The sequence below is a fragment of the Diadema antillarum genome, unplaced genomic scaffold (assembly GCF_040938485.1).
Source record: "Diadema antillarum isolate AM-2024a unplaced genomic scaffold, OU_Dant_1.0 scf00000035, whole genome shotgun sequence".
Classification (NCBI taxonomy): Eukaryota; Metazoa; Echinodermata; class Echinoidea; order Diadematoida; family Diadematidae; genus Diadema; species Diadema antillarum.
Window position 1 is genome coordinate 3,474,200 of NW_027270924.1, and position 144,179 is coordinate 3,618,378.

The 144,179-nt window shown below is 38.0% G+C and overlaps 2 protein-coding genes across 2 annotated transcripts; both read right to left on the reverse strand.

The window, feature by feature from the left end:
• Positions 1-4,979: 4,979 nt before the first annotated feature.
• Positions 4,980-79,593, reverse strand: LOC139744714 (complement factor H-like). The gene is made up of 29 exons (XM_071655140.1): positions 79,422-79,593; positions 76,596-76,814; positions 75,640-75,786; positions 74,945-75,142; positions 72,752-72,934; positions 71,428-71,607; positions 69,664-69,843; positions 68,291-68,485; positions 67,227-67,430; positions 64,018-64,239; positions 62,567-62,758; positions 58,183-58,299; positions 56,245-56,331; positions 54,824-55,069; positions 53,698-53,973; positions 52,634-52,813; positions 51,423-51,608; positions 48,390-48,584; positions 47,518-47,736; positions 44,273-44,494; positions 42,488-42,685; positions 26,056-26,253; positions 19,688-19,861; positions 18,654-18,905; positions 15,805-15,996; positions 10,980-11,081; positions 9,390-9,593; positions 7,076-7,153; positions 4,980-5,946 (listed from the first exon to the last, which is right to left on the reverse strand). Exons 1-29 carry the CDS (start codon positions 79,489-79,491, stop codon positions 5,930-5,932), a joined length of 5,133 nt encoding a protein of 1,710 aa, XP_071511241.1. The 5' UTR covers positions 79,492-79,593; the 3' UTR covers positions 4,980-5,929.
• Positions 79,594-96,563: 16,970 nt separating this feature from the next.
• On the reverse strand, positions 96,564-139,906 carry LOC139744276 (complement factor B-like). The gene is made up of 13 exons (XM_071654725.1): positions 139,806-139,906; positions 134,538-134,732; positions 133,697-133,951; positions 132,928-133,128; positions 130,085-130,264; positions 128,648-128,884; positions 127,416-127,528; positions 117,767-117,932; positions 109,962-110,114; positions 109,124-109,386; positions 101,848-102,061; positions 100,520-100,703; positions 96,564-99,343 (listed from the first exon to the last, which is right to left on the reverse strand). Exons 1-13 carry the CDS (start codon positions 139,882-139,884, stop codon positions 99,091-99,093), a joined length of 2,493 nt encoding a protein of 830 aa, XP_071510826.1. The 5' UTR covers positions 139,885-139,906; the 3' UTR covers positions 96,564-99,090.
• Positions 139,907-144,179: the final 4,273 nt, after the last annotated feature.

The following is a 144,179-nucleotide window of genomic DNA, read 5'->3' on the forward strand; positions in this document are numbered from 1 at the left end:
CTTGGACTGTCAATATGAATCTACATAGTGATAATTTGTCCCCTCACAACTTGCCATGTATAGTTTGTACAAGAACTTTGAAAATTTCCAGTTTTTCATTCAAACGCAATGGCTTCCTATGTCAAGTCCTGATAACTGATCATTATTCTGAAGTTATTCAACCAGGAATAACATGTTTTACACTTTGATAACAGAAACATGGAATTTTTGTGATTTTCTTTTTGTACACAGATGGAAAAGTGTGAGTTGATGATATTATTAGCTACCTCGTATATTCAAACTTGTATCAACTGTTCGAGAACTGTTCTCCAGAAATTCACTTTTGCTAATATGAATTTATATTCCACTTGAGTACATACATTATACAGTACATGTATTCCATTTGAATATATTAACATATGAAACAATATTTTACTTAAATGTGTATAACATAACTCATATTCCACCCTAAAGTATAAATTTATGTTGAAAAGTACATTATACAGCATGTACAACTCCACACTAAAATATTTGTTTTGTAAGAGCCTATCGACCCCCTAACCAAAGCAAATGATGGTTTATCTTAATTATCCTAAATAACTAGTCAAATCCCACTCCCACAAACCTTATTGATTTACACATTGAAGTGAAATATCGTGTCATATATATAATGTAAACACATTCATATATATACATGTATATATATATATATATATATATATATATATATACATGCATTGGGGTATTTTTTTTTTGTATGTATGTATATATATGTGTATATTTCTTAATGAAAAATACAATGCCTAGTCGACAAAAGAAAAGTTCCTCTAAAAATGTGATATGAAAAAGTACAAAGTTCAAGAAGATGAAAGATTCAGGAAACGGTGTCTAGGATGATAACTATGTTCTCTCTTTGGCTTGATGAAATTATTGCCTCTCAACACTTAATGTTGTACGGACAGATATAAAAATGAGGTCTATTTTGCTGATAATTAAGCAACTCCAACCCCTCCCCTTTAAAACTCGATGCCAATGAATGCCACCCTGTAGTCTCAATTTGATGGGTAAAATGCTGTGCATTTCACTAAATAGAAGATAGAACAAATATTGAAAATATGGTATGTTAATAGCAGTTGAAGACCCATTCGTCAATGACGTCACCCGAGCTAATTTGCACATGTGATTGTGACCACTCACTGACAGTAATGGAAACATTGAAATTATACATATCTGCATGTCCAATTCTGTATACAGTAAAATATATTTTCATTGATATACCAGGCAAAAGTTATGAATGAAGTAGTCTTCAACGAAGCATTGTTTTTGGGGGTTTTCTTTGCATTAAAATCTTTCCACAGCTGAAATGAATAATCCACGTATATATTACGTAAAAATCCCAAATCGTACCAATATGTATGTATATTATATATGTATATAGAGCATATATATATATATATATATATATACCGTATATATATATATATATATATATATACTGTACATATATATATATATATATATATATATAAACATGCATAATGGACATACATGTATAGAGGACAACTCTATGTGAAGAGGCCCAAAAATTTCATGACATTTTGAAAAGGAGAGCCCAATACACTACATAATTATTAACGGTTTAGAACGTACATTTAGCTGGTGATTTTTTATAACATTAAAATTTATTCAAGTCGAGGGATATCTTGATTACTTGCCCTCTGAGATCTTGAATAGAATGTCATGTACACGACAGTGCGAATTGCGTAAAAAACATACGAAGAGTTTGTTCGCAAAAACCGATACGTCCGTTTTTGAAGATTTTGAAGTACGGTCTCTGTCATAAAGTACAAAATAATAACTTTTAAATGATATATTGGTCACTACATATAAAGGTACATTTTTGAAGTTATGGTCAAGAGAAGCAAAAATTTTCTTATTATTCTCTTTATTTTTATTTATTTATTTTTTTTTTCCCTTCCACAGGGTGTTTTATTCATACACATATTCAGAAAGTCACATTTACAAATAATTTTTTAAATACAAAACATCGACAAAGAGTGGCCTACTGCACTTGTACATATAACATATAACTTATATCATTTTTTTTATTTTATTGGCAGAAATAACCCTGAAAACACTATGAATATCATGCAATTTTAATATTCAAAAGCACTTAATAAATAAAGCCCATTTCTTCACAAAAGTTTTTTCTCTACTATTCATTTGACTTATACATTTTTCCATCTCAAAATAACATTTTATCTCAGATATTATATGTTCGAATGACGGAACGGTCTTTTTTAATTTCGCTGAAAAAATTTCTCTTCTTATAACAATCATCATACAGTTTAATGCACTGTTGTTGAGACCATATAATCCGAATAACTTGTGTTGGTTTGTAAATACAATTTGTTTATCTATCTTCAAAAGTAACCATCGCTCAAACTTATTCCATATATTATTTGAATAAGGACATGAACAGAATATATGCATTATGGTTTCCTCACTGTCATTACAAAACGTACACTTTTTATCTGTTACAAAACCAAATTTTAAAAGAGCATCTTTCATATATAATATTCTATTGAGAATCTTAAATTGAAACCACCTCATATTAATATCAATAGTTGATTCAAAAGGAATTAAACAGTACAAAGACCATGTTTCATCATCAAGATCCAACATGCTACTCCACTTAACAAAACTGTTACAATGTTTTGACGTGTGTCTTAACAACGTTTGATAAATATCAGAACAACCTTTCTTATGTTTCAGTATTACATTTAAACCATGAGGAATAAAAGGGTCTGCTATTTTCGACATGCGGTTTTTTGCAAATGATTGGATAGAATTACACAGTCCACCGTGCTGAAGAAAGTTAGTTTGTATATCAAACTTCCTCTGAAATGCAAAATATGAAAGAAATTTTCCATCATTATCTAACAAGTCATTTATAAAACGTACACCTTTTTCACACCAAGACTTAAAATATACAGTGTTATTATTCATTTTAATCAAAGGATTATTCCAAAGAGGCTGGCTTGCCCAATTATCATTTGTATTGATTTGTAGAAATTCTGAAAAAGCCAGAAGTACCTCTTTCCAAAAATCATTAGACATTACATTGGCAAGTTTTTTGTAGTACAGTGACCCCATAAATAAATGAAACGATACTGGTTGGGGCAAGAAAGAACGGAACATGTGGAACGTATAATTTTCAGTCTGCGGATCACAAATAAACCTTCTGATCCAGGATATTTTAAGAGATTTAGCATGCATAAAAATATCAATCATTTTAGTACCACCATGACAATATAGCTGGCACATTTGATTTCTATTTATTTTATCAGGTTTATTTTCCCATATAAACGAATAAAAACAACGATTTATATCTGTCAATGTTTTATTCTCTTTATTTTTCTTGATCTTAATCGCAAATATTTGCATTTGGCAAATATGGACTTATCGGTTTTTGCAAACAAACTCTTTATATGTTCTCTCAAGGTTATACTTGTATTTCATTGACACATAATTATACAGCATAGTATATTAGAAGTAGGGTCTACGTTAGGAGGAGTTTCAAGAGCTGGCGTTCTAACTGGCTATTAATATGCCATTAATCAAACAGCTATCGGTTTTCTATGGATGCTCGAAAGAATTCCACAGATGCATTTATTTTTTGTGTGCCTTTGATGATCGAGGTTTCGAGTGGCCGCCGTCGCTCTAAACAATCAAAAGATTCACTCTGAATTCTAGCATAATATCGGGTATATTTTACTTGTTTATTTAAATCACATTTTACGTAATGATAATATATTTGTATATGAAGCAAAAGTCAATTCCGTTGTATGTTGTGAAAGTGTGAAAATGTACCCTCCTAAAAAGCCGATTTTATGACTCATTTTTTTCGCCCAATTCCGACGAATGAATTTACTTTGGTATGATCTTCAAATAGTGTGTGTGTTTGTTTTTTTAATCATGTCAGCTAGGATGTCCGGACGAATGTCCACTCCAGTAATTTTGATTTTCATTTAATTAATCGTTGCGCAGTTTCTATAAGCGCATCCTCATCTCATTATGTGACCTTTACTTATTTCGTGTATCGCGCATTTTTATAAGTACGGATGGCGAAAAGCAATTACAGTACATCACTCCAGCACAAAATATATTTTCCTTAGAAAGTGACTGGTCATTATGTAATACTGTACTTGTAAGATGTTATTACATCCATTGTTTGCCTTTCTGTGATATAGATCAAGTTTGGCACGTTCTGCAAATATTTTAGTGGTGGCTGCGAACATAGGGTTCAATTGAATAAGACAGTAACGCTTGTGACTCTTATCTCTTGAACCCCCGTGGTCTACTAATTTTTCTATTTCAGTCTTGTAACTCACATTATGGCTATCATACTGTGCAGACATAACAAGTGTAAAACATTAAATAGATATTCCCACACTGAAGGCAAGTTGGAAGAGGAAAATTTGATATACTTACAAACCAAATACTAAACGATTATAATTTAAAGCTAGGAAAAATCATTTAGTGTCTGCAAAGATACATTATTGTGGTCTTAATAATTATACAAACATGATGCTATTGAATTGAAAGATTGATGCAAATACCGCCCTCTTGCGTTGAAATGGGAACGAGACGCCCTCTCAATCCTCGGGTTGGGATTTTCCCGCTCTCACAGAGGTGGGAGTGGCCAGTACTGTAAAACATGATATATTCGCGGCATGAATTTTTCGCGAATTGGAGCCGACGGCCTTTTTTGCGGCATGAAATTTTCGTGAACTGCCACTGGCATTCAATGCATATAGTGTAGACAAGAACTTTCGCGAGCATTTTAATTTCGTGAATCTTGGCGCTCGCGAAATTCGCGAAATTAAAATGCACGCGAAAATTCCTCGTTTTACAGTATTCAAAAAGGAAATCCACCCAAAAAATAAATGAACTCCAAAATATTTTTTTTTTCCGGAAAACATAATGTTGACCAGTCCTTCTGAATATTCATATGTGCGAGTTGATCATGTCATGCCCTCACAATTTTTCATGTACATTGCATGTTACACAAAATTCGGAAAAATTGTTGTTTTTAGCTAATGCACGTAAAAACGTATATTCCCATCCAAAAAATATCCGAGGTAGCATTTGTTCTTTATTATTTGTTATTATTATTTTCTCTCTTTTTTTTTGGGGGGGGGGGGTAAAGGGATGGTATAGTATTGGCAGGGATCGGGTGTGAGCTTTTATCTTTTTGTAAGATACTGAGAAACCACTTATGAAATTGTTCAGAGCATACCCTTCTAAGAGCAATTTGTAGTTTATTTGATGAAAATCGGTTTGGAAACGACTGAGATATCCAAAACAAAAGTACACGTTAAACAAAGAGATCCTAATAAAAGATGGGTCCCACCTTTCAGTAGGATCGCTTGTTATGGATTTCGCAGCCATTTCAAAACCAATTTTCGTCATTTTAAACATTGAAGTCCTTTTAGAATTACATGCTCTTTCATAATTATGATAGGAGGTTTCTCATTATCTCACAAAAAAGTTGAAAACCTGAAGCCACGTCTCGACAAAAACTACATACACCATCCCTTTAAAACATGTTTTATGTTCATACAGCCGAAATATGAGATTTTTGTTATTTCTGCATATGAAATGAATAAATTGTGAGAGCATGACATCATCAACTTCCTGATTTGAATATTCATAACGACTGGTCAAGAAGTGTTTTCCGAGAGACAAAAATTGAATTTTAGGATGTCGTGACCTCCTTATTTCTCATTCTATTCTTATCATATTTGCACTGTTCTGCAGGGATATTTTTATTTTTCTTATGAAATTGATAACACTTTGGAGCGGATGTCTTCTTTTAGGAACTCGCTGACTCATCCTGTTCCGTGGGGCTTTTTTCTCCGAGGTGGTAATTTCTCCACAAGTCTCCCTAGTCTGCTGGAGTAGCTGCAGAAAATCATCAGATATGTCTTGATTTAAGTCAAATCAGCTCATTTTTATCTAAATCAGAGCATCAAATCAAAGAGATAATGAGGTAGGGTCTAAAATGAGACTCACTTTAGCACACGATGAAATAAGAAATACGCGAGTAGATACGATGTTACAGAAAGCATAGCAGTTGATGCAAAGGAAAGGCATTACATAATTTGATTTTACAAATACAGTAAATATGCTGGATCCCATACTTTGATGTAATGCATCAAGGCTAGATAATTTCCTTTCTGATGAACAAGGCATTCCTAATCATCCTATTCCTTAGAAGTATATTATGTGAGATGATTATTAAGATACTGTACAGCCACAGAATAAAACGATGCTTTTAAATGCTACTTTAAGGAACAGCTAACGCCAAACAAAATTGTACTGAATTACTCTTTATATTATTATTTTTTGAATTCTTGTAAATTCTATGAAACTAATTATGCTATTTGATAATTTATCGAATCTTTGAATCGTCTACAATTGTCTTCCCATTAAGTCTTCATTCAGATACGGACAATTTTATTATGATAGATTCTTTGATTAAATGAACGCAGGGATCTCGGCTTGGATCATGTTAGGAGATTCGTTAGTGAGTTACTATTGATTTTTTATTCCCCGACCTAGATGAGTACGGTATGTGCACTTCCATTTTGGGTGCTCGGTTTTATTGACTGACACAGGATTTAAAGGGGATGGCTAATAACTTATCAGTGGGAATGCTGGGGGATGATTGTTCCAATCCTTGTGGGATTCATTTAACAGTAGGCCCTACGTTTGTTGTGTGAAAATTATTTGCTTCAGAATGGTCTCATATTCAAGTAATGTGCAGTTCAATGTTTCCAGGTTAGCATGCCTGTACAGTGTGACGGGGCGATCGTTAACGGCACATTACTTGAATATGAGACTATTCTGAAGTAAATAATTTTCACGCAACAATACACAGTAATATACATATATGATATAATGTACTATTAAATGAATCCCACAAGGATTGGAACAATCATCCCCCAGCATTCCCACTGATTCCCACTGATCAGTTACTAGCCATCCCCTTTAATCTTTCTAGGCCGGGAACGGCGGCAAGGGAACCTACCCGTGTTCTCTGTATCTCGGGATTGTTCCTCCGTCACTACGGAACTGAACCATGGGACAAGTTCACCTGCGTCGGGAGCTGAGAACGTTGGAATAGTAGGGCGTGTGTTAATTGAAACAAACAAACAAACAAACAAACAAACAAACAAACAAACAAACAAACAAACAAACAAACACACAGACAAAATAAAAAACCCAATGTTTAAATCAAGCGAACTGAAACTCGATATATTATTGTTTAAAGTAATTGTCTTTTTCATCGAGGGTATTCAAAGCCTCTTCATTATTATTACCTCTCTTTCAGAGGGTGCTGCCACTATTATTATCCCAGCATGTACCCATTTCTATACACCTGGGTAGAGAGGGTCATCGTGGACAAAAACATACTAACCAAGGTTGTACAGTGCACTCCCGTTAAACAAACACTGGTAAACGAAATTTCGGATACCACCATGTGAAATTTAGGTCCCAAAATGATTGTGTATAATATATGACTTTTTATATACTCTTTGTTCGGCTACAACGCAAGCTCGATATAACGAAAGGAAACTGCCGGTCCCGAGGACTTCGTTAAAACAACAATTGTCTGCAGATACACTCAATGGGGGCAGATATATGTCGTAAAAATTGGTCGAGATGCTCACATTCGGCGGAGAGTATGAAATTTTGCGTTTAGGGGTATTTTGGGGCACTGATTTCGAAAGTTGCCGGATCCAAGAGATCCGACCACTGGGTCGGCCGCCATTTTGTGAGCATCTTTTTCACATATCTGCCCCACTAACTTGACAGGAGTCGAATATATATGCTTTTTTCTATTTTTTTTTTATACGTACAGTTCAAAGAGCAAAGCAGTAGAATATGGATTGAAATCAGACATTCAGTAGAGCAATGTCACATCTTTTCGTAAATCTTATTTTGGAGATAAAAAAGAGAATAACATTTACATCATATTGCTAGATAATGGTGTAATAAATTTGTCATGATGACGTTTTACATCGCTTTCATGGCTTCATTATTCTTTGTGATTATCCGTTTCACTCAACCAAAACTTGTTATCAGTGATAACTGCCACATTTCTATGATAATTTCGCCCTCAGCCAATCACATGCAAAAATTTCAGTAACTAATAACTATCGCAAGTTTTATGAAACAGAGGACTCGGATCATGTAGTGGACTTTCCCAGCAATATTTTGTCACTTAGCGAACATAATGGTCTACCGGACCGAATTAACGACTTTAATCTGTCTAAGATCCCGGACAGGACGATCTATAAGCCTATAATATACGGTGTGCAAGCATGAAGGTTATGTAATGCTTTCAACATTGGTCCTGCATGTTTTTACTAATACTGATTTTCCGATATGTCGCTTTTAGGCTTTGTCTATAAATGCAGACACAATTTCCCTTTGGAATGTTGGAGTAAGATCTTTTTTGAAGGTGTGTAAGTAGTGGCAAGGCCACTCAACTTCGGTTGATAGAAGATGATGAGTTTCATCTGGCCTAAAGTTCGTGCCTAGATCAAGTTTAGATGAGTCTGTAATGTTGCATTCATATTAATGAAGTCATCCGGACTTATTAATGCGCATGCCATTGCGACCTCCTTGTCCAGATGCATAGCATCCTTGTGAAATACATATACCACAGACTTGACAGAGCTTGACTTTAGGTCGAGACATTTTATTTAAAGGAGAAATCCCGTCCAAATATAAGTTAGTCTGATAAAAAAGAGTAAAATCTTCCGAGTTTAACGGTAAAAATTTGACTGAAATTGGATTAAAAAAAAGGAAGTTATGACATTTTGAAGTTTTGCTAACTTCTGCAAGACAGTTTTTGTACAGTGGATAAGAATATGCAAATAAGTGAGCCAACCCATGTCATACCCTCACAATTTTCCATTGATAGTGAAAAAAAAAAATTGCGAAAATTAAATGTTTCTGTCCTTGAAGTCTGAAATATGATGTTACTCCTGGTTGAATAACTTCAGAATAGTGATCAGCTGGATACATGTATACCAGGATTTGAGCCTCGAGCATAATTGCGTTTGAATAAAAAACTGGAAATTTCAGAATTTTATGTACCAACTACATGACAAGTTGCGAGTGAATGACATGCTCACTTTTCCATTTGCATATTCATATTGACTGTCCAAGAACTGTTTCCTGAAAAATTAGCAAAAATGTGAAATGTCATAACTTCCTTATTTTTCACCCGATTTCGATCTAGATTTTACCGTTGAACTCGTCATATTTTACTCTTTCTTATCAGATAAACTTATATTTGGACTGGATTTCCCCTTTAAGACGGTAAAACCTACTGCTCGACGCGAAGCACGTCGCCATTATTTCTTCTTTCAGGTCATCGGAGTACGGCCGAACGAAGTCGGAGGAGTGAAGCTCAGCTCGGCCATCCTCGCGTAAAGGTCGCCTGAATATCATGATGTCGTAGGCCCCGATGTAAAAGACGGCACAGATGCAATTTTGCTCTTCGTCAATAGGGTCCACCAAAATTATCTCCCGCACTGTGTGTTTGACAGGATTTAAGAACGAATATCGGCTTGGTTGAACAACAAACACGATACCAAAACCACGACGCACGCAAAATATGAATGTCTTGGGGTTGAGGCGAAAAGTGGACGTTCTGTGTGAGTTATGGTTGTGAGGATGATGTAGATTTCAGGATGTGTGATATGAAATGCTGTTGTATAAGAAATAGGTATATAAAAATCCGTCAAAATACGCATGACACGATATGACATCATTTCGAAATTGTGTTGTTATGGTCAATTCGACGTAGGTCTAATCGTGTACATGTGCATGACACACGTAATCCATATTATCGTGTATGTACACCGTATATTATAATATATATATATATTATATAAACACACATACATACATATGAATATATTTACAAACAATCAATATCAGACGAAGTTATTAAGCGAGCTATAGCTATTACACACAATCAGGATACTAGTAGTACTCGAATGTGCATTGCACAGAATCACGAAGAAAGTATTATGACTACTGTTACGACTGTGCAACACGAACTGTGTGTATAAAATAGCAATTAACATCACCTCGATTGTAACCATCTACTTCTTCCGCGTATTCTCCCCCTATACGTGATGCTAAAGTAGATTGAATTGAAACAAATTCTATCTAATATTTCCAGCAAGATCATTTTTATTATTTTGTAGATGAGATGAGGGGTTTTTTGTACAGTGTATATCATACGGACTTGCTGAAAAACAGCCTAACGGCTGAGTGCAAGTATTTTTTACCCGTGTTTAAATAAATCAAACAAATCAAACAAATCAAACAAACCAATCAAAATGAATTGTAGTTCTTTGAAGGGACCGTGAATGCAAATATACTAGGTCATGCTCGGTATAACGTTTCCCTGCAATGTTTTATATTGATTATATCAGTATACTAAACATGGAAACATGCAAGTTATGTTCAGTCTCAGAAAAGGTGCATCCCAATGCCTTTTGTTAATCATATCAGTACTTAACAGTGTTTGACCAATCATTTTCAATGACAAAACCTTGTATTTGTGTGTGTGTGTGTGTGTGTGTGTGTGTATGTGTATGTGTGTGTGTGATTGTGTGTGTGCGTATCCAAGTAATCTGAAGAAAGATGAAATACAAGCAAGTTGGCACGTATTTACATATTCATTAGACCACGATGTTGACAGCATATTCTGAATTAGCACAAGTCAACATGCATTTGCACTGCGAAGTTCCTTTAAGACATTACCTAGTTGAACTCATATAACGAGGTATAACAAACAAGGCAGAAAAAATATCATTTTGGTACCAGATCGCTTTCGGCTTATCCGAAATTTCCAATACACAGGCCCAATATACGTATAATTCATATTCAAGTATCAATTTACAAACCATCATTCCAACCGGGGTTGCCGTCGGTAGTCAGAACATTATTCACCGTGATTGGAGTCCGGCCAGTCATGATATCAAACCCATCTGCCCTGGCAATTAGGACTAGGTTGGGGAAAAACAAAAATAAAGCGTTAAAAGTGATCGCAATGAACGATTATCTGTAAGCCGGAATAAACTCTTGCGAGTATCGCTATTAGGGGGATTGTACAGTATTGGTTGAGGTGCATTAAAATTCAGCTTTTAACTTTTTGCAAGATTCTTAGCAACTGTTCAGCTTTCAACTTTTTGCAAGATTCTTAGCAACCACTGTATGGAATGTTAAAAAGCATACAACAAGAGGAAATCACAGTTTATTTGATGAAAATCGGTTTAAAATGGTTGTGATATCCAAAACAAAACAAAGCGATCCTAATAAAAGGTGGGTCCCACTTATCACTAGGATCGTTTTGTTTGGGATATATATCAGCCAGTTCACAAGCAATTTTCATCAAAATTTAACACACTTTAAATAAAATTACTCTTAGAATTATAAATTATCTTGTTCATATTTCATAGGATGTTTCTCATTTTCTCCAAAATCAATATACTAAAAAAAAGTATCGTTTCAACCAAACTGTACTATCCCTTTAACGCTACGTGATATAGTCCAGCAGATATCTGGATATAGAACACATAAGGGTGAATCATGCACATTATGGTAAAAGCACCATACTTGGTACACATGTACATGATGCCAATACAAGTCATTTCTGATATGGAAGCCACTCTGATTCTGCCTGTGGCAGCCGTGGCGGCCATTTTTCAAAATGGCCGCCATGTGATATAGCAATGCTGTGTATTTTGGAAACTATAAGCATGATTGTCGTGATTCTTGTACCAAAGTATAAGTTTTGAGGGTCAAAGATTCCAACAAAATAATTTTTGAGAGGATAAAACCATGGCAACCTACTTATTAGCGGCCATTTTGAAAAAAAAAGCCCCATGGCTGCCGCTTTACATTCTATTCATATATCTTTAAAACCAATGGATGCATCTTCATGATTCTGGTACAAAAATATGTTTTTGAGGTTCAATAAAAAATGAATACATCTTTTCGTGTATATAATCATCACATCCTATGTTTTGGCTGCCATTTTAAAACATGGCCACCGCAATATATAGGCCTACTATACCGTACGTCTTTGAAACTAATTGGGGTCAATGATTTTAAACAAGCATTTGTTTTAAATAATAATAATAAGGTCTTATTTACCCAGGGTAGCCTCTTCAGTGTTGCTACTGCTCTGCCAGAGGGCCCTGTCATTATTATTATCCCAGTGATGACGAATAGAACTAACACATTTCATTTTCATGTCCATTTTGATAGATATGACTGCCGCACTTCATAGAGTATGCACACACACATACACACACACACACACACATTATATACAGTGTGGACTAGAATTAACGGAAACGCGAGTTTTCGCAGATATTTGCACATTTGCATTACTTTGATGCCAAAATGAATGACATATAGAGTTATAGAGAATTTATCTAGAAGAAGAATGACACCAAAATCATCCAATTTGGTAGAGTAGTTTTCATTCTACAGATATTTTTGTAAAAACGGGTCGAGCGTAAATTTCTTAACTCAATTCAACAAATTTCAGCATCGAACAAAAGCCACTGCCTTGGGAGACTAACAAAGAATTGAGGCCGCACATCACAATGTGGAATGCTTGAACAGGATTATTGTCGAAAATTGACCTTCAAGTTGGGTAGTCTCCGTTGCTGAGCTTTGATAAAATAAAGTAAGAAATTAATGATCAACAAAAACATGTCTACCTATTGTTCATTGATTGTTGTTGATTGACCATACCTCTATCACATTCACTGTTCAAGTAGGTATTGAACATCACATAAGTACAATTGTTGCATACCTGGAATACTAAAGATAATTATGTTGAATATCAAAGGTAGAATAAATGGTGAGGATGGAATAGAAGACTCACTCCCCCCCCCCCCCCCATTTTGGATGCATAGACAGGAGAGTACAATTAGTGTACTGTCATAGTTTCCAGCCACAAAGACATGATTATTGCAGTCTTATAAGACCTACTGATTTCTAAAGTTTGTTTTCAGTTCTTGTTCATTATTTCATGGCATGACCTTGTCAAAACTTACACAAAATTATAAGGAATCATATGAAGGAATCGAATGAGCTCTGACAATCCAAAACAATTAGTGTTCCTGATCATCCATTGATGAGCGGTGATGAACGTGAATGCATATATAGATGCAGGTGCGCTTAATAGAACGTCTTCAGTATTTCTACTGGTGCCGGTAAGATCGATTTACTGAATATTTTATTCTGCAGTTTTATCTTCCAATAATTATGAACGTAAAAATTTGTATTTCTTTGAGGTTTTCCTTAAACAATAAATTAGCATAATTTTCTTGTAGTTTATATTTTGCTAGTAGACTCATGTGGAGCTACAAATGACAATTAGATGTTAACCTATAAAGATGTATTGTATAATACCTATTATATTTACTTTATCGTTTGATGTAAAAGATTCAGTGTAGATGTAAGTATCAGAACAGCCTGGTCAATCATGGATTTTTTTAGACGTACATAATAGTGTGTTTACATTTGATGTAAGTGACCCAAAAAGTTTTAGAAGTTTTCTCACACTTAGTGTAATGTTTCCAAGGAAAACAGATGTACTATATTGGTTGGAAACTATGATTTTCATTCCATGGTCCAGGGACCGGAGAAAGCGAGAGTCTATATTTCTAGAAAATGTATAATCTTGATTAATATGTACTTCAGACATGAAATTGTGAAGATCATGTTTTTCACATACACTGTACACACAAAAATCCTATAAAGGAAGTTGAGCATATTTTCCAAAATGCTTACAAAGTCAACTATGCCCAGATGTTCCACATTAGAATACTAAAAATGAGTGAACAAGTAATTGTTGACCCCTAAAACAAACGTTTACACCAGAATCAGTCCACAATGGGCATCCCGCTTTCATAACACTCGTACGCTATATAACTGGAGGGAGGCCATACTCATTAAATGGCCGCCAAAGCAAAGGATGTGACGAACCTATTCACTTTGCTAAAACATCATTATATTGAAAACCTTCACCCAAAACTACATTTTTACACTTGAATCTTGATTATATATCTTTTGAGTTCGAAGTTATACAATATTGATTATTCATTATCTGTTGTATGGCAGCCATATTCATCAAAATGGCGGCCAAAACGTAAGATGAAACGATTCATATTCACTTACAGTTGATTTTATCGGAATCCTGGACCCCCAAAACATGTAAGTTGGTACCACAGTCATGACCCTTTGTCCATACGTTTTAAGGATATGTTATATCTAGCATGGTGGCCGTATTTTTTCAAAATGGCCGCCAATAAGTAGGTTGCCATGGTTTTATACCCTCAAAAATTGTTTTATTGGAATCCTTGACCCTCAAAACCTATACTTTGGTAAAAGAATCACGACTATCGGACTTGTAGTTTCCAAAATACGCAGCATTACTATATCACATGGCCGTCATTTTGAAAAATGGCCGCCACGGTCGCCAAAGGGAGAATCAGAGTGGCTTCCATATCAGAAATGACTTGTATTGGCATCATGTACATGTTTACCAAGCATGGTGCTTTTACCAATAAGTGCATGATTTTTTTTTTTCCATATCCGCTGGACTAATACGTGTACCTTCTGCTTCAAGACAATGGCTCCCATACCCCCCCCCCAAAAAAAAAAAACAAAAAAAAAAAACAAAAAAAAAACACCACAAACACACACACACACACACACACACACACACAACAACAACAACAACAACAACAACAACAACAACCTTGTGCACCTGTGCATTGCTACGGTCGGTTAGCCTATCGCTGTCACTATGATTATGATTATGGGTAACACGTCACGGCTATCGCATTTGACATTGAAAACTCTCGTAGAAACGAGCTGTGTAATTTGCAAACTGAAGTGTCTGCTTTTGTCCTCGTTTTTGCCTTCTTTTACAAGCCGGTAAATCATCATAACTTGCTCCTCTGTATGACATGGCTCATCTTGCACTTGACTCTACATAATGAAGACTTGAAAAAAAAAAACCTCTAAGCATAGTACTCGTTATCAGACGCAGTCATTACATATTTCGTAGACTTAAATACTACATTAATTTGTACAGTTAACAGGAAATCGAAAGCCCAATACAAAGGAGCATCGATTGAAAGGAGCATTAATAGTAATGTGTGTAGAACAAATCAGTGAAAGTTTGTGGAAAAGCGGACAATCGAGTCAAAAGTTACATATTTTCAAAGTGTCGGTATACCATCATCGCTGGATAAGGAGATTACTACACTTCATGACGTAACTTTAGGCAACAATATAAAGAAAATACGCGGAAAATTACACACACACACACACACACACACACACACACACAAAATCATGACAAGTGCACATTTCATCGACTTGATTTTTACTGATATAAGATTATGTCGAGTGTAATATTATTCAGTCTTATCAAGTCAAGTGCTCGTTTATTATTCTATAGATAAGTGAAAATGTGACTTTTCTTCGCCGAACTACGCTTTCTGGCATAATTTGGAATTTTTTCACTTTCTCTTAGTAGTTACTGACAACTTTAAGTAAGATTAATCAAATAACATTGCAGGCCTACGTAATAACTGATTTAATGTCGGCCATCTTTTTTGTAAATTATACTTTTAGTGTTCGTCTTGCATGAAACAATGATACATAAACTTTAATATGAGAATGTCTGCCGTATATATATACCTGCAGTGATGCTCTCGCACGAATCTTGCACCGTTACGGACTGACAGCCGCCTATGTTACAGAATTCAAGAGGTACCTCGCTGCTTTCAGTGTTGATAACCTCAGTCGGACCATAAGCCGTGTTTGACGAAAAGTATGAGCCAGCACTCCCCAAGTCACTCGCGGAAACATCCAGGGGCGCCTCCGTTATTCCTGTCGACCGACAAGCGTTTTCTTCTGATCAGAACATAGCACGGATGTGTACGTATGCGGAATGTTGTATTAGGGAGCTTTAGATTTTCGCGACGGGGACGTTCAGAGAGAGAGAGAGAGAGAGAGAGAGAGAGGTAGAGAGAAAGAGAAAAAAATATTCTGAGCATGCGCAGAATCGCGTGTCAAAGTCAATCTATTTATAGCTTGCGTCGCCTGATTTTTCAATAGGCGTTCTGTACTATTTTTACGTCCGCTCAATTCACGTCGCAGAGAGCTACTAGTACTTGATGCACCGATCGTATTATGGGGCGCCATTTTATCTTTTATAGGTTGCGTCTCAGCGCAATCTAATACTACTTTTCAGCACGACGCAGGGGAGAGGAGAACGTCCAGCTCTAGCGTCGTCTCAACGTCCGTTTCGCAAATCTAAAGCTCCCTATTGTATCACCTCGCGGCGAATGGGTGTCACGATCGAACTGCATGTGATATAGGTCTACCATACCACGGAGGTTGAAGAGATGGAGTAACAACAGTGTTATTCCCTTTGATCCCATGTTTGATGCCGCCACTAAGAAATATTTGAAGTATGTGCTAATAACTGGAGCTACCCACAGATGGGAAGACAATTGATTCATGTGGCATTGCATCATGACTTGTCCCTCTCAAAGGAAATTATGTCTTTATGATTGTAATTCTTTTCGCCGTCCCTTCTTATGAAACATGAGCGGTACATAAAGGTACAGATACAGGGATGTACGAATAAAAAACCACTAAAAAACTGATGAAATAACAATCAAAATTACTCGACTTTACATGTTTTTACACTAATCTAACATATATATAGATAAAGAACTACATTTGAAGATTATATCATATCAGTTTCATTTGTCGGAAGTGATCGGAAAGATGATTAAATCGAATTTCCAGTAAAGGTGCAGTTCAAATATTTTCACAACGTACGGCTCAGATTTACACTTTCTGTTATATTCCTGGACAGGAGTTACTTTCTTTTTCATATACCTTAGCATTAGCTGAAATTCAATTTCCTTTGATAAAAAAACAAACAAAATATAGCCGACATTATGTTCGCGTTTCAAATGAATCATCACATTGCTCGGAAAGACGGCGGCATCGAACCCCGATCATCAAAGGCACAAATGCACCTGTGGTATTCTTTTGTACGTCAAAAGAAAACTGACAGCTGTTTGAATGTTTACAGCCAGTTGGAACTCCATTTCTCAAACCTCCTTGACCATACTCATATTGGCAACACAGTGTAAGCAAGTGAAAGGAGCTTCAAGCCCCCTGTTCCACATTTTTCCCCTCCATAATATTCCAATAACTCGAGAATGGATGGTCGGATTTTCACTTCACTTGCAGGAAGTGTTTATATGAAGTAAGAAGGAAAAATAGATTTGGGGTCATGAAGGCCATAGGACTATAAAGGACTTAATAAGATATTCTGATCAATTTCATTTTTATGATCCTAAAACCGGTGATGGCTCTGAAATTCATCAGGCACACCGGACCCGATATTTGGAACTCTGTTCCTTCTGAAATTCGAGGTTTAAAGTCCATGAACTCTTTTAAGAAATCTGTAAAAATATTGTTGCTCTCTGGATATCAGTGACTGATTTCATTGTCATATTTTATATGTAAGTGTACCATACATGAAATTCTTTCGTGGAAATGTCGCAGCAATTAGTCTATTACGTAGTCATGTAACCGACAATAATGGCCTGTTGTTTTTTTTTTTTTTGTTTTTGAATTATACCTGTACCTCGGTGATAAAATATTTTGTCATGCTTTGCTGATCCGTGATCCCGGTGATCTAACTTTGTGTAATTGTTTAGTAAAAGCAGACATACCTCTCCTTGCCTTGTCCCTTCTTCTATCCTACCTCTACGCAAGTCATCCCTCCCTCCTATTTTCCCTATATGTATTATGAACGAGAGCTGCATGCAAATCAAGCTACGTGTATTAAGCTGTAGGCCTTCCGTACTATTTATTGTATTGCTGCTACGCTTTGCTGCATATTGTAAAGGCAATTTAGAAAAAAAAATCAAACAGCTTATGTTTACGAATATGTATGCCAACAACTATGTATGTATAGATGTATAATATGTATGTGCATGTACACTAATAATAATACAGGAACCAATAAATCAAGTCAAATCAAATCAAATCAAATCAAATCAATAAGCAACAATGGATGATCAGATGTTCACCAAATGTATTGTGTACAGATGTCCCGATACTGCTGTGTGTTGAATATAGGCCTACTGCGTACGAAATGGCAGCGATATTTTAATCACGGCTGCTTGGCCGAGGTCTGCTCTCTCGGAATGCTTTTGTTATTAAATGTAATTAATAAAGTGTAGAATTAGGATGTGAGCGAAACCCTACAACTGCACTCTGGGGGAGGGGTAGGTTAGGAGGGCATTTCTGTGTGTGTACTTGTATATTTTTTTTGTGTGTATCAACTTAAGATGTCTTTTTTGATCTTCGAGCCATCCCACTGAGTATTTCTTCGGTGTCATTAATCATTGTTGATTGTATTGCATTCTTCAAGGCGAGTGTTTTGTTATGTAAAATTATAGAAAGCAAATAAAGATTACTGGAAAAAAAGAGGGATAAAGAGGGTGAGAAGAACTTGCCCGAGTGACAAACATCCGGGCTAGAGGCCACATCTACCCCAGTCCGTGAGAGGCACGCTTGAGCCTTCAGTCGACATAGACTTGGATAGAACTCCGCGTTTGTGCCGCAGACCCGAGGCTCTCCACTTGCGGGTTCCGGACAATCGAAGGGGCTGATGCATCCGCAGCTCGCACCTCCCGCGCTGTTCACAACGCACTTCTGCCACACCTCACACTCTATGTCGTCGCAAGGACTGGGGGGAGGCGGGATCTCTACGTTTCCAAAGCAGCCAAGAGCAAAGAGTGTGTTGTTAATCAACGAGGAACCATTGTAAATGACAATATCATGTATTCACCATTCAGTACTACGTCAACAAACATTAATAATGGAACATACCTAGGTTGTCGCCTGGAATATAAGCAGAAGACAAAAGAAGGCATCCAGAATCGTGCCACAGTGTCATAAAAGAGATAGTACAAATATCTCAATGTACGTGTTTATATATATAAACCAAAGACAGATACATATCACTACAAAAGATAAAAATAGCGCACATATACAATATACTTATCACTCCCTTCTCTATCTCTCCCTCTCTTTTCTCTCTTTCTCCCTCCCCTAACCCTAATCATAATCCTGAACCTATTCCTAACCCTAATCTTTAATCTAACCTTATCACTAACCAGTATTTAGCGGGGGGGGGGGGGGGGTAATTGCCCTGATATCCCCACAGGAATTCACACCACTTTATCGGCGAGGTGATGACCGTGAGTGATAAACACTCTTCAATAAGAAGCCCCGCTTAATGATACCATGTGCACACCACAGACATTAGTCTTAACATGAGCATACGGAAATTGTACGAAATGCCCACAATTATGACATTTGGCGTTCAAATTACATGATGCATCAAAACAAGGACACGTGCATGCCCCAATGAACCATAGCAGAACGTCGTATCTAAATCAGTATGAAAACTGTCCAGTCTAACAGGAGGTGAAACGAATGGTCAAACTAATGTAAAGTTGTAATGTCATTTTCTATCACGCTTTACCATGGCATGTGGGCGGCTCATGTGACCACTGTCCGTCCGATCCACAGGTGAGCAGATCAGGTCCTCTTCTCTCGTAACCATAGTCGCAGCCGAATAGCGCCAGGTCACCTACGTCCACGCCTTCAGAGTGCATGTTGCCATTCGTCGGCGTCGACAGCTCTCTGCACTTTACCCCTGACAACGAGGAAGCAAAATAAAAAGAAAAGAACAAAAATATATGTAGATCAAAATGGAAAGTCGCAAAATGTGGAAATGTACTAACGGGTCCAATATGAGGGATCAACAGTTTGAAAGAAGGACCGGCCAAAAAGTGTAATAATATATATATATATATATATATATATATATATATATATATATATATACATGAATGATTATGTAACGAAAAAACAATCCACACTCTGTAATTGTAACAACAACAACAACAACAACAACAACAAAAACAACAACAAAAACAACAAAAACCACCGGTTAATGTGGAGGTGGAAAAGAGTGCTTTACTGAAAAGTGGAGCTAGTACGACGTGGATCACTCAAAAACAACAACACACAAACAAAATAAAGCATACACACAAAAAAAACCCAACAACAACAAACAAACAAACAAACAAAAAAACCACCACGGACAGATACGATGCATAATACAACGTAGATATCTATACATTGTGTATGCAATCTTAAAATACTTCGACGCCACGTAACGAGAAACTGAATGACTCAAGCAATGAGATGATACAAGACCGTTCAAAGTAGAAACTCAATAATTGAACAGTCATTTAAAAAATAATAATTGAACGTAGAATGGAAACAAAAATACCGTGGGTATAAGACGAAATGGGTTTAGCTTATCTGAAAGTAGGCGAACTGGTAATCAGGCCAAGTGACGATTGAACTAATGGTCATAAAACAAACTGGTTGTAGACGAAACGGCTATTAGACGAAGTTGAAATAGACCCAGTGAAAGATCGCACGCTTTTGAGGACCGTGGTTTTTCTGCGGAAGTGGTTGAAAGTTCACCTTTATGAGCTCCTTTTGCTCCTAAAACATGATTTTGAGGTCAATCTGTCCACACGACTGTTTTGTTCCCTGATATTATTCTGGCGAATCACGATTCGAAAACATCTCTGAACCGTCATTTTAATCACAATTGGAAGTACGATTCAAATCACCCTCCGCAAATTTCTATTGCATTCACACTGCAAAAAATGTGTAAATTGAAACATGTTCCTTGTGATGCTTCATTACAATCGCGTTTCAAATTACGCACTCTTGGTACGTCTGAAAATGGTCAAAGTCACGTCCATGGTTTAACTCCATAGTCATGCATTGTCATGGGCGTAAATCCCGGGGGGATGGGGGGATATATCCCCCCCCCCCCTGAAATGGAGGAGGGGGGTATGGCCTGTACAATCATCCCCCCCCCCCTGAAATTTGAGGAAAAACATGGAGGAAGCAGAAATGTTATTGTATCAATTTTGGCATATTGCATGACGTTCGTACGCCCGCCTTCAGACAGGTAACAGAGCTGAACAGTATTCTATCTTGTAGGATAATGTACACATAATTTTCTCAAGCGCTCGCTCGCTTCTCTTGCTCGCGAAAAAAGTAATATCGACATAAGGTCGTTTGTTGAGAATGATAAGGGCTTTAAGTTGTCTTGAACACTATGGGTTTAGTGGCAACTTAACGCCCTTATCATTTTCAACCGACGATTATGGTCCAGACGTTGACAACGTCAAATAGCATAGGCTTACATGTAAACATGCTATGACGCGAGCAACTAGGGACCATCTGTAAATTATGTACGAAACCAAACAAACAATAACAAAAACTATACCGCCATAATTGACCCCCCCCCCTCCATTTCCTGAATCATTCCTGAAACGATGATGACTTTTGATACATCTATGGGCATACCCAGGATGATCAGGGGGCGTCGAATCTATCTCGGGGAACCTACGGTACCTACCTTACCTACGGAAATGTTGGGGGCAGACAAATCATTTGTCCCCAAGCAATTCCCGAGACGAGGACAAATCTCAAACTTTCTTTATGGAAAATTGTCCAACTACCGCCAGAACTATGCACCGGATCGTTGAATTGCAATCAGAAATATGCAAAAGCTCCGCTACTGGGTCTCTTTCGATAGACTTTGTACACTTTTGAGATTGACGTATTTCCTATATATTTTATCAAAGAGTGTGCAGCAGATCTTTCACTTAATTACAGAAGCTCCCTCATATGCAGAGGCGTCGATGGAGGGGGAGGGGGATGGTTTACCCATTAAAAGTATTGGGACAAACATATCATTTTGCTCTCCTCGTAACTCCCGAGATGTGGAAATGTTTTTTTCTTTTTAGATAGAAAACTGTCTAAATATTTCACCCAAAGATGGCTGAATTTCAATTCTGAAAATACAAAATCTCCCTCGGGAAAGAGGGGGATAGGCCTAACCCATTCCACACCCTCCCCTTTCAGTCCTTTCTACTTAATACACTTTAGATTGACAGATTTTAAAATGTTTCTTATAAAGTGTGTGCACCAGGTCTATTACTTCAGTTTAAAAAATGCAAATGTTCCGTGGGTGGGAGGAGATATCTAGATACTTTCAATTACCGGAGGGTTACCCCCCCCCCCCCCCCAACAAAAAAGTATACACTTCTGGGATTGAAATTTTCCAAGTTTACATCATAAATGTGTTTACAAGATATTTTCATCTGAATTCCAAAAATGCAAAAGCACCCTCGTATGCAGGGGCGTCGATCCTGGAGGACGGGGAGCGCGGACGGGGGAATAGGGGAGGGGCAAACATATCATTATGATCCCCAATGATTTACTATTTTGACTAAAATGAGGAGAAAGCAAGAGCATATCGAAATGTTTTTCTTGAAATTGTTCAGAGGAAGCTTTTTAAGATTTTCCGGAATTCTGGAGTTCCAAATATTAGATCCATGGAACCTTATTGACTGTTTTTGGGCACGAGTTGTTCGGAAACAGTATGGATAAATAATGAATTGATGCCGTGTGTTTTTTGAGTGAATTTCATTACAACGTTTGAAATAATCTATAAAAACAGATGGAAGTATATTGTGAATAAACTTATACATAAAAATTCCAGTCTTGTACAAAACCAAATCAGACAGAGATAAGACGCCGAGGCGTCGAAATAGATCATGTGTATGCGCACGATAATGTGAGCCAGCGCAAAGACGAATAACCTTTTTTCTGTAACACCACTAGTCTCTATAAAAGGTAGGCAGATGCACGACCCCATATGAGGTTACAGTAGTTATAGTACGTAAAATAATATAGTGGTGTTGTACAGTGCATGCAGGGCATTTAATGGTAACATAGTACGTAGCGCATTCAGAACACCAACATTCATGCTTATCAGTGGAAGAATTAATACAAGAATTTTATTAAATGATACCATTTAAGGCGAATTGTTCAATAATAATCGACATCAAAATATTCTGCTACCATAAACAAGTGGGACTGTTTCAAAATGCAAAAAGTTCTCATCATGGGAGGGGGAACATCCCCTCCCACACCCTCCCCCTCCCCCTCCACCCCCACCCTCCCTTGCTCGCTCCGCTCGCTCGGGTTCGGTCGCGTTCATGATATTAAGTGTAAGAATAGATACAAGAAGTTATTTTCAAATGATACCATTTTATAGCCAAATTGTTTTAAAATAATGGACATTAAAATATATTGCTACCTGAAGCAAGTGGGACTGTTTCAAGTCGACAAAACGCGCGAAAACATGCATCAAATTGCACCATGTACAACATGAAAATGCAAAACTTTCTCACCGTGGGAGGGGGAACACACCCTCCCCCTCACCTCTCCCCCCCCCCCCCCACTCGCTCGGGTTCTGTTGCGTTCGTGATATTCAGTGTAAGAATTAATACGAGAAGTTATCTAAATAATACCATTTTATAGCCAAATTGTTTAATAACAATCGACATCGAAATATGTTGCTACCTGAAACAAGTGGGACTGTTCCAAGTCGACAAAACGCGCAAAATCATGCATCAAATTGCACCATGTATACAACATCAAAATGCAAAAAGTTCTCTCTGTGGGGAGTGGGGACGCCCCCCTCCCACCCCTCCCCCTCGCTCACTCCGCTTGCACGGGCTCGGTCGCGTTCATGACATTCAGTGGAAGAATTAATACAAGAAGTTTATAGGATAAAGGCAAATTGTTCAATGATGATCTACATCGAAAATATTCTGCTATATACCTTAAAAAAGTGGGACTGTTTCAAGTCGATAAAACACGCAAAAACATACATCAAATTGCACCAGTTACAACATCAAAATGCAAAAAGTTCTCACCATGGGAGGGGGAACATCCCCCTCCCACACCCTCCCTCCCTTGCTCGCTCCGCTCGCTCGGGTTCGGTCGCGTTCATGATATTAAGTGTAAGAATTAATACAAGAAGTTAATTCAAATGATACCATTTTATAGCCAAATTGTTTTAGAATAATCGACATTAAAATATATTGCTACCTTAAGCAAGTGGGACGGTTTCAAGTCGACAAAACGCGCAAAAAACATGTATCAAATTGCACCATGTGCAACAGTCTCACCATGGGGGGGGGGGGGGGGGAACACCACCTCCCACACCCTCCCCTCTCTACCCCCCCCCCCCACACACACACACCTCCCTCGCTCGCTCCGCTCGCTCGGGCTCGGTCGCATTTATGATATTCAGTGTTAGAATTAATACAAGAAGTTTATTTAAATGATACCATTTTATAACCGCTCCCCCTATATAAGATCAAATCCTGGCTACGCCGGTGATAGACCCCACGATTTAATAGGCCTTCACAGTGATGTCGCACAGGCGGAGCAAGAGCTGAAATACCACGATGTATAGTCATTCAATTATCTATGGATATATCTTTTTCTTACTTGTTTTTTGAAAGGAAAAAAATCCCAAATTTCACCAAAAGTGTGCACCAGATCGCTGAATTTCAGGTCTGAAAATGCAAAATCTTCCTCGTGTGGGAGGGGCCCCCCGCTAGGTCGCTCCGCTCCCTCGCACAGATATTCCAACTCCAAGTCCCTCCCCCACCCACCATCATTGAAACGGAACGATGCCCCTGGGATGATTACTTTATTGACTAAAATCAAGAAAATTGAAGAATAGAATTAATAGCTACAGGAAAATATCTACTACGTTATTATTACATACAAAGAAATGGATATCCATATTACCATTTTATTGAATTCATTTGGGCACTATTCAGGGCTGCGCTACGTTTTTGAAGGGGGGGGGGGGGGTGTCAAAATCGCCTGTCAGTCAAGGAGAAAGAACATCAAAAGACAAGAAAAAAAAAACCAACAAAAACGTCTTCATACTTCTTTCCGCCGAAAGACAAGCCAAAAAACAACAAACAAACAAACAAACAAACAAACAAACAAAAACAAGAATAAGTCTCCATATTTTTGCTGCCACTTCCCTCCCACTTTGCACGCAAAAGAGTGGGACATTCGATCCCTGTAAAGTGTGTGTGTGTGGGGGTGGGGGAGGGGGGAAACCAAGCTTCTCTCCCTCCCCTCCCCCACCCCCCCCCCTCCCCCCCCCCCCCCCCCCCCCCCAAGGGCTGCGCCGGTCCGCTTATGGGCTTGTAATCGTGGTGATGGTGACTATCGCCGATCATCCCCCCACTCCCCAGTACGGATTTACGCCGTTGTCTATTAGTACATGTATTAAAGAAGCACAAAGAGGCATACTTTTTACATGCCCGTGTTAGCTTTCGTTCATTATTAGATGTCTGCGTTGGCGAGTGATCGGCGTACTCAAATGTAGGTCATGCTTACTACTCAGTCGGCCTTTGCATAATCTATGAAATTTAGTCCTTGGATTGGATTAAGTTGATTTTGCTGACAAGCGCGTATAAAAGGTACGCCTATTGTGCGATGATTTTAATCAATGGACTATAAATCAAGCTAACAAATCATGCATGCTTTTGATTTAAACATTCCTTACGAATTTGTTATAAATTCGGTCACTTTTAAAGTCTAAGCGCAATACAGTTATACGTAGTTGAGCGGCGACTACAGTTAAAGAGTGCCATAAAAGCACACAAAAAACAATAACAAAAAAGACCATTCATTCCTAGGCTTTCCTTTTTGGTTTATTGCATATATTGCATCTCAAAGCAAAAGAAATTTCTAACTTTGGTTTACATTCGACGGCATCAAGGAAAGTTCAAAATGAACTAGAGCTTTCTAAATTAAGGAATTATCTGAAACACGATACGGCACCCTAACGGGGTGTTTAGGCAGTATACTTGACTGATTAATGCTATCAAAAGAAAAACAGAAACAAAAAATGTAGCATGGAAACATCCTCACGTTCACATCGCGGCGTAGGATGAGACCATTCGCCGAGAACACACGTCGTGTTATTGGCACCGTTCAGTTGGTATCCGTCTCGACATTCAAAAAGCATCGTTTTCGTCATCGGATAACCGTCCGAATCCCAACCCGTTCCCCCTTCAGGGTCTATAACTCTTCCATAGGCTGGCCAAGAAGGAGTTGAGCATCGGTACTCTGAAAGATAGGAGGGTATAAAAAAACAACAGGAGCGAATAGATGATAAATTAGACATCACAGAACCACTGAACTAGGACATTGCACTATAGCTGATAGGATGCTAATACAAGGGCTCTTCTGAAGCTGTAAGCAGCCAGGGGCAGGACCATGCAAGAGTCTGTTTCATAAAATTCACAGTCGCTCATTATTATGTAGCTATGTAGAGAAGTAAAATCCATTTCATGAAGTTTCCCTGAAGTGTGTCTTACGAACGAAAAGTATCTCATTGTTATGGACCCCTGCATGCGGTTGCTGCAAAACGTGTGACCCGTCTGTCTCCACAGAGCACTCGAATGCTCCAAATTTGGCATGTTATATGGTATGGTTTGGTTCGCTATCGGGGCCTTAAACGGAATTGTAAGCGGCCATGGCCCTTTTCTTGACGTCACCACTAGTAAGTCTTAACATAAATCTCAGAATGGCCAAAGAATGGCTCATACGTAGCTATGAGACACTTTCAAATCCGCATAAGTCTCTCACAGGTGTGTCTTATGCGCCAAAAGCCTCTCGTAAGAATTTTATGACACGAACCCTTGTTTCAGCTTACTATGACCTAAATAATGTGGACGAAACCGGGAAGGAAGAGATACTATAATGTATTGACCGATTCTGTGACGCGCTATGTGTATTTTTGGCATGGGCGCAGCCATAGTGGGTGTATCAGCCGACCCCCCCCCCCCCCTCCGCACTCCCCTGTATACCCCTCTCCCTACATTAGCACGCGTGCAGAATGAAAAACTGCTTTAGCCAATAGGCGTCTCGTACTGAGTGCGCGAATGCTTGCTTAGTGCGCGAACCTTTGTTACAAGTGCGTGATAAACATGTTGCCCCGGGGTGGGGGAGAGCAGGGGGGGGGGGGGGGGGGGGGGTCGGCTGATACACCCACTATGGCTGCGCCCTGTGCCGTAAAATGTCTGCTGCCCTCAACGAACCCGAATCGGTCAATAGTCGACAAGAGTAAACTTGATTCGTAAGTCACAATGAAACCCTGATAACATTTGAAACCATAAAGCTGAGAAATTGTCGAATATGAGGATTTCGGCAGGAAATATGACAATATTGAGGTTTGCTGAAAAGACAGAAAATATGCTTTTGCGTTTACCTCCTCTCCATATTTCATATTTTAGAAATTTGTTGAAACATGAAACAAAGCAAGTTCCCTCGTACGGTACTGTAATCTGCTTTGTTTCAATTTGCGAATGAATTAGACTTTGGTTTTTATCTATGTATGAGACAAGACTTAGACTATGTTCTGACCCAGTGGGAATTTGTGATGTTCAAGGAATATTAACCTTAAACAAAATAATGTAAATTCAGTGAGTGCATTAGCCACAACATGAAGTTTGGGGGAAATCGTTCAAGTGATTCAAAAGTAATTATTACATTTTGTTTGTTTCCAATCAAATTTATGTGCCGTAATTGCTGGACGGGAAGGCTATATTTTTATGATATCATAAAGAGTACCAAGAAAACGTGAATAGAATTCCAGACATAGTGAGCTTTAGATTTTGACGCGCGGACGTTCAGGGGCATGCGCAGAAGCGCGTGTCCAGTCGATCTATTTTTCGCTTGCGTCGCCTGATTTTTTCACTACGCGTACTGGGCTATTTTTACGTCCGCATAGTTTGCAACGTACAGAACTACGGTCTTCATGCACCGAATATATGAGCGTGCGATTTTTATTTTTTATACGTTGCGTCCCAGCGTAATCTAAAGCTACTTTTCAACGCGACGCAAGGGAGAGGAGAACGTCCAGCGCACTCGTCGTCTCAGTCAAAATCTATAGCTCTCTTTTTTCAGTTTTCTGACATATAATGAAGGATATCTTGACTTGACTTTTCTTGACTATCACGACGTACTATTGAAAAAAAAATCTACCATTTGCGAGAGGCAAAGCGGGTGCAATTCCCAATAAGGTCGTCAGTCCAGTCATGCCATTCCTATGCTGACGATCTCTCTGAAGATCAAAATGTAGGTCTACTGCCTTTAATGATTTATGCAACCATAAATACTTTACAATTATACTGCAATGTGCATGAGAAAAGAAAATAACACAGAATGGATCAAGAATAATATCATAGGCAAACATTAGACCATGGGAAAGATAGATGATAGTTAACAAATATAGATACATATTATATGTACCGGCAAAAAAAGGTTATCTTTAAAGAAAAAATAAATATAAAGAAGTGAGAGGTCCACTAAAAGCATGCTTGTTCATTGTGAACCACTCAAAAGATTCCATGGGAATATCTAATCAAAAATACTTAGCACATGAAAACAGGACGGAACAGGAGAAACACAATGTACGCGTTTTGTCGAGAGAAGCAGAATAAATGCAAACAAACAAACAAACAAACTTGTCTTCTTCTGAAGGCACTGAAAATTATGGTACCCGTAACCATGAACAGTAACAAGTTAACTCTGGAACTCTCTGTGCATTGTACCGTGGTTATATTGTAAAGTCATGTATTGTTGACTCCTTCCTATCCAGCGATACGAAGTTTTGAAATTCATCTATTTTGATCAACGGCTATAGTGCAAATTTACCTTAACTTTACTGATGTCCTCCATTAATATTTCTACATGACTGGGAACCCAGATATTTCGCTTTTAATTCAGTTCGTATAATATGATAAGGGGAATTTGTCATTCTGTACCAAGCGAACGTTCCGATTTTTTCGGAAAAAGGGTTGCAGTTTAGGGTCTCAATTCCATTGGAAAAATCCATAGAAATTGTTGAAAAAAATAATTAGGGTGGTTCTCACATCTTTCCCCAACAATTCTGAAGTATGGTCCCGAACAGGGTTAGTTTTTAAAAACCCGGAAATTTTAGAATACGGGTAGTACGACTTCTTGGTGTCTGCCCCAATTCTCCCGAATGTGTTTACTGTGCATGTTTAGGTGAAAAGCACACCGGACTGGCCATTTTTTGTTTTTTCGCATGGAAGTACATCTTCTTTGATATATTCAGCATGGAAAAGTATCTGGGACATTCCATTTCGTGCAAGGGCTGAAATTGTGGACGCTCTTCACCTCGGAACTTTTTTTATTTTATTTTTTTTTTTAGTACGTATTAGTACTATTACTACTATTAGTATTAGGGGTAAGTATATATTCCCTTCCAAACACCTGTAAAAGGGCGTAATTTTGATGGCGTCTCTTCCAAATGGGGTATCACAATATTCTGAACCCATTCTTATCCCTAAAGGGTGTATCTACAATGTAACAATTTGGAACAAGCATAATGTATAGTTGACCAGCTGAGTGGGGGGGGGGGGGACATCTTTTTTTTTGGTTACGACTTGTTCTTACTTCGATTGCAGTGATGGTATCAAATTGAAAGTGAAAATAATTTGCAATGCGTCTGTAAAGCTTAAGTGGACCAATTGACCATTATTGAACTATAATAGGATAACACTTTGTAGTAAAGGAATAGTAACAAAGGGAAGGGGCATTATTAAATTTATGTAATATCATTTGATAATATTATGATATTCAAACATCATGGTCTACATGCGTCTTACCTCCAAAATTCCCACATGGATGGTGTGAAAATGAGGTATTCGAAGATTTGTAGATCTACACGTGAAGGTTTCCAGAGTCTTGGGGTGTCGGGGGTGAAAATTGTTAGCCTTATAAAGGAGAGCGGCTTCCAGGATAAGTAGTGAGGGAAAAACCTGGACAGAGTTTTCGGTAGGGAAAATGTATATTTTCTATAATATAGAAATAATGATGTCACATATAATAATATTACATTATATCATTTAATGTTATGTATGCATGCACAAAAATACTAGGTGTTTACAAAAAAAAAATCCCACTTTTTGATCCTAAATAGTTTCGAAACTATAATATGTCGAGTAACAATGAAAATTGATATAAACAAAAAACCTATATATATATATATATACATATATGTATATATATATATATATGTACATATATATATATATACATATATATATATAATATATATATACATATATATATTATATATATATATATATATATATATATATATATATATAGTGTACAATTTTTGATGGAGGTGATTTTTAATATGAGAGCATGAATCAGTTTTTGTTAAAATCCATGATTAATTTTAAAGTAAAGGTCTAGATTATGTCAAATTTGAACCCTCTGTACAAAAATTGAAACTTTACACAAGAAACTAATGATGTGTATGTGAGTGTGTTTCTTACAAAATTCTCTGAAACAATAGACATGAATATCACGGATACCACCTTTTTCAGAGCTCTGCTGACTATAGGATTCTGGGACTTTTGCTCCGAGGCACATGAATGCTTTATTGATTATTAATGACGGATTTGCCCCTGGGCACTGCTAGTCTGAATTCATGGTGACGGGTAAAAATGCATGCACATGGAAATAAATAAGCACATGTTCTCATGAGGTGCTGTTCGTTATTCCGAAGGTTTGTTATTCCGAAGGTTCGTTAATCCGAAAACACACAAAATTCCCTATACCTAGTGGTTTCGTTAATCCGAAAAATGAAAAAAGGGTTTCGTTTAATCCGAAACATTTTGTGGCGTTTCTTCCGAAGGTTTCGTTATTCTGAAGATTTTGTTGATCCGAAAATGAAAATTCGGAATAAACGAAACCCTTGGAATAACGATCTTCGGACTGAAGAGCCTTCGGAATAACGAAACCTTCGGAATAACGAGCTGTAACCGTTTTTCATGTGCTTGCATACACTACATTTCAAGATGAATAAAAGACTAGCTGAGATAGTACAATTTTCTCATGAATATGTAATAGAGCATTACAATCCTGGCCATTGTTTCGGGACCAATAATGTCAGGGTGTTAACCACACACTCCCATACACACCAATTTTACCCCTGTGCAAAATCAAGGTTTTTGTACAGAGGGTTGCAAAACAGAGCAAAAATCTGAAAACTTCAGTTAAAAAATAAATCTTAAATTTAGTGAAACTGGTTTATGCTATCATTTTTTAAATTACCTCCAACAAAATTGTACACTATTCAGCTATTGCTCATATCAATGTCATGTTATCTGATATATATTGTCTTTTGAACTATTAATCGAAAGTGTTTTTTTTTTTTTGTTACACCTAGTATATATATATATATATATATATATATATATATATATATATATATGCAAATGCAAAATATGAAATTAAAAACAAGGAAAAAATCAGATTTTGAAAACTGGTAAAAACACTCAATATCATATGCGGGGCAGTATAATTTTTGGAGAGAAAATTCCTCAGGATCTAAAAAAAAATGAAACACCCTGAAAGCTTTTTCGGAAAAATATTACGAAAAATATGTCTTATCAAATGATGTGTAAAATGATATCCTATGAAAAACCTGTAAAATATGCATGTATAAACATTGGTTTCTGTAAATATTTGCAAAATACATTATCATATGATTATATTGCTATATTATTGAAACGGGACTGGCCTCGAATAGCCTGCACGCTATTGCCGGTTTTTGCTTTTTTTATAACCTAAAAGTGTAATTCAAACTATTGACTGTTTTTGACTATGATGTTCACGATGTTTTTCTTGTTTGGTAAATAAACATTTCATTTCATTTTTATTTTCACATTCATATAGCTTGATGATTCACTTTCCATTGCTTCTATCGCCAAGCTTTTCGACTGATTTGGTCGGTCTCTGCAGGGTTTTTGAAATTCAGCCTAGCGAAAAACCAAACTGATTGCAGCTAAACTTTTAACAAGATCACAATATTAAAAAGAAAAAAACAGCATTATGAATTGAAAATAACTTGCACTCCCACTACATGGCTGTATTAGCAATAAATCAAGAGGTGGTTTGCTTTTTCGCAAAGTTGAATTTCCAAAGCTTTTGAAAAGATCTATCAAAACTTGACAGTAGCTTGACAATATAATCAAAGGCACTGGAAGTTAACTACCTCGCTAGTTCTCCTGCTGTCCCCACTCCTGCTTCAAGTATATATACAAGTATATATAAACTCTCAAATACGCCATCTGTAGATCCAAACAAGGTTTTTCATTCACAAAAATTTTATATATATATATATATGAACTCGGCAAAAGAAAAAGTGTAAACACTTTATGCAGTTAATATTTTTCATAGTAGATTTTGATAAAAATCGATGTGTCATACACCAAATCAAAGATTATTCAATTAGCTATCAACCTGGTAGGTTTATACAAAGGGAAATTTTACGCACGAGTGAACACAACCGTTTTTGTCCTCCAAGGTAGAAAAGAAAATATTGCAGAATTGGACATATTGCAATTCATTTGCAAATACCCTCCAAGATAGCAAATGATAACAAAAGATCACTTTAAAGCAATTAGAGACATGAATGAAACAGCAGAAATAAGTTTCCATTCCCTTGTTTCCCTTTCCAATCCCTTGTTTCTCTTTATATTTAAAACAAAAACATAGTGGGGGAACTGAGGTGGAACATAAGCATTTTCCATGAATTCGAACTTTAAATGACATAGGGAGTAAGCCGTAAAGGTGATAAAATCGACAGAATTTCTTCATTTTACCTTTTAATTGAGGAATTTAACAATGCACGAGTCAAATTCAATAACCAAACATTATTTCAAATTTTCTTAATTTGGAATAATGTTTCAAATTTAACTTTCTTCGATACCATGATTTTTCTCTATGTCTTTTTGACTGCGGATTCAACAGAAGATTCTTAATTTTCCTCCATTATTTTTTGCCTTTCTTTATCTTTGAAGTGTTACAGAGACATTTTTGAGATTGTATGTTGATTTTTTGCATATTAATTTGCATTTCTATTGTGTTGAATTTGTCTTTTGTTCTCATTATACGGAAGAGCAAATACTCTTGAATAACAAATTGTCCATTTTGCAATTTTAACTTTTGTGCTTTGGAAGAGAAAAAACGAATATGTTCACTCATGCGTGAAGTTAACATTTTCATTGATCTACTAGGTTGATAGCTAATTAAATTACCTTAAACATGATATATAAAACACAATTTTTAGCCAGATAGTCTATGAGAGAGATAAACTTGAAAAAGCGTTTACTTTTTTTTTGCTGCGTATATATAAAAATTTATACTTATTTACATATATATATATATATATATATACATATATAAATATGATGTATAAATGTATATATACATATACATATATACATATATATACGTACATACATATATAAACATATATTTACAAGGTGTTTCAAAAAAACAATTCCCACTTTTGATCCTAAATAGTTCGGAAACTATAATATTTCATTTATCTACTAGGTAGATAGCTAATTGAATTACCTTAAACATGGTATATAAAACACAATTTTTAACCAGATAGTCTATGAGAGAGATAAACTTGAAAAAGTGTTTTTTTTTTTGCGGCGTATCATTTAAACATTATGCATAAATATATATATAAATATATATATATATATATATATATATATATACATATATGTGACGGGGAATGACTTGCAGTATAGACGTTGCAGTGATGTTCACTATGGCCTTTATTTCCCAAGCTTTCGACTGTGTAACCAGCCTTTTTCAAGGGCTTTTAATGCGTTGGGATTTGCTTGTGTGTGGTGTGGTGTCAGAGGGATGAGTTCTCGTTATACTACTTACTCTTCTGGCATTTGGCCCGCATCTCGGAATTTCAACCAAGATCCGTGTTGGGATGGACGGCAGAATGTTCACCAACCAGACACAAGCTAATCCCAACGCCTTAAAAGCCCTTGAAAAGGCTGGTTACACAGTCGAAAGCTTGGGAAATAAAGGCCATAGTGAACGTCACTGCAACGTCTATACTGCAAGTCATTCCCCGTCACACATATACCCAATAATGCAGCACCCACCACGTACGAGGCCAAGCCCGCTTCTCGTATATATATATATATATATATATATATATATATATATATATATATACAAGGTGTTTCAAGAAACAATTCCCACTTTTGATCTAACTATAATATTTCAGATTACAATGCCATTGTTATACACAAAACCTAATAGTGTACAATTTTGTTGGAGGTAATTTGAATATGAGAGCATGAATCAATTTTGTTAAATCCATGATAAATTTTAAAGTTAAGGTCTAAATTATGGTTAAGTTTGAACCCTCTGTACAAAATTGGACTTTACACAATAACCGATGATGTGCATGTGAGTGTGTGCTTACAATGACCCAGAACAATAGACATAAATACCACGAATACCATCTTTTCAGAGCTCTGTTGACTAGGCCTCTGGACTTTTGCTCCAAGGCACGTGAATGCTTTATCAATAATTCATGATGGATTGCCCTGGGCACTGCTAGTGTGAATTCATGATCTTGATGATAAAGGTAAAGTACATGCATATGAAAAAAACCCCACAAGTTTTATTAATAATTCATGATGGATTGCCCTAAGCACTGCTAGTCTGAATTCATGATAAAGGTAAAATGCATGCATACGAAAAAAAAGGCACATGTTTTATGTTCTTGCATACATTACATTATTCAGGATGAATAAAGGCTAGCTGTGATAGTGGAATTTTTTTATGAATACGTAATGGAGCATTCAAGCCCTGATCATTGTACAGGACGATTGATTGGGTGTTAACCTCATTTCAATACACACCTGTCCAATTGACCCCTGTGCAAAATCAAAGTTTTGTACAGAGGGTTGAAAATAGAGCAAAATTTCAAACCTAAAGGCCGCGTCACACCTCTCCGGGCAAGCCATGCGTGCGACTTGCGAAGAACAATTCTTACTACCCGGAAGTCCCCGCAGATAAACCTCACAAGACAGTACCTAGCACGTATCTCACCCGTAGTCGCCCGGAGGTACGCACGCAATTTTTTAATATTTTTTTTAGGCCCTTTCACACCTTCCCGGGCAAGGTACGCGGCTTGTTGCGTGTAGGGATTTTCCAGCATACCAGACGATATTTCTGAGGGCGGACAAGGATTTGGGCGAGTCAGTGTATGTGTCTTACTTGCTGGGCACGTTGTACTTAAATTCTACTTGCGGGTATACTGTGTGACCTGTGTGCCAGGCGCGTGGGGGCTGACATCTCAGTGAAGGAATTCCCCTGAAGGAATGGCAGAAGTCCCACAGAATGTCATTATCTTGGCTACATACGAGGACTGCGAAGTACCTGCGTGATAGTTGCCTGCGAGGTGCTGCCTCTGAGGGCCTCCTACTGGCGTTCTGCGTGGACCTCTCCGGGCATCCCCGCGACTTACCCGGAAAATGTTTTGATCATGCTCAAAACTTGACTGCGGTTAGATCGGACTTGCGTGCACACCTCCGGGCAATTACATGCGAGATACGCGCTAGGTACTATCAGGTGCGGACCAACTGCGGAGAGAGTCGGGTAGCAATTTTGTTTCCCCGCAAGTCAAGCCGCAAAACTTCCCCAGATACGAACGGCATTATTTATTCAGATATATCCTACCACCTACCATTTTTTATGATTAATGATAAATCTGTAACAACCCCAATACGCCACTAACCCAAACAATATTTGAAAATGCATAGAAATGTAACGCCACATAATATTGATTCATTGAATCAAGATTTATTTGAAGAACAATGGAATGACGTCTTTGAACTCCAAGATGTTAATTCTTCTTATGAAATTTTCTTACAAAAATTATTAGATTATTGTGATAAACACATTCCTTTAACTCCCAAAAGAAATGGAAGGAAAAAAGCTCGGCAACCCTGGATTACTCAAGGTCTTATATGTTCTATTCTCACTCGAAACCGTCTTTATAAAATATCTCTGAGAAAACCTACTCCTGAAAACGTGAAAAGGTACAAAATATATAGAAATAAACTAACTACCTTGATTCGAGTTTCACGTAAATAATATATTTCGAATAAACTCGAATCTAATAAGGATGATAAAAGTGCTCTTTGGCGGACCGTTAATGAAATACTGAAAAAGAAACCTACGGAATGTCCTGACAGCATTACTCATAACGATAATGTTATTACCAATCCTGACCAAATTGCAAATATTTTTAACAATTTTTTTTGTCAATGTTGGTCCTTGTTTGGCAGCATCTATTCCCATAAAAGATATAAAGAATTATAAAGATTATTTATCTGAAAGTAATCAAAATTCTTTGTTTTTTACTCCAATTAATGAATCGGAAATTATTGATACTGTTCGATTTTTGAAATGTAGTAAATCCTGTGGGCCTGATAACTTAAGTGTGAATTTGTTGAAAAAAATAATTTACCCCCTAGCAGCCCCTCTCACCCATATATTCAATCTATCCCTACTCAACGGAAAGTATCCAGACTCCTTCAAAACGGACAAAGTTATCCCCATTTATCCCCATTTACCTGCAATATCGAAAATTTTAGAAAAAGTAGTTTACAAGCGTCTCCACTCGTTCATGATTGAAAATGAAATATTAAATGCGAATCAGTTTGGTTTTTAGGAAAGGATTTTCTACCGATTATGCTATAATTAAATCTGTTGATAATAGTATTGATGCGCTTACTAAAAAGGAGCACATAATTGGAGTTTTTATGGATCTTAGTAAAGCGTTTGACACTATTGATCATGACATTTTACTTGAAAAATTACATAATTATGGTGTGAGAGGGATTACTCTGTCGTGGTTCAGAAGTTATCTAAGTCATCGAAAACAATATGTTGCATTTAAATCCACTCACTCAACATATTCTAACGTGTCATGCGGTGTCCCTCAGGGATCTATCCTCGGGCCCCTACTCTTTTTGATTTGTATTAATGATATTATCAACTCCTCTCCTCGTTTAAATTTCATCTTATTTGCAGACGACACCAATGTTTTTTATTCCCACAAGGACATTGTAACACTGGTTGATATATTAAATACGGAATTAAGCAACATCTCGAAATGGTTTAGAAGTAATAAGCTTTCATTGAATATTGATAAGACATGTTTTATACACTTTCATACGTTGCAATCCCAACCCACCCTTCCTCAAAGTATTTTTATTGATGATATAAACATTGCTGAGAAACATTCAACCAAGTTCCTAGGAGTGACCCAAGATAGCAATCTAACTTGGAATAATCATGTTCAGAATATTACAACAGCAATATCTAAAGCAACTGGTGTTTTAAGAAGAATAAAATATTTAATTAATGATCAAACTTTAATTATGTTATATAACACTTTATTTTTACCATATGTAATGTACTGTAATATTGTATGGGGCAACAGTAGCAAAACAAAACTGAACACAATTTTTCTTCTCCAGAAAAAGGTTCTTCGTATATGCACACATTCAATCTTTTTTGGCTCACACTGATCCCATACATCTATACCTAACTGCTATATTTATGTACAAACACACTCGAAATTTATTACCATTTTTTCATAATACCCTAGTAACCAATGACCATATTCACTTATACCCTACCCGTCGTTCCCATGATTTTCATTTAAGTAATCCAAAGCTTTTACTTGCTCAAAAGTCGATTAGACATCAAGGTCCGGATACATGGAACACTCTTCCTGAGGAGTTGAAACAGTGTGCCTCCTTGTTTTCATTTAAAGCAAACTTAAAGAAGTACACTTTATTACAGTATACTTCAAATACGAACTAAAAACAAACAAATTATACAACTAATGTTGGTCTCCCGATAGCAACAACGCATATCGTCCCCTCTTTCAGTAAACCAATTTTATTATTCTAAATTCCAGCCTATCTGCCATTGTGCACCTTCAAGCACCTGCACACACATTCACCACCACCACCATCACACACTAGAGTTTATTTTCCCCTGCTACCTTCGCAGCAGAATTCATATTGCTACGAATCTAGTACGTCCTTATCTTTTCCTCGGGCCGGCCATCTTTTCAAGCAATGCTTATAATGGCGACCCTCTGCATAATCGTTTCTTAACTATAAATGTTATTCTTATCACTGCTGCATAGACATGCATATTGTATATTATATTTCTTTCATATCGTTGTTTATGCAAGTCAAAAGACTGTGTTAAATTTATTTTATATATTTCCTACATGTTCATGATTATGTACTCATATGTATCGTGGTTTATGCAAGTCAAACGACTCTGCGTTGAATTTACTTTGTATATTTCCTGCATCTTCATGATTATGTAACTTATGTATATTGATTTGCAGAAAATAAAGTATCTATCAAAAAAAAAAAAGAAAGATACGGCATGACAAGGCCTTAAGCATGCTCAAAACTTGTTCCGAGTGAGTCGTGAGGGTTCGCTCGCAGAGGTACACACAGAACACCAGTAGGAGACCCTTATCGACAGCACCTCGCAGGCAACTCCAACGTAGGTACTTCTCAGTATCCGTAAGTCGCTCGTAACTGAAAACGGATCGGTTTCAAAGCTCCCACGCAGGTCACGCTTAATACACGTATGTAGAAGGTAAATAGCACGCGTCTACCAGGTAAGAAACAAGGGTAAAACTCGCAAACAATCTTGTCCGCCCGCGGAAAATTCGCCTGTGTGCTGGAAAATTCCTCCTCGCAACAAGCCGGTGTAGCTTGCCCGGAAAGGTGTGACACGGCCTTGACTTAAAAGTAAATCTTGAATTTAATGAAACTGATTCACGCTTTCATTTCTAAATTACCTCCAACAAAATAGTACTCTATTCAGCTATTGCTCATACCAATGTAAGTATTATTTGCTGTACATTTTTTAAAAAACTATTAAGGATCGAAGTCGGGAAATATTTTTTTGTAATACCTTGTAACCAGAATAAAAGGCTTGAAATGTTTTTCAATGGAAGCACTGTGGTCTATTCATATATAGGGTACGAAAACATAAATTACCTATGCATGCCAATTCATTTTGACTAGTATCCCGATCATTAGGCCAACTTATGCGACAAAAAAATCTAAATACATTGTGTTCCATGTATTTCATGATTATTAATTGTATTTCTCTCAAGAAACTTGGATCCGCTCACACACACACACACACACAAAATCCCTAACAAGATTCTGTCAATCACTGCATTACCGATTAAAAAAAAAGACATCAAATGCAGCTTTCCCTTTAGAGCATAACATTGTTACCATGCAGCATTTTGGAACATGCTTTCCTAGGAACGACATTGGCATTGTGTACAAAATCCAAACTGGTTTCCCTGAGCATGCTTTATCAATGATACATTCTACTGTGATTCAAACCTATCTGAATTATGGAGCACTTGAGTCTGTAATGTTTTGTATGTCCTTTGTTTCTACTGTCTTTTAAAGGTTTCGTCTTTTACCTCTTCCTTCTGCACTTTCATAAATGCGGCACTTTCAGAGCGTGCTATTTTTCCTCACTGTTTTTCCTTTTTATTGATATCAAGGGATGCTAACGATTGTTCTTTTTTCCCCTGCAGGGACTGCAATATACAAAAAAAAAAAAACGCTTTTTAGCAGTCCCCTCTATTTTCAATAGCTGGTTAAATTACCTATTGTTTATATCAACCTCAAATAATTCGACACGATTTTGTTAAAAGTTTGTTATTATACCGTATTAAATAACAAGTTACAAGCTGATGTAAATATTCAAAATGCCACCCCCAGTACGAAATGCCCAGAGTAAGAACGCTTTTTGTTCACAGTATTTGAAATGGTGTTCTGGGTAATAACAGCTATAATTTTTTTTTTTTTTGTCGTTGGATGTTGATTTATTTTATAGCGAATGGTAGTAGAAGAAGCAGATTGTATGTTGTTCAATATAGGAAGATGATTGACGTTGATTACTATTGATTTTTGTTGTTAGAAATGAATGTTGAATTTTGAAGTATATAATATAATAATGTATAAGTGAAATAAGGGATTAGTATAGATAATAGTTATTGATTTGGTATATTGATAGAAACAAAATTCAGTGGCTGTGTCTTTTTTTAGGCACGCATATTTTGATACATATGATATACTAGTATATTCATACTTATTATAGAAGGTTCATTTTTTTTTACAAACCCAGTCAGTAAGTTGGATTTTTTTTTTCATCCTTGTTGTAAATTGATATATTTAGTCTCATTCCTTATTCTCTAATTTTCAATAACAGTTCTGTTTTGTATGATGTACGACCTATTGTGTTATGTTAATGTTATTTGGTGTGATTGTTACCTTGTATGTATGTGTTTACAGGGCCCCCTGGAAAACAGCACTTGATTACTGACGGGGCCACCCTGTATAAATAAAACGAAATAATAATATAGGTTTTCCCGGCCAATTTCGCACTTTTGTCAGTCCATTTGATAAAAGGTTCATTCAATTTAGCGAAAATCCTCGTCACTGCACATTCTGTCATTCAAAATTGCAAGTTGGTCGTTCAATTTAGCATTTCGATCAGTGAAATTTGCACATGTGCCTTTCGAATTCGTAAAACGGGCATTCAAATTGGCACGTGCTCTTCAGTCATTCAAATTCGCCAACACTGGCCGAATGGGGTACTTCAGTCATTCAATTTCGCGTATGGGCAGTCAAATTCCAAACATGTTCATTCAAATTAACGTCACGTGATTGTTTTTTTCGAAAAGGTGATAACATTTAAACGCGTATTTCTATGTGTCTTTTTGTTTCATCCACGCGTTGTTAAGCAGTAAAAGTATCATATTTTTGACCCTACATGACTCGAGTTTGTTGTTCTGTAACGCCCCTTTTCTTTCACACAATGACATGTCATTTTAGGCCTACATGTACCAATACTACAGATTAACTTCATCTTCTTACAGTCATGACAGCACAAGTTAGATACAGACGTATTTCTCAAGAAGTTAGAAAAAGAATTATAGGAACATTATGTTGATGATCATATCCTCCACTTCCTAGAAATGGCCGACACACTCGGAATAAAGCGCTCAACGGCCAAATAAGTTGTGGCCACATGATGCACTATTTTCGGACTGGAAGACTCACTAAGCACTTTGAAGAAAAAAAAACTGTTGCCAAAATCTCTAAAATGAGTACGAAAATATGAAATGTAATGACGTTTGCAAAACAATAACTATGTTGAAAAAGAATAAGAAAGAACCAAAGCATAAAAATGCGTGCTAAATTGACTGCAAAATATGTTAAATTGGATGCCCAAAAATGAATTCGAATGAACGAGTGCAGCATGTCGGTGATCACGTGACCATATCATTCTAAATTGAATGAACGAATAACGAAATGGTGCTTGTTTCACGAATTTCGATTGAAAAAGTGTTAATTAGAATGAGGCTAAAGGTAATTTGAATGCTCCAAAATGAATTTGAATGAAGAGATCATAAAATTGAACTACCGAACATGTCATCTACGCTAAATTTTGCTGAATTGAATGCAGCAATTAGGAATTGGACTGACAAATGTGCGAAATTGGCCGGGAAAACCTATAATAATAATAATTTGTGTTAAGACAATGACGTTGTGCTTCTGATTGTGCATTTTTTGTTGGAAGTAGAAATAATAGATGAAATGAAATGAAATGAAGAAAAAAGAAATATTTAAACCTAATTTACTAAGATATTGAAATAGAATACTGCGTTTATATATATTAATTTTAATGTTAGTTTTCTGTCGTCTACGTTCTGGACAGATTGGTCGACGACTGTGAGGTTTGAAGTAAAACTTGATAAAGGGTAGATTTAAATTGCAAGGGGGGGGGGGAGGCTCAAAGAAAACTTCTACTTGTATTGGGTTATGGTACCTTTGTATCAGCACTTTTCAATAGGATCACACATACGAGGTTTTCTCGAGTAAATTGCATGGCCTCAGTCCAACCGAAAGCAACGTCCATTTTTAACTAACCTTATTTTCCATGTCTGTTTCTGTCCCCTCCCCTACATACTCCCCTTCCTCTGCCAAGAAAATGGACTGACCCAGCAGATAGCCCGAGACTATTGGTGGGTTTAACACCGCTATAGGCAGATGGGCCAGGTAAAGAGCTAAATATGCCAGTGACAAGAGGAGACAAAATCCTGGCGATTTTCATTTCCTCTTTCACTGAAAGTGGTGGTGAGCGCATGACCCCTAGAAAATATGATATTCTAATGTTGCTTCATGATAGTACATTTCAAAGAACATGGAGTATAAGAATGTAAAGTGAGAACAGTATCAATTTACTTCAGTTCCATTTTCACGAAAAGTACATGGTCAAGGACACATATTATGAGAAATGGATGGGTAAGTTTTCAGGGAAAGAAAATTGAGGGGCAAATCTCATTATCAAAGGGGAACCGTAGAGTGGTAGTATACCTGTCGTGCCTGTAGATGAGGTGCGTAAATATCAGCCGTGACCTCGACGTCATCATGGTTAAGGGCTGATGTGTCACAATCTATGTGGACAGGCCGGTTGGGGACGATGACGAATGTTCCGTCACTCCTCGTCTGAATCTGGGTATGACTGAAGCTGAATTGCATGTTGCTTTCTCCTGCAAACAAAAAAAGCAACAACAACAACAACAAAAAAATTACGAATTTTCAATTCACGGCCTTGAATAGACCCTACCTATGACATATACATACGCGTATAGGTACAGGTAACCATGAAGGAACCCCAATGAAGTCGTTGCTGTACATTGGTCACGCATCATACCCCTTTGCATACATAAAATCTTCGACTTAAAATGCACTATAACGCATACCAAAGTGGATGTTGGTATAGTTGGGACTACTGCAAAACCGCATTGATCTACTTGTTAGAAAAATTGAAATTAAAAATTCACTTCTGAGATTTGGAAAGGAAGTAGTTGAAAACATTCAACACTTAATTTTACCGAGTATCATGCAGTAATTGTGAGGTCTTGAAATCTTCAAGTGTTGACGAGGAAGACAAGCATTTTGTTTTCCTTATAAAGAATTATTCAAATATGAACCCCCTCCTTTCAAAAACAGTCTAATTCATGGCAAATGTGAATCGATTTGTTATATAAAACATACTTTAAAAAATCATTTGAAAAAAAAAAACAGAAAAAGGGGTTACAGCTCGTTATTCCGAAGGTTTGTTATTCTGAAGGCTCTGTTAGAGTTCGTTCGTTTTTCCGAATTTCATTTTCGGATTAACGAATCTCCGGAATAACGAACCTTCGGGATAACACCACAAATGTTCGAATTAACTAACCCTTTTTCATTTTCGGATTAACGAACGTCTAGGTATAGGGAATCGGTGTGTTTCGGATTAACGACCCTTCGGAATAACGAACCTTCGGAATAACGAACAGCACCCGAAAAAAAGGAACTAATGTGGGGAAATGGAAGCGTTGTAAGACGATGACATCCCACCTTGCTTTGCAAAGATGATGGTTACTGTAAACACGTGAAATTTCCGTAACTCTTAGGTAATTATTTGCACATTCTTTTTCAAATTTGGTAATAGAATATGTATATGTATATATATATATATATATATATATAGGCCTATATATTAATGAAATTGATGTACACATTTATTTTCTTATTTCGAGTCACGTACACTTTAATCTGTATTTTGATATTTTCTGAGATATTACTGACAAGAAATTTGAAAAATGAAATCAGTCAATCAGTCAAACAAACAAACAAACAAACAAACAATTGATTCACACTGTATCTTAATGAGACGTCGACCACAAACGTTTTGTTTAAATTCAATAGTTTCAAATCACAGTTAACTGCGATATAGAGTCAACACCTGGAAAAGCATCCATTTCATTATTTTGCATGGATATCTATTGACATTGCAAATACAACTTTGCTGTCAGGTGGTTGTGTTTGTAAGGTATAGGCCTACCATTAATATTTTTATATAGGGATTACTTCAATGATCATAGATCTAATATGCTTATCTCAGTGATTTTAAAAACCAACATACCCTGTCAGTACGAATGACATTTTTCTGCTCATGCATAAAGCGGCTTATTGGAATAAGTCAGCTGAACACCTTCATGACTGTGCCTTCTAACAAAGTGTTTGACATAGTACAACCAGTAGTTGTGACTCACTACAGAAACCAAAGTTGTAGGTGGTTGCGATCTACTCACTACAACTGGGTGCACTTCCAGTCCAGCGACTCCTCAAACACGTCCTTCTCGTGTCACCCAAGAGGACGTAGCGCTCTGGGTGGGTGCAGCGAGAAACCAGTACCGTACCATTGGGAAGACTGCTGTCGTGATAACTACCGAGCTCTTGAGTCTCTCTTCCGTTGACAAATTGCAGAACGTCATCAATCTGATCAGGGACTTGACAGTGACCGGACCGTGCGACTGTGTCCAACAGGCAGAACCAGTTTGACATGGATGAACAATGACAAGAGATTTATATTTTTTATTTAATAAAAGTCCTCATACTTCTTGAAGGGAAATCTTCAGTGAATCTTAATTCTATGTACATATTGGTATTTTTCACAAACAGTTATATCGGCACAATCATACATATCTAGAAAGTAGAAAAGACATTAACTTCATAACTTCACAACTCTCCAACTTGGTGTGTTTTTAATATAGCCTTATCAGAGGAACAGCCTGTCACTTCACTTCAGGCTGATATAAGGAAAACAATAGAAGAAGTCAACAAAATGTCAATTTGTAATGAAATGAAAAAGAAAGATTTCCTTGGCTTGTTACTGACACTTTCGTGGTGATATACATGTATTTCCTCCTGCTTTTTGAATGCGGGAGATCATTAAGGCAATTGTTCTTTCATTTTGTTGTCAAGTACAAAAATATGTTTGTTTTTTCTCCATATTGCAGTGAAGTCATAATTTTTGGAATCTTCACATCCAGCGAGGGCGGCATTGAAACTGCAAAAATACATAACTCTTGAACAGATTATCCGATATTTCTCAAACTTGTTCTACTAAATATTGCTGCCTTCACTGAATTCACAAATATATTTGGGTTAACTTGTTCTTTAACTTTAGTTCCAAGTCAGTAGAAAATTGTGAAACGATGACGTAATCACCTCGATCGTCCACTTCCCGTACCTGACTCCGAGCAATTATGTTATACAACTATGTTTCAAATTCCATGAAATAATTACTTTGTATCATAAACATTTTAGATTTAATCATTCTGTCTACCAAAGTGACCTTGAACATAAGGATAGTTATTTACGTTAAGAAGTTACCTGTCGATAGATTAGATATCTCTTCTGTAGGAATGTAATGATGTAATATTTCAAGTGGGGTTGCATGAAAACACAAACAATTCAGCTTTATCTCGCTTGCAAGTACCCTACCTAACACACTGCAATCCTACATGCAGGACGTTGCGGTAAATCAAAATTGAAATACAATGTATGTAAATCCAAATTGAAATACAATGTATGTAAATCCAAATTGAAATTTTACTGAAGAATGCTGTGAGAAATTGTACCAATTAAATTTGTATTACACATACGCAGGGGGCTTCGATCGATTGGTGGGGTGGGGGGGGGGGGGGCAAGCTTGGAAGATACGTGCGAGGGAGCGGAGCCATTAAAGAGGTTCTATATATCAGTAAGAGCTACTTGGAGTGTAATATCCCCTCTCCCACATGTGACATAAGGGAGGTTCTGCACTTTCAGAACTGAACTTCAACGATCTGGGCCTCGTTTCATAAAACTTGTTATCATGGTTCTCCCAATAGGTGTACATAGTACGTCTTGACAATGTTGTGACGACATGCAGTTTCACTTCAATGGCTAATTTACGAATAATAATGATAAAAATAATTATAAAATGGGTTCAAGAATGTAGCCAATTGGAAGCGCTGAAATGAGTCACGTGTGCGTGCATGAATTTCTCACTAACATTCACGGCCTGACGTCACAATGTTTACACTAGCAGTGCGCACTCAATCAGTTGTTACAAGTGCGTCGCGCGCTACTTTACGCGCTGTCAATTCTGTAAACAACGTCTAGTTCGGGCTGCCGGCCGGCCTTTCTTGTGCATAACATGTGTGGCGTACGTATACTCTTATACGTACAGTACTTATACGTGCGGGATTTCCGAGTGCGACGTGCGTAAATGTTTGGGGCGAACATCTTCGGACATCTTGATTCTTGAGCGAATGCTACATGTAGCTGACTGGTATTGGCCCACAAAGGTACGTGAAAAATGCTGTTAGTTTTCGACCCATTTTATAAAACAAATGATGCACAGGATTATTTCGTGGCGTTAGTGGAAATGCAGCTCACTCTCAGGTATTTGCAATGTAGTGCATGTTTCACAATTGTAAATACCCTCGAGTGCGCTACATCTCCACTAAACGCACTCTATCCTGTGCATCATTTGTATATTATCATTAAGAAAGGGGAAATTTGTGACATGTTTGTCACAAATATCTGTAGTGTTTACTTTACTTGTACTAGTTTCAAGTGGACGGATAGCTGAATTGTTTAAGAGAGCAGGTATTCGGGGTTTCAAATGAAAATATCTCGTGAACACATTTTGAATTTTAATGGAATTTGGGTAATTGTAAGTCCTAAAAGTGAACAATGTGAACTATGGAGGGAAACCAAGAAGGGAAAGGGTAATTTGAAAGGAAGATATCCCCTCCCACATGAAGAAAGTTTTGAAGTTTTGGAACTGAAGTGACAGATTTGATGGAATTTTTGTGATGATACATTCGGAAGTTTGTCAATGTAAACGTGTACCATGACTTTGGAAAAGGACCGAGTGGGGGAGGGTATATCCCCCTCCACCGGAAGAGAAAATTTTGCATTTTCGGTACCTTATACAGAGAAGTGCTCTAATGTTCCAAATCTGGGACAGTTCGACACAGTTCGCTTTTGAGCACCCTAGGAAAGGGCCGTCACTTCATCAGCATCATTGAGTTTATCTATTGTGTATTCCTGTGGAACATACATTTGAAAAGAAAATAAAACTCTCTATTGTTTATTTTGTGCCTAAAAGATTCATTGAATTGTTTGTAATGTATAATTTTCTTGGGAAGATCCTAATACTTTACCAAAATGTTGCGCTAGTGTTGTATGTTCGTTTGTGCACTGTATTCTCGAAAAAGAAGTTGCAGAAATACATCTTAATTGAAATTGAAGTACGCCTTTGAGACGGCTTGGCTGAAACGTGTGAAATGTTACGAGTAATGTCCAAATCATACGAAACGATGCACCACAACAAAAGAAATGCTTCCATAGACTTTAGGCATTTTTTTTTCTCATATTATTTCCAAATGTTCCTCAAAAATTGTGCACCAGATCGTTAATATTAGGTTTTTCCACACCCTCCACGTCGATCGGTCGCTTTGCTCCCTCGATCCTCACCCTTAGTACCCTTACTACATCTTACCACACTGAGGTACTAGTGGCGTAAATGTGCCGTTAATACAAGTCGTAGAGACCCATCTATGTTCTGGCACGTAGCCGCTCCTTGAACAAGAGATTGAGACTTGGACTGTCCACTGATTTCGCACTCCTCGGCCAAAGACGTCATCTCCAGGATGTACCCCCGTAAGGGAGTACATTTCGCCGTTCGTTGCCGTCGGCAGACGACAGTGTTGGGGAAATACTTCAGCCAAAGGGAAAGTAACACAGTGTATATTACAGTGTATACATGAAAATTACATGAACAGTTTGTCATACTAAGTGTTAAGCAGCCTTACTAAGCATGCTGTAAGGCAATACTAGTATACTAGTCATCACATGATATTGCCTTATGAATAAACTAAATTCTAAAAATGAGTTCATCATACATCTATAATTCATGGCTATTGTTACCACACCCACTTGTGGCAAAGTTTATGCCTAGGACTCCGTCCGTTGTAACCTACGATGAATAGGTCATCCATTTTACCCTTTCTCAGTCGGCAGATTCAAAGGACCCGGTTTTCGATTCCCGTGTCTATAACTGAGCAATATTGTGTGTAACCGTACCGTCCCCTCTGGTGAGAAACACTCTGTCCCTCGGACATGACATAAAATGGAGGTCCCATGTGAGAGAGTCACAACTCATGTACATGTACTTAAAAGATTCTGGTTCATTCATTTAGCGTAAAGAGCAGGGTACACTTCCAACTGGACCCCATGGAAGACCAGCTAGTGCAGCTGAATATGGGCTACCCAGTCATCATCTCATATTCAAATGAAACAAATAAAAAAAAAAAATGGAGAGTATGATTACATTAACAACTCAACTACCAAAAATCGCTACAGGCTGCCTACCTTGGAACACACATTCGGGTACGCTGCCACTCCACTGGCCGTACCAACAGTCGCGGACTGCGTTGCCGCCGGTCATGATGTAACCGTCTGGGCAAACGTAGCGGATCCTAGCCCCATGTACATAGCCTTCGACGCCCTCCTGAGGTATGTCTTCAATAGTGATGCCATTTGATCGTCCAGGCTCCTCACATGACACTGGTTTCGAGTAGTAACGATAATAACGATAATGATCCTATAACACAGCTGTACTACTACTGCCACTGATGGTCATTGTTTGTAAAAACAAAGTGATATGGATGATAACAGTTGGTCCTGATAACACAAAGAATACATTATATAATGCTAATACTATAGCTGATCTTGATTTCTTACTCGATAATTACCTCTATTTTTTGTTTATTTGCTCTGTCAGAGAGACTACCTTGCATCTATACACCTGACAAATAGAGACATCGTGGATGGTAAAACACCTTGCCCTATAGGTGAACGTAATAATCACCAGACAAGATTTGAACCCCTGAGCTTCCTGTTTGAGGATCAAGAGACTTATCGACTAAATCATATTGTTCCATCAAACTCAAGGAACTGATGATGGGGGGGGGGGGGGGTGATGGAGGGTGTTGAGAATAATAGTTTGGAAGGAAGGAGTGGAATTACGTACAGGAGAATAACGACCGAGTCGGATGGAGAAGATTAAATCTGAGCTGTGTTGTCCTGAAAGGTTATACCAAAGTCTCTGATTCTCTGGAGATATGGAACGTCATGGTACTTAGTTGTTGAATAAGCACTAAAAATGAACATCTGAGAACTAACGGACTTTCCATTTACCTACTCACTGTTTTCCCCAGTGTTAGAATAAACCACTCAAACAATTGCTTATTCATAGATCTCTTGATAGTGACATCATAATGCTCGAAACATATTGTATCCGGGAGTGCACTTTTTTGTGTCGCATGCATTAGAAAAGTCATCAGTCTTTTGAGTCAGCACTGTTCGACAATGTCTGAAATCGAGCGGCCATGATGTGAAATGATTTCTCTGATTTCATAGTTGTTACTCCTGGATGGAGCGGGCTTAGATCATGGGTGTTCATCTTGCAATCTAACGCACATCGACCCTTTAAGCTCGATCTTGAAACGATCATGTCCAGAAACATTCCGCATCATGATATGATTTATTTCATGTGGTTCTCTTTGATAACGCGCCTGTCAAATTGTTTCTCCGGACCCTGAGTACCTGGGCACTTGCGGGGTACTCGACGTGTATTGTCGGGGATTCGTGCAGACAAACGTCACTGCCGGAGGGAAACATGTTCGGGGTTGTGGCGGTGGCTCAAGTGTAGACACCCCTGCCGGACGGGGACTATGTACAGGGTTGTGGCGGTGGCTCGATGGTGTTCATTTGGGCCGGGAATTTGAGCCGGGATCTCGTCGGAGATGCATTTGGGAGCTTGTCACTCAGCTAATTCAGCTGGGAATTACAGCCGGATTTGCGTGCAGCACATGCACGTATTGCACGTTTTTGTCTTTGTTTTTGTTTTGTATAGGCCTACATATTCATCGGCAGCGTTTATACGTCTCCGGTTGAATACGGTTGAATAATGCATGATTTGAGTCTTAAAACGATGATGTATATAAAACAAATATTAACTGCTCTGTATTCGGATGGTGGTGGAAATTACCCTCCCTCGGTGCTTTTCATACCGATCCTTCTATCAACCCGAGGCGTTAGCCGAGGGGTGATAGAAGGGTCGGTATGACAATCACCTTGGGAATGATAATTTCCACCACCATCCTCATGAGCAGTCAATATTTGTATACGGACACACACACACACACACACACACATATTCCAACGAATGACTGTTGTTTTATTGGCCTTTTTTCCCTGACGTAATTACGGAGAACACGCGATCTCGAACTCAACGTCACTTAAGAAACGTAAGGGTTTCATTGAAATCGAAAGTATGAATGTTATGAAATGTTGAATATCTAGGTTACTTCACAAAAAAAAGTAGATGAGTTGATAATCTACTTACCTCACAAATCTCTCATTGTTGTGACACATATAGTTAACAAATTCAAATCGCGTCATTCAATCATTCATGAAACTATAATTGCATTAAAATATTGAAAATTGTAATAACCTGGAGTATACCAATCCAGAATGTAGGTCTAATTCCAATTTGAAAGTAACCTCAGAAAAATAACCCCGAAACGAAACAAAACAAAACAAAACAAAACAAAACACACACACGCACACACAACACTTGAAATCAAAGAATGACTGAGGCATCATTCGGACCGGACCTGAAACGTAGATACAAGAAATGGAATTTCAACGTTTCACACGTCATGTTTCCACAAAACGATCATACCAACAGGAACTATACGTATACTACCTTATTGCAAATTATCTCAACATACGTGGATCTACATAAACTATCACTTGATTGGGGAGAGAGTGCAGTTCCAACATTATCTATAGCAAGCATCCATATTAAGAGGCAAGTATTCAAATACGTTGATTGGAGGGTTTAGAAACCATGGCGCCTTTATTTACCCCCATCTCATTTGCATGAGTATTTTTGAACGGTGACATGACGTTTGCTCCTGCGACAATTCATTATTGCTCCGGTCCTATCATCTCCAAAAACCGATCAAACGACTTAGCCACGTAATATAGTGTTACGATTTGGGTTGAGAAAGGATTTTACGTTTAGTATGATATAAGGATTAGGATTGGGGTTACGTTGTGTTTGCTGGTAGGTTTTATGTTTGGCTTAGCGTGCAGATATTTCATGGGAGCAATTGTCGCAGGAGCAAATGTCATAGAATTATTTTGAACAGTATCATCTTTTCATGAAAAGATGTATGAAGATCAATTAAAAACTCAACTGGTTTCTCGTCGGAAGTGCGCTTTGAATGAAATTGTTACCTGTCTGGTAGAATGGTTTAATTGATATGTAATACGAAAGGTAACGTCAGCATTATATACTGAATGATATTTTACATTCAAATTAGGTCAGCTCACCCCTTCGACAAGCCGGAAGGTGGGTTCGGGTCCACTCCCCGTACATACAAAGAGGTTGCTGTAGACTTGGTACCTGCTCCGACAATTCATATCCAGATCTGCATCGGAGCTCCATGCGCTCGCCGTGGTCATATCGTACTTCGACGACCATATTTGAAGTGTTCAAACCTTCCACCCCGCAGGATGCTGCTTCCACGTAGGGGCGGGGCACCACCGGCACGATCCAGAAAGTGCCGTGTGCAAGAAGAGCGGGTGAAACAGAATAAGGGAGAATTTCGATGGAGATGGAAATGTTTAATAAAAGTAATAATGATGATAATAATGATAATAATAATACAATACAATACATTTATATGCAGCTTAATACGGATGTTTCTAAGCACACATATCCATTTTCACTTGTAAAAGGACACAAAGTTCAACACAATTAAGTTTGGTTCATTAATGGTTATGATTCACACATACTATCATATTTTGAAGAAGATAAATACAAGTAGAGATTACTAGTTTTGAAGTAAGTATACCCCACTTATTATACTTATAGATAACGTAGATTGAATACACAATGTCATGGTAATTTGGGAAAACGAAACATAGATAAAGTGTCTTGGGTAAATACAATTCAAAAGGATGGTTACAAGTAGAGATTACTAGTTTTGAAGTAAGTGAATACAATTAAAGATAAATAAAATATTTATAGATTGAACATACGACATAATAACTTGGGGGAATGAAACATAGATAAAGTGTCTGGATTAAATACAATTAATTAAGTCTTCCTGACTTTAGTGGGAGAAACTTACTGAAAAGCTAATAATTGTGTATAAAATTGTTCCTTCAGGAGAGAGAAAAAAAATTTAATTGAAAATTAGATATAAGAATCTAGAGAAACTAAGTTGTTAAAAGAGAGATACGCTCTACCGTCAGTTATAACTTTGTGAAAATGGGACATTCTTTATGTTTAGAAAATGGAATTTATTATTTTTTTTACCACAATACATAGCAAATTATTACATCGTCCTACGTATGGCCCATAAGAAATACACACTATACATTAGTGATGAAGAAGAAGAAAAAAAAAGTAAAACTCTCAAATAATTGCAATGCTATGCATCTGCTATTCGCTCACTCTTCATCAAACAAATCAGATCGAAGTAATTAAAAGGCCATCTACTTTGCCTGCTTTCGATGAAATGGAGATTCGGTCTCACCTGGCGAGCAAGTGGGGACTGCCGGAAACAGGTTGCCATGCCTACACTCCACGCTGTCTGACGTAGGCCCCTCGTAACCGTCATTGCAAGCATACCGCACAACGCTGTCATGTGGAATGATGTCATCAATTTCGTATAGCAACAGTCGTCCATTTTCAATAGGCTGGGCCGTGCAGTTCTCTGAATATGGGGGAAATATACATATGATACATAATAAACCTTTAATTCCTGATTATTAATGCTTAGGTTTATTTATCGAAATACAAAGATTATGTTACTATGATTGTATTATGTATTATTGAAGCTTGGGTGAATGGAAATTGTTTTAAAAATTCTTTACTCATGTAAGCGGTATGCATATTACTCTTTATTGCTTTATATGGAAATAAAATTATTTGAATTTGAAGTAGAATTTGAATTTGTCTCCTATTGTCTGCTTGAACTGTGTCATGTTGTTCATGAGGCACATATTGTCAAACGTTAAAGTTGTGACAAGTGGGAAAACATGGGATGAAAAACAAAGACAGAAATAACCTTATTCTATCAGAAACATATACGTTTGAAATAATTCATGAGTATATTTCCATATTTTCCTTGTCCTGTCCTCCCTGAGACTGCCATCAAAATCACTCTCCAAATAACAGTGGTCTTTCATATCTGCACTTTACCCCCTCCCCGCATGTATTCACATAAAAAAAAAAGTATACGATATGATTTGTCTTTGCTAATCGTGATTATCTGAATAAGGAAGGACATATTTAGGTTAGATTGACATTTTCCGTATCATCGAAATCATGATTTATATGTTTTAATATGTCACTGCATTCTTTTAAAAAAATGTAAAGATAGAACTAAATCAAATCCATGTCAAATTACGGTTCCTTGACTGAGAAACGTCTTTGGAGTTTCATGAAGGAAACATCGCTGATAAGAAACTGTAATGACCGTATTATTCTTCCTCAATTTAACTAAAAACGTCAGTTGATTTGGCCTTCAGTTTTTACATGTTTCTACTCTAAGATATTTTCTCCACATACATGTAGCCAAAATGCACTCAAACTTACCTGGAACACATATTGGTGGGTCCGAATCCCAGCCCGTTACGTTAAGACATGTCATTTTGTGGCTTTTCACAGTCGACCCGGCAATGGCGTGACCATCGTCGCATCGATACTTGACGACTCCCCGCAGATCGTTTCCTCTTTCTTCTTCAGTTCCGCCTGTTGGTTTTGCCAGGATAACTTGACCGGGCGCGTGATCAGTCGACAACCTGGCGTTGGTTACCTGCGGAATGGTGCACCCCTCGAGTTCACTGGGACTCTGGCTCTGTTCTCCGTGGACTGCACAACAACAAAATAAATTGACCAGTGGTATAATTATAATTGAAGACTTTGAACACCAAATCCAAGAAATGCCTTTTTTCATTCTGTAAAGTAAGTTCAGTATCAAATAAAGATTTTTTTTTTTCAGTGGTGCTTCATTCGTTAACAAGAACTATATTTTTGAAGATGCAATTTTAATTATCACACATATTTTCATTATTTAAATTCATGAAATTCTTCCGTCGAGATGTTTTCATTGCAACTGATTGACAAATTGCCCTACATCGACGTAAATAAGCACTGAATTGATCAGTGTTTTAGTAGTAGCCATGAAATAAAAAAATCATGGGCGTACATACTCGAGCAGGATTCGAACCCACGACCTCCTGATCACCGGATAGGCGTCATCTCCACTAGACCACCGAGCTTTCGCCCGATAGCAAGTGTTGGTTCTTATCCATATAGCATGCAGCGGGTACTGCTTTTATTATTCAAATTCATTAAATTCTTCCGTCGAGATGTTTTCATTGCAACTGATTGACAAATTGCCCTACATCGACCTAAATGGTCTAGTGGAGATGACGCCTGTTCGGTGATCAGGAGGTCGTGGGTTCGAATCCTGCTCGAGTATGTATGCCCATGATTTTTTTTTATCATGGCTACTACTAAAACACTGATCAATTCAGTGCTTATTTTCATTTTTTCCTTGTTTTTCAGCAGATTTTATCTCATACATTTCAATATGATGAAAATAGCTGTATCGGTTATTGCATCTAAACTCTTGCTATGATTGGTCAGAATTTTCTTCCTCCTCACATTATGACCCAATGAGTGGAGAAAAGACAAAAAAATGGCACACATCACTCACCCGTTATAGGCCCTATTCCAAAGACTTCCACTTCACATAGAAGAAAGCTCTTCTTTTTGCTGCTAGGAGGTAAGTCGATACTGACGTACCTCCCAGTCGTTTGGTCCTCACATGTGATATTTATACCATGGTTGTCTGGAGTGCTTTGTAAAATCTGTTGCTGAGTAATGTTGCCCCCACACTGAGGATTTTCCCGTAAATTCTTCAGCGAGCCGACCCTTACAGCTGCACCTGTAAGTTGGTCATCTAAAAAAAAAAGCAGTAGCAAAACAAAACAAAACATTGGCAAAAAGACGAAAACGTCATAATCATTATCATCATCATCATCATCAATATATTAAAACGACTGAAATGCAATCGCAAATCGCTTATCTGTATGGGGCCTGTGTCGTAAGCAGGCTTAAGTCATTTTATAAAATAATTTGCAACAGCTGTATACGGCAGCAGGAAGAAAGCAACCAATCAGCTTTGGTCATCAAGTTGTTGCTGTGGTAAAATAAAATTACTGCAGCTTGCAGGAATCGCAAACATTTATTTTTGACACTACACTGTGACACTACCCTTGCAACAACACCATGTAATAATCATATATATATATATATATATATATATATATATATATATATACACACACTGGACAGCAGAAGAAAGCACCCACTTCTGTCAAAGGCCGCACACAAAAAATCACCAGCTAGAAATATATTTTTTTTTGTACACAGGTATGCTGCAAGATCCATTAGTAATCACATACCCAATAGGAAGTGATTATCTTTATTACAAAGAAAAAAAAATGACATGCACAGTCACTGTATTTTGGTCACTGAATCAGAAGTCACAAAAGGTAACAGAGTGAGCCTTACAAGTTTTACGCAAAAATCAGTGTCACAGGACGAAAAAAGCAGTCACAAACATCAATTTCAAATGATGTGTATGTCCTCCTCGCCTGGACACATTCCAGGCATCTCTGACGCATGCTCTGGACAAGCTGTCTGGCGTAGGTCCTGGGGAAGTTCTGTCTATTGCTCCTGCAGAGCTTGGATCAATGTTGGTTGTGTAAAGATGTTGTCCGTTAGGGGCCGTTTTTGCGTGGTGGAAAGTGCTTTTGTGTGGGACTATTGGTTCAGTGACCAAGATACTGTGCATGCCAAGTTCTTCTTTGTTATGAAGACATTCACTTGCTTATGTGCATGTGATAAGTAAGAGGCACTGTTAATTTCTACATTGTTCTAGGGGGTGAATTTTTGTGTGCTGCCTTTGACAGAAGTGGGTACTTTCTTCTTCTGTCCAGTGTATATATGTATATATATGTATACTATAAACACTGACTCTATAGAAGCCTAAAAAAACAAACAAAACAAAACACGACATATACTATATGGGTTACAATAGCTATAGATTTCATAAGATTTGTGCTTTCTTACCAGTGTCAAACGCATTGAAAATCCGTATTGAGTTTACCAGATATGTTGTTTTCAAGTCTGTTTTCCACCAAGCATTTTTTGACGGACCTGTAAAGTATACACAGCATGAAATACGGCGTGATGAAACTAAAAAAAAATGAAAGCGAAAAACAGAGACTGATAGAAGGCGGGCATCATCAAATTCTGTGCAATAACCATGACAACGATATCACATAAACCTCAACTTTTGACCATGATCTGACCCCTTCGTCACGCCCCAACAAGAATTAAAGAGAATCAATCAAAAAAGCACTTTAAAAAAGTTCAATCAGCCACATTATATTAGCATACATATTGATTTGAACTTTCATAATTATGATCGTTGACCTCGTAACCCGAATCATATTTCGCAAATCGTTGGACTTGTCTGTGCCGAATACATTTCGATGCCTCGAAACGATCTTAAACTTTCATTAGGAAATCATAAATGAATACGGCTAAGAAACCGTCTAACAAACCTACATGATTAACAGGACAAGAAGATTTATTGAATGATCTGGTTACTTTCGAAATATCATTGTGAACAGACAAGTGGTAAAATGTACGTATTGATGGACTGTGTGTGTGACGATATCAGTATGTCATAGGGAGAAACGACAAGCTAAGATTATACGAACCGTCTACACCTTCTGCAGAATACCATGTGATTTGATATAATTTGATTTGATTTCTGCATTTCACGTAGAATAGCATCATTTGATTGTTCTTACAAGGTTACAGTGTGAGCATGATTAAAAAAAATAGGTACAAAGTGTTGCCCATTAGAAAATTGGAGGAGATGTTATGACGTCATTTTTCTCGATTGAAGGAACAGATAAAACTTTAACCTAAAAGATGGAAGAGGCGCCATGTTCAGTGCTTGCTCAATATCAAAGGCGGCCTATGCAAGCATCTTATACATGGCTGTATTCACAGAAAGCAAATGAGCAATTATCAATTTATGAAAAAATAATCACATTGGAGAAGAAATAGATAGATATCACAAAATAATATAACATTGAAGCAACAAAGAGTGCGACTGTTAAATTTGTAGGTTTGAAATATAGGTTTAATTTGCTGAATTCAGCCAGGTAGACTTGACCTAACATTCTAAAAGGACACTTTTTTTTTTCTTTGTGAACTAAACTTTAGTAAATGAAAGAAAGATTATTATTCAGAGGGATGAAGGCTCAGGTTTGAGTTTCTTCGTTTGTCTCCCTCTACAAATGAAAATTTGTTAAGATCGCAACTGCTGATCTGTAAATTAACAAACATGTCGGAAAAAAGGAACCAGTGGGACTCGAACCTGTCATCTACTGCTACCTAAACTTTCGTAATTTAGGATATTGGTTGAATGATTATTCAATTTCTGCTATAATGAAAATTTGTCATTTCTGTTTCAAAACGACGTCATCAGATACACATAATGGATGAAAAAGCCCCAATATTCCGAGGTGAAAGCAAAAAAGCCCTCCAACCTCGTATCAACAAGGGGAAAATGATATGATATTACTGATTTATGAAAAAAAAAAACAACTGCTTACAATAAAAACTTCAGAGAGAGCTGTATAAAGAAAAAAAATGATTAATCCTGAAAATTGCACCCAAAAAAAAAGAGATGACAAAAATCACACTCCCTCAACTACGGCGAGTGGACAAGTTCAAAGATGAGACAAATTAAACACAGGAATGTATATTCTTGTATGTCTTACCCTTTTGATAAAATTCACAAAATTTTGCTTATCGTGTTTGGTGGAAGCAATGGGAGGGGGGTGGGGGTGGAAGTGATGGCAAGGGCCTACTTTCCCCTTGAACATTTTGAAAGCCATCGGAAAGCTGTTTACATAATTATTCTGTCCATGGCGAGTGTATTGATTTGGTTGGTCCGAGAGGATAAAACGCCTTCCGGTGGGCGATTACCTATTCTAGTACAGGAGTGACCACTGTAGTATCCATTGGTATCACCGTCAATTGCCAGTTGAGCAGTTGGACGCGGTTTCGACTGAGAAGGCGTTGATCCGATCGCAAGATTTGTATCTGTCCCAAACAAACAAACCAACAAACAAACAGACAAACAAGAAACAAATTAACATTAAGTCGCATCATCTTGCGTGAGATCACCAAAATGACATGATTTTCCCATATCTCACTTTGCTCATAATCATGTATTCATTTCATAATATGATGTCAGCATGTCTAGGCATTTGTCACCAACGTAACAATATTGTAATGCAAAAGTAACTTATCGTAGTTTGCAGCAGACATCATTTTGCAGCAGACATCATCATTTCCCTATTATATGATTCAGTTAGAAAAATACAAACATGATATAAAGAATACATGGAAGGTATCGAAGCAGGCTATTAATATATCAAAGAAATTAAATATTACAAAGTTAAAACATGATAATAAAATTGTTGAAGATCCTAATGATATAGTTAATATTTTTAACTCTTATTTTTCTATGATTGGGGAAAATCTGGCAGAAAAAGTATCACAGTCAAATACGCCTTTTTCTACATTCTTAGGTCAACCTAATTCTAGTTCTATTTTTTTTTTGTTCCAACTACCAAATATGAAATAATAGATATTGTTACTGCAATGAATAATAAGCGAAGTGCTGGTTATGATGATATAAGTAATTTTATTTTGAAGGGAATTATATCATTAATTGCTGACCCACTTTCACATATTTTCAATAAACCTGTACTAAGTGGTGTTTTTCCTGAATTTATGAAAATAGCTAAGGTTTTTCCTTTATTTAAAAAAGGAGATGAATTTGATGTAAGTAATTATAGACCTATTTCTTTGCTTTCATCCTTATCTAAAATTTTGGAAAAATTGGTGTTTGTAAGAACTATTAATTTTCATAATGTTTTTACAAATTCTCAATGTGGGTTTCGTCAGAAACACAGTACTATTCATGCCCTTTTGGAGTTTACTGACCACGCCGCGCATACTATTGATAATCATTCTCATCTTATTGGTATCTTCCTGGACTTCTCCAAGGCCTTCGATACGATAAATCATGAAATTTTATTACATAAATTGTCTCATTATGGAATACGGGGGAAGGCCTTGGAGTGGTTCAGGAGTTACCTACAAAATCGAAAACAATATGTATCTCTGAACGAGAATGACTCAAATCTAGAATTCATTAAATGTGGCGTCCCACAGGGTAGCTTATTAGGACCTTTACTTTTTGTTATTTATATCAATGACTTTTGTAGATCATCTGATATACTCTCATTTATACCTTTTGCCGATGATTCCAATGTTTTCTTTTCTCACCGAAATCCAGATACTTTCGTACGCATTGTTAAATCCGAATTGAAAAAAAAAATACTCAGTGGATAAGAGCTAATAAATTATCACTTAATCTCCAGAAAACTAAGTATATGCTTTTTAGCAATTCTGTAGAAGCTTTGCGCACAAATATCATTTTTGATGACACTCTGCTAGAACGTGTATCTCATACAAAATTCCTTGGTATCACAGTGGACGACAAACTTTCATGGAGACCGCACATTATTAACATTAGTACAATAATTTCACGTAATATTGGTATCATAAATAGACTCAAGTCTCATATTCCAATGTCCTCTTTGTTGACCTTGTATTTTTCTCTAATTTTACCGTATCTTAATTACGGACTCCGAGCATAAATTACTGTTACTGCAAAAAAAGGCACTTCGTATTATTTGCGGCGTCCCGCCACGTTCCCATTCACAGCCACTTTTTACTAAATATAAGATTTTGAAAATTAAAGATTTGTATTTTTTTTTTCAGCCTGGTCAGTTTATGTTTAATTACAATGCAAATGCACTTCCCAGTATTTTCTATTCAATGTTTCCACGGAACCAGTTTTTTCATAATTATCCCACTAGGCAATCTAATGAGTTTCATTTGCCCCTCCTGAGAACTTTATTAGCTCAGAGTACATTTATATACACCAGTCCTAGATTTTGGAATTCATTAAGCTGTGAAGTAAAAAATTCCCCTTCTTTGCATTCTTTTAAGCGCAAGTTATCATTTCTGTTAAATCCTCTCTGATATATTTTTTAATTAATTAGATCTGATCAACCCCAGGGTTCATCATCCATCCACTAATCTTTCGATCACTGACTTCATTATTACGTAATAGATTACGTGGATTATCATGTAATAGCCATCAAATCCTTGCACAGCTGCGTGCAGTACCAGCCCTCTGAAGCACATTCTCAATCACCCCCTGTTCCATTTCCTTAGTTCAGCGTGTAGGCATTCTCTTTTTTTTCTTTTCCTTTCTCTCTCTCCATTCTTTACGTCTTTTTTTGTCAAGTCGTGTCATGTCTTTTGTATTTCTCCTGTCTTGTTCCGTTCTGTCGTAAATTATATCTGTGATAAGTATTTGTAAATAAGTCATTCATAAGTTTGTTCATTTTTTGAGTGGTTCACAACATACAAGCTTGCTTTTTAGCGGACCTCTCAGTTCTTTTTTCTCAACTGAAGCATAACTTTGTACTTTTTTGCCAGTATGCATGCTTTTGTTTATCTGTATCATTTATCTTTTGCAAAGTCGAATGTTTATGTTTATGATGTAATTCAAAATTTATTATGCGTTATGTTTTGTTGGAAAAACAAGAATGAAAAAATAAAGGAATTGAATTGAATTCCCTAGCATGACGAGGAAATATCAATAAAAATGTCATCTTTTGAGAAATATTTCCGCTGGAGACAAATTACGTAATAATGGCATGAAAATGTTGCCCAGGTTTCAAATGATAACTTAAGATGGTCAGCAGACAATTTGTTATCACGTACTTCCGTCGTCAAACTGGCAGGTCTTCTCGTGGGGGGGCGCTTTAAAAAGAATTGAAGTCGATCTTAAATTCTGCAAATGTTGAGATCAACTTAAGTTTATTTTGTGCTGTTCGTTTCGCTTTTAAGCTTTATATATTATCATGTTTCAACAATCAGAATTTGCTGAAAAAATTACAGAGAAATTCCCTTTATCCTTATTTTATTTTGTATATCAATGCCATCATGAAAAAAAAGAAGTAATTTTTATTTGGAAGTTACTAAGACACACATCGCACACCGTAATTTTAAGTTTTCAGTAGGTCCCCACATTTCATGTTTGTTAAATTGTCTTCTCTTGTATTCTTTATAATTACAACGCTATGTTCAATCTTATGTTCAATCGATCGTATCATGTTTGATGTTTTGATATGTGGAACAATAAAATCAAATCAAAATAAAATCAAGTTGATGTTCAAATCTAAGATCAACTTAAATTCCTTATGAACCCCCTCCCCAGCCTACCCCCGGTTGGGTAGTCTATAGGGTCCTACTGTAGCTGGTCGCCTTCTTGCTCGTGAAATTTGATGACTTTGTGTTTGTTTTTGTTTTCATTTTTTTTACCCTCAACAAGATTAGTTTTTTCCTGAACAATATTACACATCATGTAATATACCAAATATCTAAATACGATTTCTTAAACCAATGGGGAACTATTTTGGCCAATCTTAGATATCACATTAAAAAAAAACAAATTAGCCGCCAAAAACTTACTGATACCAAGAAAATAATAGATAGACCGGTCGAAGGCGGTGCATTGACCAACTTTAAATCAATTTTTTATTGATTTATGTAATAAAATGATAATTGCTTTTAGACTTTTATACCATCGAAAACAGTTTATGCAGTAAGAGCACTTTTCCCAAATGACTTTCGCAAATTTGAGTTTTGATATATATATCATTTGCCATGTCAGTACAGTGAAAACTTTGCAGTTGACAAAACGCATATAACATGGCATGTACCATGGAAATTAAAATGTCTGCACTGCGCAAAAGAATTCTTTTTGCAGAACCTATCGGGCTCTAAAAAGTTATCTTAAGAAGCCACCAGGACGGTTGATACTAGATTTTATTTTAATTTCCAATACGTTCAGACGACAACAATACAGAAGCACTTCATTTGACCCCATGCGCAGAGTTCAAATGAACACCTGCGTGTCCACTATATTGTCCTTAGCGCTGCAAAGTTTGTAAGAGAGGTCCACGAGAAATTGTTCTTTACTTTTTGAGTACACCAAGTACCTCAATCTCTTTTTTTCAAAAATTTCATAATGTATATTGAAATGGCATGTAAATGGCAGTCATGATGTTTCAGGTAAATGAAATGAGAATGAAAACGATGACAAAATTGTAAAGAGCTATTTTTATAACTGTTTGTGATAGGCCATGATGTGTTGGTAAGGTATCATGTTCGTAGCAGTAGAAGTAGCAGTGGTAGACAATGTTATCATCATTGCTCTTACGCAACAAGCACTTGGGCGTGGCGGGGATCCACCGTGATGCCCGACAGACGAAGGTTTCGCTGGTAATCGCCATGTGATAACCATCGTCGCATTGTGCTGTGGCCGTGGTTCCGTTCTCGTACAGTCCGTCCTGGCGGGGATCTCGTCCGTAACTGACCGCCATGTTCTCGTTTGGAATGGCGGCACATGGTTCTGTAGGAGAATGGGAACAATGAATCAAATTGAAAAGTAGAAAATAACCAAATAAGTAGACCTACAATTGTGTAGACAATAACAACGAACTGCTCACTAGAACGTATTGCCCAAGCAAAAAGCATAATTATTGACCTATATTAGAGACGAATGCAAAAAACGGTCTTGCGGAAGGTAATACGTTCGATGGCGTAACCCGAAAGATGACTACCCAACATCATTGTTTTGAACATTAATGCCAAAAACAAAACAAAACAAAACAAAACAAAACACACACACAAGTTATTTTGCTCTTAATTTTACCAACTTTACCCCCCCCCCTTCCGCCCTAATCAACGATGCAATCCAAGACTGCAATAATTTGATGTGGAGGATACAACGTATCCTTACTACAGTCGAGTCGAAGAGGAAATCTAGTGAAGATCTATATCGGGTCTACGGGAGTCTTGGGAAGTGACGGCAGCGTCACCTCCACCACCTTTTGAAAGAGAAGTTTGTGATTATTATCCATTTTTTCTTTGTCATGGGAAATTTTCAGATTTTTACAGCGTTCTTATGCAATGAACCTCTACCATGCTGCTCATCGGTTCATTTGTGCAGAATTGCACTTTCAGTTCTGACAATGATTTCGAGTTTCCAAGTTAAAAAAGAATGGAATGCTGCAAACAGAAAAGAATGAGAAATTTCTGGAAACCTGTGAATGGTAAACCTGCGAAATGCTGAATTTAATTTGAGTTGATTGAATGGTTTCCTTAACTTTATCATAATGGTTGCAATACAGACTTTTCGTGTGATCGCGAGGAATACAACATTAATTTGGTTGGCTGTGTGTGTGCGTGTGTGTGTATACAATAACAATTCATTATGTATACCGGCGCAGTGCTTCATGAAACATACAGAAGAACAAACTTCAGCTTAACTCATTCTTTGTATGCGACAATCGAAAAATCCCATGCACTTTGTATATTCACGGTTATTGTGTTTAATAATGATAATAATAATAATAATAATAATAATAATAATAATAATAATAATAATAATAATAATAATGATAATAATAATAACAATAATAATAACAGTAATAATAATAATAATAATAAGGTTTTATTTAATACCCAGGGTAGCCTCTTCAGTGTTACCACTGCTCTATCAGAGGCCCCTGCTATTATTGTTACCCTAGACTTTGCCAGGTACCTATATATACACCTGGGTCTAGAGGGACATAGTGGGTAAAAACATCTCGTCCAAGGACACCCTACCAGGATCGCATCTTGGTGCCGAGGAAACAGCGCCAGTTTGCTCGTGTATCCAAATCCCGTCGTCGCATCGGCTTTGGTCGGGACCAGTGGTAGTGTAGCCTTCTTCACACTGGATAAGTCTGAAAGACCCCTGTGTGAGGGTGACCCTAGACCGGAATCTTCTATTCGAACTACTTCTGTACAGGATTCTCCCATTCTCGAGTGTGTCTTGAACACATGTCTCTGTAATAAAAACGGTGTATTCACGAAGACGATACTGTAATGCGAGACATTTCAAGACAGCATAACAGGCAGAAAATTTATCGAGGCAGGGTTCTACGACAAACCTCTTCCTTTGATTTGTAAAAAAGTACACAATAGTACCCAACACTGCGCTACTTTACTCCAGTCCGACGAAAATTCCTCCGAGGCTCGATTCAAGGATTTACCCAAACACCTCCTTTTCTCATTCTTGCGGTCACTTACTTCCGTCAAGACGACTTTCTTGAATACGCGGCCGATTCGGCGTAGTAGGTGCTTAACACTTCTCAACTTTACGCAACTTTCCTCTACTTTGTCCTTTGTGAATATCATGCCTCGTATCGTCCCCCACCCCACTCCAACCTCCACCCCTTTCCAAGGCAGCAGGGGACTTTCCGCTGTCCTTTCGCCACCCGACTAATTTATTTAGTCATTTTGACCAAGGCCTCATCTCGCTGGGTCTCGGCTCTTTTTCTCTCTTGTGACTTTGACTAGTCTCGCGTAACGACCCTTTGCTCGCAATATTGCAATCATAACAGCGGGAAGACTTTTGCCAAAGGATACTGATATCTTTGAGTTATATTTGAACAAACCTACCTACTAGTACAAGAAAAAAAAATCAGACAAATTTGTATAGCGCAGCTACTATGTAAATATACTCTACTGCGCTGTGATGTAACAGAGCTCCTGACATTGTTACTGATTAGACACACATAAAATAGGTAACAAATTAATCAAAGGCTTCTGAAAAAAGGTAAGTCTTCAACAAAGATTTGAAGACAGCAAGTGATGGGGCCTTTCTCATTTTCTCAGGTAATTCATTCCAAAGTTTTGGAGCAGCACAACTGAAGGCACAATCCCCCAAAGTTACTTTCGTTTTTAAGCGAGGTTGCTTTAGAAGCAACTTATCCTGTGTACTTCGTAAATTATGAGAATATGAATGTGATTTCATTGATATCAATTCTGATAAATAACTAGGTGCTTGACCATGCAGTACTTTATAAACAAGTAACAAAATTTTAAATACAATTCTCTGCCTTACTGGCAACCAATACAACTTCATCAAAACAGGTGTAATATGTGAAAATTTTGACGACCTAGACAGAAGTCTCGCACATGCATTCTGAACACGCTGAAGCTTGGTTATCTGTGAATCTGGTAAGCCAAACAATAGCCCATTACAATAATCAAGCCTACTGCTAATGAATGCGTAAACAAGAGTTTCAGCGTCTTCTTGGCTCAAATATCTACGAATATGACGCAAGTTATGCAACATATAAAAAGCAGACTTGCATATGGTCGATATATGCTTCTCCATGTTTAAACGAGAATCAAGCCATACACCCAGGTTTTTCACAGAGCTCGATGGTTTTACTTCCAAATTTCCAAGTGATATCTTATTAATATCTAGCTTTGCTACTTGTGTCGGTGTCCCAACAACAAGAAACTCAGTCTTCCCATCATTAAGCATTAACTTATGTTTGGACATCCAAGAACGGACATAACATATACAAGATTTGAAGTTCGAAATACTATCAATGTGTTGTTCACCCTCAGGACTTAAGGAAATGTACCACTGTGTATCGTCAGCATAACAATGACAGGAAACATTCGTGAAACAACGTTGAATACCCTTGATCAGATTACTTGTATAAAGTGTAAAAAGAAGGGGCCCAAGGCGTGACCCCTAAGGCACCCCGTATGGAACATTAACATTCTTTGACATTACATCCTCTATCATAATCTGTTGCTGTCTGTTAGAAAGATAAGACTCAAGCCATAAGAGGACAGACTCACTCATGCCTAAAGATGAATGTAATATATTCAACAATATCCCATGATCGATAGTGTCAAATGCAGCACTTAGATTGAGCAATACCAAAAATGTTACTTTTTTATTATCCATTGCCAATAAAATATCATTCTTGATCTTAACTAAGGCCGTTTTTGTGCTTTGAAACTGCCTGTATGCGGACTGCGTACATGGCAGCAATTCATTACCCTGTAGGTGTTCTAAAATCTGCTGAGTAGCAGCTCCTTCAACCAGTTTTGATACATATTGTAAATTGCTAACTGGTCTTAACTTGTCATAAGTCAATTCCATACCACATTTTTTTGAGAAGTGGCCTAACTAGTGCCACTTTCCACTCAGATGGAAAGAGACCACTGGAGAGAGACACATTGATGATTTTAGTAAAGACCGGGAGGAGTGACTACGTGCAATGCAAAACAAGGTTTGTTGGCATGGGATCCAAAGAGCAGCACTTTTTGCTCAGATTAGAAACTAATTTCTCAACATCTCCTAAAGATAACATTTTGAAATGATTGAAATTTGCATTGTGTGAAGTATGAAAATCTATATCATCAAAAGGACAAATCCCATCATCAACAAAGGACTCACTCTGAGAATGGATTTTTACTATCTTATCACAGAAGAATTTTCCCAGATCATCAACAAATGTCCTCTTATCAATATGGTGAGGTATTACAACATGAAGTTTAGTCATATTCAGCAGTAGTTTAGTAACATTGAAGAGACACCTTTGATCTGAACTATTTTCTTTGATCATTTAAGAGTAATATGTACGACGAGCACTATTCGTAACAAATAGAGTTCTATTACGGGCAGCTTTGAAATTCTCATAATCGAGAGGAAATTTCGTTCTCAACCATTTCTTCTCAGCCTTCCTTCTTTTTCTTTTTTGTGTTCTTACATCATCTGTGAACCAGGGTACCTGTGGATGAGATGGCACAGTCTTGAACTGTGAGAAAAAGAACAAGGACAGATAAAGCGGGAGAGAGATATACTACATAGACAAAGATAGAGAGAGACAAAGAAAGAGTGAAATAAACAGAGAGAGAGAGAGAGAGAGAGAGAGGGGGGGGGGGGTCAGAGAGAGTTAGGACGGGGAAGAAGAAGTGGGGATGAATAATCAGAGATACAATTATTGACAGGTGTACCCACGTACTTGCTGTACATGTCACGGAACCCAGCGGAGGGTTGTACCGTCCATTGTCGCATTCTGTCTCGGACACCCCATTAAGCTCGTATCCCCGTTGGCACGTAAGCATCACACGAGTACCGTGGGAGATTTCTGTCCAGCTGAAATGTGGCGGGTCGAACCTGGCCGGATTGAGGTGAATGTCATTGAGAAGTGGCCGTGGGCAATCATCTAGGTATAGGAAAGATATCAAACGTTACCGTTATCATATGGATGTTAATGAACTATAGATGGCGAACTTCATGAAATCGCCATCGCATATTAATGACTCCGAGCACGTATCATTGGCAACGGTTGGTTAAGAGAGGTAAGAGAGGGCGCAGAACCGGCGGAGGGGGGGGGGGGGGATGAACATCGAAACCCACGACTGGTTTGAATCAAACATTTACCATTGAGTTCGAGAGCTTTCCATTTCCATTTATTTTCATTTACTTTTAACGATGAGTTTAAGATGATGATACCATGTTTCCCACTTACATTAACACACACATAGGCCTACTGAACATGCTTCTACAGATCACCGTGATCACATCACAACGCACACTTCAAAGCACTGCACACCCTCTGCCCTGCTGTTTATCCTGTGAATGGTGATGTTTATGATGTACGTTAACTTTATTTTACGCTTATTCTGTGTCGTTGGTTTACCTGGGGCCATCTTCCAAGTCAAACTCTGCTTATGAAGATGGCCCCTTGCATTTTATTTTATTTAAACATATTATTTTCTCTCTCTCAACTTAATTCAAACTGATCCTTCTCGTATAGTGCGCCTTCAATTTGACATTGTTTTGATTTTTTCCTCTTTGTACGTTTTCCTTAATGCGAATGTACTCCATAATGTGTATTGATGGGTATCTAGGGACAATCCATACATTTTATGACATTTTGTTAAATTCTGTTTTAATAGTATTGAAAATGGTACAAATGAAATAAATCTGAACCACATGGAACTACAGTCTTCAAAATCAGGCTTGAGTGGGCTGTGGACACGCTGTTTTAAAGCAATGGGGGCAATCCATGGCCTTACTTACTGTATATGCTGATGCAGCGGGGTAGCGGGTGGGCCCAGCGTCCGTTATCTGTGCATCGGTTTGATTGACTGCCCCTGATGGTAAAACGCGCGTTGCACAGATAATAAACCACATCTCCGTCTCTGTACACTTCTCTTCTGTTTCCCTCGTTTATCATACCGTTCGCAGGTGGACCTAGATCTTCGCATATAATCTCTTTTTATTTTCATTTTTAAAGAAAAACAATTGTGGAGAAATTGCAAAGTGTTAGAAGAGGAAGAAATAATGCTGACTTACTTCCAGCAGTGTTCAGGACGATAAAGGGGGGGGGGGGGGCGGTTACAGCAACGCAAAAGAAAAAATGACAGGAGGAAAGTAAAAAAGATTGTCGAAGGTAACTACCAAGCTCCATCAGCAGCAATTGGCACTGGCAGGCAACAACTAGGCCTAAATGTAAGCCTTAATTTCTGTATCGAAGATGATAACAATATATTGAGTTGTTAAAGAGGAAAAATAAAAGGTCATTTTGAGGGTGATAGTGAAAGTTGAACAAACATAACACTTCACAAATCGAAGGTTTCACATGACTTAATGAAAAGATGCTTACAGTCGAAGTCACGTAAAAAAACTTGGCGGGGACACCATGCAGTGCCTCAAAGTCTCCCACCAAGTACTTTATGTATAAGTTGTCATAAAGATCACATCTTTTCTTTTTTTGTGACTAACTTCCTCTCTTCAAAAGTCATCATCAAATTATTATTGCCTATTCATTAAAATCATTGATGCTTAGGATATCACTTTTTTTGTTTTTGTTTCAAAGAATGGAATATATAACAAATGTTTATGTCAGTTAAGAAAGGATTAATTTGTTATTATTATTATTATTATTATTATTATTATTATTATCGTTATTATTATTATTATTAATATCATTATTATTATCATCCCTATTATCATCATTATTATTATTATCATCATTATTATCATTATAACTATTACTATTACTATTACTGCAACTGCTCCTACTACTACTACTAAGTACTACTACTATATACTACTACTACGTAGTAGTACTGTTGGTGGTACTAATAGCAGTTGTAGTAGGCCTAAGTGAAGTATAATTATGTAGTAGTGGTGGTAGTGATATTCTTCATATCATTGTCAATATCACTATTAGCTCACTGTACTATTATTACATTTTCATGATTATATTTACTTCTGTTATCGTTACCATATTTTTCTCACGATTATGATCTCTGTTATCAAAATGATGAAAACTAGCGAAATTTGTCTTTCCCAAAATCTTAATGCACATTTTTTTTTTTTTGGTACGTACTCTTGTTCTTCACAAGTCAATCTTAGTAGGTAGTGTCACACAGCGGAGCCCATCTTACCCACACAGACTGCCTCCTCGCCACTCCACGCTCCATTCGCTTCGCACTCTCGGTTGGCGCTCCCCTGCAGTCCGTAGCCAGCGTCGCACGAGAATCGTAACCTGCTCTCGTACTCGTAGTTGTCGTCGTAGTTGACTACCGTCCCGTGAGCGAGACTGTCGATCGGCGGACACGAGATGCCTTTTGGTATACGTATGGACAGTTTCATTAAGGGCAGTTCCATTCCATGTGCAAATATACAGCAGCGTAAATAGTGAATTTTCATGCCCCTTTAACGAAAAATGTGTTGATGATATACTTTAACATTGGACATTATACACAAGACTATTATTGAACTATCCCCCTTTTTTTATTAGTCAAAAGCTGCGAAAAATGCAGTTCCCTACCCCATGGAAATCATTGCCGCTGTGTGGTTACAATCCTACAATATGATTGTGTAGAGAAATCGGAGATTCAATTTTCGTCAAAAATGAAACACTCACAAACAATTCAATAAGAATTTGTAAGTTCGTCAAGGCGAGACATCATATCGTTTCCTCTGACGATATTGTCAAAACTTCTAGGTATTTTTTTTTTGGTCCAAGATATCTGTTCTCAAAGTAAAATAACATGCTGAGCCAAAAAACAAACAAACAAACAAACAAACAAGAGTAACAACACAATTTATATCATTTTGTCCAATGACTTTACTCTTTTAACTGTGACACTTCTCTCTTGAATAATACTTGATGGTAATAGCGACAACAGGGGTAGAAATAGTAAGGAGTCAGTAGGTACTACCTTCCTCAGGGCGAGATTCGCTAGTAAATTACTGTCGAAAGGTGGAAACTTAATGACGTCATCATCTGTCATCACTATCAATTTTATCATATGTATTGACAATGATGTCATCAAATGTCTATATAAAAGACTATTATAACGACAGTACTGGTATCACTAATGTTTGACTATTGGGAATTTTTAACTACTTTGGCTGTTTATCTTGTTTTTATTATTTTGCTGCAAATAGAATGTGGAAAAATCTCCCGGCAAATTTACGGGGGAATTCAAAGGGGAATGAAATCCCAAAATACATGTTGATTGCGTGAATGCAGCAATATATTAGCAGAATACATCAGTGACAGAGGAAAATCGGACAATCCGTTCAAAAGTTATAAAATTTAAAGTTTTGGTGACGAGACCGCTGGTTCAGAAGACTACTACAGATCAAGGCATCACATTATCATGCACTCTGATATACAGAGAAATAAAAAAACGATCGACATATTTTCAGTCTTCTGGCATAATCAAAGAGCAATAGATCTTTCAGAAAGCAGGGGGAATAATACTTCCTTGATTTATGTCAGTAACAAGTCCAGGACTTGATTGTGTACTTTTCATATGAAATGACATTTTGTGGAATATGCGATGTCATGATGCAGCGGTCTCGTCACCAAAATGTCAAAAATTCAAAACTTTGGAACGCATTATCAGATTTTTCTAAACCTTTCACTTTTGTGTTCATAATATTGCTACATTCCCTCAGTCACCAAGTATGTTTGGATGTCACTCCCCTTTAAACTTAGATTTTTTTTTCGCATACACGTTGTAAATCGATTCAAATAGCATGATAAAGCCTATGCCTTTCATGTCAGACAGGCTATACGAAAAAAAATCATCAGAACTATAACACTTTTTTTTTTTTATAGAGAGCTTTTTAAATTGATAATGCGAATTCTCGAGGTAATGGTGACAAATGGCAATATGATTAAAATATTTACTTACGTCTACATGTAGGTGTGTTGGAGGTCCACTCGCCATTCGCCTGACAGGTCCTATATGGGATGGTGTCGGGTGGATTCTCGTAACCAGGGTTACAAGCATACGTCACTGTATAGCCGTACAAGAACACACTGTCGACCATGCGCATGTTGGCAATACGCCCCGGGTAGCCACAGGATCTGGCTGCGCGTGAGATTCACAGGAGGAATAAAAACGTGGGGAGGGGGGGGGGGAGGGAAAAGAAATAAATGAACTTACATCGCTGTTAAGTAGTTTTATGTTAGATTTAGCATCTTGTAATGAAATAATTAAAATCACCTTATGACGTATAAATTGGATTTTCTGAAAAAAGACGATGGACATTAATTTTCCTCTGTTGCTTTTGTTAATACCATCAAGTTCGACATGTTTTCAAAAGAAAAGAAACTGATGGAAGTTGACGACAACAGTCATGATTATCAAATTTCATCCGCATATTCCGTAGCCGATCCCTTAATTTTGATTTTTTTTCACTTCCATTATATCATTTTTACATCTGCTGAAGACGACGCGTCGCTATCACCGAAACGGAAACACATGCATTGTGACATAATTGGACTTGAGTTTGCTAAGAGTTAAAGTCCCACATCGGCTTCTCTTTACTCTTCAAGAGGTGACTTTCAGGAGCAGGGGCTATATTCTTCTGTAGTTGATTGGGGTCGTTTGTTTCGTACATTTTGGGGAGAGTGTGCAATTACGAATAGGCTTTTTATTGTCTTGCTGTCCTATAGTAGTACGAGCAAGGAGGTAGTAAGCGAGCTACCTCCTTAATACGAGCAAGGGCGGTAAGGTGGCTTTTGCAAGATTTGGGGTGGAGTTCCACTAATGCCGTCTCCTCTAGCAACAGGCAGAACACTGTCCCTCCGTGTAGGAGAGATGAACAACCTATCAGAACCCATTTCACTTCCGTAAGGTCACCAGAAATAGCCAGCAAACTGTATTTTCTAGGCACATTGTGCCATAGGAAGAAGAAGAAGTAGAAAATAGTCCGAGCAGAAATGAGGAAATCACGAACTGATCAAAAATCCCAATCTGGTTTCTCAGTTAGGCTCTATACCAAAGATCCTACATTACGTACATTGTAGGCCTACTAGGAGCTTTTGTTATATTACTATAACAAAGATTGAACATACAAGGTTGATACAATGTGAAATGCAACAACAGAGAAAGAGAGGGAGAGAGAGAGAGAGAGAGAGAGAGAGAGAGTGAGAGAGCAAGAGAAAGGGGGGGGGGGGGAGGGGGAGGGAAAAAACAGTATGTACATGATGACTATAAATTTATGACTCACGTGAGCACGTGAATTCCGGTTCTGTCCACGTGTAGTCTGCATTGCACTGCACCGAGTTCACACTTCCCCTGATCAGGTAGCCATCCCCGCATGTGTATGTGCGCCTGTCATTTGGCAGAAAGTAAAGCTGCTTCGTTGGTGCAGGCATTCCATGCGGAACCTCCGGTAAGTCACCGCAGACATCTGCACACAAACAAACACACAAACAGACACACACACACAAGGAAAGTTACATTTGAAGTTCATGTGAAGTTCACTTTTTCAAACACACAGACCTGCATGATTGTATGTCACTGTACGTTCCCACCAATAGTGCATTACACACTGTAAAGCCGTCATCTGTCAATAATCATTGATTCAATTCTATTCGCATGATTATATTTCCATATAATGATATACAAAACAATTAACATAACGCTTGCATGAGTACATAATATTTGGATGAACTTTGAATCACATAAGTTTCAACACAGCATGGATACAATACTATGATAATATCAACTTTGGTTTTTAGATATATATCTAGTATGCTATATGATCCTATTTTGTAACTCTATGTGGAAAAGAGGAATTCACAAGAAAAGCATAGCTTTAAAAAATTTGTGAATTACTCTACGAGATGATGGCATCTCAAGATCCGTCAAGGACTCCATGTAGCAAAGTCTTGATATCATGACGTCAGGCGAAACAAACAGAAAAAAGGGACTATGACAAGGACAATAACGAAAGCAGGGCCGGAACTTTGTTTTCATGGTTTCCGTATACTAGTACTCTTTCTTTCTTATTACTGTGGCATGTGAGTGTTACCTGATACTTTCCTTTTGCTAGTTTTTATGAATCCATGAATTGAGAATCTACATTATTCCTGAAAGTATAAATGTAGATGCACGCATGTGTTTCACGCATATTATATTGATTTTGTCGCTGATACGATGCCTGTAATATTGTTACTTTTTCCATCACTACATAATGACTTCTGAGAAGGAGAAGAATGAACAAACGATAAAGAAACAAATCAAACAATATTGTAATGTATGAATCTACTTGATATGAGTTTTACACAGACACACACGTACACACACATACACACATACACACCCTAACACCCACACACACACTTTTAAGTACTCTTTATTCATTAGCGCGCGCGCGCGTGCACACACACACACACACACACACACACACACACAAGGACTGAACCTTAAAACTACAAAAAGTAAGACTTGAATAAAACAAACAGTAGGTTGATTGAAACAGGTTAGGCGATTTTGGTAAGAAATTTAAGGCAGATGAATGCATACCTTTAAAGTTTAAATTGTTTTCAAAAAACACAACAGCTTGTAAGCAACTTTCCCGACATAACAGCAGTTAATGCCTTGATCCGTGTAGATCGATGTTAGAACTTGCTTTTAGCTATATTCTGAGGAAAAAAAAAATCTTAATGTAGAACAAACTATCCTCTTCGCCTGCCATTGAGCTGCTAAACAATTCATTTTCTTTTTTAAACTACGATTTGATCCGTATTGTAGGACACTGCATTCAGTTGTCACTGCTGGCGGCATTTGAAAATCTTTTTCTCTCAATTAAGTTACAGAAATTTCTGTGATAGCAAAACATAATCATGACGGTGATAGTAAGGAAAGAAAGAAAAAAAAATCCGCGATTAAAAAAAGGCCTGCTGCTGTAAGGGTTATCCGTTAACACTAGCCTAGAGAAATAGACAAATAAATGAATAGACAAATAGATATTAAAGAAAATAACATCGACGATACAAAATGATACAGCGGTCATTATGATGATAGTGAAAACACTGAAAGCAATGAAAATGATGCGAATGATAAAAATGATATGAATAATAACAATGATATCATACAATAACAATCACCATCAAAGTAGTAACGATTATGTTGAAGAAAAAACAAACAGAAATGAGATAGAAAAGAAAGAAGAACACTATTATCTGATTATAATGAATGATAAAAAAACCCCCACAAGATTAATGGTGGTAATGGTTAGAAGAGAATAGGAGAAGGATGAGAGACAAAAAGAAAGCAGAACAAGAAAGTATGAATGATAACAATGGTGACAAGCAATAATTGATGCAAAAGTACATTAACGGTTATGATGAGAAATAAAAAGGATAAGGATGAGAATGAAGAAGAATGCTAAATTGATGATAAAGGGGAAACCTACTCTGAGGTGCGCAGACGGTCTCTCTACCCGACCAAGTCTGGCTACTCATACAACGGCGGGTGAGACTGCCACCCAGATACCGGTACTCTTCTGCGCACGAGACCGTTGCTACGGCATCGTATGGTCTTCCGGGTGGGTTGTAGGTTACCACGATGTTCAGAGTGGCCTCATCAAGCTCGGGGCAAAAGTTGTCGGCATCTGGATGTGGGGAAAATCGGATTATACCTCTCTGTTTCACGATATGGGCAAAGCCACCATGACATTGTGTTTGGCTATGTGCCCGTAATGCTTTTCAGGAAGATGTTCTTCGTCATATAAATGTGAATTGAGTCCATTGTTATATACATGTAAATTGAGTCCATTGTCATATAAATGTTGAGTGAATGCAGCAATATAGCTAGAACACAGCAGTGATAGTTTGAGGATAATCGAACAATCCGTTCAAAAGTTAGGAACTTTTAAAGTATCTGGGCAGTCACTGCTTGATGAGAAGACACTACAGGAATGCGGAGGCGTAGAACGACATAATATAAGGAAAATAAGAGAATTTCAGAAAATTTTATATTTTGGAAGAAAAAAAAAACCAAAGGAGCGCATTTCCTTGACATCTCATACACATAAATGATAAGGGTAATATTGTTCCCTGAGTATTTTTCTATTACACACTACGGGTTTACACCCATCTTTTTTCTTACCAATGTCTACGCAGCTCCATCCACAAACACCATCGCATATGCAACTTTTACCCCGCGGACACGCCCCTCGAGGTCTATTCACACACGCCGTAGTGCAGGTCTGTCCCAAGTATTCAACGAAAAAATCGTCTCTTCGACACCTTCTGCCTAAGGGAGAGGTAAAAAAAAGATAAGGGATAGGAATGAAGAAAACAGGGACTTTATATGTGATCTTACTGAATATTAGATCTTAAATCATCAGAATAGCTCCAAGCGAATAGTTTAGTTTAAAGGTGTACTTATTCAAATTCAAAGCAAAGACCAAAATGAGAACGACGGTCGCAAACGACGGCTGGGGTTATATTGCAGGGGTCACCCCAAAAGGTGCCAGTGTCTGATATTACTCCTTATAGTGAAAACATAATGTATGAAAGTTAAGATTGCATAACTCTCATATTCCTCGTCCGATTCTGCTGTTCTCTTTGCTTTACTTTGGTAGTAACAGTCGACTAAAACGTAGCGGACAGGATCCCAATCAATAACTGGTTGTTTGTTATTCGATGGTTTTTAGTTTTTACTTTGGCAGCTATGTCATGGCTCTATAGTGCAGAATTCAGTCCAGTGTTCTTAACTGTTTGAATTGTGGAAAAAAACACAAAAATCATACAAAGTCGCTGGTGTAACGTTTGCGTTATCAGTAATGTATGACAGGTCTGATTGGAAATGTTTTATGGTCTATCGACAGGGGTCGATAGCTTAAAAAGAAGACGGCTTGTACTAAGAACACGTGCATGGAAACAGAGTGGAGTGTTCCAATATAGGGCGCACACACGCTACAATAGAGACATATAATTGGTCTTGAATTATACAGCACGGATACAACTGAATATTTGATTTCAATTCCCCGATGATACATAATTCGCAAACAGAGAAATATAAAAAAAACAAACTACATAGCTTTGTATTGTTTGCTATACCTATGTGTCGGCAAGAGCCCAATCGACCGCTCCATGATCCATCCACGCACGTTCTCTCGGCCGAGGCGGGCGGGAAGACGGCGTACTTGTCGTCGCACTGTGTCGTCGCTACAGTTCCCTCCTGATAAGTGTCCGGTTGCCCAGCTACAGCCGGTGGGTCGTATGTGATGTCTGCGAAAGTTATCGCCTCAAGAGAGGTACAGTTTTCGGCGAGCACTCCTAAAGAAAGAGATGAACCGATACTCAGGGGGAATGTTGATTGTTATGTTTTTGCGTCACGTTTCAATGCGTCTTTGAACCAAATTAGTGAATTGTTAGGAAATGACTTTCCAACCACTAAGAGGGGAAATATTGTGCCCAGAAAAAGTCATTAAGCAATTGTCATTATGAAATTATGTTTCACTTATAAAACATCAAAATGGTGACCAACAATGTCATGGGAAACTATCGAGTGATGCATGGCAAGTTGTGACTATTAAAGGAAAGTGTGTCAAAATAAAAGTTGCCTGCTTTTGACGAAAAGGTGAAATATTTAGAAAAGATGATGTTGATTACAGTGAAAGTTAAGTCGATAACATACTATTAAATGGAAGAAAAGAATTCATTTCCATCGCATATTATGATTATTATACCACTAATGCCATAAAAATAATCTGTTGTCATTTATTATTATCTGTTATTCTTACTGTCTGAAATGATATAATTTCTTATCAGAACAATTATTATCGCCCATTCTTCTTCTTCTTCTTCTTCTTCTTCATCATCTTCTTATTATAATTATCATTATTATTGTTATCATCAATATTATCATTATAATCATTATCATCAATATTGTAATCATTATCATGCATCATCATCATCATCATTTACAATCAGGAAGATAATGATTGTGATGACATTACTGATTCCCCAAAGGGTGATCCTATTATGATTACCCCATGCATGCACGCTCGTCAGACGTATATCAATAAACCAGAGTCAAGCCTAGAAGGATAAAGTGGGAAAAGCCATGGACCTACTTCCATGGTATAACTGTCTGGAGAGTGTACGGCAAGATTTGAAAAGAAAAAGGACAAATTTGCTGTTTGCCAGACCAGAGCTTCACACACTACACATGGTTAAAACTGTTTGACATCAAGTCATTTAACACATCCTGCTCTTTATTCGCAAGACGAGAAAGAAATGACAAAGCAAGATAATTGGAAACAGAAGCATCAGATTCAATATTCTTGATTTCAGTTCTCGAAAGCGTCACATCATTCTTGATCTCACGAGTACAAAGACCAAAATCTGTAAACACTCTGTCAAACTTCCGGTACAGATACTTGGGTTCCGGAGCTGAGCCTTGAATTGGGTATGGATTACAGAGCTTTCATTTTTCGTTCCAGGACTCCTGGTTTGCTACTCGTCCCCCCACCCCCCCCCCCCCCTACGTTGGTATACTATAAAACAGGGAAGTCTCCTCTCACCTCCCTGGATAAAATGAATATGCCTGAAGAGAAATTAAAGAAGCATGTGTCTAGGTCGCATTACCTATCCAGGGTAGCCTCTTCAGTGTTTGCTCTCTTAGTCCAGATGGTACCATTATTATCATTACGCCTTCAACTTTATCCTTTAAAATATCACAATCTTAATGATTTTAATGATATATTGCACTTTCTGTATTACGGAAAGATTATATCGTTATAATGTTATATACGTTATATTTGTATAATGGAACAAATAGGGGATTTGTGACGTGATTATAACCACATTCACCTTTAGCCTTGATTAATGATCAATATCTAACGGAATCTCAGAAATTGAAAAATTTCAAAACTTTTTGTTTGTGTCAAACAAGTGTCAATGCAACTTTATTGTTTTGTTTTACTTTTGTTTCCTGCAGTCTTTTTGCAAATGAAATGGAGTTACTTTTCATATGGGCAGATTGCAATATTTTGTCTTTTAGTTGATTATATTTTGATGTACGAGATTCGTTTGGAAGAATAATCATGTAATAAAAATTGTGTAATCTTTTCAATATGAAATACATGCATCGCATCAGAGGAGACATACACACGACTGTGGTTATGTGTGAGAATTATGAAATCAACGCTATTTCGGTAACCTTTTTGTTTCCATTCTTTCATACAATTGATTTCACAAAATCACTTTGAATGTGCTAACAAAATATATGGAACAATTATTGTGAAAAATATTTTTGATATACAAATCAGCTATTTGCATAAGAATGGTGAAAAATGTTCTTGCATAACTTTCATATTAAGTTATCAAAATAAACAGCGGTTAGGTAATAAAGTATAATTAAACAAATAAAGTGAACAAATTACCTTACTGAACGTATCACGTGAAAACCAAGAGACCCCCCAAACATACCCAAGTATTTTCACATAGGCATCGGACATCCCCCAACCCCCTTACTTCCTACATGATTCCAGACATCCACTGCCCCTCCCCGTACATGCATGATACGATATGCACACACACATACACACACACACACACACACACACACACTTTTTATGACATTCTTTATATGATTTTTTATTCAATACCTGGCTCTTTTTCACTATGAAATCAATTCGAATTTCTCATTTCTGCTGTGAATAGCATTCTTCAAAAAAAAAAAAAAAATACAATACAATACACGCAAGCACATACACACACGCACATACATATACACACGCGCACGCACAAATTTAGAGCTTCTCAAGAATATTATGATAAGATTTATAATTCCAGTCTGATTATAGGTACGCTTACTATATTAAAATTCTGGACGATGCCTTTAGAAATAAGTATGAGCAAAGACAAGGGTGTAGGTACCTGACAAGCAGCATAGCCAAATGCATAATTGTAGGGCAGTAAATACCGGCGACCGCTGATTGCCCTCCATATTAACGGGATCTACGAAGCGTTCAGTCTGCGGTGTTCAATCTTGGATGTGTTCAATGCACAAAGCAGCGTTATCAAACTCGATACCAGAGGCACCATGTATAACAACTCAGTGATAATTGACATCCCGAGTTCAGCCTTCCAGCTTCGGCAAATCGCACACGGTCTCTGATTGGATGAGCCACTCCGACTTGGATCAGCTGTAAACGGCATGTACTGCATTGATTGGCTGAGCTCACCCCAACTTGATAGCCAATCAAATGAAGACAAGGCCGTCGATCGTACAAATCCCCTCGATTTCTCTACTAATGGAGATTGACACGTGCTGCCGAGGGTATGCATTTTGCCACCCCAACCCCACTCTCGTTGTTCAGAACTTCCTGCTGTTTCGGGATATTCTCGTGTCATTCCAAGAAAACAGAAATGGGGAAGACATGAAATACAGACTGTGTAATACAGCATATTATGCCTTCAGAATCGTGACACGAAAGGAAGTCTTTTCCCACAAAATGTTTTTCTTTTCAAGTCTTTGGCAAAATATTTGTCGTGGGCCGTATTAAGATTAAAGATCAAAAGGTTTATATTTTGGGGATAAAGAATATTCAATATGTCCCAAGGAGGGCAATAATGACACAGAAACAGATAGAACAGAAAAAGGAAAAATGAGAAAAAAAGCTGAGAAGCAAGAATTTGTATATATACTATTATATATATGTATATACTAAGATTAAGCGCTTGAATAGATCCTGTATTTCAGAGCCTCTTTTCTCAGTTCACACTTTTCCAGTATTTAGGTAAGGTTACGGGAGTCCATTTAAATTGAGCTATATATCAATTTAAAGCTTAGAATCTTCTTTTGTAGAATCTGCCCTTAACTAGAAATCCATGTCTGGCGACTTTTTGTTGGTTTTGTGATGCAGGGTCACATATGATGTTGAATTTTATACCAGTAGAATATAGGTTTGCCAAGTTTGTATTTCACGTTATCCGGGTCAGAGACAGCATCTATAGGACGGGTACAAAAACAGGAAGATACTTACTGGTAACATGACGCCTGCTTCCGGCTTTTCTCTGGCAAAGTGTTGTTGTCATAGCTTCTACTTCTGTATTCAATCCAGGAACTCGGGACTCAAGAGGGAAACCCCCATCGGTGTTCATGAAACCCACTTCGGAAATTAGGTGCCCAGATTTGTTCCGATAATCATCAGTTTTTGTGTAGCGGAAAACTTCCTGCGACCGATGTTAGTCTAATAGCGCACGGTCGCTGAAAGTACCATGCCGACTTTTTCCCAATTGTGGTTTAAGTTCAGTTCAGTTTAAGTCACTACATTCCTGCTTTCCGTTTTCAATACAATGTGTAACAGAATTTAACTAAATGTCATGAATTGTATGACTTTTTCCTATGCATCCTTACATCTTTCCTTCTCCCTCTAACCTGTCTCTTCCCTTTGTCTCATTGTTTGTCCTGTCTTTGTTCTTGTTTACTGTGAGCGCCTTTATACCTGTGTGTGTGCGTTGCGTGCGTGCATGTGTGTGTGTTTCCATACCTTTACATTAATTGTATTGTAAGTTTAATGTATTGAGTGGCCCACATTCATACAAGCTTGTCTTTTACTTGGGTACCTCTTTTCCTTCAACGCAATTATTTTGAACAATAAGTTTCATAATATATGCATGATTTTGTTGTAGTATGTTGAACGTTTTGTTTGCATTGAATTTGTGTAACAACAAACATGTGTTATTTGAAATAAAATTTCATTTGAATTGAAAATAATGGAGTACACTCGTATTGAGGAACAGACTTAAAAACATTTAAAGCAATGCCGTATCGAAGGTACACTTTACGAGAGGAAACAATTGACATTAAGATTTGAGAGTGTAAATATAATTTATTATATATATATATGTAGCAGGACCAAAATTAACCCATTTATTACTCCTTTTTCCCCAACTTAGGAAGGTTATCGGGCTTCTATAGTTGAAGTGTGAATGTTCCCATGTTCTATAGTGCACCCAAATTACATAGGGTAGAGGTTATTATGATGGATGCAGCAAAAGTTATAGTGTGTGAACAGGCTTAGCTGATTTTATCCGGCCCTGACAAGGAGTCACCTTTCCTAGCCAACCCATGCTTACAGTAGACCCATACGCCCGGTATGATGTTTTCAGGTTGTTCCCCTTCCTAGGTGGTCCCTTGTTGTTGCTTCACGTGTTGGGGAATGGACTTATTTACGGCTATTAAGTTCCGGACGTGGACAATGCTAAGCTGTTAGAGTCAATGCATATTGAAAGACAGTTTTGTGCAAGCTTTATTCTTCTTTATAAAACAATGGGAATACAAAGACAATGTTGTGTAAGCTCAATTTTTGAAGAGTCACGACTTTTTGGACAAAGGATGCGTGACATGACATGTCCATCATGATAAACTGACCAATGGAGATTTAATATTCTAATTCAGCACTCTAGGACCATTCCCCCAAAAGAATATTTAGGAGAAGGGAACCAGTAATAAGTCAGGACTAGTTAGTTCATTTGCATATACCCAGTTAAGGCAGAGTAATTATGAATGCATAATGAAGTATAAATCCCCCATGTTTCCCCCTTCCGACTCACTCTCGGCTACCATTCCCACTCTCGGCTACCCTCATCCCCCTCTCGGCCGCCCCATCTCCTGCCCTCTACACCTACTTCATCGCCAGTAATATGTACTATCCCCTTAGCGAGAAATACTTCAAAGTTTTGGACTCCAGCTGAAATAAAGTAACGCCCTGTGAAAGCAGAAAGTTTTGGAACTGATCTTCGCCGATTGAGTCAACAATATTCAGGAGAAAGGGACTTTTCCTGCCGATCGAGTCACCAATAAAACAGAGGGAACTTTTCACGTCTCGCCGAGTCGAGGAAACGGGACGTGAATTTGCAAAAGTGCAATTCTAAATGTATACGTCTCCGTCCTGCAAGTAATCTGTTCCAGAAATTAATTTGATCCCGATTTGTTCCCGATTTGTTCCCGATGTGTTCCTGAATTGTTCCTGAGTTGTTCCTGAATTGTTCCTGAATTGTTCCTGAGTTGTTCCTGAATTGTTCCTGCCCTAAATGCCTCGGAGGAGCCAGAATAGCGAATCGACCCAACTGAATTAAGTGCAACCAAGTTCAAGACTGCAGCGCATCTCGCAAATTATTTCATTTATTTTTTTTTTCACGTGGACTCTCGCGTTGCATGTGAGTACTCAATCCACCCCTTTTAACCCATTTCATTTATATTAATTGCCCTCCCATTCCCTATCCTGCTTTTCCCCCTATATATATATTACCGGTGAAGACAATTGTGACTTCTCTACATGTACCACTAGTGAATTATTGACACAAGTAATTTGCTATGTACGAGTGTTGAACATGAGAATTCAAATGTGATTGTTGGATATGTTTTAACATTTTGGTTATATTCCATTGTCTGGAATATAATAAATAAAGTGACACATACCTTATAAAGCAAGTTTCCAAGTCCTTTATTTTGCTATCTAACAATCCTTTCTTTAATTTGGTGGTTTATGTAAACTTTCTAACCCCGGAGAGCGGTAATGTATTAACGGACCCATTGCCCATCCCGGGACGCGATTTCCTCCTCTCGTAAGGGAAGGATAATCGGCGTTGTGTTATATATATATATATATATATATATATATATATATATACATGGCTCGACACTAACTTTTTTGTTTGGTGGCCCGATGGGGCCACCAAAATCCTAAATTTCAAATATTTGGTGGCCCGAGAGAAAAATTTGGTGTCCCGAAAAAAAACAATAAAAAACATTAAAAGTCCTTTTTTTTTAATGAGTCAAATATTTAAGATTTATGATAGTAAGAATTAGAAGTTGGACATATCTACTCATAAACAAACTTCAACAAACTTGCAACACTCACTCTCAGGCATTCATTCAGTCCTTTTCATCCATTCTTTGAACAAATTTAACTGCTAATTTCCGGCGCAAAAAGTTACGAATTTATTGACATACTTTTCAAAAAATTTTGGTGGCCCGAGGCGGGCCACCAAATTTGCCCTTTTTTGAAATTTGGTGGCCCGACTTTCATTTTTGGTGACCCCGGGCCACCGGGCCACCGTTAGTGTCGAGCCCTGATATATATATATATATATATATAGATATATATATGTGTGTGTGTGTGTATAAATACGCACACACATTACACATTCACACGCACATACATATATACATAATATACATACAATAATAGAAATAAGAATGTTAATGACAATCATAATATTAATGATAATGATCGCATAAATAATAATAATAATAACAATAATTATGTATACGTTTATATGCTACGAGCGGTGGCCCGGAGGCCCGGGACCAGCAACATTTCCAAAAGCACATCTTTTGGTGGCCTAATCGGGCAACTAAGATATGATAGATCGCTACGTTTCCCTTTATTTACGGCCACCAACATTTTGAATTAAATGACTTCAGTAGCCAAACAAGGGAATAATATCAATGTCGAGCATTGATATATTCAATATATGTATGTATGAATATATATATATATATATATATATATATATGTATATATATATATATATATATATATATATACATATATATATTTATACATATATACAAACGCTATGAAACCATTTTACTTCTCTCTCTCTCTCTCTGAGTTCTGTCGCTAATAATTCTCTGTCGTTCATCATGCTTACTGTTTGCTTCAACTCCTTGCTTAATAGTATTTACCACTGTTCTTGTTTGAGCGCGAAGAGAATTATTTTTTTTTCATTTTCGCATTTTTCAATTTTATTTTGGGTATACATTCTGGTTCCTAAGTCTCCATTAAAAACAACAACAACAACAACTGCACAAATCAATGTCGTCATTACAACAAATGTATGGCTCATGTACTTTTCTTTTGAATGGTACTTACTACGTACTTGTTATCATCATAATCTTTATTTGAGATTATTTCTTTATAAGTATCTATGCACTAGAATATAAAAAACATAATGTATTATGTTCAGTAGTATTTTTCCATTCTGCTAAATAAAATATGTATAATAAGTAGATAGGTTTCCTGGGCTGACACGTGTTCAAGTATCTTCTTATAAGGCAGTCATTCTGCACATCTTTCAGGTAAATATTTGCAAATTTGATGATACGATATATATTTCGTTAATGGAATTGATATACACATTTACTTTCCTTCTTCGAATCATGTATATTGTAATCTGCATTTATAATCTATAATCTATGCGATTTAATCGAAAATGGTTTTGATCTATGAATGAATAATGTTGGAAGAAAAACAGCTATATCAAACAAACAGACAAACAAACAAACAAACAAACAAACACACTCACACGCACAGACAGTGAACAGCTGGATTTTCGTGCCAAAATTGATTTTATTGGCTAACTGTGTCAGTTTGGGGGTGCTGATTCCGATTTTTTTTTCCCCCGGGCACATCTTCCGCTGCCATTTTGAATTTCAAAATGGCCGTCATTTGGAAATAGGTTTTATCCTATTTCTTGACTTGTAATGGATGAAAATTATGTAGAATGAGGCATGTTTCTACTAACACAGATTTCATTTGAATCATCATTTTTATTGTATCTCATCAGGCTAAGGCGGCCATCTGAAATTTCAAAATTTGCCGACAATTCTCCCTATCGCATATAGCCGATATCAAGCAATATCACCTTGCGATACCGATATCTGATCGATGAAGTGTACGTCTTGGGACGTACACTTCCGGTTTTGCGGTTTACCCCATATAACTATGTAGTACCCACGTCACGTCCTTAACCTATGGATATTTTCCATAATTTCGTTTTTTGCATCATCGGCCCAGCATTGGGCCGCTTCGCAGGAGAATTCCATACATCAAATTTAAAGTTAAAGATTAGAAAATAACTCTATTATTCGACAGATTATAAGACAGAATTTGATACGATCTGTGAATACTGGTACTTCGGCGTTCAATATCCATAAAAGTGTACATTTACACATACCGCGTTCGTAACCGGAGGTTTATATCCCAAGAATTAAATGTAAAAAAATTAGAGCGCCACACGCGTGCAGATTCAGAGAGCTATATGCGATAGGGAGAATTCAAAAGAGGTTTTGTCCTATATTTCGACTCATCACTTTTGTTGTACCTCATCAGGTTTTGCGACCATCTTGAATTTCAAAATGGCCGCCAATCTAAGACAGACTTTGACCTGTTAGCGATAAGAATTATTTAAAATTGTGATTATATCTACAGTGTATATATTTGTGATACCACAGATACCATTTAAATCATCTTTTTAAGTTTTACCGTATGAGGTTTGGCATCCATCTTTAATTTCAATATGGCCGTCAATCAGGGTTGTAGGTCAGTTTTGAAGCTGTGCAGCAAGACTTACTGTCTTTCTTGCAGCTTCATTGCGTTGGCCTTTCACATGTTTGGTTTGTGTTCTAAATACGAGCCACCTCAAAGCTGGTCAGTATTGGCGGAGAATTGATTTCATAGAGAGATTGAAAACCAGGTAACTACCACGGTTTGCTTTTGGAAAGTTCTTTCCTTATATGGCGGCTGATTTGAGAGACCTTAGACACCACTTTCGTCAGTTTGGTCCCGAATATCACTTACAGATTTACTTGAAAAAAAAGTATATCCCGTTATACTTAAAGTAATTTTCTTTTTCATGCATGCCCGGTGTGACTTCACAAATTTGGCTTCCTCCATGTTTTTTCCTGATTTATTTATTTTTTTAGATACTTTTTATGATGATTAAGAGTTTGATCAATATGGATTGCCTTCACTAAAGGCATATATTCTTCATTGAATTCATTCATTGCATTAGAAGATCCTGACGTCAAAGATTTTGACTTCATTGAGGATGTCATTGACAGCAATATACTTTTCAAGTTGTGAAGTGGAGTGAAGGTTAGAAGCGGTCACTATTTTCTCTCAAAAAGTTCTGTGAGATATCAAATCAAATGCAGCACAGCCAGATAGTTCATTTACGTTTCCTAATTTGAACATTGTCATTGTCACAAGTAAGTTGGAAATTACATTTATTTTACCCCCAGCTTTAAAGATGCTTAAATCTGTTTTATTTTGTTTTCGCGGGTGACAGCTAGCACAGGTGTGCCGCATGCTTAAGCGGCGATCACCAGGGGGATGTTTCATAAAGCTGTTCGTAAAGTTACGAACGACTTACGAGCGACTGGTGATCAGTTCTTGTGCTGAATTATGGAAATTCTGATAGAACTGATTTACGAACAGCTTTATGAAACAGGGCCCTGGAACCTACCCCCTTATCATGTATCCTTTCATGGTGCGTGTTACCATAGCGATATCATGTAAATTAGATGTCGGCATATGTGCATCGCTGGTATAGCTCTTTCGGTACCGTAATTCTGTATTAAGCTTGTTGTGTGTATGCTTAGGAGCCCAAAGGGTTACCGTGTAGCGTCAGCGGTATAGTTTCTGTGCCACGCCCAAAGTGTTATGCTGGGCAAGGTATAATAGCAGTCCACGGTATAGGTCAAGTTACCTCAGCAACTATTGCAATGTGTTGCTACTGTTAGTTTTCTTTTATTATTATTGTTTTCTCTGTACAAATTACATGCATTGTTTCTGTCACTCAAGAAAGTGAGATTCATGTTTATGATAATACTCTGGAAAAAACGAATAAATTTAAACTTGATTTTGAGGTCATTACATTCTTTGCTTTCAGCCCGTTAAGTTGGCATTGAGTTCGTGTTGAGTTTGGAGGTCTCCACGTTAAGCAACCGTCATATTATTTTCGCCGTATGTTGCCCCGTTCAACATTTATTACAACATTTGTAACAATTCCTTGTCGTCTACTGGCTTTAGCCAACACCGAGCACTTTTTAGTGTGGAAAACTCATCTTTGTAGTGGCAGAGCTTCCATCCCATATGTTATAGGGAAAACTCACCTATGGTGGTAAGATTAATATATTTTGTATTAATGATTAGGAAGATTGTGAATTATGTTATAAAATGAAGAAGTTATAATAGAATGATGTTTTGCACTGAATGATAAGATACTATATTAAATGATGGAAGGTTGATAATAATTATGATGTAGATGTGATACGGAATTGTAATTATAGTTAGTTACACGGACAGAATGACTGTTATGCATGCGTGTGTGTTGTGTGCATTGGAGTTTAATTACAAAATGAATATTATACGGAACAAATTATTTGAAAGACATTGGATAACTGTTCTTCCATATAAAGTTTTACTTCGGGACTGATGTCACGCTTCGTCAGAGCCGTGTCCTCCTGGCAAGTCAGCAGCGTAGCCAGTCCTCGTCACCAACATTAGCATCATTACTGACCGCCAAGTCCGCTATCATTTCATCACAGCACCGACGCAGCAATCATCGTTGTGCACTAGGATCCTCCAGCTCGCGTTTGTTATACTACAACGGGGCCCCAACCGCAAATTCTCAGGTTTCCATTGGTGTGACTCCGTATGTTTGCGTATGTGATTCCCCTTGTCCGTGAAAAATTAAAGTTTAACTTTCATAATTGTCTCCCTGTATAGCCCAGAGGGCGTGAATACAGTTTGTCATAAATCCTTTATATATTATTTACTCTGTAATTCAGAATTTGGGCGCGAATACAGTTTGTTATAAAGCTTTATATATCATTTACCCTGTAACTCAGAATTTATGAAGCTTTGATTAAAGTGCTTTAATTTGAAGTCATTTGTCTTTAATAGTCCGTTTGTTGTGTTGATCGTCCACAAATATTAGTTCTAACCCTCTTGATTTACTGTCGGTCCTCAACCGGACCGTGACAGTCATCTTGGATTTTAATTTTGATGACATAAATCTTTCACTTATTGTCTCACTTTCAACTCGATGAAGTCTACCACTTCTGGCATTAGAGTAATGGAAATGACAACTTTTAACCTGTCCATCTCAGTTGATGCCCAGTAACAATACACGTGCTCTTCTGGTGGCACAACTAGTGTATTACATAATGATAATGATGCTCTCCCAAATCTTGTCAATTGTCTGCAGTTTCTCGTAATCTAAAACATTCTTATAACCGCTATGATGGTAAACTGATCGAAAATTTTGCTCTTCTGAAAGACTTATCCTGTCTTATCACATAGGGGGTGAGAAGGTTCTTTAACCAAAATATGATGTTTGCTTGTTTGCATGTTCTTTAATCTCTTTCAGACACACTTGGGATGATGGACCTCATCCGTGTTGTCCTTCCAACCTTGGGGTATTGGAGCAGATATGATGCATTTTACTATCTCTTTGATATGCATCTCACATTTTCGCCTTAAATACATTAGCATCTTTTATTCATGGACACTAAGCAAAGTAGTTCTAATTTGTTTCGCCTTTATCAAATCTTGTGTCTAATAAATATGTTTTCAGGATTTTTGTGTCTTTCCCAAGGAGAAAAAGTTGTTAGTTTCACACACAATGTCTCAAGTTGATGTTGATAGACACAGTGCTTCCAGGCTTATCAGGGTAAACTCCAAGGTTTGTTAACTTTAAAAAGGATCATACACACGAGTGTGCATCATTACAGACAACCATCTCCATCCATCCATGAAAGGGTATTGCAATTTAAAGCCCTGCTTCAGAGACAGTACTTTTGTCAGGATTATAACATTTTTGGTGAGATAATGAGAAACCTCTTATGAAATATGAAAAAACATGTAATTTCAAGAAGGATTCGAAGTTTTTTATGAAAATAAAAAGAAGAAATGCTCTCTATAAAAGAAGTATAAAGAAACCATCTCTGGAAAACATTGAAAAATAAAAAAAAAATACCGGAATAGATTAACATCAATTATTCGATCCTCTCGTAAACTGTTTTACTCTACACAATTTGAAAAAAACTACAGGCAACATTGCCTCCACTTGGAGGGTCATAAAGGGCGTTTTAGGCAATCAAGGCAATACTTCTGCCCCACAGAAAATCTTAGAAAATGGACAAGAAATTACTTCTCCTGATGACGTTGCAAACTCTTTCAATACCTATTTTGCAAATGTTGGACCTAACCAGGCTAAAAAGATTGATAGGAATTGCTTGAATTTTAGGGAATGTCTGAAAGGCCCTTCAGAATTTTCAGTCTTCTTGCAGCCTACTGACTGCATTGAAATTCTTGAAATAGTTACTGCATTCAAATCTAGTCACTCTTGTGGACATGATGAAATAAGTACATATTCATTGAAACAAATCATTGGCTCAATCATCACCCCACTTGTTCATATTTGTAATCTCTCTCTGGTGACTGGAGTATTTCCTTCCTCATTTAAGCTAGCCAAAGTAATCCCTATCCACAAAAAAGATGACAGAATGTTAATCTCGAATTACAGAACCAATTTCAATTTTACCTGCCTTTTCTAAAATCTTAGAGAGAATTGTATATAACAGGCTCTATGATTTCTTGGAGAAACATAACTCTCTAAATCCTGAACAATATGGATTTTGGAGGTCTCATTCAACTGACCATGCCCTTTTGAAATTTTATGATTGTGTCTCTAGTGCTCTAGCTGCACGTGAGCATGTTATTGGTGTGTTTATGGATCTTAGTAAGGCATTTGACACACTTGACCATTCGATCCTCCTGTCTAAGCTCTGTCACTATGGTGTAAGGGGGTGTGGCTTATCAGTGGTTTTCTAGCTACTTGTCAATGAGAAGACAGTTTACTCACTGCAATTCTGACATTCTGTATCTGAAATGTGGTGTTCCACAGGGATCCATTCTAGGCCCACTTTTATTTCTCATCTACATAAATGACATTTGTGATGTTTCAACAATCTTGACCTACACCTTATTTGCAGATGATACCAGTGTTTTCTTATCTCATCGTGATGTTCGAACCCTTGAACTCACTATTAATTCAGAATTACCAAAGCTAACATCATGGTTCAGAAGTAACATACTATCTCTGAATGTGCAGAAGACTAATTTCATTCACTTTAAAGGGAGGAAATGCTCAGGTGCTCAACAAATTAATGTCAATCTAGATGGTACCCGCATTGAAAGGAAAACATGTACAAAGTTCCTTGGCGTATATATTAATGATAAACTTAATTGGAGTGACCATGTGAATCATATCGCTACACCGATATCCCGCAATATTGGTATATTATATAAAGTAAAAAGTTTTGTTTCTGACAAAGTGCTTTTGATGTTATATAACACTCTTATCTTACCTTATATTTCGTATTGTAATATTCTGTGGGCAACGTCAAAGAGTTTGACAGATAATATCCTTTTGTTGCAAAAGAAAGCTGTTCGCATATGTACAGGGTCTGGTTTCCTAGAACATGCAGACCCATTGTTCTTGAAATTAAAATGTTTAAAAGTAGATGATATACATTTCCTACAGACTGCCCTCTTCATGTTTCGTTCTAAGCAAGACCTATTACCTGTCTCTTTTTCGACAATGTTTCAACTTAACAGTGCAGTTCACTCGTATCCCACGAGACAAGCATCAGATATACATTTAGTGAACCCCGGTACTGCACTAGCCTATAAATCAGTCAGACATAGCGGTCCTGATGTCTGGAATGCGCTACCTCAGCATGTTCGTAATTTACAAAAAATAGTTACTTTCAAAAGGTCGATCAAACATATTCTATTATCAGCTTCACGCTGAACTCCTGGATATTATTAACTATTAACCTTGCTGTGATCATATATTTCCCCTGAAATCAACATTTGAATGGGAATTATGAGAAATTTAATCAATTCAATCAGTATAATTAGCTTATAATGACTTGACACTTTAAACTTTTTCTTGCTCTCTCTTGTCAATGTCCGACAGGACAAATAGGCACCACACATGCATTTCTTCTTTCCCCCTCATGTTCCCATGCTCTCTTTGTAAATACCCCCCCCCCCCAACTCCTATCAAGTATCATTTAAACTATTTGCAAGCATATATAGATTGTGTGCACGGGGGTTGCTACGATTCTCAAGCTTTAAGCTTATGTTGCAATTCCTTTGCGTGTTCGTTACCTTGAATAATGTAGCTCTCTTAGTGGAGTTGTATATACTATCCTGTAACTGCTTCTTATCAATGAATACTTATTGTATATATTCTGTCTTGGCTATATGAGATGTACTTGCATACATTTGTATGCATTCCTATTTTGTGAACACGTATGAAATCTTGAATAAATAAATAAATAAATAAATAAAATTGATATTGAAATGGTTGAGATATAAAAAAGAGTAATCCTAATGAAATTGACAGGCCACGACTTCTATTAGGATCTGTTTTACCTTGTTTTTAGATATCTCAGTCATTTCAAAACCGATTTCCATCTAACAAGCTTTTGATTCCCCTTAAAATTGTATGCTCTTTAACATATCATAGAGTGGTTTCTAAATATCTCGCAAAACATTTCAAATTGAATCCTCACCTCAACCAGTACAGTCCCTTAAATGATATGTCTGGCTCACACGCCGAAATAAAGGCAAACATGGCGTACCCCTTTAGGCAACGAATGAATGGGACCATCCAAGTACCCCACTCCACCGGGTCTTTAACGCTATTATATTAACCACTATGAATATATATATATATATATATATATATATATATATATATATATATATATATATATATATATACAGGGCTGCACCTGGCGCCGGTCCGACGGTCAAAGACCGGTAAAAGTCACTGTCGGACCGGTAACTTTTCAGGAAATCCACAAGTTACCGGTCCGACATGACCAGTTAAAAAAAAAAAAAAAACATTGGTGGGGTCAGTAGAAAGAAAAAGAGCAGCCCCGATCAGGGAGATACAGAATGCAAGATATCGCACTGTCTACCGGTGCAATTTGTACAGTAAACGGGATTAGTTTTGACCACTAGCAGTCGACCAGTTATTCGCGCTAGCTTGCGCATTTGGCGCTGCTCACGCACTGCATGCAATGCAATACATGCAAAGCATGTACAGTGTAACTGCTTTTTGTTTGCTTGCGATCGGCGGTCATGCCAGACAAGAAGCGTTGAGAGAAGCGCATGCATTTCTGGGTCATTTTACTTATGATTTTTAACGCAAGATCGATCCGATCCCGGCTTCGCTGCAGCGTGGCAGTTATGTTAGAACTAATTTACTAGTGTCGATTTTTAGAAAAAGTAAAAACACATTCGATATTCAGCGATACAGTAAATGGATCTGATTGCGTTTATTTTCATTTTACACAGTCATTTCACAAATGAATATTCTAATTCGCTCAGAATGGTCTCATAATGAAGATAGGCGCAAAAAAGGATCACGAAATCGGCCCTTCCGTGAACTTTTTAAGAACGCATGCACAAAATGTGAAGAGATAATACTAGGGAGAAAAAAAAAAATCATGAAATCATGGCAGTCCCGCTTACATATTTGAGGTAAAAATCGTCCCAAAAAGGATCATGAATTCGACCGGCCGCGTCGTATCTTTCAAAAGCTTATGATGTACGAAATGCGAAGAGATTATAGAAGAGAAAAAAAATAAAGGAAACATTTTGGTGAGTGCATCATAAAAGATTACAGCCGAATAACAATTCATGAAATCAACGCAATCCCGTTGAAATTTGAGGAAATAATAGGCGCAAAAAGGATCTTGAATTCAGTCCTGCATGCCGTGTTGTTCATCAAAAACGCATGCACAAATGCGACGAGAATGTCGGGAGAAAAAAAACCACATTTTTACCCTTCTGGTGCGTGCATTACAAAAGATTACATCCGAAGTAATTCATGAAATCGCCACAATCCCGCTGATATTTGAGGTAGAAATAGGCGCTAAAAGGATCGTGAATTCGGCCGTGACGTATAGGCATGTACGCAATGCGAAGTGATGATTGGGTGAAAAATACAGGACACATTTTCAACCCCTTTTGGCCCGTGCATCATAAAGATTAGAGCCGAATAATAATTCATAAAATCATCGCGATCCCGTTGAAGTTTGAGGAAACGATAGGCGCAAAAGAATCATGATTTTTGGCCGTGTCGTGTATCTTTTAAGAACGCATTTACGAAATGCGAAGAGTTTATCGGGGAAAAATAAAGGACACATTTTCAACCCCTTTTGGCGCGTGTATCATAAAAGATTGCATCCGAAATTATACATGTAATCATCGCAATCCCGCTGATATTTGAGGTAGAAAATATAGGCGCAAAAAGGATCGTGAATTCGGCCGTGTCGTATCCCTTTGAAGAACGCATGTACGGAATGCGAAGAGATTATGGGGAGAAAAATAAAGAACGCATTTTCAACCATTCTAGTTGGTGCGCGCATCACAAAAGATTATATCTGAAGTAATTCATGAAATTGCCACAATTCGGCTGATATTCAATGTAGAAATAGGCGATAAAAGGATCGTGAATTCGGCCATGTCGTATACGCAAGTACGAAATGCGAAGAGATTATTGGGAGAAAATACAGGACACATTTTCAACCCCTTTTGGCCCGTGCATCATAAAGATTACAGCCGAATAATAATTCATGAAATCATCGCAATCCCGTTGAAGTTTGAGGAAACAATAGGCGCAAAAAGAATCATGATTTTTGGCCGTGTCGATATCTTTTAAGAACGCATTTACGAAATGCGAAGAGTTTATCCGGGAAAAATAAAGGACACATTTTCGACCCATTTTGGCGCGTTATCATAAAAGATTACAGCCGAAGTTATTCATAAAATCATCGCAATCCCGATGATATTTGAGGTAGAAATAGGCGCAAAAAGGATCGTGAATTCGGCCGTGTCGTACACCTTTCAAGAACGCATATGTACGGATGCGAAGAGATTATGGGGGAGAAAAATAAAGATCGCATTTTCAACCATTATAGCCGGTGCGTGCATCACAAAAAATAGTTCATGAAATCGCCACAATTCCGCTGATATTTTGAGGTAGAAATGGGTGCAAAAAGTATCATGAATTCGGCTGTGTGGAACATCTTTAAGAACGCACTTACGAAATTCGAAGAGTTTATCGGGAAAAAGTAAAGGACACATTTTCAACCCCTTTTGGCGCGTGCATCATAAAAGATTACAGCCGGAGTAATTTATGAAATCGTCACAATCCCGCTGATTATTTGAGGTAGAAATAGGCGCAAAAAGTATCATGAATTCGGCCATGTGGTGCATCTTTTTAAGAACGCACTTACGAAATTCGAAGAGTTTATCGGGAAAAAATAAAGGACACATTTTCAACCTCTTTTGGCGCTTGCATCAGAAAATATTACAGCCGAAGTAATCTATGAAATCGTCACAATCCCGCTAATATTTGAGGTGGAAATGGGCGCAAAAAGGATTGCAAATTCGGCCCTGCATGTCGTGTGCCTTTCAAGAACGCATGCACAAATGCGAATAGATTATCGGGAGAAAAATAAAGAACTCCTTGGAGCGCGTGCATCAGAAAATTTCACAGCTAAAATAATTCATTAAATCGTCGCAATCCAATTGACCACCAAGAGCAGGTTACGCAGCAAGTTCGTGCGCCGATGTTTAGAAAAAGTCACAAACGCATTTGATACAATCTAATTTTGTTCATTATCATTTTACACTGTAATTCACAAACAAACATTGTAGTTTTTTCTATATTTTTTTATTTCTTGTGCAATAGATAATGCAAGTTTAAAAAAAATATTAATCTGTAAAATGTACATGGGTAGGGGGGGTACGTCCATAAAAAACAAGAAAATAAGTTTATTTTTTAGGTTGTCGTTGTTGACCGGTAAATTTTCTGTTCAGACCGGTAAAAAATGTTAAAATGGGGCATTTACCGGTCCGACAGAGACAGGTTGGACCGGCAGAAAAAATGGGTTAGTGTGCAGCCCTGATATATATATATATATATATATATGTATATATATATATATATATATATATATATATATATATGTATATATATATATATATATATATATATATATATATATATATATACATATATACATACATATATATATATATATATATATATATATATATATACAGAGTGACGCCTATCACCTTCCCCGTACTCGAACTATTTTTGCAAAGAAAACAATTATATTTACTGGACCCAGATATTGGAATGATCTCCCTCTAGATATCACTTCTTCCTTATCTTTATTCACCTTCAAACGTAAATTAAAACAGTCATTACTTAGTGGATACACTCTACCAAGCTTTTAGCAACCTTTTTATGCTCCCAGTCTTTTGTCCTTGTCCGCAGCACCAAGCTATTTCATGGTACCGATACATCTTTTAATAATATAGCATTTTTGTTTTTCAAACACTGCGAGATTCGAATGCAGTCTGGTTTGTGCGATATCTATGTGGTTCATTAGTTTATTACTCATCGATTTTTTGTACAGGTGTAATTTTAGTTGGTCAAGACAAACATATCCGTTCTCCGTGTAAAATTATATGCTCGGGAACCTACAGTTTTACAAGCTTTAAAGCTTTTATGTAGGCCCCATCATATTTCTTATACTTACTAGTGACATTTTCACACGATATGACCATGTACATTTGTGGCAAGTATATTTTCTTTTTCTTTTTCTTCTACAATCAAAAGACATGATTGTATATATTTTGTATTCTTGTTTTGTTGTCAATAATTTTGTAATCTCATCATTGAGAAAATGGAAATATGAAATAAATTTGAACTGAACTGAATATATATATATATACATATATATGTATGTATATATATATATATATATATATATACATATACAGTGTATATATATATATATACATACATATATATATTTACAAATAGATATATAGAGAGTTGAACACACGTAATACATGCATGTATATTGGTAGACCGATTAACTATGGAGTCAATAATGACACAAAACTACTCAAAACATCCATCAAGACCGCTCTAAGCAGAAAGTTTGGAAGAATGAAAATTATATATATATATATATATATATATATATATATATATATATATACATATATATATAATGTTTATGTAGTTGAGTTCGACACTAGCACTGGTGTGGTTGCAATCAAAATGACGCTTCGAAACAGCCTGAATGATGGCACAATCTAAGTACACTGCAGATTTCCCTTTTAACAGTGTTTAATGTCTAAACATCATGATAACATGCAAATTTCATGGTTATTATTGTTTTTAATGGAGAGGGGAAATGACACAAATTATAAGAACTACGAAACGATTACGTCACCATTTCTTAATTCCATACAAGAAAAGAAAGAGAGAGAGAGAGAGAGAGAGAGAGAGTTCTAGGGAGCAGAGCCAGAAAGAGAAAGAGAGGAGAGGAAGAGAAAAAATAGAAGTTAAACTCAATTAGCATGGTTAAGGGACACAATGATCTTGCCCTTTCATAGAATATGCTGTGTTCTTTAAATTGTTTTTTCTTTTTACTGGTATTATCATGTAGGCATTTCCGTTTTAGAGGTTTATTAATCCACTTTTTAGAGATCTAACATTTCACTTTCCCGCGGGAATTACATTTTCCCGAGGCGAGTGCGAAAACATTGGCTCTATGAGAAGACATAAATTCCGAGGGACTGTCAAGAGTTAGGTCTATACAAACATTTATTACAACAACAGAGACTAGGCAATATTTGTTCTAAAAATCATAGGACCTCAAAGGTACACATCTTGTAGTTCTAGCCTGGTCGGTAGGTGGTCAAATTTTAGATTTGTAATACCTGACTGCTCGAAATATAAGTTGTACAACGATTTCGATCCTCGTCGCATCATACGTGATTGACTAATCACCGACCAATATACAGAATAATGTATACCATTATACAGGTGCGTCTTAAGACGGCATGATGTAATGTTAACAATGACGTTTGATACCGTAAAATATATGAAGCTGAGATGATTATCCGTACACTGTATTTTTATTTTATTTCATTTTCTTCAACACAGTTTCGAAAAGAAATCAAATTTCTTTTCATTTAAATCACAAAAGAGTCAATACGGTCAGACTGACGGATTACAATATGCATGATTCGAAGAATGAAATTGAATGTAAACATTCATTCCGTTAAAATGTATTTTGTATTACCAAATTAGCAAATAATCACTGAAGAAGAATTGCAACTATATAAGGGGTTGACTAAACACGTAGCATTTCAGAGAACCCATGGAGGGGGGGGGGGGCAGGATGGGGTAGGAGCATAATTATAGGCTTACAGTTTTGTTCATATCAGAATGGTAAAAGAGACCTGAAACTGTATAATGTATTACGTTTTATATTTTAGTACGTAAATACTAGCAAAGATTTGGTAAATTATGAACATGATTGTGATGATGACAGGGTGATGATGTGCAAAAATGGAATGGTAAGCACAGAAACGTTGTGTATATTTGTAGGATATTTCACATACATTAAATAGAGGTACTAAGAATGATCAGTACAAAACGATATTCGGAGATTGTAGTCTGGGAATAACAGTTTTCACTTTCTTATGTTCGTTAACCATTTTTCACAGTTCACCAAATGAATATCACAAGGGACTTGTCGTGTTTCTCGATTCTTTCGGTACATGAACACTACTTTAAAAATTTCAATTTGTTGCATTATATTTATAACTTCTATACATAAATCCTCGTATGTATACATTCAATGCATGTCTCTGTTGAGATTTATGACATCAAATTCGTCCAGTCTTGCATTGCATATTGATATTAAATATACTCTAGCCAAATCATTCGCAGTGGACTCAGCGTCAGGTATTCCGCCTCAGGGCATATGGACAGTGATTATAACCTCTTGCTTTGAAATGTCTTGTTCATACTTTTCTCCCGTGTCTATTTGACCATAAAGATTTATGAAATAGACCTGATTGTAGGACTTTTGAATCGTGTAGTATGATGCCGCATTATGCATGAGTAAACTTATATACATTGGCTTGCAACTCAGTGTTGGTGTAACATGGAACGCCTCACTTCCACGACTATGTCGGTGTTGTAGAGCGCATATGAATATTGCACATTAGATTTATGCTACGAGCTGATGTAATCTAGAGTTTGCAAGTGAATGAATGTATAACTTGGACAAATAGAATTGAACAAGGATCGTAAACCGCATAGCTGGCCCAAATCCCCACAACAAAGAAGGGGTGTTCATTTATAACTAGACAGCAATAATGACAATAATCACCGTAAACTTTATGATAGTCATCATGTTTTACAAAATGTTTCTTTCATAACCTTTTCCCACAAACATTTATGCTTACCACAAGTGTATCCAAGATACCAAGAATGATTGCATTACGCACATTTTGCATTTCATTTTCCATTCCACTGCGATGATTTGTTCATGAAGGTCACATATTACATAACTCGTAATGATTTCAATCCATCTTTAACATGCTTAATGACATATTTAGCAGGTATTGGAAAAGTAAACATAGTAAATACAACGATATGATCTGGTAAGATGGTGATATTGAAACGATGATATTGACTAAAGCTGAATAAATGTACCAAATAGGTAAAATCAAACTTTGGCAACAATTTACAGGACAAAAGTACCACAATCTGCACGAAAAACCTTTAGGAAAGTTTTTCTTTTTTAATTATCGATGTTTTTCAGCGAACCCAAACTTAATTACGATTGCAGGTCGAGCTCTTCTTTCATCCTATGATTGGCCGTGCAGTTAGCAGTGATATCGTTGATCCAGGCGACGACGTCCATGCCGATCTTGGCGAAGTAACCACGATTGGAGAATGCAAAGGGGTCCTCAGGACACCACTTGCCTCCGTCGCCGACTCCTTCAAGCGACCATGACGACTCCCCGTCGTACCTGGGACAGAAAAGCGGAGAACCGCGATCGCCTCGGCAGTACAAGTTCTCGCTTACTCTGGTTTTGAGAAGGAAAATGATTATGACGTGAAGTAATTGTTTCTCTTCCTCGGTTATAATATTCATTTTGATAAGATATGTTAATAATAGTAAATACAAGAAAAACCCCGATTTTCTCCCATCGGAGGGGATGGTGGAAAGGGATAGGGATGGGGAGGGGAAGGATAATGGAAGGGAAGGGGGAAGAGGAGGGTAAAGGGAGGGGGCATCGACGACCCAACTCTGAGTACAACACTTTTCCCTTCTCCTGTATAAGCGCAGACAATGTCCTCGGGCGACTTGGGTAAGTCTAGGTTAGAAAACAATTCATTTGTAAGAAATAGATGATTTTCGAGCAAATCAAATTGAACTTATCTGCGATTTCCGACTGGGTAGCATGATTTGCTTCATCCAGTCTGTTTGAACCACGTCGAAAATTTCTTTTTGTGTTTGTGTGCCCAAATATGTAAATTAATAGTTTTTTGATCGCGTCGTAGGGACAATGACTCTTGAAACCGATCATTTTGGATGTGTAAGAAAAAGAACCTTACCCAACAAATGTCTAGTGTCTGTCTGCCCACCTTGCTCCATCTGTAGATGACAATTTTTTTATCGGTTGTGGCGAAGCCATTTGGCGAAGTGGCGCCGATAAAGCAATTATATACAATGAAGGCATTAGTCATTTTTATGTCAGCTTTATTTTATTCCCTTTCAGCTAGTGCGTAAAAGAAAAACCAGCATTGTCAGAATTTCAATAGGAGAAACTAGACACACAATTTGTACTTTTACTAGCAATAGTAACAGATGTACCAGTAGTAGTAGCAGTCTCACAAAAAATAGATCCTATCACAATTACGTCTAATACTTAAAACTACATTGCGTCCATTGCCATGACTACCGCCAATATTACTTCATGTATTGTACTACTGCGACAAATTTTGCTACTACCGCTCTTTTCATTACTTCATAAAATACTGCTTCTTAGCCCCCATCATTATTACTTCCGGTCAGCTATTCCTTACTACTTCCACATCTATGATTACTTTTGCAATAGAAACTTTCCCTATTAGTATGCTGCTCGTATGTTTTCCACTTTCTCCTTTCACTAGCTACCAACAGTACTCTTTTACAACTGCTACTACTTCTACTTCTTGTGCTTCTACTCTGTTTTGGGGTTTTTGCTACAAGTTCTTACGGGCACGTGAGTCTGGCAGCGGTATCCGGGTCAGGAGGCCCTGTGTGACTACCTCGTGTGCGACACTGGTGTGGCTGCACTGAAGACTGAAGGGGCACCGTACTAGATTGCTCGGGGCTTGGCAGGCCCGACGAGCCCCAGCCTGTGACGTAGCACTGTGTGTCCGAATGGAGTGCATGCAGATCTGGTGTAGGAATTGTGAAGATGGAACATTAGAACCGAACTCAACAAAACAAAACAGGACAAAATGCACACAAACAGGCAAAGGCACATGAGAAAGACTATGAGGAAACATACAACTATTAGGAAACAACAAATGAAATAAGTATATACACCAAGGTTTTCATGGAAATGACATTCCATGTTAAAGCGTGAATAAATGGCAGTCAAACCATCGGAACAGAAACAATCCATCCCCCTTCCCATGTTGTCTCATGGCTTCCCGTTTTGTTCGTGGTGGGCTGAAACGTGATTGTCGTGACTGCCAGGAACATTATGTAAGAAAATCGGTATGTAAGAGGGGAAGGGCTTACATGCTTCTTAATTTTCACCAAGGTTACATGAGTAGACTATCCAGTGCAGTAGTGTAGATCCGTTTCCATCATAGGGGCGGGGGGGGGGGGGGGGGGAGGGGATCAAGCCGTGAAATATCTATGAGAGGAACAGGAGCGACCTAGCGGGGGAAGAATGTGGGAGGGGTTATCCCCCTTCCACATAAGGAAGACTTTACATTTTCAGACCTCAAATTCAGCGATCTGGTGCACATATACTTTTGGTGAAATTTATGGATAGGAAACAAGCTGGAAAAGGTAAATAAAAAGAGGATGAGGATAGTTTGGAATTTATTTAAATTGAAGTGACAGATCTGACGCACACTTTTTGATAAATTACTAGCTAAGTTAAGGAGGGGGACCTCACGTGGGAGGGTGTGGGAAGGGGTACCCCTCCTAAGCAAGGGAGGTTTCGCATTTTATAGAATTGAAATTCAACGATCTGTTGCACAGTGGGTGAAATATTTGGAGTTTTCTATTAAAAAAGTAAGAAACTTTCTTCATTTTTGGAATCATTGGGGGAAAATGACATGTTTGTGCCCTTGTCCTCTAGGATTGACTCCCCTGATACGAGGGACCTTTTACATTTGTAGAATTTGTATGAAAATATCTTGCAAACGTTATTATTGATGGAATTTGGAAAGTTGTCAATTCCCACAGCTTTCTTGTGTCTCAGCCATGTCTGACAGTTTATCTGCAAACATTGCAAATAGCTGGGATAGAGAGGGATGGGGGGGGGGGAGGATTCGGGTTGGAAAGCAAAGAAGGATACAAAACCTTTCTCCAATTCAGTCCTCGGCGGAAGACAGACGGTTCGGACACAGGAGCTAAGCTCGACAGGTTGGGTCAGGTTGACCAAAGCCAGGTTGTACGGTCGAGGTTTCTCTGCGTATATATCATAGCCATCATGAAGGACAAAGTTTTCAATGGACGCTGTCTGCTCGCAACCAACCGAAAGAGAAGTGTTGTGCTCGCCGAGAACTACCTTGATCTTCGTTTTGAGCAATGGAAGTTAGAAAGCATTAAAATTATGTTAGTCAAACACGATTCGCTAAGTCTCGGGCAGTTGTCGGGAACGTACGATGAGAGGCACTTCACAAAGCCATCATTGTTATATCACTGACACTACTTTATCTTTTTAGAATTCCATGCAAACATCAAAGAACACACAAAATAACCAGAGATATCAAGTGCAATATATGTAATACGCTGTTGACCTCGATGCCTGATGTTCTTTCGCGAGAGTTCTTTCGCGAGAGTTCTTGATGTTCTTTCGCGAGAGGTTGCTTCAATCAACACCAAACTGTCAGAGCTAGAAGACTCCGTAAGCATGAACTCTGACAAGATAATAGAGATTGAGAACAAGAAACTTCCAGAAATGGAAAGCAAGATGGCTGCCGAAATTACCAAGCTCCATAACAAGCTCACGGCAATGGATATTTACTGCCGTCGCGCAAACCCGCTCTTTTACGGAGTAAAGGAAACGCCAAACGAAAATGTTGAGCGCACACTTCGCGACACGTTTTGCTACCTCGGGATAAACGCAGATGATGCCGCCAATATTGCCCTCGTGAACGTTCACCGGCTCCCCCGACGCGACAACGCCAACGCTGCTTCCGGCCAGGCCAACGGAGCCCCATCTGGAGACCCTGTTCCACGAGCCATAATTTCAAAGTTCGTCTACATTCGCGACAGGGATCGTGTTCTTGAATCGTTTGACCAGCGCCAGCGCCAAAACAGCCAGCCGCGAGCCAACACCGGTCCCGGTCAGGAATCTCGACGGATCACGGTCCGCACGGATCTGCCCCCTGCCCTCAAAGCCAGGAGAAGCTTTCTCGCGAAAACGGCCTACGACCTCAGAAAGCAAAAAAAAACGCTTCTACCAAGATATACCTAGCTGGCACAGAAGTACTCCTTAAATGGAAAGAAAAAGGCTCTGCGACTTGGAATCTGTACCGTGACTGAAACTGAAAGCCGCGAGTCTCATGCGATCTTCAGCTCCTATGTGCGCCTTTAAGTTAAAATACCTCTTGCGACTTGATTGGTAAGCTTTAGTACCCATCAAAGCTCTTATCAGTTACATTAGTGTTTCTTTCTTCCAAAGTACCCGTTATTACCCATTATTATTGTTATCACCTCTGAGTTACAATTCCGAATCCTTTTGCCAACTACGTAAATTTATTCTCACTGATATAGCACCACTCGCAAATTTCAAACAGCTACCACGAGTTGTGTTCGTTCCTTTTCCTTCTTTTTTGTGTCATGTTATTCAAACATTATGTCATGTTATTCAAACAAAGCACTCAACAATTATACTAAGTGTATGAGGCCGATGCAGCGGCTCACACAGTCAATTATTCATTTTGGTTGAATTGATTTTAAATATAAACAGTGCGCTCATTATACGTTTATGGGATTGAATGGCAATGATTGAACTCGGAAGTTTACTGCCCAACAGATTTGGTATATATATTGATTGGAAGTAAGCGTCTTCCTCTACATTTTCTTTCTTTCTTCTACATCTGCTCTAATATTCGGCAAATGGAAAATTGTTTTTCTCGTAATCTTAGACTACCATATCCAGCATGAGATGGCTTGCACTATGCTACGACTGGAACTTAACCTCTGACTTCATAACACGTTTAAATTATGTGATTGAAAAGTAATGATCTAATTTACTGTTCAACAGATTTGGTCTGTTTACTGGTAGGAAGAATGTTTCTTAATTCCTCTATTTTTTCCCATTATGTCCCAATACTCGGCTATTGGAGAAAAAACATGTAAAATGTGATATGCTTTTTACCGCAATCTGTGATTATAGTATATCCGACATGAAATAGTCTGTACTGTGTTATGACTGAAACTATTATAACCTTTTGTCTTTTTTCTTCACAATTCCATGAAAATGATAACAAAATTATAATTTACACGTAATGCGAAAAGAAGTAAATCGCAATAATGTCTGTACTTTGATTGCAAAGGGATTTTTCAAAGGTGAGGGAGGGAGGGGTGGCTGCGGGTAACATCTGGAGAAAACGGTCTAAAGAAGACATGTATGTAAGTAACTTTTTATTGATTATGTATCTTTCTGTGTGCTTTAAGTACGCACACGACACAGCGATTGATTTTCATTTCAACTTAGATTTTGTTATGTGCTCAGCAATGTTTGCATTTTGCCTTGACATACATTCCATGTACGCAACATCAAAATCTGTCTTACCTGGATATATTAATTTGATTTTTCACAATTGTGCCAAGTGCATACTTATGAACGTACGTATAACCACTCGTATGTTTAGATTTGAACTGAGAACTGTATTACCATATCCACTATGTAAAGAACCAGTACTCGGTATACCTTTTTACATTGTTCTATGCACGCTCACTGTGCTTTCTCTCCTGGCGAAATTCACAAAAATTTACATAACAGTGTTAATGAACTTCCTATTGTGTATGCAAAAATGTGTTATGCCGGTGCTCTCGACCGCTATCAATTTGTCATCAGCTTTGAGCAATCTGTCATCCTTGTGTATCCAAAAATGCATTATTCCGGTGTTTTTGACCTCGCAAATCAATTCACTACCTGTTCTCAGCTATTTGTTATTGTACATGCAAAGACGTGTTACCACGGTACTTCCGACTCCTCTCAGTGATTTGTCATCAATGTTTATGCAAAAATGTGTCATCCCGGTCCTTCTGACTCCTCTACGTAATTTGCCTCCTACCCTCTGCAAACTGTTATCATTGTGTAGACATAAATGTGTTGCTATAGTGTTCTTGTTCACCCCCAATTATTTGTTGTCTGTTTGCTCTGGCATTCGCTTCTCTGAACTCTTCAGTGCAATTCTGGCCTCATATAGCCTAGTAACAACCTCATTCCCTACTTACTATACTGGTGCAGTTACCTTTGAATTTTTGGCATGCATTGTTTTATGTATGGCCATTGGACATTCTTTTCCCATATATTATCAGGGTGAATGTTCTCCCACTTGTCTCCCTATAAAACCAAGCAGCAGATGTGTTCTTAAGAAGTTATTTCTTGTTTACAGCCTGTCTTCATATTCACCTGCCTTGTATCAGTCACAATGATGAATTCAAATACTACTGTAAACTCGAATGCCGCATCAGTTGCCACCCTTTATCCTCAGTCATTTGCTGATATGACACCAGTAATTTCAGTAGACAGCGAAGAGGGTGAGGATTCCGACATCGTCACTTTCTTAAATATGCAAACTCCTGAATTAAGACTGGATTTTGACTGTAGCGATACAGCAGTCCAAAATGTATTCACTCACTACCACACAGAGGATGAGCTTACTTCACTCACTCATACCGACGCAAATCAACTGTTTATTTCACATTTTAATATCAGAAGCTTAAATAAAAACTTTGATCAATTTCTTTCTTTTGTGAGTATATTAAAATCCAAATATAATATTATCGGGCTCAGTGAAACTTGGTTGAAGGAGACATCACCCTCTTCGCTGCTTACTATAGACGGTTTTAAACTCATAACAAATAATAGAACATGGAAGAAAGGTGGGGGAGTCGGATTTTATGTGTCACAGAATTTAGACTGTGTCTTCTTAGAAAAATACAGCGTGATGTCAGATACATTTGAGAGTGTATTTATCGAGGTCAAAACTTCAAACAAAGGTAATATTATAATTGGGGAGATTTATCGACCCCCAAGCTCAAACCCTGCTGAATTTTTAGAGTTATTCTGCGGCCTTATCTCGAACACTTACTTTGACAGTAAGACATGTTTTGTCATGGGTGATTTTAATCTCAATCTCCTTAATGACAGTGATAATCCCTTATGCGCAGATTTTCTTAATCTTATGTTGTCGAAATCATTTATTCCCCTTATAAGGAAACCGACTCGAATAACTGATGATGTATCTACTCTAATTGACAACATTTTTGTAAATGATTCATTTTTCTGACATTACATCTGGCATAATAGTTTCTGACGTCACTGATCATTTCCCAATTTACGCCCTTGTGTCCAGTTTTATGACTGCTAATGCTTCTCACACCCACAACCCAGGTATTCGTGTAATGTCGGAATCCAACCTTAATAAACTTAGGGAGAAATTAACTTCAGAGGATTGGTCCACCGTATACAGTCAAAGCGACATTGATTTAGCCTTTGAAAATGTTATGAATATTTTGATTGCTAATTATGATTCTTGTGTTCCTCTCCGAAGACCTCACCATTCTAATTATAAAAAAGTACCACGACAACCATGGGTTACAAAATCTCTTCTCAGGTCCATTAACCGCAAGAATAAATTTTTTCATAAGTATCGTAAAGATCCATCCCCTTTAAACAAATTAAGATATGTTCGTTATCGGAATATATTGACATCCATAATACGTATAGCCAAGCGAAATTATTTTTCCCGACAGTTTGTTAAATATAAATCTGATGTGAAGAGTACGTGGAAGGTGATTAATGAGGCGCTCAAACATAAAAACAAAACTGATCCTCCTAAATATATTTCAGTGGACGGCCGCCAGATTAACGACCCGGTCAATATGGCGGAATCTTTCAATGATTATTTTGCAACTCTTGGTCCACATCTTGCCAGTAAAATCCCGAAATCATCAACTGAATTTTATAGATACTTAGGTAATAGGAATTCTCTATCAATATTTTTTGAACCTATTGCTGAAGAAGAAATTATAGATATCATTAAGAATTTGAACGATAAAAAAAGTTCAGGATATGATGGAATTACAAATTTTCTTTTAAAAAATGTTTTAAACGAAATCATTACTCCTCTTACATACATTTTCAATCAATCCTTATTTAATGGCAAAGTCCCCAATAAGATGAAGGTCGCAAAAGTTGTCCCTATCTTTAAGAAGGGACAGAAAGATTTGGTGAATAATTACCGACCAATTTCTTTGTTGACTTCAATCTCTAAAATTCTCGAAAGGGTGGTTTACACACTATTATTAAAATTTCTCACAAATCATAACATTCTGTCGGATTCTCAGTTTGGTTTTAGAAAACATTACAACACAACCCATGCTTTACTTACTTTTATAGACAAGGTAGCTCATGCTATAGATAGTTTTGAACATACAATTGGAGTTTTTCTTGATTTTTCTAAAGCTTTCGACACGATAGATCATGAAATCTTGTTTTATAAATTGTGTCACTATGGAATCCGCGGTACCCCCTTAGAATGGTTTAAGAGTTATTTAACAGAAAGAAAGCAATTTGTTAATATCAATAGCCATGATTCGCAATTAAAGCCTATTTCATGTGGAGTCCCGCAGGGCTCCCTCTTGGGCCCACTTTTATTTATAGTATACATAAACGATCTTCCAAAATCATCGCAAATTTTGTCATTCATTTGTTTCGCCGATGACACAAGCTTGTTTTTTCACATCGAGACCCTAATGCATTAATAAATATGATGAATACTGAGCTCAGGTCTGTGCAATCCTGGATTTATGCGAACAAATTGTCCTTGAACATAGAAAAAAACTCATTATATGGTATTTAGTAATTCTTTGAATGTTGTTCCATATGATATCAAAATAAATGATTTATGTTTAAAGTAGGTTGATAACACAAAGTTTTTAGGGCTTTGGATTGACCAAGAATTATCCTGGAAAACTCATGTTAATTTTGTAAGTAAAATTTTGTCTAGAAATATTGGGATTTTGAATAAGCTAAAACATTTCTTTCCTGTTCATATTTTGCAGAGTATATATTCTTGTTTAATATCTCCACACTTCAATTATGGAATTTTGGCGTGGGGAAATGCAATTCACTCATTACTAGATTCCCTTCTCCGTATTCAAAAGCGTGCAATAAGAATCATAAACCACGCCGGATATTTTGCCCATACCAATTGTTTTTTCCATCAAAACAGAATTCTGAAAATTTCAGACTTATTTTATTATAATCTCGGAATTTTCATGTATAAACTAACAACTAATGAATTACCATTTGTTTTTATCCACATGTTCAAAAGGAATCGTTCTATTCACTGTTATCCCACTCGCCAGAGTGACGCCTATCACCTTCCCCGTACTCGCACTATTTTTGCAAAGAAGACAATTATATTTACTGGACCCAGATATTGGAATGATCTCCCTCTAGATATCACTTCTTCCTTATCTTTATTCACCTTCAAACGCAAATTGAAACAGTTATTACTTATTGGATACACACTACCAAGCCTTTAGCAACCTTTTTATGCTCCCAGTCTTTTGTCCTTGTCCGCAGCACCAAGTTACTTAAGTGATTTCATGGTACCGATACATCTTTTAATAATACAGCATTTTTGTTAATCAAACACTGCGAGATTTGTATGCAGTCTGGTTTGTGCGATATCTATGTGGTTCATTAGTTTATTACTCATCTATTTTTTTTGTACTGGTGTAATTTTAGTTGGTCAAGACAAACATATCCGTTCTCCGTGTAAAATTATATGCCTATGAACTCGGGAACCTACAGTTTTACAAGCTTTAAAGCTTTTATGTAGGCCCCATCATATTTCTTATACTTACTAGTGACATTTTCATACGATGTGACCATGTACATTTGTGTCAAGTATATTTTCTTTTTCTTTTTCTTCTACAATCAAAAGACATGATTGTATATATTTTGTACTCTTGTTTTGTTGTCAATAATTTTGTAATGTCATCATTGAGAAAATGGAAATATGAAATAAATTTGAACTGAACTGAACTGATAGGAAGACTTTCGATTCTCGTGCAAACACTACAAATAATATGTGAACTCTACCTTTTACCTTAAGGAGTGTCTGTTAACCTCATGCATAATGGCTATAACTTCAAATTTATTTCTATCCTGTTCGTCAAATCAAATGACATTGGACTCTTCCTGCTGAAGATGACGTTGTGAAACGACATTTTCGGTCAAACATGTCAAATGACCGTTTACTTTCGACAGCCTACCTTTCACCCTTAACATATTATATCACATTATTGAAGAATGAACTTGGAATGACGTGTGTCCAAGAGTTTCATGGACTCTACAGAAACGAGAGGCATCGCACTGCCATACCTTGAAGGGCTGCGGGTTAGCCTCGTCTTGTCCAATAGGAACGAAATCGCCATTGAAGAAGAACAGGTTGTCGAAACAAGAAGCTGCTGTAAGCACCCACTGATTGCAAATCAGCGCACCGCTACATAACTGTCTGCTACCGTTGCCCTCTTCGGCATAGATGTACGCTAGCCAAGGCCATGCCCTTTCTGACGCTTCAAATGAGTTATTGACTAATGCCTCGCCTTCTAACACAGTTCCGGCAACTCCGCATTGCGAAAAATCTGCAAAAGTGATGTAGAGAATCGAAACGAAATTACACCATTATAATGTGCATATTTGTACACACACACACACACACACACACACACACACACATATATATATATATATATATATATATAATTTATATATGTACGTATCCACGTTACACAGTATATCACATAACTTTATGCTCTACAATTTCATTTATTTACTTTTGTGCAGGTCTAGGGAATGACATCTTTGATGAATGATGTTGATTGTTAGGGGAAATAAAGTACAACATCGATTACTGTTTATTTTTTCATTGTCCATTTCAAAAAGTGCAAAAGCAGAGAACAATAACCTAACAACGTAATTCTCCAACACATGTATACATCGGTTAAAGAGCACAGTCAAACATGCAACCTCTAAACGCATGAGAAATTAATCATAATGTGCAGCGTGTGTTTCTCCCAATAATCTTACAGAAGTACGTGTAAGATGTAACGGTGTCCGGTGATTTTTTTTTTTACGTGTCCGCATGTTGACATTTACCTATACACTCGATTCGAGAAGAAGAACTCCGAACCAAGCGATATGACGTTAGTATACATACCTTCTTCTGTACTTTGTATGAAATTGGTAAGCCTGTCAAGCACGTCGTAGTTTTTGACAAAGACGTAATGAGAGGCTGGTGGGGACGAAGCAATCCTCTTCAATGCAGTTTCGTTTATAAACGATCCAATACCGACTGTGAATATTTTCATTCCTGTGACAGAAAGGAAATAGAAAGTTACACGTGAATAATTCATTTCATAAGTACTATGCTTTCAGGCACTTCAACCCATTGCATCTTTGCTTATATAGTGCTCTCTCTTTGATTCGAACTTTTGTTTTCAAAACATATCCAGCTAATGACATTATTCTTGTTATATGAGAATATGTTAATACTTATCACTATATAGTTAAAGGGATCATATAGTTTTGGTTGAGACCTAATTTCAAGTTTCTAACATTTTTTGGTAAGATAATGAAAACCCTCTTATGAAATATGAAAGAGCATGTAATTCTATGAGGAATTCAACGTTTATTTGATGAAAATTGGTTTTGAAATGGCTGAGATATCCAAAATAAGAGCGATTCTAATGAAGTGTGGGATCCACATTTTATTACGATCGCTTTGTTTTACTTTGTTTTTGGATGTTTCAGTCATTCCAAACCCGATTTTCATCAAATAAACTTTGAATTCCTCTTAAAATGGTTTGCTCTGTACTATATCATAAGTGTTTTCTTGGTATCTCGCAAAAAGTTAAAAGCCCAATTCTCATCAATACTGGACCATCCCTTTCAAAATAAGCTCGTTATTGTTGAAACCAATGTCGTCAACCGAAATGAAATGTCATTACAAGGGCATGGAGATCAATTCGTTGAAGGTCATTGTTGTTGTCCAACACTGTCACCATAGGGAAAAGTGGAGTGAAATATCTGAAGTAGGAAGATGCGCCTGCTTTTACTCTGTTTTGTTTTTGTTTTTTTGTTCAACATGATTGGTCTTTAGTATAAACTTTCTTTAGAATCCCTCAGATTTCCTGAAAATGGTGACGATTTTCTTTTTCTTCAGTGAAGTTCGGTTTTGACCTATTGGATTGCATAACGGACCTTGGGCCTAAACATACTAACAGGCTCAAAAAGATCGAGGTGTACGGCGCAAAACGGAATACCTTACTGTATGTCAATAGGGCCCACCCCTTGTTGTATAGATCAGTTTTCACCTAATTCTGAGCGACTGTGCAATTTACCTGTTTGCAATTTTGATCAAGGCTCGAAGCAACAGTTTATGTTATAAACCTCCCCCCAGCCCTACCGGAGCAAGCTCGCCAACACCGCGTTCACACTTCGCAAGGAAAAAAACCTGTCAACGAAAATAGCCGTCGTCGGCACCGACGTGGTCTTGTTTTGCAAGGAAAAAGGTACGAGGAAATGGGAACCATACAGAGATTAGTTCTCTTAAACTTGTCTAATGTGTATGGTAGTAAATAATACAAATCTGTTTTTTCATTTGGTATAAATTCATAATGATAATCTAAATTCAGGTTAAGTATCATCCTTTTTATTATTATTTTTGCTTGTTGGCATTGATAAGCACCTTTACGAGAGAAATTTTGTGAGTAAATCATGCGTTTGTAAATTCGGTTAAAATCCTGCTCCGAATTTGTCGTCTGAATATTACTGCCGACTTTTCTCATTTCTCCATGTCAGAACATGTTTCATACGTACATATAGAACAAGCGGAAAGAGAATGTAAATTAATGCATTTCTCTGGTATGTGGTTTGGTCCCATGTCAATGAACGTGGTGGTGGTGGGATTTCATTCCAGCCCAACTCTGGTCCTGTAGTTCTGTTTACGTCATTATATCAGTCACACCAGATGTGCGTTCAAAGTTCCATTATTCCGTAGCTCTTGCTTTTATCATATTGTTCCATTTATTCATAGCGTTAGTCAGTGTATACACAACACCGAGTCTGTTTCTCTGTAAACTGAGAATTCATGAAAGTTGTACGCCACATTTTTCTCATGCCTCCCTTTTTGTATCACGTCTTGTCGAGATAATTGTTCTTGAGCTTTGGTATTCACAAGTCACCCGTGCGGCGCATCATGCGACTTATCATGTACTAAGTATTCAATTGTATGCCATGTCTCCTCAGCTCAATCCATATCCAGTCTTTTCCCCTTACATAGTGATTGTTGTCTTGTTAATGAACTGGATGGTGGTGGGGTTCTGTTCCATTTCCCCCCAAATCCAATGTTGTAGCTTTTCATCGGTCACACCAAACAAATGGTTACTATTCCTTAATCTTGTCGCCCTCGGCTTCATTAGAAAGTCATATGTATTCACAGCTACTGTATTCTTAATACTGAGTCTATGTTTGTGGAAATCGAGTAGTCAGTTCATTGATAGTTCAAAGTTGCATTTTTCTCATGCTTTCTCTTTTGGAACATGTGCATACTGTCGCGTGCATTGCCCTACGGCTCTGATGGTGCTAAGTCACCCTTGCGATACTCGTACTATGTGCGTCTTCATACGCATTTCAGATTGTAACAAATTGGTTGAGCAAACTGAGATATCTGATGTTATTGTATTCTCTTCTGAGGGTGATTCCAAGCAATGTTTCACCACCTTATTACCTTTAATTAATACCCATGTATGTCTGTTAAAAATGTTAGGTAACGTATCCAACGGTATTGATGATATCAATACTCTTAATGATGATATGCCTAATCTTGACCTCATTCATGATGGCCATGACGCTTCACTCCATCCGAAACTAACATCTTGTTATATTCTACCGCAACACGTAGCACAGCTTAAGTCTTTCAGAGCGGAGTATACTTTCTCAGTTTTGCATTATAATATAAGGAGTTTGATTAAAATTTTTGACCAGTTACAATTATTTCTTGAAACTTTAACTGTAAAACTTTCAGTTTTGGGATTATGTGAAACTTGGATGACTGAAAATTTCACTTCCCTTGTACAATTAGATGGTTACACACTGGTAACAAATAACAGAGTTTGTAAACGAGGTGGAGGTGTGGCATTTTATGTGAAGAATAATTTGAAATTTGAAATGATAACCCAGCTAAATTATATGTCTGATTCAATTAAAAGTATTTTCATTGATATAAGTATGCCAGGTGGTAAAAAAGTATTGATAGGAGAAATTTACAAGCCCCCAAACTGTAATCATTCTGACTTCATCTCAACCTTAGAAATTATTTCAGATTCGCCCTATCTCCGCAACAAACACGTGTACATAAAGGGAGATTTTAATTTAGACTTACTTGATTATGGTAAGCCACAAACACGTGATTTTCTTGATACTATGGTATCATCCTCTTTCACTCCTTGTATCACCAAGCCTACAAGATTATTTGGAGCCTCCGCAACACTGATCGATAACATAATTGTAACAAAGTGATGTCACGCTGTAAGTCACGATAGTGCGTGTACGCACGTTGTATTAGAGTATATGGGTACGGACGGGGCATGCGTTTAGACGCGCGCGGTATGAATAAGAGTCTGTACGGGAACTGACAAATGGTCAGTTGCGTCCTAGCCACGGCCGGGAAAGGACAGTGTGTAGGTAGTCCGTATACGAGCAGTCGGTGAGATTGTGAAGGGCTGTGAGCAACTCCGTGATATACTTTCCTATGTTTTATTCGTCCATCTCCGAGAATAAAGTGCTTGTGCCATATACAATTCAATTACCGTGGCAATAACCGGTGTATTTATTTGTGATTTCTGGTACGTACGAATGCGGTGATATATGAGAGAGAATTGAGTCCTATGTATGCCAAGACAGGAGAGTCCCGACATCGATACACAACGGTCCCGGTTGTGTTACAATATTTTCAAACAGCTATGATTACGATGACCAATGTATCGCTGTTACGGACATACAGATCATTTTCCCGTTATAGTTTCTTCCATTTCTACTATACCTGAATCGCATAAACAAAAGGTGTGTAAAAATTTATCGCAATCACGAGTGTTCTCCGATCATAATATCCAGCTGTTCAAACAAAGTTTATCCGAAATTGATTGAAATGAGGTTTTTGACTCCACTGATCCGAATGATGCGTACGACAGATTTATGAATATTTTGGTACCTTTATATCACTTGCATTTCCCTTTGAGAAATTAAAGAGGAAACTACAAAACAGTTCCGCGCTCACCCTGGATAACAAAAGCTTTACTTAGATCCATAAACAGAAAAAAATATTTTATTTTACAGATATAAATCACGTAATACAGCTTTGAATAAATCAAAGTACATTAAATATCGGAATACTCTTACGTCCCTGTTGCGTAAAGCAAAAAAAGATTATTTTTGTTCTTTGTTTGAACAGCACAAGTCAGACGCAAAATCTACCTGGCATGTAATAAATAGTGTTATTCATGAACGTGTAAATAAGGGTATTATTGATAATATCCTTTGTGAAGGGAAGAATTTAACAGATGATGTGGAAATTGCGGATGCATTCAACTCTTATTTTGTTAATATTGGTCCGAATCTAGCCCGCAATATTTCATCTGTACACAGACCCTTTCATTCTTACCTATTAAATTCCAATCCACAGTCTTTATTTTTTCTCCCAGTACTTGAAACAGAGGTCTTAGATATTGTCAATTCTTTTAGCCCCAAGAAGAGTACAGGTCATGATGGGATTTCTAATCACCTCATGAAATGTATTGTAAACGAAATACTATCACCATTAGTTCACATTTTGAATTTATCTTTATTAACTGGTATTGTGCCCATTAAAATGAAAATTGCTAAAGTTATCCCAATTCATAAGAAAGGCAGAGAGGATGAGTTAGGAAATTATCGACCAATATCGCTTCTGTCATCCTTTTCTAAATTATTGGAGAAGGTGGTTTATAATCGTTTAATCAAATTTGTAAACGAATGTGATATTTTAGCTGATAATCAGTTCGGGTTCCGGAAAAAACGTGGAACCACCCATGCGATATTACTGCTGGTTGAGAAAGTTGTAAGAGCTATAGACACAAAGTCACATACAGTCGGTCTGTTTCTGGACTACTCCAAGGCCTTTGACACAATAGATCACGAAATTCTTTTGTATAAACTAAATCATTACGGTATTCGTGGAAAGGCCTTGGAGTGGTTCAGAAGTTATCTTACCGGTCGAACTCAATTTGTTTCCGTAAATAATCATGAATCTGGTATAAACTCGATTTGTTGCGGTGTTCCACAGGGCTCCCTCTTAGGTCCTCTTTTATTCATTTTATACATCAATGACTTCCGGAACTCATCCTCTCTGCTGTCTTTTCTTCTGTTCACAGATGATACAAGTCTCTTTTATTCTCACTCAGATCCTTATGTTTCGCTCGATTCTTTGAATAATGAACTTAAGTTGGTGTTTGAGTGGATTCAGGCAAATAAATTGTCGCTTAACATAAATAAGACCAATTATATGGTTTTCAGTAACACAATAAAATCTCTTCCAGGTATAGTTTTAATGATCGGTTTACAGTTAAATCAAATAGATTCAACAAAATTTTTAGGTATTTATATTGACAGTAACCTTTCATGGAAGGTACATATTGATTATTTATGTAAATTGTTGTGCAAGAATGTTGGAATTACTGTATTCACAAACTGAAATATCTCTTCCCAAAGCCAATATTGCATTCTCTTTATACAACCTTATCATTACCTTCCTTGAATTACGGAATATTAGCCTGGGGGAATTGCTCAAAGACAAAATATGATTCGTTATTTTTGGTCCAGAAAAAGGCCTTACGGATTATAAATCGAGCACAATTTTTTTATCACACTGATGAATTGTTTGTTTCAAGTAAATTGTTAAAATTTCTGATTTGCATTTGTATCATGTTGGAATTTTCATGTATAAGTTGGATACTGGTGACCTTCCTAGTATATTTTCCCCGAAGTTTGTGAAAAACAGTGATATTCATACTTACCCTACAGGACACAGTGAATCCTATAATTTTTCCCTGTCCGTACAGCTTTAGCCCTTAAGACAATTACATCGACCGGCCCTTCTTTTTGGAATGAGTTAGATTCGGTTCGGTTGCACTCAAGTTCTTTAAGCTCCGTTAAGAAAAATCTCAAAGCCAATTTTCTAAAATCCTATGTTTAATTATTTTGCCGTAATCACTTGAAAAAAATTTTGCATACTCAAATGATGCCTCGCTCGGATGACTTCATTAGTTTGATCAACTTGCTACTTTTCTTAGCATTTATACCATAAGTTAATCATAAACATTATATATTATACTTTGTACATCGCGTAAACTTTGTAGTAGTCTCGATATTTTGTCTTTTGCATGTTACGTCACTTCTGACATTGCTATACTGTACTAAACCCTATGTTTTATTTTTGGAGCCCACATCCTACAAGCTTTGCTTTTTAGTGGGTTCCTCATATTACACGTCAATTATAAATGTCCTTATACATTAGTACATTACTGGTTCAAACTGACCATTGTGTGAAAAACATTTCTGCTTCAAATCAAATGGAATATAAAACTTGTATGAAATGTGGAATATGGAACATGAATTATATAAAAAAAAAGGATCATTGCTACGTCCATTGGGACGGGCAAGAGTCCGTCTTTCCCCGCAACAACCTTCCGGAAATACCGCACACCCAGTAAGCCCCACTGTAACAGATATGAATACCTACTGTGACCCATTCAGCCAAGCAAAGACTTTCCCTCCAGATATTAATACCTACTGTGACCCATTCCGCCAATCAAAGACTTTCATTTTCCTCTCACTTGCTCATTCCCTTGAGAACGGCGAGAACATATGCTTGCCGAACGTCGGGATTGGGTAGGCCCTTTTCAGGGCCACTCACATACTCCAGAAAGAATACGTGGTGCACCGTGAAGCCTTCTACCACCCAATGATCTACCACCACGGAAGCCTTCAAAGATTTCAAGATATGAATTCCTACATCACCCAACGCATTCATGTTTGATAACAGTATCACTAAAAGTTGGAATAGTAAATCATTCACAAAAAAATGTCCCTCAAGGTATAGAGACCATAAAATATCAGGTACAAGTTATTTTATGTTAGCCACTATGTAAACGACATATTTCTTCAACAGGACTAATTGCGCAGTTTAAAGGGGCATAGTCCCGGCAGTGTAGATGGCGCTGTTGATGCTACTGCCGATCACCGTTAGCATTGATACGAAGATTGCCGAAATTAAGCTGTCATCAAGAGTAAAGCGCGTAGGTGTTGCTAAGTAACGTTGCCTTCGTTGTCTTCTCTGCGCATCACGCATTCTGTAGTAATGCCAGGGTGCGTGCATATGTGCTTCTTATTATGACATCAAAAAAGAAGTTTGATAAAGCTGTCATCCCCCTGAGCCGAATTATGAGCCGAACTGTGATCGGACCACTGACACAGTGGATCGGACTTCTTCGGACTCGGGAAAGTGGGCCAAAGCGTAAGCGCCCAAGAGAAGTCGATAGCATGGGTCTCTATAGGAAACTTGCGCCGTGCGCCCGCGTACGCATTTGACTAAAACACCGGGACCATGCACCTTTAATATCTAGGAACAGTATGCGATCAAATTGCGAAGATAGTGGAGTGAGTCTGTCGTATCCAAGGGTCCGTTTTCCCCAACTTTCCTCTAGCCTTGTTATAATCTAGCAGAGTACACTTTATAAGCAAAAAAAAAAAGTTGTGTGCATTTCCCTTCGTACTTTCTAAATATCTGTGTTATTCTGTGACATTTGTTGCAATCTTCATATCTACCGATGACGACACAGGAATTTAACCACAACTTAAAATATATTATGTAACTTTTGAACGAACTGTCTTCACATTGTATAATCCAATCCGACTTCTATCCATTACCGTTCTCCTTCAAGTCTGTAGCGAGGGCCATTGGGTCTTCAGTGTTGTGCTGTCCGTCGGTGAGTATCATGACCACTTTTTTCGCCAAGTCTCGCATTTCCGGTGATATGTGCAATTTAATTGCTTCAAGGCCCTCTTTAAGACCCGTGCCACCTGCCGATGAGTTCTGCGTATCAGGAAGACACCAAGGACGGAAATCACGATGGTACCCAAATTAATCTGACCAACGAAATGTAACTAAATGTAACGAAATGTATTACGAAACGTTTACTAGATTGGGTTTAACGGGAACGCGCATGAGAGAAAGCCGACGCAAAACAAGTACGCGAGATGTACTGTTAGGCAGAGGCGTATAACTGTGTAGTCACTACGCAACACTATGCAATAATACGCAACACTACGCAAAGCCCGGTGTGAACCCCCTTTACATCCAATAAAGAACCCTGCCAATCTATGCCAGGTGTACGTATGTCATGTTTGTTTCATTCCATGGACTAAATATGAATCATAGATCCTTTGATTGACACTACGCTTTAATATGAAATTGGACCTCGTTTCTGTCACGGGTACGCTTTACCCCTTTCAATGTCGAATCGTTTTCTTACTTTACATACGACCATTGACGATAGTAAAAATAAGACCTTAGACACACAATGTGCCACTATGCGATATCATTCTTACAGTAGCAGCATCAAAATCGCACATTGTCAGGTTTAACGGGGAGCTCCTGTATAGACCGATTCAAGCGACTGTTCATGGAAGTGCGCCCTCTTAAGGTGACGCCATAACTGGGGGCCATCCAGGCCGCGTGTTTTTTAGACGGCACTGATTGGGGACCCTAACCCTAACCCTAACCCTAACCCTAACCCTAACCCTAACCCTAACCAGGGGCGGATCCAGGCAGGACCGCAACCGGCGCACGCCCCCCCCCCCTTTATTTTTTGTTGAAACAAAAGAAATAAAATAAAAAGAAAAAAATGGGGGGAGGGGTGCGTGCGCCCCCTTTAATTTTGTAAATGCGCCCCTCTTTACGGAATTCCTGGATCCGCCCCTGCTAACCCTAACCCTAACCCTAGCCCTAACCCTAACCCTAACCCTAAACGTAACCCTAACCCTAACCCTAACCCTAAACCCTAAACCCTAAACCCTAACCCTAACCCAACGTGTTTCCCATAGGTTTAATACGCGCCATGCCCCAATCTTTGCCGTCTAAAAAAAAAACAAACAAAAACGCATCCAGGCCTGGGTCGGCAAGCGCCCTGCGTGCGCGGCAAGGGCGGTGCCAGCGGCAGCCAGTGCTTTTACCACCCGGCGCCAGCCGGCCAGCTAGCTATCTCTGGCGCTAGCAGCGATCGACGCATCTGGCTTTCTGACAACTAGAGTCTACATTTTTTTTTTTCGCTAGCTAATCAAAAAAAAATAAAAAAAATAAAAACTCATACCGACTATGAGCGAATGGGTAGATGACATACGGCTGTAGCCAAAACTTGAATTCCAAGGTAAATATCGGTACGATCCGTGAGTGTTTGTAGACTCTATATTTCTTTGGCGATGACCCGGGTACTCGCGTGTAAGCCCCATATATTCACATTTGTCTAAGAGAATAAAAACCGCTAGTGAGAACTGTTCTATGGCTAGGGGCAGGCAGATGTCTTGCTAGTAAGCCTAGACTGTTGAGAAGTTATATAACTGATATAATTTGATACAAATAATGAATAAGTATCTTCAGCTATGGCGCTATAACTTGCAACATATCAGTTAACTGAAACCTTTTTAGGCTTTTGCCTTTACTCGGGAGTCTCGGGCCAGCGGGGTTGAATCTGTCTAACGTTAGATCTTGTCTAGAATTCTAGGCAAGAGTCCAGACTTGATCTAGACCTATTGAATTCTAGAACCCTACATCCTTTATCATTTTTGGTTGTCGATAACTTCAGGCAAGCCTAACTAAGTAAACCAAACGGAATACAAATCTAGGCGTTTCTAAGCCGTATAGGTCTAGTTTATTTACGACTACGTCGCCTGATGTCTACAACCAAAACTTCTACTGTTTTAGGTCTAAGTAACCTTGCATAACATCACACTAACGCCTTATATCATAATCTACAAAAGTGATTTTCAAATCATACCAGTCTTTAATATGATTATGAAACGGATGTTTGCCACCATCCGTGGTTTATTATATTTATAGGTATCACTTTATCAAAAGTCGTATTCAGGGTTCCGGGCCAAAATTGAACATGGTCAATTCAGTGCTGAACATTGAAGAAGTTCCCCTGTATTGATTTCTCCTTTGTTATTAGAGACAGTAAGCCTTAATATGTTATTTTGATTCATAATTATGCCACTTCAGACTGAATGTTGTTACGCAAATGATTTTTTTTTTGTATTGATTTGTATGTATCTGTATCATTTTGTTTTCATTTGCAATTGTATTTGGAGAAAGAAAATGCAGAAATAAACCAAACAAACAAACAAACAAACAAGTGAAAGCAATATAGCTGTAGTGTAGGCTGTAAAATGTTTGTCATATGGTATAGCCAGGAAGTGTATTCTAACTTTGGCAAGTAGTGCACCAAGCATTTAAAAAAAAAAAAAAATCAGTGAATTATCAGAATCTTTGAGCTGAACTTGTCTTCTAAAATGAACAACATATTTTACGAATATGCAGTGATAGCCTAATTAAATAGAAAATCTAGTAGGCATAGTTTGTTTCGAAATCTGTGCATTTTTTAACCGTTGTATTTCACTTAATTGTCTCTAATTGCTTATTCATCATGCGTCAGTGGTGTCTGAATTTCACACACTGCCGTGCAGCTTCCATTTCCATTTTGTGCACCCAACAGCTGCACAATATGTTTTCCTGACCCTTCCTTTGAAGCTTTCATTGTAGATCAATATGTCTGAATCACTCAATTTGTCCAAAAGAAAGGCATTAAAAGCCGCTGAATAACTTTTCCACAGTAAGGAAACAATCAAAACATTAGCGCGGCGGTCGCCGGCCGCCGCGCAGCTGCCGCGCCCTGCTAACTATGCGCGATGGGTACGCTAGGCTGCTAGCTGCAAGTGCAACTCGCTGGGTAGCTAGCTCGCTGGAAGCCCCCGTGGGCGAATATTTTTTTCGTACATGGAAACGCTACAGGACATGAATTATTCATAAGTTTAGTTGAAATTTCGAAGTGCGCAGGCGCGTGGACTTAGCTAAATTTCTATGGCTTGGCCAATTTGTACAGGATGAACGGACTCGCATATTGTACATTATTTACATACATGCTCACGTGTGATCACTGCAGGCGTACGTACGTGCTCGCTATTCAGTTTATATTCGATTCGCAGTTCATGAGCGCCTAACGTAACCCAGCTGGAATTGAAATATGTGGGGAGCTATAGCGGAGAGCATATCGATCGTGATTGTCAGCCAGCAGGGCAGCCAGCGTGGATACGAGAGCAGGTACATGCGTAGTTCACGTGAAATGTACAACTCAGTCAGTCCGCAGCACCCGATAATTCGCTCGTATTTATTCAACTCGTATGCAAGCCCGCTCTAGGCTTGCATACGTAATGAGCTGTGTAAGGGGATTTTGTCCTTGGGCTTTCGGCAACAAAAATACACCTTATGTTCACAAATTTGGTATCAAATTCAAGGAAAATATGTAACCTATCGTCACATGTTACTCAAATCATTGTAAATGAAAAATGTCATAGCGTAATTTGAGCTTGAAAAATGATGAAAAAAGTAATTCGTGCAGTACACGTTCAAGACGTCAAAAAAATATCAAATTCACCTTGCGTCTCAATGAAAATGCTTTATTTGGTAGTCCATCTCCTAATCTTTGTATCCATGCAAATATCTTGACAATTTGTTGCTTAATCCGGTCAGGAACCAGTAAAATATACATCGATGTCAGTGCTGATCAGCTTGAAACCGTGTAATCTCAAGAGTAAGCTCTCTCATTGGACAGCGCTTGCATTCAGCGCTTGCATTACGTCATTACGCTGCTACATAACGGTTTCATGCCACTTGCGGTTTCTTGGCACGCGTGTAGTTCAAGCGCTGAATGCAAGCACTGTCCAATGAGAGAGCTCTTTCGCGCCACTGTACACTTTGTGTGGAGCATACTTCCGGCTTGGGAGTGAATTTTACAGACATTTCAAAACGGAAAAACTAGTATAAATCATGCTTGCGTCTCCTTGACTCCAATATATGATGAGCATCTAAGTTTCCTCTCTACGAAAAAACCAAAATCAGAAACAACAGTTTCTTAATCCGGTCAGGAACCAAAAAGGAACTTTAGACGACAAAATCTTCCGTGAAAAGCAGGTAAAATTTACGCAAATTCAACTGATTATATAGTCATGATAAGATCCGATGTTATACGCAAATTTAGTATCAAAATAAAGATCAAGGTCTGGAGAACAATTTACCGTGACTTGTAGCCATGAAAAATGTATGTACAAGTCGCTACACTGTGACAACCATAGCCCTATCAAAGTCTCGCAAAATCTCGCACGACGAGACACCTTTCGAACGCAAAGATCGTCAACGAGAGTGCTGAATAAATCTTGCCGGATCGGCTCATTAGCATACGTGCTGCGGACTGACTGAACTTTACAAGTCACAACTTCTACAGCCACAGGCTTGTGGAATTGATGCCACATTACCACTATTCGTACATGCATAAATGGCCATATAAGAGCTCTTTCGAAATATTTTGCACGACCCTTTTTGTGGATCGGGTAGGCCTACTAGTATTCGTAAATACACCGCTACCACAGTTGGCCTACTCCGTACCACCACTGTACTTGGCTATGATTTATGAAGCGGACGTGTATTCACAATCGACTTTTCAGTGCTGCCAGTGAACATGGTGACTCGAGATCGAACATCTCGAGTGCACTTTCGAATTACGATATTCATAGATCATTATAAATCCTCATGTAAACTAATTATAGTAGACCGAACTTCAGTAGAGTCTAGTTCTGTTTTTTTCAAACGGATCAGTTAATTAGAAGTAACATTGGTTAGGTGATATGTCAGCGTGATTGTATCAGACGTACAAGGTGATATGTGTGTGCAATGTGATGTGTGTTGTAGATCTATCGCAAGCGAGTTATTTTCCTGCATGTTGTTCATTGAGATCGGACGAACCTCGTGAGTGCAGGGACATGTTTACGCTCGAACGTATGTACATGCACAACACACACACACACACACACACACACACACACACATACACAGGTACTACTACTACTACTACTGGTAATAGGTAGCTCGCTGCATGTGTACACAGAGAGCAGGGCTGTGCGAGTCTCACTAGTCGAGTCCGTTCCTTGTGTACAAGTTGGCCAAGCTGGCCAAGGCCATGCGCTTGCGCACTTCAGTCTCTCAGCTCAACTTATGAATAATTCATGTCCTGTAGCGTTTCCATGTACGAAAAAAATATCCCCCCCCCCCCGTTGGCCCCCAGTCATGGCGGCCGTTATAGCGCCGCTAGCGGCGGTAGGTGAATAGGTCATCGAAATTGAATCGGTCTATAGTGTATTAATGAGACTCTCTCGTGCGCAGTATTCTCGTCTGACCCCCTCCCTCGACGTATATCAGAAAAAGGGTTTGAGCATCGTTCAATATACCATATGCTCTGAATGGCTGAGCTTTTTTTCCCAAGATGCCAAACAAATTCAGGCACTTCAATTCCATCCAAACACAACAGCCTGAGCGATATCTGATGTGGCAGTTATTCTTGTCTTATATCACGATGTTGTTTCTATTTTGTCTCATATAGGTCATTGGACCTATATTGTTACGTTGTATGAAAGCGCTTTCCCTACGGTTAAGAAATCGCACCGCTTGATTGTGACCAGGTACACGTTTATCACGCGTCTCGTGATCAAGAACCGGGTATAATGTCCCGAATTCTGAAAGATATATTAAATTAGATCCGAATCTCTGATTCAAATTTAATCCATGGACTAAAACAAATGGCAGATGCGCGCACATGGCCTATCTCTTAGGCTATGACATGTCATACGCATTTTACGAGGACGAAAGTTGCACACTGTCCATCAGTTTTCAATAGACACATTTAAACGACTGTATACCTTTGTGAATTCGGGCCAATGAGAAATGAAGGGTCAAACGAGTATCAGAGCCCTGTAGAAGAGCAGAGTTGGCCATAACGTGTAGTCCATAATTTCATGTAACCTAATATTATCATTATCAATATTCCAGTTATAGTGTTGTTAGGAATCATTGTTTCTATCTCATATAGGCTACTTATGAATTTTAGAGTTGTCCTAATCATAATTTACACTGAATTGATATGTCAAACAAAGAATCGTAGAGTAGAGAAACGGAAACGTCATTTATTTTACATTTTATACACTTTCAGGAAAACTGGCGGCTCTCCTCTCGTCCTATAGAAGTCTTCCATTAAATCTCAATTCATATTTCCACCTTGGTCTTGTGCTCTTTGAAGGAAATGCAGAGCAGTCTTCTCATGCACTTGGTTTCAAACGCCTGGATTATCTTCTCTGTCGCCATCAACGTCCATGTCTCATATCCAGATAGCATGATGGAGACCACTAAGGACTTGTACAGCAGGCATTTTATGTGCAAACTTATGCCACTCTTTCTTACCCTGTTCAGTCTGGGCAATGCTGCTGTTTCTGAGTTAATCCTGATTTGAGTTTCTGCTGTGCAGGTGCCGTGTTTGGACATTGCTGCTCCCAAGTACTTGAAGCTGGACACCTCTTCCAGTGGCTCACCATTAAGTTGTTGTCACTGATGCCAGTCAAGCTATTAACCATTACCTTTGACCTTTTCTGTGCTGACCTCCATACCACAGGCACTTGCTCTTGTGGCATGTCTGTTTGTGAAGTCTTGCAGTTCCATGTTACTGCCTCCTATGAGGTTGATGTCATCTGCGAATCGGAGGTGGCAAACTAGCCCGCCGTCAATGCTGATGGAGGTGTGGTGTTCGTCAAGGACATCTTGCATGATCCTCTCCAGAAAAAGATGTTGAAGAGTACTGGAGACAGTAGACACCCTTGTCTTACTCCGACTGTAGTTGGGAAGCATTGTCCTTGCATGTTATTTAAGATCACTGCGAGGCTGGAGTGTTCATGGAGGGCCTGCATGACTTGAACTAGCCCCTCGTCAACTTTGTAGCCTCGTAGAACATATCATAGGTCTTTGTACCACCCACGATTAAACGCTTTCTTGAAATCGAGGAAGTTGTGGAAGAGGTCTTTTTGGTGCTGCAGATGCTTTTCAATGAGGACTCGACAGTTGAAAATCTACTCCAAAGTGCCCTCCTCAAAAGCCTACTTGCTCATCTGTTAGCAGTTCCTCAGGCTTGTATTTAAGTCGGTTGAGGATTAAGTGGAGCATGACTTTGCTAGGGTGGCTGATAAGACTTATCGTCATGAAGTTATGACATATTGCTTAAGGTTGATATTTTTAGGTAAAGATTGAGTCCAGTCTGCTGGTCACTCTTTTCTGACCAGATTTTCTGACGAGGCGTCGAAAGTACCTCTTTGGTCTATGCTTTAAAAGCTCAGCTGGCACATTGTCCATTCCTGGGGACTTCCCTGTCTTCAGAGTCCGTATATTGCGACCTCAACCTCTTCCTTCAGTATTTGAGTGTTCTCGTTGTCTGCAGATCTTAGATCGTCCTGCAATATGAAAGTGTCTGGGTTGAGATGATAGTTGTAAATGCCTTTGCAGGATCTGTATACCTATTCAGGACTTCTTAACTCTCTGTCAGTAGCTTTCCATCTTTATCTTGATGCTTTCTGATCTAGGTTCGTTGGTCTTACTTAGGGTCTTGAGTGAGTTGTAAGCTTCCTTGTTGTTGTCTACTTCCATGCCCTTCTCAATTTTCTTACAATCGACCTCGATCTATCCAGTTTTCCTTAGCTGTTTTCTTCTGCACCCTAGTGTGTTTATCCACCTATTTATTCACCTCTTATCGCACAGATGTAATATGTCATTAGTAATCCGTGGTTGGATTTTCTTCCGCTTCTTTCCAACCACTTTTCCAGTGTTGTAATTAGCACGTTTGTAATGTTTTCATCAAGGATGTCTACGTCGCTGTCCAATAAGTTGAGTGTACCCATATTCCCACCTACTTGTGCTTGGAACAGCTCCGCGATTTCTGAGTCCTTTAATTTATCTAGGTCAAAACGAATTTCAGGGATCTCTGGACATACAGTATATCATACTTTAGCTTGAGCGTAAGATTTGGCGTTGGGAGCTCAAGATTGTGATCGCTGCCAATTTCGGCGCCTGTGAACGTTCTGGTGTTTGCTTTGTTAATACTGGACTTGTAGCGTTGTGGGGCCAAAATAAAAATCTACCTGGTTGTGGACCATCCTGTTTGGCGAGCGCCAGGTTGTGGCTTCCAGCAATGTCATTCTTCTGCCGTTGGTTTCCCTATGCCAAATTTTCCTACTGTGCCTGCCCAAATCCGGTATGCATCCTGGCCAACCTTAATATCATTTTAGTCTCACTGGATAATGAGCACGTCTTTCTTTCGAACGCTTGTTCTGATGGAGTCAATCCGTTCGTATAACTCCTCAGTTTCCTTGCTATCATGGCTTGACGTAGGTGCGCATACCTGGATGATCGATAGATTATGACGTTTGGCACAAACGCGGATGGCTATTTAGGTCTGCTTGATATGCGTTTCACCAAAGCAAGTCCATCTGACTTCAGGAGGTCCTAAGACATCTCAGATATAGCGTTTCAGTTCATGGGGCAATTCATGTATCTTGCCACATACACAAACGGAACAAGCGTTCCATATTCGGGTGATTGTACCTTGTGTGGTAAGCTTGGTTGTGCTTACCATTCCAGTATTCCATTTATTGCTCTTTTGCATCCTCATAACATGCCTTTTCAGTGGCCTTCCTAAGCTTGGCGGCAACCATCTTCTCTTCAAGCCAAAACCGCTAGCCGAACTCCGCAAACTAAGAACCAATCCAGGGACGGATCCGGGAATTCTGCAAGGGGGAGGGGGCGCAACTGACCACTTCCGGGTTTCATTTCATTTTTTCTTTTTATTTCTTTTGTTTTTAACGAAAAAAAGGGGGCGCGCGCAGGTTGCGCCCCCTCTGGATTCGCCACTGCTGAATCCTCCTCCGGACTATTGGATCCATTATTTGGACCTTTCCGTCCAGTGTTGCAGTGTAAACACCATTCCCTCACGTGTTTTAACCAGCCAATTGAAGTGGTTTACCGGGTACGTGTGGCGCTTGGATCCACAGGTGAGATATACAAGATGCAAATTTCATGTACATCCCAAATCTAATTATTTAGAGTGGGAACATTCAGTATAAGGTAATAATTCTGAAGAAATTATTCAGTCGAATAGTTTCTATTCCGATTGATGTCTAGGTATATCATAGTCAATGCATTCTGAGTGTGACTCGGGTCGACGTGCATTGAAAATAACAATGAATTCTAAAAAACACATTATAATGGACAATTAATGCATGTATTCTCACGCTCAAATTGTCATTAGGTTCGCCGTACATCGCAGACTTTTCAGAGCACATGTTTGTTGGGGTTTTGTTTCAACTACACAGCACCCTTCTCTTTCCACCACAACTTGCCAAACACTTGGACGAGCATCTCTCAGTATGTGCTTACCTTCAGAGTATCCAGCTTTGCAAACACTTTTTCTTTCGTGTCCTCGCCAGATGTCAGATTGAAAGCGATATGTGCTGCATCCGCAAATGTGAGAGCTGCAAATCGTGTTCCACCTGTCCGGGGATGGGATTGAAAGGCGGCATGTATATAATCCACATGGTATGAATTTCAGTGATAATCGTTATGATAATGATACCGGTAGATATGATGTTTAATCAAATACTCTGTAGATATAAGCATGATATGAAATACGATGTAAAAACTATTGGAGAACAACGACAATAACTTTTAGTGATATTGTCCTGATACCAAATGATGGAAATCACCGTAAGTGTAATAAACTTAGGACATTTTAACTGGACGAATTGTCGATTAGGATGCCTCCGCCTTTTTTAACATCCCGGCAGCTTGTGGATTCATGGGGTGGGAAGGCTGGCCCGGTTCGGACATATTCGACAATCCCTGTAACAAATTGTGAACAGCTTTATCACTGATACCTATGTAAGTACACTCACGGCCGAAGAATTTTGACTGCAGTCACGACCGTTACCGATGAGCGTGCGCTTTGATACACATATTCGCTGACACGTGGCTGATGGGCGCTATTCGTGTTTTCGAATGTACCCGGATTGGCAGCGAATGGAGACCGATTAACCCATGTTTCCCAACGTGAACGGGACTTTCAGCTATCACTCTATACTGCTCAAACCATGGTCCCTTATCGCATCATGATGAAATCGATAGATCGCTCAGCCTTCGTTAATCGACTCAATCCGTCTGTCATTAGCGAGCTTTCGATTCACGGTGCATGCGTAAGACAGCTGTTCCAATCGAGATTATGTCTTCCCAATTATAATAATAATAAAACCCCGGCATATTATCAAATCAAACAGATCATTTCAACATCAATGCAATTGCACACCTAGTTGTGGTTAAGTAGGAGCTAATTCAAGTTCAACGAGTCTAAAAGTGAAATCCAACAAGTCACATCTATTCTCTCCTTTCACCGGTTCCCCATGGTTCAAAGAACACAATAAGTCAGTGCGGAATGGGATAATTGTTAGGTGATGGCACCAATCCCCATCACACCTGCACTTTGTGCATAACTGTGTATGGGAGTAGAAATAGCACTGAATAAGATGCCGTTTGGCAGTCGTAGAAAACGGTCTGTGAAACTGCATGATATACCGATAAAGAAGAATGGTACGGTATTTTCAGCAGAAATCACTTACCTTCCTCGTAAGAAACTCCCAACTTCTCAACAAACAGTTTGGTGAAGTTGACTGCCAGCTCGAAATCATGGTCTGTGATGCTCCGGGAACGATCAAGAGCGAAGACTAGGTCCAAACCGATGCTTGGAGTATCAGAACTAAGTAAAATTCTACTCCGGAGTATGCTTGTCTTAGTGTAGGCGGAAAAGTTGTCGATTATGTTACTCTGAATGGACTCGGCAATGGCATCAAGTTCGACTGTGAAAATAATTTGATTCACAACGTCAATGCAGACATGATAGGCGTTAGTTTAATAAAATAAAATACGGGTGTAAATTGTTCTTGAATTATTGTCTAAGGCTGCGTTTATCAACTTTCCCCTGTTTAAACGACTTTCGAAAGCTCTTTCGATAGCCCTTTCGATAGCCCTTTCCATAGCCCTTTCGAAAGCCCTTTCGAAAGCCCTTTCGATAGCCCTTTCGATAGCCCTTTCGATAGCCCTTTCGAAAGCCCTTTCCATAGCCCTTTCGAAAGCCCTGTCCACTCCTTGTACTATTAATGTGCCGCTTGTTTTCGTCGGCTGCGTTTATCAACTTTCCCCTGTTTAAACGGCTTTCGATAGCCCTTTCGATAGCCCTTTCGAAAGCCCTTTCCATAGCCCTTGTGCTATTAATGTGACGCTTGTTTTCTAAGAAGGGACGGCGAAAACAATTACATGTACCATCATAAAGACATATCTTCCTTTGAGAGTGACGAGTCATGATACAATGCCACATGAATCAATTGTCTTCCTATCTGTGAGGCAATATAGGATGTCCTCACAGTGGGGGCACTGTAAACAGTTCAAGCTTTAAGAGCTCTAATTTCAGCTCGCATTTAGGCTAAACTTTGGCGCCCATCATTGGCCCTTGAAATCAGAATTGCGTCAAGATCTTAATTTGTCCGGTTTTTGTTCTCTTTTTGTATCTACATAGAGTACAGGCTAAACATGAACATAATGACAGTTATGGCGATACTGTAGTATACTTTTTTTTGTGCAATGATGACAATGAGTGTATATATCTACTCTACTCTAAAAGGGCGCGACATGAATTCCATGAGAACCTGTCTATGGTGAGTGACTTCGAGTTAAGCACCAATGGCATCAGCTAATAATGACGCCCGAAAATTCAGCAATTGTGGGGGACTATTTGGGGGTTCCTCTGTGTTCTTGAATTGTATAGCACCAGATAAATTACAGCTTCTGGAGGTCTACGCCAAGACAAACCACTCAGAGCCGGTTTGACGTAATACCATAGCTCTCGTCACAAAGTCCCCGTCATCTCTTTTCGGTTTGTTTATAAATGTGTGTGTCATTTTAATAATCAACTTTTGATTAGCATTCCGCTCTATCGAAATTTGGGAAAAGAAGAACTAAATTTGAAACAAACATAAGTATTGTTACTCAGGTATACATACGTTTGCATCTGGGTCTGGAGCCGGACCAGCCCCTATTGAGGCATCGGCGTTCGCCATCCCCAAGCCGCCTGAAGCCCGGGTTACATTCGTAGAATGCCGAGCTCCCAATGGTTCGGCCGGTGAGGTATACCGTGCCGTTGGCAGGGGAGGGAAGGTTCCGACAGCGTTGAGGATTTCTCGCTTGGAGGCAGAAAAAATAGAGTTATTGAAAAAGAAAAAGAAAAAGAAAACAATCATTGCTTCGGTTTGTGTGTGTGTGTGTGTGTGCGTGCGTGCGTGTTTATGTGTGTCTTTACTGTCATATATATATATATATATATATAATATACATTTACATATATATTTTGTCACGGAATGGGATATAAGATTATGCAAGAATCATTTGAAATAGAAGACAATGTAAATGTGCGTGTGTCACGGATGACGTACGCCCGTAGGGTACGAGCACAGCATAGGCGCTGGGTATAAACGGGAGGGTGGCAAATGATCGGGGCAGATCGTTTGGGGGAGTTCCGGGGGACAGGATTCGGTAGCGAGATTCGAAGAAAGCGTGGATAGGCAACCATGTTAACAGGAGTAGCCAGGTGCAGTCCGGGTATATGTAATCGTGAACGTCGACTGTTGAAGTAAGTCAGTTTCATCTTTCAATGAAGGCTTTGGTTATTTGGTATTTTTACAGGAAATTGTGAGATCTGCTGTCATATTTAGATAGTGAGTTACTGTGCCCTGTTTTCATGAGTGATCGTGAGCGAGAACAAACTCGTTACAAAATATAGGTATATAAATATACATATATATATATATATATATACATATATACATATATATAAAATATAATATATATTAGCCGCTGGAGATAAGGAAAAAAAACTTGAAACCTTTGAAAACCCAAGGAGGGACAGTGATTCCCGCATAAATGAGCAACCTGTGGGGCGGCGATCAGTCATGACAGAGGAAGTAATTTAGGAATGGAGGGAGAGAGAGAGAGAAGGGGGAGGGGGGATGACTACCAAATCAATTGTGTTTGTCTATCACTTCTATTCATTATCATTTTTGTGATCAATTCGTTAGTTATTCAAATATATATATATATATATATATATATATATATATATATATATACACGGTATGTCCAAAAACAAATTACAACGGGACCCTCCGTTATGATATCTTTAAAAATAGTGAATCAATCTGAACACGAATTCAGGGTTTGAAAATATAACTCATTGCCCACATCATTCTTACAGAAAACCGTATTGGATTTGTTTCAGTGGTTCAAGAGAAATGAGGAATTTTGTAGAGGATGTCAGGAATCTCTTTCCTCCAAGTTCTGTCTATTATTCACACACAAGAGCATGGACTTGCTAAAATTGGAAGAATCAGACTCATGACGTGCTTTACAACAATTTGCAAAATAGAGCTAAGATGCTATGTCTTAAGACCCAGAAGTAGCACTAACACAGGTCGATCATATTGGGTGTTGTCAATTTGAAAAACTAATTGTAATTTTGAGGGGACATATTGCAGTATGTCCTAAAAAAATACAATCAGATTGTCGCATTGATATCACCCAATATGATTGAATTTTTAAGTGCTACTTCAGAGTCTTAAAATATAAGATTTTAGCTCTATTTTGCAGAAATCCACATTCGATTTGGTTCAGCGGTCAAAGAAAAATATTGATTGTTGTAAAGCATGTCATGAGTCTGATTCTTCCAAGTTTAGCAATTCGATGATCTTATGTGTGAATAATTGACAGAACTTGGAGGGAAGAGATTCCCGACATCCTCTATAAAGATCCGTATTTCTCTTTGACCACTGAAGCAAATCGAATGGGATTTTCTGTAAGATGTGGGCAATGAGTTATAGTTTCACGCCCGGAATCTGTATTTAGATTGATGCAATATTTTTAAAGATATCATGGGCCCGTTGTCTTTTTTTTTTTTTTTTTTTTTTGGGGGGGGGGGGGTGGACATACTATATTCGATAAGTCCCGCGCAGTGGGGTTATACAGTACTCTCCGCACAATCGGGTAGGCTCTAGCAGAGCGTTTCTTACCCGATTAAGCGGAGTACCCGAACATGTCTCATTCACAATTGACACACACAATGTTTATGTGCATGCATTGTACACTGCACCAAACACCTACACTGTGTGCTTAAAACGCGTGCTTGCACAGCACATTATACATACCTTACGCTTGCTCAGTCAGGAGCAATAATTTCCACTCTTTTTATGGACAAATGTCTTTAGAAAACTTTGTCATTTGACTATAGACTTCTCGCTAACACGCAGGTGTTTTCCGAAATGAACACGTCTCTTTGCGTGCACTAGTTACGTAGAACGTTGAGTTACTCTTCGAGAACGGAGAAGTGACTGAGGAAAAGCAAAATTATGGAGCTGGTGCATGGCCTGATTTTCTTTGCAAACTTCTCATATTGTGAATGTTGTTGCGGAGCAAGGGAGGAGCGCAAGTGTGTTCAACTCCTGCGTCCGTCTATGCAGTTGTGAGTGCCAGCTATGTTCGTTTACGTTTGGGAAGTCGGTACTGGTACATGTGTTTTCATGTTAAATCACTCCCCAACTTTAATGATAGGTCTTCTTTGCAAAATAAGTAGAGAATGCGATTAGCAGTGGAAAATTTGACATTCATGATTTCTTAAAGTGTTATATCTAATGTTGGTGGAAATTAGATTAGAAGAAATTGTTTACCCATTTATGCGGAGAGGCAACCCGATTATCAGGTAATTTTAATGTGCATTGGAATTGATTTTGACATTACTACCCAATTAAACGGAGTACCCGTTTAAGCAATACCCGATTACGCGGAGTACTGTACTCACATCCACATACAGGCACGTTGCATGGCTGGAGGTCAGCGGTGCCAGCATCCGAGACCCAAATGCCCCTAACGCAGTGCAGGTAACGACACCCGTACAGAATGTAACCCTGCGAGCACCCGAATTCCGCACTCCTGTTGTTGTTGGACAGGCGCAATGAGCCGTCCTCCGGAGCGGCCAATTCTGGGCAGGGCTCCGTGTCACCTGAATGAAGACAATAGGGAGCTTTAGATTTTGACGCGCGGACGTTTGAGACGACGCTTGCGCTAGACGTTCTCCTCTCTCCTGCGTCGTGCTGAAAAGTAGCTTTAAATTACGCTGGGACGCAACGTCTAAGAAATAAAATCGCGCCCCCATATGATCGGTGCATGAAAATAGCTCTCTACGTTGCAAACTGAGCGAACGTAAAAATAGCCCAGTACACGTAGTGAACAAGACTATGCTATGATCTTGTTTGGATTGTAATGAATATTTTTACTATTCATCCACAATAGATGTTTCGTAAGAGGGAGTTAAAATTCTCTTTTATTTGAAATATTATTGCTCTTGCACTGAAAAACAAAGTGTGTATAAAGCACCGATATCATGATTATTATCGTTATAGATATTCTTATCATCAGTATCTTAATCCTGCAGAAAAAGAAAAGAATAAGGATGTCCCTCACCGTCTTGTAACATCTGTAAAATAGCGTCATTTAATCATAGTTGCATTTTATTCTTCAGCATGCTTTTTTTTTTGTCAAAGGAAAGACAGATAATAATGACGACCTACGTGTGCAGTTAATGCCATTTCCTATGTAGTCTCTTTTACATGAGCACGTGAAAGAGCCAACAGTGTTGGTACACATAGCCCAGTTTCTATGACAGCGTTCTTCGTCGGGCGGAATGGCGGCAGTGCCCTGACACGTGCGCTGGTCCAACCGTTCCGGCGGCATCTCGGTCACATTCCAAGAGCCGTAGTCACTATAAAAGGATGCAGCTAACTCGTCACCGAAGTCGGTATATGGCTCCGTGCACTCATCGATATCTTCAGATCAGGGGAAATTTAAAGTAGAGTACAATCAGGAGGATGAGTCTACGACAGATTCCATTATTATTTAATGGTAATAGAAGCACCTTCTGTTAAAAATGCTTTGGACACAAAGACAACCCTTGAACTGAAGAGTCAATTCTTGCAAGGTGCCTATGGGGTCATCACACAAGATTGACACACATGAGCCATACAGCCCACGAGTCCTAAAGCCCAAGAGTTAGACATTACGCAAATAAAGCCCATGAAACCGACACTGGGTAAAAACAGCCCACGAGCTCGACAGATACCACACAGGGTTTTAATGTGTCGGTCTCGTTGGCTTTGTTTGCTTTGTGTCGAACTCATGAGCTGTATGACTCGTGGGCTGTTTAACTCGTAGGCTGTATGACTCGTGGTTGTCGGCCTCGTAACATGCACCCGGTACCTATACACGCACCAACTTTTAATTGTTATTATTACTATTATTATTATTATCATCATCATCATCATCATCATTATTATCATCATCACTCTTGTCATTGTTGTTGCTGCTTAATTTGATAATCATTTAGCGAGAAAGTACAGCAAATTGTTGATCTACCTTCACAAGTCGGCCTCTCGGACGAAAAGTTCCCCGTGGAAAGGCAAGAAATGAACTTGGGACCCTGAAGGGAGAATCCTTCATTGCAGCAGGCATTGACGTTCGATGTGACGCTGATCTGGCCTGGCAAGGCTTCCATGTCGGGTATGAAGTAATTTCCATTCTCCAACGTGAGATTTGCCGTCAAACACGAGTCTACTTGACGTAGATATAATCATATATTTATATATATATAGAGAGAGGGATAACATACCTAACAATTTGAGAATCACACTATATTTCACAAATGTAAATGGGCGTGGGTGCCCTTGGGTATATTTGTTAACAGTATACGCACTGGTATATCAAACCTCTGTCTAACTAGTGGTACACTAAATCCTTGGAGGGAGTCTAAATGGTTGGCAAGATGCGATAATCATTTTCATCCTTACGTCTTTGTTTTGTGAAAACGACGATTGTAAAGAGCTCACAGAAAATAAAACATCCTTGATCATTCATGATCGTTTTCCATAGTGCTATGACTTGGCTATTAGAATCAGTTGACAGAAAAAGAAATGTTATCTCGAAGCATTCATTGCACATGCTACCAAATCACGCCACTCCTGAAGAAAAAAAAAAATCTAATGCAGGAAATATCCATGCCCTTAAAAGGGTATTCCGTGCGATTTTCATAATTTCACATCACGTGGCACATAAATCGACAGCTCCACGTATAGACTTGTGGAAATTATTGCGGTTCTTGAGCAGAGAAACAATACTCTGAAAAACCTTAAACAAATTACACTGAACAGTGCTGATGACATAGGAGCCTCACATATTCAGAAATGTAGCAGTATAATTCCATTACAATACAACTTTCTTAACAAGTTCACCTGTGTAGAATTTATGCATGCCACCTTCTTTTGTTGTGCTTCCTTAAAGGGGATGGCTAGTAACTGATCAGTGGGAATAAATAGGAATGCTGGAGGATGATTGTTCCAATCCTTGTGGGGTTCATTTAAGAGTACATTATATATCTATTGTTGTGTGAAAATCATTTGCTTCAGAATGGTCTCATATTCAAGTAATGTGCAGTTTAATGTTTCCAGGTTAGCGTGCCTGGTCAGTGACGGGGCATTAATTTGCACATTACTCGAACATGAGACCGTTCTGAAGCAAATAATTTTCACACAACAGTAGATATATAATGTACTCTTAAATGAATCCCACAAGGACTGGAACAATCATCCCTCAGCATTCCCACTGATTCCCACTGATCGGTTACTAGCCATCCCCTTTAAGCCCCAACTAATGCATTCTTATGGTGAGGCTGCCATGTCATCATCCTTGTTCATTGCAATTTGTTGTAAATTTTGAAAACATACTTATTCGTCAATCCAATCACTATAAATTCTAAAACTCTGTACTCAGTATAACTTATTCATAGTTGTTCAAATGAAAAATTCTGAAAACCATCCGGAGGTCCCCTAAAATGTGAGGCTGTCGTGGCAAGTATCGAAACACTTCCCCTTTTCATATACTTTTAACAAATTTGATACCGAGAGTACAGTTTTCCGGATTCCAACATTAAAGGGACTACTCTGCAATGTCTTCAAAATCTTGGCAAAGCCACGTTTTTATCTGTAACATGGTGGTTGCCATGGTAACGCGACTTTGCAGAAATTGCTGTTTGTGGAAATAGGAGCATTTCTGTACCAAACCGTAACACAAATGATTAGATACACATAATGACAAAGTGCAGAAACGCTGACTCCTCACAATCTAGAGTGTATGTTTTCAAGGTGTTAATGCCTGATAGAACAGTTGCTATGACGACACCGTAAAAGTGGATACATTTAGAGTTGGTGTGCTTGGCTTATGAAACAATGAGAACCACATGTGCTAATGTATATTTCTTGATGCAATGACCTTTCCTCTCTGACATAATGTCATCCAATGAATTATGCTTTTTGCTAGTTGACTTTAATGTCCTAAGTTTGCTGAAAGACCTATGGCAGGTAAAAGTCTAAGAGATATAGCCACGGCAGCAAATCAGTTTGCCTGTGCTTGCGCTAAATTAAACATGAAAGTAAAAATGCGTACACCCTGTTAGTATCAAATGATATCTCTTTCAATCAAAGTCGGAGTCATCCAAAGTTATTGTCACAAGTAATACCTGAACTGTCATTACATATGTCATATGCATATGAGAGGGTAACCATGGTAAACAGACAGATATTGTTAAGGCCCCCATCTCACTAGGAAGGCGACCATGGCGACCATGGCGATCTTTGACGATTTAACAAATCATGGCGCGATCGCCGTCCGTCTCCATTTTTGGCCTCCGAGGCGATTACACTACGGTTTCTCTACGCTCGACCTGCGCTGTAGGCGATAGCGCCACGATGATAATACAACTCTGCCACGTTGTTGCCGCTTTTCCAGGCCAACGAGATGCGCTGCTTCTGCGATCGAACCGACTGTATTGCGACATTCGTACGCTTATCAAGACCTCGCTACAATAGTAATACGATCGGAGCGACAGTGATACGATTACGCCGGGCACATGCTACAATCTCACGCGATCGGGATATACAATGGGTTTCATGATTGAATTTCTTCAGTCAGATGTCAAGTTTCAAACCAATATGGATATGCAGAATATGGTTTCACCCTCTTACATCTTGGAATTCTAGAACACATTAGTCAGAACCTGATGTGAAATTACATTTAGTTAAGTCATCCATTCAATTAAAAGGGTAAAATGTGTATATAATATTACAGAACCAGCTTACGAGCAAACTACAAATCGTATGATACAATGATACAATTATGAAGATATATTTTAAAAAGGTTTCAACTTAATTTATTTTCACTGACTTGCAATGGTATTATGACAAACAAACAATTTGATAACCATAGTAGATTCGTATTGAGTGTACGTGAAAAAAAAATTGATTTTATACGCTCTTCTCCATGTCAACCTTACTGGTCTGGTGCATCACTTTCTTTCGTTCATGATAGGTTCCTGTTACACTATACTGTAAAAGTTGTAATTTTCATGGGCGATGGGGGCCGCTTTCGATGCGCTTTACGCTTTACGCGTTGCTATCCCGTCAGAGCTACGAATGTGGCGCTTTTAATGCACTCGGGAGGCGATTGTGATACTCTCTAAAACCACGGCGACCTCGCTCCGGAAGTTTTGGACATGTTCAAAACTTCCGTAGCAAGGTCGCCGACCATGGCGATGGTGGCGACCCTCCGCGCTTTGAACCACTCAAGATACGATGGAGAAGATCTGAAGCGATCAAGCCACGATCCGCCGCGCTTTGTCGATTTTTGATGATCGTAGCGGAATCGCCGTCTAGTGAGATGGGGGTATTATCATATTATTCAGCAATGATATATTTTCTGTTGGAATTGTTTGGCAGGAAAGCTCTTCTCAATCAAGCTTGTTTAATTTTTTTTTTTTTTTTGGGGGGGGGGGGGGTTGACCATAACTCAACACCAGAACTCAAGATTAGGCTCTTATCTCATCAAACATTTTACACGAAACTGTGTGTCATTGAGAGGGATGATGAAAGTAGCAAGACTTGCATGAGGTTGCAAGTATGCCCTCTTTCACTTATGTTGCATTATATTCCACAACAATCTCATTTTATTCAAATTCATGAAATTCTTCCGTCGAGATGCTTTCATTGCAACTGATTGACAAATTGCCCTGCATCGACGTACGATGCAGGGCAATTTGTCAATCAGATGCAATGAATCTCACTTTACATTGTTTACAACCAGGTGCACAAGTTCGTGCATATTTCCATCATTTCTCGCTTTGCAGTGGACTTTAAAAATGAACCTTTGCGAAGCGTAGTAGGCCTTTCTCCTTAAACTCTACATTATGATATTATTTTTCCTCAAACTTATAATATCAATGTTGTTGTCATAGCGACATAAAGGTTCAGCAAGAAAACAGGACTTCGAAGAGGCAGAATTCCAAAGGAGATCAGACCTTTATATTGGAACTATAATGCCTAGACAATATTCTACTTTTGTGTTATTTCATCCTAGTGAGCATCAATCAATGAGAGTTCAGGTCCTTGTATTGCCATGATAACGGCCTCGTGGATTGTAATAAGTGAGATTTGAATAAGTGAGATTTTGATTACAATCAAACGAGTTTCTTGAGAGAAATCAAATTTGGCTTTCAGAGAAAAGAGTTTTCATGAAAGTCGCAGAATTATATATTTTGGGTCATCCCACTAGACCGACACACACGAGTCATACAGCCCACGAGTTCGACATTAAAAACAAGTCCATGAGTCATACAGCTCACGAGTCATACAGCCCATGAGTTCGACACTATAGGCAAATAAAGCCCATGAGTTCGACATTAGGGAGAAACAGCCCACGAGTTTGACAAATACAACACGGGTATTAATGTGTCGGTCTCATGGGCCTTGTTCAGCTTAGTGTCGAACTAATGGGCTGTATGACTCGTGAGCTGCATAACTCATGGGCTGTGGCTTCTGAGCTGTATAACTCGTGGGATGTATGACTCGTATGTTTCGGTCTCGTGACGTGTACCCATAAATTTCGCACAAACATATTTATGTTTCCTTCGTTAAAGAACTTCACAACTCCATTGATTCAATACCATTACCTACTACTTTTTCATTGCTTTGTTGTCTTATCACCTGTCGTATAAGACATTACCTTTACCTTAAATAAATACATCTTAACAGTAAGGAGTGAGTCTTTGAACTTTGTGCACTACAATGTAAGTCATTTGTGTTGTTTTGAGATAGAAATGCTCTTATTTCTTCTGACAGCAATTTCAAAGTCGATGACTTAGCAAACCACCATGTTATAGACAAAATATTACCAAGATGGCAAACAAAGTCTTTGCTTGAAATATACATTCCCAGACACTTCTATTATGTTTTTACATTGCTTCAGTCTGGATAAATCTTAGTTTCTAGGAATTAACCGTTACCATGGCAATGGTCATTTCTGAGCATTCATTTGACCTTTAATAACTAGGACTTAAACATTTTGTACCCTTTATTACATTTTAGTATTGTATATATATATATATATATATATATACAGGTGCTTTTTTTCCAAATTTCCGTTGCCGTGGCAACAGGAGAAGACTTCAAAATTGTGAAGAGGTCAATATCTAAATCTACCTATATCAATCTACATGTGAGTTTTTAGACAATAATGATCAATTGCGTGACTACGCCGCTGGACTGTAATTAAACTTCTATAGTGGATATTTCTTCCTACCTGTTGCGACAGCTATGTGCGGCAAAATGGGCAGAATCCATGTCCAGCAGACAACGAAAATGCAAGGCTTTGCGGCCATTTTGGGAGAGAGAAATGCTGAAAATAATGTCGACCGCCTTGAATGCAACGAACGCTACAAAAACAGTACACGGTTAGCAAGTGGGAGGAGTTCACGCGGTACCGTATTTCGCCCCGAACTCACAAGCATAGAAAAGGTGACTCGACTTTCATCGAAATGAGCACTCATCCACTTCCTCGTCTCGCCTCGGCCACGTCGGTGTCACCTTGTCTCACCTCCCTGGAGTCACCGTTTTGTAGCCGTGCATGCAGGCTCACTCACCATATACCCAATATGAGAACAACTGTGCATTTAACCAGCATGACCAGGCTTCAATTTTGACCGCCACTCCAACAGCGCTAATATTGTGCGTGTTTGTGTGTGTGTGTGTGTGACCCTGTGTGTGTGTGTGTGTGTGTGCGTGTGTGTGTGTGTGTGTGTGTGTGTGTGTGTGTGTGTGTGTGTGTGTGTGTGTGTGTGTGTGTGTGTGTGTGTGTGTATTGAAACATGTATTGTATCCTGCATGCAAGGAGTTGGTTTCTGGATTCATGCAGGAAGTAAGGAGTTAAAAGGATGTTCGATGCCTATGTGAAAATGCGTGGGTAGGATTCAGAGTTGGGCTACATGGAGGTGGGGATGGTCTTTGTCTCTTGTTTTAAGGTAAAGGATTCAGTAAAGTTATTTACATAACCTAATACCTGATAATCACAATAATGATAACGATGATAACAAGGTCTTCTTTATCCAGGATAGCCTCTTTAGTGTTTCCATTGCTCTGCCAGAGGGCCATGTCATTACTATTACCCTTGCGTTCTAGGTAGGCCCTACCTATTTACTTAGTAGGCCTATACACTTGGGTCAAGAGGGACATGGTGGGGAAAAACATCTTCTCCATGCATGGACGTAAGCACTGAACGGTAATCGAACTCGCGTCCTGAAGTCCTATCCACTATGCAACAGCGCCTCACAATTGTTTTGGTATATACAAACTTATTCCAAACATTTCAGACTATTTTAGTGGTTGTACAATCCTTTAAAAAAAATCCTCCCATTACAAACCTCCCATTACTTTGTTTCATTTCACAATCCTAGAAAAATGTCCATGATTAAGCAACTGGAATATCCTCGTTGTAAAATTGTCATTACCATGATTACAACTCGGGAATGAGTACAGTTGTACAGGATGTAACTTACTATTGAGAACAAAATCTAGAAAGTGATCTGCTAAACGGTGACGACCTTAAAGGACAAGTTCACCTTCATAAACATAAGGATTGAGAGAATGCAACAATATTCGTAGAACACATCAGTGAAAGTTTGAGGAAAATTGGACAATCGATGCAAAAGTTATGAATTTGTAAAATTTTTGTGTTGGAACCGCTGGATGAGGAGACTACTACAGCTTGTGAGTCATATGCGTACAACAGTATAAAGAAAATGTAAAAGAAAATTCAACATATTTTCACTTTTTTCGCATAATAAAAGAGCTCTTGACTTGCCTCTTTCTAAAGGCAGGGGGAATAATATTACCCATAACATTTGTCGGTAACGAGTCAGGGGAATGTGTACTTTTTTTCAAAAGATGGCATTTTGTGAAATTCTCTTTATATTTTCCTTATATTGTTGTACGCATGTGACATCTAAGTTATTCATACACTGCAGTAGTCTTCTCATCCAGCGGTTACTGCACAAAAACTTCAAAAATTCATAACTTTTGAACGGATTGTCTGATTTTCCTCAAACTTTCACTGATGTATTCTACTAATATTGCTACATTCTCTCAATCCTTATGTTTATGAAGGTGAACTTGTCCTTTAATATTGAAATTGATATGTGGATCAACAGAGCGTACACTGAAGAGGCTACCCTGGATAGACCATTCGACCGTGAACGCAAGTAGTAATTCCCCTTTCATTGTGTTTTGAGCAAAACAATATGTGCCAAGTACCAAAGACAAACAAGCAAACGAACAAAAAAACAACAATTAACACCCGAATAACAAGCCTAGGAGAAGATAGGTAACAAAAACTTAAAGGCATTATTTGTCATTTGGAGATGAAGCAAAAACCTAGCTTTAGTGCTTGAAATAGTTCAAAGAATGCGACTTAGGCATAGAAACAAGCAATGTGAAAATGCGAATCTGTACAAATAAAGTTAAGTACTATTAAATATACAAAATGTGAACAATAGTTATAATTTAAAATGTTATTTCATTAAACCGTCTACACTTATGGTTTAGTGTGAAAAATAGTGATATCTCGTTATATTTTAGGCATTATTGTACAATTTGTAAATGGTAGGATGTTTTTTGATACAGCTCACTTACACTAATATTATGCATCAAATGAGATATCTCGATTTTTTTTTTAAATCACTGCTCCCAATTGTAAACAGTACCTTTAAGCTCTGTGATCCTGATGATGCAAGTCATGGCCGGAGCAGATACGGAACCTGCGGAAGTTTGACAGAGTGTGTACAATGTGTGTGTGTGTGTGTGTGTGTGTGTGTGTGTGTGTGTGTGTGTGTGTTCGTTAGATCACAAGTATGTCGTAGTCATGAAATGAAATCAAGGACATTGCTTGTAATTCTCTTTTTAATTATCGACACATCTCAGTCTCAACATCTTCTCTTTACATCACGGAGAAAATGTTCTATTTAGCTGTAGCATAAAGTAAGAAGTCTAAAAAAAACCAAATAAACAACCAAACAAAGAGAATACGTCACACTAGATGCTTTATTGTCATTCGTTTGTTTGTTTGTTTGTTTTTATACCTCCTCCACGAAGTGTCGCTGGAGGCATTGTTTTCGGGTTTTCCGTCCGTCCATCCTTCTGTGCTTCCGTCCGTTATAATTTTGTGGAAAGCGTAACTAAAAACCGTTTCAGGTATCCTAATGAAATTTAAATGCATATGTATGAGTGGGCGATATTGAGCCTACCAACTTTTTGGTGCACATGCTTGAGGTCAAAGGGTAAGGTCAAATTCTCAAAATTTCAGTATTTCCCCCATGGATATGCAATGAATCTCTCGATACGTAGTGTACACATGTACTACCCAATAGAGATTCTCTCTAGAGAGAGAGTTTCAGGTCATGAGGTCAGAGGATTGAGGTCAAAGGTCAAGAAAAAGTTAAAATTTCATTCTTTTCTCCACATCTCGTAAATGTTTCAAGGTATCTTTATGGAACAAGTAAACCTATAGAGGGAATTTGGGGGTTATGGGGTCAAAGGTTATTACTCCTTATTTCCCCCTTTCCCTCAGAGGTACCCACATGATACAAGCATAGTCTTTTGAGTGGGTACCTCCACATGTACTACCCAATAGAGATTCTCTCTAGAGAGAGAGTTTCAGGTTATGAGGTCAGAGGATTAAGGTCAAAGGTCAAGAAAAAGTTAAAATTTCATTCTTTTCTCCACATCTCGTAAATGTTTCAAGGTATGGAACTTAGTAAACCTATAGAGGGAATTTTGGGGTTATGGGGTCAAAGGTTATTACCCCTTATTTCCCCTTTCCCTCAGAGGTACCCACTTGATACAAGCATAGTCTTTTGAGTGAGTACCTCCACTCTTTTTTTTCAGTGTATATAGAGTGTATGTATCTTTTTTGTACTGATCATGTAGACATGAACATGTTGTTAATCCTGTCCGGTTATGCATATTTTGTTACTCCCATGTCAAACTCATAATATTGTTTCTTGTACATTCTGTTGAGAAAAAAAAAGTGAAAAAAAAGTTTGAATTGAATTGCCTTGAATTGAAAGGTCAGGGGTCAAAGGACAAGGACAACTCCTCAAAATTTCACTTTTTCCTATCTATGCAATGCCTGCTGGACTTTTCTTGAAACTTGGTGAATACATGAATTACCCAATGATGATTCTCTTAGAAAGTTTTTTTTTTGGTCAAAAGGTCAAAGGTCAAGTGAAAATGCTTAATTTCACTCCTTCGGACATATCTCACAAGTGGCTTTAGAGTTATCTTCATGAAACTTCACGAAACTGTCTGAGCGATTATCTTTGAAATTTTAATGTCATAGGGTCAATGGTCAAGGGTCAAACGCTAGGTTAAAATGCCAAAATCTTACTATTTAATGCTGAAATCACACTTTTTCTCCATACCTTGAAAATTACTTACTGTATAAACTTATACAAGGACCAAAAGTCAAGTAAAAAACCTAAAATCCCCAAATACCTGCTGATGGCCATTCTGTCGATTAAACCTAGACCAAAGAAAGTGAATATTCAACAAATTTCTACCAAACATGTCATTTTGACATTTTGCCAATTATGTGAAACTGTCATCACACATTGTCAAGAGGACC

Bases quoted from the DNA above. Each gene is read 5' to 3' on its own strand.
- LOC139744714 (XM_071655140.1), bottom strand. From the start codon at position 79,491: ATGGAGGGCAATCAGCGGTCGCCGGTATTTACTGCCCTACAATTATGC. The intron at 62,759-64,017 runs GTAGGGTGTCCT...ATTCTCCTACAG, and splicing joins GGCACCAAGATGCGATCCTG to AACCATGTGCCGCCATTCCA. The intron at 44,495-47,517 runs GTAAGATGTAGT...TGTTGGACACAG, and splicing joins GCCACTAGTACCTCAGTGTG to TCGCACGGTCCGGTCACTGT.
- LOC139744276 (XM_071654725.1), bottom strand. From the start codon at position 139,884: ATGGCCGCAAAGCCTTGCATTTTCGTTGTCTGCTGGACATGGATTCTG. The intron at 130,265-132,927 runs GTGAGTACAGTA...TCTGCCTCCAAG, and splicing joins CAACGTGCCTGTATGTGGAT to CGAGAAATCCTCAACGCTGT. The intron at 127,529-128,647 runs GTAAGTGATTTC...ATCCCCGGACAG, and splicing joins GGGAGTTTCTTACGAGGAAG to GTGGAACACGATTTGCAGCT.